Source organism: Pseudonaja textilis, chromosome 9 (genome assembly GCF_049901715.1).
Source record: "Pseudonaja textilis isolate UNSWEBS1 chromosome 9, rPseTex1.2, whole genome shotgun sequence".
Taxonomy (NCBI): domain Eukaryota; kingdom Metazoa; phylum Chordata; class Lepidosauria; order Squamata; family Elapidae; genus Pseudonaja; species Pseudonaja textilis.
In genome coordinates, this window is record NC_141998.1 from 13554602 (window position 1) to 13676093 (window position 121492).

A 121492-nucleotide genomic window follows, 5' to 3' on the forward strand; every position below is an offset into this window, starting at 1 on the left:
AGCAAACCCACTCCTTACCAGCACTGATGATGTTACCTAGTTGGGTCATGAAATATCTGCAAGAAAACAAACCAGCTCAGACAGCACCAAGGACCCTTCATATCAATTCTGAGCTACAAATATTCTCCTTTATTAGTTTTCAAAATACTCTGAAAAAGGCCCAGTGTTTCCAACTGCAGCAGACCCTTATATTTGAACAATGCTGAGGAGCCTTTGAAATATGTGTAGATAATTTCAAAGTTTGGACCAAGGAGTCTTCTTATTCAATTCCTAATGATCTAGAAAGTAAGAAGGCACACTGAACATGCAAATGGCCATTTTGAAGTCTTGTTACTGAGAGACCCTTTGGAACGTATTTAGGTTTGAACCCTATCCCCACCTGGGATTTTTCTTAAGTCATCTTCCAAAGGAGAAGTTCATTAGCCATTGAGCACAGTTCTAAACATTGCTTTGGCACCAGGCAGTAGATGGTGTTGGCAACCCAATGATTTTTTAGAACAGGCTTGCGTGAATTTCAAAGCCCAGAGGCAAATAAGAGGTATATTTTCACTTTAATTTTGGTTTCCAGACTTCCTGGGGGCCTGTTCCACCACTCCCAATTTCGGTGATCTAGATCACAAAACTACAGGACAGCATCCCAGGTCTCAGCTGGGTGTTGCTTGAAGAAGTTTGTGATGTTCAGGCTACAAAGATTGTTGACCCCTTTGGCCCTCCCAAGCTTTGTCCTATGCAGATCTTCTTTGCACTGTTTTGTTCTGTGTGCTCTGTAACTTGGGTGCAGTAGCCTTTCCCCCCCTTTACTCTTGATGCATTCCATTGAAGTTGTGTCAATTCTATTTTTCTTCGAATCTGGGGAGGGTTGGGAATCATGGGATGGGGAAATAGCATGGAAATATTTTAATGTAAAAAAACTGTGATACCTGAATAAGTTAAACATGATGAATAAATGTTAAAGAAAATGGGAGTCTGTTCTGTACTGGTCATATGGAGGCTTCTTTAGGGGTGGGACTTTCATAAATCTTGAGCCTTTAGGGCTTGAAATTTCTCAAGAACTATTTCATACTCAAAAGTTAGCCCATAGTCATCAGCTCGTTGTGGTTCATCTTTGCCTCCATACATATCTGAGCTGTTAGAAAAATGAGGAGAGATCTTTCATCAACCACTCTTGCCAATTTCTGCTTTCCATCTGACATTTTCCATTGATCACTGATTTTCTACACTACAGTGGAAATCCTATGATCATTGAAGGTTGTGAGTCTCTAGTGACTGACTGCTATTTATAAGCATGGCCAAATATCAAAAATACAGGTAGTCCTCAACTTATGATCACAACTGAGCCCAAACTTTCTGTTGCTAAGCGAGACATTTGTTAAGTGAGCTTCGCCTCATTTTATAACTTTTCTTGCCACAGTTGTCAAGTGAATCTGCACTTGTTACATTTGTCACAAACTTGTTAAGTGTATCTGGCTTCCCCATTGATTGCTGGTCAGAAGGTTGCAGAAGAGGATCACATTACCCCGGGATACTGTGACTGTCATAAAGACGAGTCAGTTGCCAAGCGTCTGAATTTTGATCACATGACCATGGCGATGCAGCAACTGTCATAAGTGTGAAAATCTCATAAATTACGTTTTCAGTGCTGTTATATCTTTGGACGGTCACTAAATGAGCTGTTATAAGTCAAGGACTACCTTTGTTTGACTACCTTAAACAAAGTGGCAAGGTTGCTCCACCCACCTACAGCCTCTATTCTTCATCTCATGAATATTTCTCTTTTTCTTATCCCAGTTGGGGCCACTGGAAGGGGGTCCAGGGTCTTCCTGAGTAATTATGCTAGAGACTGGTGCATTGCAGCATCTGAAAGAATAATCTTTTAAAAATTAAATCGGGAGAGAAAAAGAATCTGGTGGGCCCTAAGAGAGTATATGTGTTACCCAGAGGCCACCAAGTTGCTTAATTTAACTTCAGCAAATCAGCAAAGACGCAGATGGTTTGGAACTGTAGGAGAATTTATTTTATTTTATTTTATTTTATTTTGTGAAGCAATTATAAGATAACAGGTATAAGTATAAACATAGTTATGAATACAAGAAATGGATACATATAAGGAAAAAAAATAGGACAGGGACGATAGGCACCTTGGTGTGCTTGTGCACACCCCCTAAAAAGAGCAACTTGTGTTGCTCTTTTTCTCAGTTCAGTCTTAGATAATTTTCAAAAGCAACTAAGACTATTAAGATTGCACTACAGTTTTTTAATCACAATTGTACAGTCAATGTCAGATAAACGGAATTTGAAATGTATACAGACATTTTTTTAAGATGATAAAACAATTGTGGTAGGTGGCATGTTGAGCCATACAATTCATTAGTCCCATTAAGCACATTCAGGGCTTTAGAGTATAATAAAACAACAAAATATATTGCTACTACAACAAATCACAAATGATTTCAAAATAAGAAATAAGCAACAAAGCAATTTATATGGAAAGCAGAGCCAGACCGCAGAGTTGAGACATTTTAAATAGCTAGCACAATTTAAGTAGCTGGAAAAGTAGGTTTTAACTACTATAATCCTCGTTTAGTGCTCATGATTGGGAAACACAACTGGTTGTTAAGAAAGGCCCTCTACACTGTGTTTATGATCTTTCTTCAGCTTCCCTTTGCTTGATAGACCTGAGGTCATAAGTGTGAGATTGGTTGTAAAGTTATTTTTTTAACACCATAAAACTACAAACAGTCACTAAATAAGGCAATTTGCTAAATGAGGATTACCTTTTCTCCAAAAACAAAGAAGATGCTAAACAGGCCTCTCTTAGGAGTGTGTGAGTACAGAGGAATCAATACTGCCTAGGTATTGTCAAAATATATCCATCAGTCTATATTTAAACATACTACAGATCCTGACTGAAGCAGGGAGAGAAGAAATGAATCTGATAGAATCAGCTACAAAGCATCTCCAGAAATCACAAGACAAAATAGGAATCAGAAATTAAGGAGCATTCCCTAAAAACAGATAACAGCAGAATCACCAATTGAAATTTGTGGACGAATAAGAACAGAGTTCCGTTATCTACTCTTAACAAAGAACAACTGGGTTTACACTATGGAGTTCTGGGTTGTTTAACAGTGAGTTAAATAAACCTCAATTGCATTTATTCACACATCTTAAGAGATGAACATGGTTTAAAGATTACAATGCATTCTTTTGAACAAATTTAAATTGAAGTAGTATAACAGGGCTGTCAAACTCCCAGCCCATGGGCCAGATGCATCATGCGCTGGCCACACCCATGCCCAGCGTAGCAAAGGGAGAATAGTCCCAATATGCCGCCATGGCGATGTGAGTTTGACACCCCTGCTGTACAGCAATATAGCTTAATGGGATATGTGAGCCTGGATAACACTTCTCATCTGCATATAGCTCAGAAAGGTCATCTAGTCCAATCCCCCGTCCAAGCAAGAGATGACCCTACAGTGATGGCTAACCTTTCCCACATTACATGCCAAAAGTGAGCACGTATGTGCACGTGCACACACTCATGTGCCTGCACCCATGATACAACCCCTATGCATGCGAGAGCGAACCCCTGCATGCTCACCGTGTACCTCTGTGCATGCACACATAACTGCCCACACCGCAAGCCTCTGCACATGCACACACAACCCCCTGAATGCCGCATGCCTCTGTGCATGCACATGTGTCTCCCACGCGCACATCCCATGCATGCGCAGCAGATACCCAACAGTCAGCTGGCTGGCTGGGGTGCGCATGTGCAGTGGGGCTCTTCCGGGCAACTTTTCAAGTCACGGCCCTACACTATTTCAATGTTTTCTTGAAAGCCTCCAGCAATGAAGCTCCCACAACTTCTGGAGGCAACTTCTGTTCCATTGATTGACTGTTCTCACTGTCAGAAAATTTATCCTTATTTCTAGGTTGAATCTCTCCTTGTTCAACTTCCATCCATTATTCCTTGTCTGGCCTTCAGGTGCTTTAGAAAATAGCTTGACCCCTTCCTTTCTGTGGCAGCCCTTCAAATATTGGAACCCTGCTATCATGTCTTCCCTGATCCTTCTCTTCACTAGACTAACCATGCCCAGTTCCTGTAAATGTTCTTCATGTGTTTTAGTCTCCAGTCCCCTAATCATCCTGGTTGCTCTTCTCTGCACTTTTTCTAGAGTCTCAACGTCTTTTTTATAGTGTGGTGACCAAAACTGGATGCAGTACTCTAGGTTTGGCCTTACTAAGGCTTTATAGAATGGTACTAGTACCTCACTTGATCTTGACTGTATCTCTCTGTTAATGCAATTTAGGATTGTGTTGGCTTTTTTTTTTTTTTGGCTGCTGCTGCACACTGCTGGCTCATATTTAACTGGTTGTCACTAAGATTCCAAATCCCTCTCACAGTTATTGCTATTAAGCCTGGTTTCAACCATTCTATATGAGTACTTTGGGTTTTTCTTACCTAAGTGTAAGACTTTACTTTTCTCTACATTGAATTTCATTTTGTTAGATAGGGCACAGTATTCAAGTCTGTCAAGATCCATCTGGATCTTGAGCCTGTCTTCTAAGATGTTAGCTATTCTTGCCAATATCATCAGCAAATTGGTAAGTTCCCCTTTTATTCCTTCATATAAGTCATTTATGAAGATATTGAAAGTACTGGGCCTAAAATGGAATCCCACTGCTTACTTCCCTCCATGTAAGCATAGACTCATTAAGGACTATTCATTGAGTATGGTTTGTAAGCCAATTATGAATCCATCTGATGGTGATGCTATCTATCTCACTTTTTTCTAGCTTACCAAGAAGTAGGTTGTGGTCTACTTTGTCGAATGCCTTGCTGAAATCTAAATATATTGTGTCCACAGTATTTTGCTGGTCTACTAATTTAGTCACTATGTTGAAGGATGAAATAAGACTGGTTCAGCATGATCTGTTTTTAACAAACCCATGCTGACTGCTAGTTATTAAATTACTCATTTCTAGGAATTGGCAGATCTGTTTTTTTTAAAAAAAATATCTTTTCCAGTACCATCCCAGGTATTGATCTTAGGCTAATAGGTCTGTAGTTTCCTGGGCCTGTTTTATTTTTTTCTTTCTTTTTTTGAAGATGGGAATCACATCAGCTCTTTTCAGTCTTCTGGTACTTCCCCACTGCTCAAGGATTTTTGAAAGATGTGGTAGTGTTTCTAAGATGACATTCACCAGCTCCTTTAGAATTCTGGGATGTAATCCATTAGGTCCTGGTGATTTGTATTCATCAGATCAGACAGGTGTTCTTTTACTATTTTAACTTTTGTCTCTAGTCTGTCTTTTACAGTTATGTTTTTGGTAGGTTGGGCTATAGGTTCTTTTGCATGAAGATTCTGGCTATCTGCTGATATTCTGCCTTAGTTGTGTGTCCTTCTTTCCATTTTTTTGTACTTGTCCTTTTTGTCTTTCAATTTGTCAGAGACATCTTTGTGCAGCCATGCTAGTTTCTTCTTGGATTTCTTGTTTTTCTTTCTCATTGGTATTGTGCTGGTCTGGGCTTTATGATCATATTTTTCAGAGTTTCCCAAGATTCTTGAATTGTTTTCCCCTTTAGGATTTTCATCCAAGGAATCTTTCCCAAGTTCTCCCTGAGCTTGTTAAAATCAGCTCTTTTAAAGTCTAGAATTCTGATATAATTGTGTTCTATTGCTTGTGTTTGTGCTGTGTTGAATTCTAGTATGACATGGTCACTCTCACCCAAGGTTCCTGTGCTTTCAATTCGCTCTATCAATTATGATGCAGCCACGTGACATAGCAGCCATGTGATCCAGGGCCAGTGGGTGAGTAGGGGAGGGGCTGCTGCCAGCTTGTAAAGAAGCTCTGCTGCTGGCATAGCAGCTATGTGATCCAGGGCCAGTGGGTGAGTAGGGGAGGGGTTACTAATGGCTGGTAAACTTGCTTTAAAAATCTTTAAAAACAGCCTTTCAGGATGTTTTTCAGCTCCCAATCCATGTCTCCTAGCTTTTTCAAAATCAGCTGAAGTTGGTTAACACTAATTCAAATGCAACTGCAGTATAATGCCTGAAGGAAATTCACCCACTGCTTTGATTCTTGCCATTGTTGGAAGAAATATCCTTCTGGGTTCAGTTCCAAATTGGGAAAAAGACACTGGATTAATGGAAGTTGCTTGGAAAAAGGTTTAATGGTGGACAGGACCACATACCTTGGAGCTCTTGAGTGAAAAGGAAAGAGATGCTGAGAGTCCCTTGGTTTTATGCCCTCTCTGGGCTTTGAACTTGCTTCCTGCTCTTCTGGCAAAAAATGTATTCTGATTGGTTGTCAGACTCCCATGGGGCCATGTGGGATAGCTTGGTTGAATTTTGCTGGGTGATGCAATCTTCCCAGGTGCCATGTGGTGAGATGGGTAGAAGGCTAATGTATCATCCCCTAATCCCATCACCCTGGTGCTGAAGAGAGGGCAGGGAGCTGCAGGAATCTGCTTTGTCTTTAAATACATGTTTCTCCTTTTCTTATCCAGGGAAATATAATATTCTGCCTTTTTAATATTTCCTATAATATTTCGTTCTTCTAGGAGAGGGGAGAGTGCTAACTTTCTACACCATATATAAAGTATATCCACCAATTTGGTTGCTGAACAATTTTGGTAGATATTCGTGTGTGTGTGTGTGTGTGTGTGTGTGTGTGTGTGTGTGTGTGTGTGTGTGTTTGTGTGTTTGTATACACATGCACAGGTGTGGCAAAAAGCAAATCAGTTTGTGAATTCTCTTTCAGGCTTAAAATCTTTAGTCCTGTAATCCCAAATAATTCAAAAAAGTAATCTGGTCTGCTATCCCTTCCCTGGAATTTGTTCATGTTTTTTGCAAACTATAGTCCAGCCCACAACAGCCTGAGGGACCATTATCCCTCCTTAATTCACCATTGGAGGCTGGAGGGGGCATTGTGTTGATTCTCACTTTCTTCTGCCTGCCTCCAATGTCTCTCAATGTCTCTCTTGGTGCAGTTCTCAGTGTGGTTTATTGTGTGGTCATCTGAAACATATGATTAGGAGTTATTTTGAAGGAAATCCTGTTTGTTTTATTCTTTTTTAATGGCCTATTTTAAGGAGCCTGAAGCTGCTGTTGTAATGAAGTTAGACAAGTGGCAAGGAAGTTTGTGCTCTTTTTCCCATTGGAGGAGAGGTCTTATTAAGTAAATAGATTCCTTGGGTTGAGCAAGTACAGCAAGGACAAAGGCAAAATGGACTGTTAAATTTCCCACACCCACCCAGCCACATGACCACCTAGCCACGCCCACCCAGCCACATGACCACCTAGCCACGCCCACCCAGCCACATGACCACCTAGCCACACTCACCCAGCCACATGACCACCTAGCCATGCCCACCCAGCTGATGCGCCCCCCCCCCAGTCTGAGTGTTGTGGTTCGCGGGCAGCAATCAGGAGGTTGTTCCCGAGAAGTCTGTGCTAGGTGTGAGTGAGAGCAGGATGATTCATGGAAGAACAGCAGAAGTGACTCGGGAGTAAGAATGCTAATTAATGACCCCTCTAGGGAATATAAGCTTGGTTGCAAATGGCTTTTGCCTTTGCAAAAGGCAAAAGTTCGAAGGAGTTAGTGTGATGATTACACACTCTGATTTATTGGACTAATTGTCTGCACGCCATCTGTTATCTACAAAGAGGGTTATTTGTGGAATAAAGCCGTGAATGTTTCAGTTTTGGAGTTTATCTGTGTTTGCTTTTCAGAAACTTTGGCTGGGTCAGAACACTGAGGGACTGTGAATCGGCCCCCTGTTTGAAAAGTTTGATGACCCCCGTTTTAGCCAATAGTTCATTTCTAGAATTCTGTGTTCTCTTACTGGATGTTGTCCTTTTGTTGGCAGTACAGATGAAAAAACTACTTTTGCACCTAAGTCCTTGATTTTCTTGCCTAGCTACTCGTAATCACTCAATATTGTTTTCAAGTCCTTATTTGTGTCATTCGTCCCTAGAATGTAGAAAAGGGTAATAATCTGTGGACCTAATTCTTTCGGTTAGGTTCTCAGCCACATCCTTGATTTTTACTCTAGGGCAGTGGTTCCCAAAGTGGGAGGTACCTCCCCCTGGGGGACATTGGGATGCCTTAGGGGGGCACTAAGAGGCAAGGGAGCTGGCAGGGGGGCTCCAAGAGGTGGCAGGGGGGTGTTGGAGGTAGGCCCCTTGCAAGGCACAATTCAGGGGTGGGATTCTACTGGTTCTGTTCCTGGTAGTTTGGAGAACCGGTAAAACAGGCCCCTGGCTTTCCTGCTCCTCTCCACCCACTCCTCCGTTCTCTGCCCAGTCAGTCCTCATTGCGCATGCGCAATAATCGCTGACAGCCACAGCAGCGCGTTGGAGAAGCGGAGCAAGCAAAGCCGGAGGTCGGTAATTTTTGCTGCAAAAAACCTTCAGACGCCGTGTGGTTTTTTGGTACTGCAGCCGCACCGGAAAAAAACATGCAGCATCTGGAGTTCTTTTGCAGTGAAAATTACCGATCTCCAGCTTTTCTCTGCTTCTCCAACATGCCACCACCACCATATTCTGGGCACCAGCCATGCAGGGACACCCCATTGACTGCTGCACCACTCCGCTCGGACTTGCTTGGGCAAGTCCCTCCAGTGTAGCAGGCTCAATGGGGTGGACTTGTAGGGCTGGTGTCTAGAATGTGGATGCAGTGGCACATTGGAGAAGCAGAGTAAAGCCAGAGGTCAGTAACTTTCTCTGCAGAAAACCTCCAGCAGCCATGTGTTTTTTTCGTTGTGGCTGCAGTCCAGTCACACCGAAAAAAATGCGGCGGCTCCATGTATTCATGACAAGGGCGATGTGGGCTGGCAGGGAGCCCAGCAACAACAACGGCTCAGCCCTGGCTTGCCTTCCCTGGCAGCTAGCCATGGGAGGAAGGTAAAGTCATGGCCATGGGACGACGAAAGAGGCAGTTGTGGGAGAGGAAATGGGGAGATAAAGGGCCGGCGCCTCTGAAAGGGAAAACAGGGTGATGCAGGATTAGCCCAGGCCTTTGACAGATTAGGCCACACCTGCCTGGGCAGAAAATAGGTAAATAGGTTAGGGAAGGGATAGAGAGAGGGGGAAAGAGAGAGAGAGAAAGAGAGAGAAAAACAAGAGAGGGAGAGGGAAAGGGAAAGAGAGAGAGAGAAAAAAGAGGGAAAGAGAAAGAAAGAGAGGGGAAGAGAGAAGGAACAGACAAGCAAGTAAAGAAAGAAAAAGGGAGAGAGAAAGGAAGAGAAAGGAAGAAAAGGGATAGACAAAGAGGGGGGATGGAAGGAAGAGACAGAAGAAAGTTAGAGAGGGAAAGAGAGAAAGAGAGGGAATGAGAGAAAGAAACAGGGAGGGAGGAGAACATGAATGGGATATGGAGGGAGGGAGATAGAGAGAAGGAAGAGTCAAGAAAGAAAAGAAAGAGAAAAGGAAAAGAAAATGGGAGAAAAAGAAAAAGGATAGACAAAGAAAGGAGGGATGAAAGGAAGGGACAAAGAAAGAAAAAGAAAGAAAGAAAGAAAGAAAGAAAGAAAGAAAGAAAGAAAGAAAGAAAGAAAGAAAGGGAGGAAAAGTGAATGAGATATCTAGTCAAACCACCTGGTCCAGCAGAGTTAGAAGGGAGTGTGTGTGTGTGTGTGTGCGTGACTGTCAAAACTCCAAAACCAGATCAAGTAGTTCTGGGGAGGTCAGTCATAAATTAGAACACTTACTAAGCAAGTGGCCATTAAGCGAGGACCACTTATCTTTGGTTTGTCAGTCACATGGCCATGCCCACCCTGTCCCATGACCACCAAGCCACGCCTAGCCAGCAAGCCATGCCCAACCAGTCACATGACCACCAAGCCATGCTCACAAATTAGGCCACATCCACAGAACCAGTTGTTAAGAAATTTGAATCCCACCCTTGGGTTGGAGGCACTAAGGATGAGTTTGTAGCATCAAGGGGGCAATGGACTGAAAAAGTTTGGGAACCACTGCTCTAGGAAGACAACATACCTTCCTAGATTGTAGGTCTGGTCTGCAGATGGCTGGTTCTGTTCCTTTGAGAATAGAATCTCCTATCATCAACACTCACCTTCCTTTTTTAAGGAGTGCAGTCTGGTGCTTTTCTGTTTATCCCAGGTGAGTTTGTTGAAGTGACTTTTTTTAGGGATATTGGATGATGTCTCCTTTCTAAGCGTTTGCATGTTTTCTTTGAGGGGGAGGTTATGGGTCTGAGTATTTTCAATTAGAAATCTGTTGCTCAGTTTTAATGGGGATGCCAGGAAGGACAACTGCAAGTTGGTTTGCCTGCTGAATGAAATTGATCAACTTGTGTTATCAGAGGTAGAGCTGACAGTTTGAATTGGGGATTTCTATTGAAAACACAAGATTAGGATGCTGCATCTTTGTTTTTGTGAAATAAGATCCTTGCATATAAATCTAAGATTGTATGGTGGTACTTTGGCACTCACTGTTAATTGGTTCTGGGAGGTGTGATGAGTACCAAAATGATGAATACCAAACAATTTTTTCCATAAGGAATAATGTAATGAGTCACAAGACAGCCAATACCAACAAGTTCTAGCTTGTGCTTCAAGTACCAAACAAACAATGAATACCAGGACATTTTCATGTCAAAATGCATTGAGTACCATATTCAATGAGTTTCAAAGCAATTGAGTACCAAGGTACAACTAGGTAGGTCTATGTGGACAAAACACCTTCTAATATAGAAAATGCATCTCCTGCATATGCTTCTCATGCTTCAACACTTTTAGGTGGTTGCTGTGAAAAGAGATTCATTATCTTTGATTATGTGTCCATGGAAAGAAAGCCTAGGCTTGACTTCTGTTTTGTGCTTCCTTTGGATGGAGCTGTCTGAATGTACAGAGCTAAGACTCTCAGAGAGGGTGAGAGTCTACCTAGAATGCCTGTTGATGGAAAAGCAGGAACTAGAAGGCAGAGCATTTGCAGCAGAGAGGACCGTGGTGGAATTAGAGCATACAGGTAGGAGAAATCAGAGATTAATCTTCCCAAATAATTCAGAAAGCAAAACTGTTCTGATAGTAAAAATCTCTGCTGCAAATCAAATCACTTTGCTTTGAAGCCAAATCAACAAGATAAGAATGGTTTTAAATTTGAAAAGGTTAAAATGTCTAATTCAAGAGGTGGTGATATGTCTTTTTTTTTAAAGACACAGTTAATTCGGACTCTGTTGCCTGTTCCACAGTGACTGTTTTTCAGAGGAAACTGCAAGATGCTAGCTGTTCTTTAGTACAGCCAGGAGAAAACCAGCAGCTTGCAACCTTGGCTCCTCAGCCTTCCTCTCCTACCCAGTCTTCAAGCAGGTAAATTGCATAGACAGAAATATTGTCAAAGTTGCAAAGTTAATCCAGAACAATGCTATGGTTGCATGATTCTGTTCTTAAGATATAACTTTTATTAAATCTGTTTAGCAGCATTCATCATGACTTATTCATATTGACTGAACTGCTGCCAGTTATAGCTTGAAAAAGTCCCATCACTAAATGGGTAACTGTAATAATCCCCTCTTAAATAACAAGTATCTTGTTAAACACCAGCTTCAAACTTACACTATGCTGGCTGCAGTTGAAAGGGACACTAAATTGCAAAAGCTGGAAAATTGTGGACTAGAGTTGAGATTATGTAACAATGAGATTTATGCTATTAGTTTACATAAAAAAGATTACTTCAGGAACTCAACAGTCTTCCATAGCCTGTTGCTAGGATAATTTGAATGGCATTTCCTATTCAGCTCCTAGACCCATCTTGCTATAGCTGTTCCTGTTAAATTCAGTATTATCCTTTGAATATGTTAGGCAATAGCTTTCAGAAATCTGAATGAGCATGGACATGCTGGTTAGGACATCGGAAAGGCCCTTTCTATCTCAAAGAACCAGCCTGTTGGAACTTCGAATTTTTCTACAGAAGTAAATTGAATGTCAACTTGTAAATCATTCCTATGCCTGTTCCTGAGTTGCCATAAGAAGAAGAGGGAGAAAAGGTCTGAGGGAGCAGTGTGGCAGATGAATGCCAGAAGCCCTATCTTGTGGAAATTGTAGTCTAGGCTACTGGATTTTCTGCCCGTGAAAATCCTTCATTGGAGAGTGTAATTGATGACACCCAGTCCCTGAATGTGTTTCGTTGGAGAATCTGATTTATAACACATCCAAGGGGTGATAGTAAATTACGTGTCTCAGAGTTGACTTCATACGGGTTAGTGCCGGACACGTTACTCCTAATAAATCTTTTGGATTCCTTTGAAGCTTGGCTCGAGGCCCATGATTTAATTAGGGCAATTGTTAGAACTCTGATAGCAAGCCAACTCTCAAGATTACTAGGGTTCTTGGGTCCTGGCCTCTCCAATCGCTCTCTGACATCTGGGGTGCATGGAGACAAACATAGGCAACCATGGCAAGAGGGGAGCTATCAAAAGAGAGCCTGCTCCAGGCGACCGAGGGAGAAGCAGACCTAGTCTTCAGCTGACAGAAGCTGACAGCATAATTATAGCCAGAGTGCAAACCCTGAATTCCAAAACCGAGGAACCTGTTCCAGTGACTGAAAGAAAAATGGATGAGTATTGGTGGAAGAAAATCCCTAAAGCAACTAAGTGCTTTAGGGTTGGAGTTTTCCCAACCACAGGCTCAGAAGGGGGAAGGCCCCTGAGAGAGCTGGGAAGAGTGGATTGGATGTGGGACTGGGCAGAGGCCAGGCTCCCAAAGCCCCTAACGGAACCCCTGGGGAGATGCATAGAGCAGCTGAGGAAGGAATTTGACCAGGCTACCATCAGAGGGGAGTTTTTACAGAGCCCTTTGAAATGAGGAGAAGCAGGCAAGACCACAGCCCCCCTTCTCCACCCACCAGAAGAAAAAGGAGTCCAAAGCTGCAGCCAGTGCCTCTCCCACACAGCAGGCAGCCCCCTCCCTCTCTATGAGCTAGAGCCAGGGAAGAAGGCCAGCCACCTCGAGTGCAGGCTTACAGAAGCCAACAGGAGGAGGGAAGAGCAGTGCTGAATGAACTACCCCATTTCAGGGGAAAATTTGATGGGGATTCAGACCAGCTAGTTCTATTCCTTGACTCAGCTGAGATCCACCTAGAATGCTATGGACACCTCTACCCATCCCCCAGAGACATGGTGAATACCATTTCTGAGGGGCTGGAGGAAGAAGCAAGAGGATGGCTAGCAACCCTCCACAAGAGGCCCCCCCACACACACCAATTGCAGTACATAGATGACTTCCTACTACTGCTAGAGGCCAGATTTGAGGAGGCAGAAGAGGACCCATATGCGGAAGATGAGCTCAGCAACCTAAAGCAGAGAGGGTGACCTATCAAGGAACACATCTGTGAATTCAGGAGTATCAGTGGGAAGCTACCCCTTTTGCCTGAAAGGATGCTAGTTCATTTTTTCAGAACAAGCCTGGACAAGCAAATTGTCCAAGTAACCACCTATCAGGACATCCTGAACCAACTCTCTGAGTGGTTCTAAGTGGCCATAAAAGAGAACAGGGCATTATACGCCAACGACATGAAAAAACCACCGGACACCAAAGAGAGAAGTCAGCCAGACCAGAGAACACCCAGCCAACAGGGAACCACAGCACCACAACTGGCCCCAAAACCAGCCCTCCCATGAAGCCCAATTAAATGCTACTGATGTGGGGAAATGGGTCCCATGGCAGCGACATGCGCAGCCCCAGGCCCAAAACTAAGGCCAGAATCACCACCCAGGGCACAACTGGAATGAGGCCCCAGATGTGCTACCAACACATCCCAGAAGGCCCTTCAGGCTGCAGAGGTCCCTCCCCACCCAGCTGAAGAGGGAGGGAAACCCAGGCAATGATGACCAGTCGCCAGATTCCTATGACACTGAGGACGAGGGCAAAAATGAACCAGTGGTGAGTGGACTGGTCTCCCCTTTTGTCTTCCCACAGCCCCAAAAACAGATGTTCAGGGGACTTTCCAAGCCCTAATAGATTCAGGCTGCATTAGGTGCCCGATCAACCTAACCATGGTCCTGAAACTGGGGATCAGAGCAGAAAGGCTGGCCTACCCGATCTGGTTCAAAAAGGTTGATGGGTCCCTATTGGGAGGGGGCCATGCCTCTCACTTAACTGAACCAGCAAAGCTAGAGCTAGCAGAATACTGGGAAACAATTCGATTCGTAGTGGCCCCCAAAATGACATATGCAATCATACTGGGACTCTCCTGGCTAGACAAGTGGGGCCTGACCATCTGGTAGCTGGGGGGCAGCTGCAGACTGAGGATAGCAAAGGGATCCCAGCCACCTCCTCACCATCAAGTAGAAACACCATCCACACAGGGAACCCTCCCAGTGGGCTCACCAGAACAACTGGCAGCCACCTCTGACAAAACCCCAGAGGTCAGACAGATCCCAAGAGAATATAAGGACCTCGCAGAGGTATTCAGTGAAACTGAGTGTGATGTCCTACCTCCCCATCATGAGACAGACTGCACCATAGAAATCATCCCCAGGGCAAAACTACCAAAGCCCAAAATGTATGCCATGACACCCCAGGAAATGCAAGAAATGTGCAACTATATAGACAAAATCTGAGCAAGAGGGTTCATTGAGCCAGCCAAGCCATGGGTCACAGCCCCAGTCCTGTTCAAAGAAAAAAAAGGTGGGACTATGAGATTATGCATGGATTTTAGAACTATAAACGAGCTATGTGTACACAATCTATACCCACTCCTGCTCATGAAGGACATGCTATCTCACCTGGACAAGGGGAAGGTCTTTACCAAATTAGACCTCAGAGAAGCATACTACCAAGTCTAAATCAGGGAGGGAGGTGAATGTAAAACAGTGTTCAACTGCCCCTTAGGGAGTTTCCAATTAAAAGTTATGCCTTTCAGACTGCAGCCCCCCCGGCGGTGTTCATGCAGTTAATAAATGAGGTGCTGTATGAGCACCTCTATAAGGGAGACCTTGTCTACTTGAACAATATCCTCATCTACACTGAGACCATGACCTATGACCATGACCATGACCTATACCCCTAGTCTGCCAGGTACTGGAAAAACTTCTAGCAGCAACCTATACAACAAACTGTCAAAATGTGAATTTCACTATGCACAGTTAGACTATTTGAGCTATTGAGTCTCAAGTGAGGGCATAGAGATGGACCCAGCCAAAGTACAAGCCATCTTAGGCTGACAGTCCCCTTGCACCTGAAGGCAGCTACAAAGCTTCTTGGGGTTTGCTAATTTCTACTTACAATTCATCCCCTTCCTTCACAAAGATTGCCAAACCCATGATGGATCTCCTAAAGACAAATAGCCCAGGAATGAAACCCCACCAGGGACAACCCCTACAGTAGGACCTAACCTGCCAAAGGCATTTGAAACACTGAAAGAACTGTTTTCAAAAGAACCAGTGCTGAAGCATCCTGACCCCAAACAACTCTTCATCATCCAAGCAGATGCCAGCGATGTGGCAGTGGGAGCAGTATTACTCCAAAGAAATAAACCAATGGAACCTACAGCCCTGTGCCTACACCTCCTTCAAGCTCATGGACACAGAGAGGCGATGGGATGCATGGGGAAAAAAGGCTTTCACGGTGAAATAGGCACTGCAAACCTGGCACCACATGCTGGGCAGAGGCCATTAGAAGTCTGACCAACCATAAAAATCTGGAGGCCCTTAGGACCCCATGAAAACTATCACCCAAACAACTCCACTGGACTCAATACTTCAACCAATTCGACTTCCTGCTAAAACACATCCCGGGGGAGGAACTTTCTGTCTGACACCCTCATTTGTGCCAGTACAAATGTGAATGGGAGGAGGTTTTAGATGCCATTGTCCCCTTTACCCAAATAGCTGCCCAAGTGATCACCAGATGACAACACTGCAACCAGCAAGACCAAACTGCTAGCAATCTAACTACAAAACTCAAGGGCAAACTGCTAGCAGACCCCTGGTTCTGGGACACATCTTGACAAAAAGGGATGACCTAGCATGGAAGGGGACAAAACTTTATGTCCCAGAATCCCTACACAACCTAGTCCTTCAGAGGAGCCACGAGGCCAGACCAGCAGGTTACTTCAGGTTCTTAAAGACTTTACACTTAGCATGGAGGCAATTCTGATGGCCTGGCATAAAGAAAAATATTGACAGTTATGTGAAAAGTTGCATCATCTGCTCTGCAATGAAAAAATGACCAAGAAAACCCTCTGGACTATTGTAGATGGTAGCAGAGTTGATGAGGCCACAGGAGGAGATTGCAATGGACTTTATAGTGGAGTTGCCAAAAAGTGGGGGGAACATGGTGATCTGGACTGTAATAGACTTATTCTCCAAATAGGCGCACTTCATACCCTGCAGCGGACTACCCTCAGCACACCAATTAGCTAGGTTGTTCCTGAAGCACATCTACTGCCTGCATGGAGTACCAGGAAGAATTATCTCAGACAGAGGAGTCCAGTTCATGGCTAAATTCTGGGGGGAGTTCTTGCAGTCTATTGGGTCATCCCAGGGTGTTAGCTTGGCCTTTCATCCGAGTACCTATGGAGAGCAGAGAGACTCAATGCCATGGTAGAGCAGTACCTGAGGTGCTACGTGAATAATCAGCAGTCCAATTGGGCGGACCTGCTCTTTGTGGAGATCATGTAAAATAATGCTGTTCCCAGTAGCACAGGACTAACCCCCTTCAGGGTAGTGAATGGCACTTCTGTCGAATTCTGATTAGAGTCCGCGATCGAGTGCAGCTTCGATCTGAGCTCTACTCATCAGAAGGTCCCAAACTAGAACCACCCTGCAGAAAGGGGGACCACCTTCAGAAAGGGGGACCACCTACTGGGTCAAGGGGAGCTACATCTCTCCTCCTTGGCTAGGAACACACCCGCCAAAGACAGGCTATAGTGGTAGCCTAAAATGACTACCATAAAGACGGGAAGCTGTCCAGGAACTAAGGTTGTGCTGGACTGGTGAAGTCATGAACAGTGTGTAGACCAGGTGAAATATTTTGGACTTTAAAAGGTAACCCCAGAAAATTACAGAAAAGAATTCTGGTTACGGATTGTGTTAGTGGTGATTTGAAAGAGAGAGAAATTGGAAAATGTAAGAAACTCTTGGAAAAGACTTAAACAGAAGTGATAGAACTCAGAGAAAATTTTTGACTACAATAGAATAAGAAATTGAATTTGGTGATTATACAGAATTTGGCACTAATTGGGTATTGTTCAAAATGCTGGAATTGACTATGTTAAAAAGAAAATAACAGCAAATTGGGAATTAGCAGTTAATAAAAGCTTAAAAAGCGGAAATTAAAAGGTGGAAAGTAGAAAGTGGTTTAAGACAGCCACCTAATGGTAAAGGAAAATTTTTACTAACTCTATAAAAAACATGTGGTCTAACTAAGGTGTGAATTTAAAAAGAAATAAAAGAAACTTTATTATAACAAAACTCTGAAAAATGGAATGTTAAAATTTTACAGCAAAGGAATACCCAAGATAGTACCCCGGGATTGATTGGTGGTTTTGGAATTGTTTGACAAGGAATAGACTGATTAAAACTAGAAAATAAAGTTTTATGGACATTGACTGTAATATGCAAAGAAATAAGATTGGAACTGTAAAGCTTAAAGGAAATGATAAATAAAAGCTTGGAAATATGGAGCAACATAGCAGAAAAACTAGAAATGGTGACACAAATCATAGAAGAACAAAGAAAGCCTAAGAGGGAGGAGTTAAACAAAGAGGAAATCAGTTTAAAAGAACAATGGAAACAGAAACTACTACAAAAGGACAAAAAGGGAATTAAACTTAAATTTTTAATGACTGACATGATAAATAAAGGGGAGAATTTTTTGAAAGCTAAACAAAGGAAGAGGAAATTACAGAGGAAAGACCAGAAGGGGGAGGAGGTCAAAACAAAAAAAACGGGGAAAGAAACTGTGGAAAATAACAAGGAAAAGAGGGGGAAATTAAGAGAAAGGACCAAAAAATGATAGAAAATGGAAAGCAAGTTAAGATGAGAAGAATTTATATAGTCAGGAGAATAAGAGACAATGGTTAAAAATGGGAAGGATGGGGGACTCTGCATGGAAATGTATTTTAGTAGTCAAGAATATAGATATACATATGTTAAGGGGTTTGGAATTAATATTTTATTAAGAATTATTGTTAAAAATAGATAAATAAATTTAATTGGAACAGATATGGAAATAAGAATTTATTATAAGATCATTATTTAAGATATAATAATGTGATGAGGAAATGTGATGAATATAGAGTATGCAAATTAAAAATGATTTTATTGTCATTAATTTTTATAATTGGTGAAATGGGAATAAAATGGACAATACAATTTGTTATATAAATGTTTTTGGAATGTATAAAGAAATTAATATGTAATAGGGAAAAGGGAATACCATCTGGAATCTGATAGAAAATATATGTGCAGATAATATACACAAATAGGGGAATATTGATATTAGAAAATATAAAGGTAATAGTAAAGTTAAGAAAAATGTAAAATATATTGCTATAATATGATGAGGAATTTGAATATAGAATATAGTAATTTTAAAAATGGCTATACAATTACTAGTTTTTATAATTGGTTAAAGGAAATAAAATGGGAAATGTGTTACAATGTAAAGAGGGTGGCAAGATTGAATTGACAATGAAAGGGGATAAATACTGGATAATATAAATTAAGATGAATTTTTGGAATGATGAATGGAATAACATAATGTGATAAAACCTGCAAATATGATGAATACAAGAAAATGTGCATAATGAATATAGAGATTGATTAAGAATATAGATATTATAAAGTAATATATGAGAATATTAAAAGGAAAATTGGAATAGATAATGATATGAAATGAAATTGCATAAGAAAGCTAAACATGTAATCATAGTCATGTTTGTATTGGAATGTAAAAACCTGGAATCACATTGTTCACTCAAAGAGATGTTTAAAAAATAAAAATAAAAAAATTATTGAAAAAAAAAAGGATAGTGAGTGATATGGACTTCATCCCAATGCCTGAGTATATAAGAGATCCCCCCTCATCAGTCAGCTTGACCGATTGGATGTTAATGCTAAAAGCAACTTGGGAGAATGTTTAAAAAGTGCTAGCTAAAGCGGTGCAGACTTATAAGAAACAGGCAGACAAACACCGAGCCCTGCAATGGCCATTCCAGGTGGGAGAGAAGGTCTACATCTCCACAAAATATCTGAGGCTGAAACTCTCTAGCAAGAAACTGGGGCCAAAGTTTATGGGACCATAAAGATTGCACCCAGTCATGGTGCAATTGAAATTGCCCTGATTGCTAGGGAAGATACACCCAGTATTCCATAATAGCCTATTAAAACTCATGGTCAGTGTTTTGTCGGGTAGATCGGTTCGCATTGAGAGGCGAGACTTGGGAGTGAACATTCAGCTCTTTATTGTGAGTTTAAGAATGGAACAGAATAGGCTTGTGAGCCGCTTGGCTTTGTACAGCCGGCCGGCGGCTCGGCAGCCAATGGCAGCGCTTTGAATCTCCCGCAATCGGCTCGGCCAATCGCGGTAGATTCTTAGCGCTCCAATCACAGGAGTTCAGTCAGCCAATCACGTTGCGGTCCGGGTGGACCAATCGGAATGCGAGTCTTCAAGAATGTTAATACAGAACACCCCTCCCCTCATGGTTTCATCCGACGCAGCGTGGTGACGTAGTCGCGCAGGTAGGCGGGGCTCTGTACCTGCCTGGTTGACCTGCATGGCTCAGTCCCTGTGTGATCGTCAGCTGGTTCGGACAGGCTCCGCGTCGCTCTCAACCCTTTCGATGGAACCGCCTGGAAGGGTGAGCCGGGCCTGTCGCTGCAGCTCCCGCCCGGATTATCTGGGTCGGTCGAGGTGCAGTTCCTGCTGCTCCCGCCTGGTTTTTCTGGGCTGGTTGAGCTGGCTTGGCTGTACCTTCCAGGTGAAGCTCCCGTCTGCGACAGCTCAAGGTCTGCTGGTGAGTATGGTTGGTTTATTTGGACGTTGCTATCTTTTGGTGGGGAGTGTTCGGCTTGCGTTTGGGGGTGAACCGCTGGCGTTTCCGGCCTTTTGTCGTTCCCCTGCTTGGTTGTTGTGGTTCCCCCTCCCTCTCTGCTTTCTGTGGTTGTTGTTGTCGAGGCGTCGGGGGTGTTGGCGGCTAGCCTGGACCGTAGCTGGTCGATGTGCCGCTTCCAGCTTCTTCCATCCGTGGTTTGGAGTCTGTATGACCGGGGGCCGGTTACCTGTGTTATTTGCGCAGGTACCCAGAGTGGGTCTCCTGTGAAGTTCTTTGCATAGACTGTGTCCCCGATGTTGAGTGCCCGGTGCCAGCTGGAGGAATCTGGGGGTTTCTCCGGGTTGTAGGTGGGGTGTAGCCGGTCCAGCGGGGACCTCAATTTCCTGCCCATCAGTAGTTCTGCTGGGCTTTTGTTTGTGGTCGTGCTGGGCATAATATGCTGTATGAGTAGCATTCTGTTTATCTTTTCTTGAATGTCGCCGGTTTCAATTTTCTGGATGGTTTTCTTTGTGTATTGGATAATCCGTTCCGCCCGTCCATTCGCCACCGGGTGTGCCGTCGAGGTTAGGGCGTGTCTGATGCCCCGCTCGGCCAGGTATCTTTCAAATGCCAGTGCCGTGAACTGCGGGCCGTTATCCGACACTAAGACATCTGGCAATCCATGTGTCGCAAAGAGTCTGTTAAGCTTATCGATGACTGCTTCTGTTGTTGTTGTCCTCATGGTGCTTACCTCCAGCAAGTTGGAGTAGGCATCCACGGTGATGAGGAATGTATGCCCCTTGGTCGGCCCGGCGAAGTCTATGTGTATTCGCGACCACGGTCCTCTGGGGGTTTCCCATTCCAGGACTGGAGCGGCGGGGGTGGTGGATCTCATCTCTTGGCACCTGTTGCACCTGGCGACCCATGTCTCGATTTGCTTGTCCATCCCTGGCCACCAAGCATAACTTCTGGCCAGGGCTTTCATCTTGACAACGCCCGGGTGCCCCTCATGTAGCATTGCCAGTACCCTTTTCTGTAGTGTCTCTGGTATAACTACCCGGTCTCCCCAGAGTATGCACCCTTGTTGTGTGAACAGCTCGGTTTGCCAGTTCCTGAAGGCTTTGAACTGTTCGCTGCCCTCATTTTCTGGCCACCCCCGCTCTACCCAGCTCAATACCCGCGCCAGCCGTTTGTCTTTATTTGTTTCTCGGGCAATGTCTGGCACGGTTAAGAGCGGGCTGGGTAGAGTCTCTATTTGCAGGGTCATTGTTGTGGGCACTGGGACATCGTCTAAGTCTGGTGGGGGTGACCGGCTTAGTGCATCTGCGTGCGGGATATTCTTGCCGGGCCGGTGTGACAGTTCATACGAGTAAGCGGCAAGGAACTCGGACCACCTTGTCATCCGGGGTGACAGGATGTTTGGGGTGGCCTTGTTCCCTGCCAGTATTCCGAGTAAGGGTTTGTGGTCCGTAATGATTGAAAAGGTCCTACCGTAAAGGTACTCATGGAACCTTTTCACTCCGGAGACGATGGCGAGGGCTTCTTTGTCCAGCTGGCTGTAATTTCTCTCCGGTCTGGCCAGCGTTCTTGAGAAGAAGGCGATGGGTGCTTCCTTCCTGTTGGGTAGGGTGTGGCTGAGGACTGCTCCGATGCCGAAGGGCGACGTGTCGCATGTCACTGTTAGCGGCAGGGTCTCGCTAAACTGGATCAGGACTGCGTCTGATGTTAGCAGGTTTTTTGTCTGTTGGAATGCAGTCTCCTCCCGCTTCCCCCAGGTCCAGGTGGCTGCTTTATCGAGTAGCCGGTGCAGGGGTTCCGCCACAGTCACCTTCTGGGGTAGGAAAACATTGTAAAAGTTAAGCAGTCCCAAGAACGCCTGTAGTTCCACCTTGTTTGTTGGTGTGGGGGCTTCCTTGATGGCTCTGAGTTTCTTTCCGATTGGGTGGATTCCATGCCGGTCTAGGAGGTACCCCAGGAATTCGACCCTCTTGGTGTAGAGTTGGCATTTGTTTTTTTTTACTTTAAGGCCGGCGTCTTTGAATTTTTTCAGCACCGCCCTTAAACGGGTTTCTAATTGTTCCTTGTTGGCGGCTGCGACCAGCACGTCATCAAAGTAGGGGACCACTCCTTTTATTCCCTGGAGGAGTCTTTCCATGAGGCTTTGGGAGACTCCTGGGGCGACGCTGACTCCGAATTGGAGTCGGTTGCATCGGAAAGCCCCCCGGTGTGTGACAATCGTTTGCGCTTCGGCTGTCTCGGCATCGACCAGCAGTTGCTGGTAGGCTTGCGCCAGGTCGAGTTTTGCAAAGACCCGGCCTCCCCCCAGTGAGTGCAGAAGGTGCTGTACTACTGGGACGGGGTAGGCGCTTTGCTGTAGCGCGTGATTGAGGGTGGCCTTATAGTCACCGCAGATTCTTATGGAGCCACCAGGTTTGATGGGGGTGACTATGGGCGTTTCCCAGCGGGCATGGTCAATTGGCTCTAAAACCCCTTGCGCGACGAGCTTGTCTAGTTGCTCGTCGATTTTCGGTTTGAGCGCGAATGGCACTCGCCGCAGTTTGAGGCGGATCGGGGCGACGTTAGGGTTAAGGTTGAAGGAGATAGGGGCCCCTCGGTACTTGCCTAGAGAGTCGTCGAAGACCTCCTGGAAGTCCCTCACGAGCGTCGCTTCCCAGTCGGCCTCGTCTGTGTGGTGGATGCCCGTCACTTCTATTCCCAGCAGGGAGAACCATTGCAGGCTGAGCAAGCTGGGGCGGTCTTTGGCTACGACTGTGAGTGGCAATACCTCGGTGTGGTTTTTGAAGGTGACTTTAAAATGTCCGATGCTGGCCACAGGGATGTGGTTTCCCTGGTAGTCCTTCAGGATTAGTATTTGGTCGTCTAGCTCGTGGCAGCGGATGGTTGGCACTAGGCGCTTGATTGTGCGCCAAGAGACCATGGAGAGGTAGAACCCAGAGTCCACTTCCATCTCACAGGGCTGGTCTTCGATGCTCACCTCCACGTGTACCTTTCGGGCGTCCATGGTCGATGAGTGGCCGATGACGACTGTCTGGTGGGTTTCTTCGTGCCACTGTGCTTCGCTGAGTCATCTGCTGTGGCCGTCGCGGCTCCATCGGCTCTTGGTTTGGCGGTCTCGGTTTCTGGGGGGGGTGCCGTCTCGTCGTCGGGGGCTGCTGCCTCGTCACTGTGGGCTGTAGTTTTTCTTGTTCCGGTACACCTTGGCGATGTGCCCCCGCTTCTCGCAATGCCGGCAGATGGCATCGAGGAAACGGCATTCGGAGTGGGGGTGGTCGCCGCCACAGCCGGCGCAATGGAATCCTGACTTATGTCCCCTCCGACTTATGTCCCCTCCGCCTGTAGCTGGTGGATCTCCTCTTCCTCTTCATCAGTGTCGGATTGGGGGTCAATGTCGCCGTGATGTGTGGTTGTTTCTCGGCGGCTGGCTTCTCTGGGCCTCGCTGGTGCCGGGGTCGCTTCGTTGCTTGGCAGTCGTTCAGTTGTGTTTGTCTGCCGCATCCGGGCTGCCGATTGGCGGGTGGCCTCGGCTGCAGTTGCCTTGGCGAGGGCGTCGGCTAGGGAGATGTCGCCCTTGGCCATCAGCCGGCTCTGCAGTATGGGGTCTCTGAGTCCGAGGACGACTCGGTCACGTAACACCTCGTCCAGGTCGGCAAAACCGCATAGACCCCCTAGGTTCCTTATCTGGGCCACAAAATCGCCTATGGTTTCGCTCTCGCGCTGATCTCGCCAGTAGAAGTCGTGCCTACGGATGAGTATGGGCATGGCAGGGGCATAATGGCGGCGCAAGATGGGCTCGAGGTCAGCCCAGTCCATTTCTTTTACGTCGGCGGGCTTTGCCAGCGCCTTGGCCATCTTGAATACCGCGGGGCCACAGTGCATCAGGAACATGGCCCGTTTCCTCTGCCCGTTGCCATCCTTGAGATTGCTGCATTCCAGGAACATCTGGAAGCGATTGGTGTACGATTCCCAGTCCTCGGTGGCTGGGTCGAATGGAGCGGGTGGCGGGGTGCTGCTGGCCATCTTGTGGGTCGTTGTGCGCCATTTGCCATGTGCTGGTTCGTTCCTCGCCTCACGATCCCACCTTCGTCGCCAGTGTTTTGTCGGGTAGATCGGTTCGCATTGAGAGGCGAGACTCGGGAGTGAACATTCAGCTCTTTATTGTGAGTTTAAGAATGGAACAGAATAGGCTTGCGAGCCACTTGGCTTTATACAGCCGGCCGGCGGCTCAGCGGCCAATGGCAGCGCTTTGAATCTCCCGCGATCGGCTCGGCCAATTGCGGTAGATTCTTAGCGCTCCAATCACAGGAGTTCAGTCAGCCAATCACGTTGCGGTCCGGGTGGACCAATCGGAATGCGAGTCTTCAAGAATGTTAATACAGAACAGTCAGATCGACCCTGAGGCCCCTACCTCATGAGCCCCCAGATCCTGTGGTCACAGGATGAGGTGCAGTGAATCCTCCATTTGAGGTGGCACAGGAGACAACTCCAATACTTAAAGTGGAAGGACTACCCCTTATCAGAGGCATCTTGGGTAATTCAAGCTTGGAGGTGGTCGCAATCCTAAATTCTATACCTGCACTCAACTTGTTTTTGCTTTCTATGGGTCTCTTTCAAGAAGTGAGGGGAGCTGAATGTCAACTTGTAAATCATTCCTATGCCTGTTTCCAAGTTGCTATAAGAAGAAGGGGTGAAAGGCCTGAGGGAGCAGTTCAGCAGATGAAGGCCAGAAGCACATTCCACACTTATCTTGTGGTGATTGTAGCTTAGGCTACTGGATCTTCTGCCTGTGAAAAGCCTTCATTCGAGTGTGTGACTGATGACACTCAGCCGATGGATGTGTTTCGTTGGAGAATCTGATTTATGACACACCTGGGGTGTGTGGGGGGAAACAGGGTTATAGGTGATAGTAAATTACGTGTCTCAGAGCTGGCTTCATGTGGGTTAGTGCCAGATATGTTGCTCCTAATCTTTTGGATTCCTTTGAAGCTTGGCTCATGGCTCATGATTTAATTAAGGCAATCATTGGAACCCTGACACTGAGTGAATTCCATAGCGTGGCTGTTTAATTTAAAATATCTCTTCATAAAAGGAGCACAATCTTCTCTGCTATTGTCCTACTATAATCATCTTGATTTGATATGCCCATGTGAACAGAGTTAATACCTGTGTGTGCTGAACATCTCACTAAGATTTTTTTAATGCTTAGCTCAACTTTTTTTAAATTCCAGATTCTTCTTTAAAATCAACAAGAAGTCTGCAGAAAAGATCACAGAAGCAAACTTGCAAAAACAAGGTAGTGTTTTTGGTACTGTACTTAATGTTTAGCTTTTATGTGACTTGATGGGGAAGGAGATCACCATATTCAACTTAAAGGAAACAGTTGAGCAGAGAATGAAATTTGAAAATGACATTTCTACCTTTGCAAAAATCATTCCTTCAAAATCATCTGGGAATCTTGTCCTGCTCATTTCTACACTATATCTAACATTTGATCCACTTATTCTGGCTGGCATTTTAGAAGATGAACCTAAGTAATAATGGAAGAGCATGCAGTGACTCATCCATCAAATGTATAAAGTATAGATGACACATCTGGATCAAGAGTGGGCAATCTTTGGGCATTATATGCCTTCTAGCACAGTGGTTGCCAACCAGTGGGCTGGAGACCACTGGTGGCCCATGAGAAAATTTTGGTGGTTCACAGAGATATGTCCCCCCCAAAGCACCCCCCCAAAGCAATTAATCCAGGCTGCGCGGGAACACAAGGCTACGCCGCCCATATGGCCCTCCCACCTGCTGGCCCCCACTCTTCAGCTGAGCGCAAATCTTACCTTGAGTAGAGCCATCAGAGCTGGAACTGGAAGGTAAGACCAATGGCAGGAGAGGGAAATCCACCCCGGGGTGGCTTGCTGACATTGGTGGGAAAGTCGGTCCCATATTCCAGAGCTGCAGTAGTCACAGGACTGGCCCTTGGTTATCCCGGAGCAGCTGCTCCTCCATCTGGGTGCGCTGGCCTACCATGGACTGGAGGAGCTGCTCCAGGATGACCAAAGGGCCATTCTTGTGACTACTGTAGCTCTGGAATATGGGACTAGCACATGATGGGGTTGGAAATCTCCACCGTAGTGGATGACATGTGTAATGTGCAAATTTGTGGGTGGTGCAGCCCTCACTGGCCAGGATGAGGTAATGGTGCTGTTGCGGCAAGAGAGGGGTGGCAATACTGGCGGGCCAAAGAGGCAATGGAGAAGGCTGGAAGGTGCGGGAGTGCTGCGCTACTTGCATTTGTGCAGCATCAACATTCCACCTTCACTCGAGGAGCCTGGCTGAAGTTTCCTGGGTCTCCCGTGCTTCAGCGCTTTGACTCCCAGGGACAAGAGTTTGGCCAAGCTACCTGCAAAATCATCCCTCTCTCTAGGAGTGCTCACAGAGAGAAGCAGCCAGAGTCACTCTCATCTCTCAAGAGCCCAACTGGTTTCCTGCACTGCTTCTGCAAGCGCTCCTCAAGAGAGAGACGATTTTGTGGCTTGGTGGGCATGGCAGGGGAAGGATGCTGTAAATCTCCAGTCAGAGGTGGTATTTGCTGGTTCTCTGAACTACTCAAAACTTCCACTACTGGTTCTCCAGAAATGGTCAGAACCTGCTGAATATCACCTCTGTTCTAAAGGGTAAAATAGGTGCTTTAGGTCTTGCAGTGGAAAAGAACATCCAAAGCATTTTTATGACACTAGCCTAAATCCTTTTAGGTGACGCTATCTTGCCAAAGCAGAAACTGAAGAAAAGACTAGTAAAGATTCATCATCAAGTTTTGTCAAAACCAGCAACCAAGTCTAGAAAGGTAAGCGTTTGTTTACTTCTCCAAATAACATATAGCAGAGAAGATGAGGATGGTCACACTTGGAATAGACCTATACACCCCAATGACAATTTTGGATGTCTTCTTGGATTCAGTTTATCTACCTTAATTTTGCCTCCATGTGACCATATCCTTGCAAACACTATCAAATGAAAAATTGTAGGAGTAAAATACCTAGTTCTCTGGACTGGTTTATGAAGTAGTGTACAAAGAAAAGAAGTTGTCTTTGGTGGAAATGTGCAAGAACCATTACTTAGGCTAATGGAACTTTTTATGTCCAAAAAACATGAGATAACATTTAGAAAGTTATCAGGCAAATACTGGCTTCATTTATTGTAGTGTGTGCAGAACAATTTGCAGGATTCTATTCCTGTGTAGCCAATCTCAATAAAGGGAAGTTCTTGACTTCCTGTGAAGCTGATTTCCTGGTCTAGTCTACTTAGTGAGGCTGAAAGATAGGGGTTTTACACTCTTAACAGCCTTTATCCCCAATATGCTATCATTATTAGCAATAGAACTCAGAGTTATATACCACTTCACAGTGCTTTACAGTTCTCTCTAAATGGTTTACAGAATCAGCATATTGCCTCCAACAATTTGGGTCCTCATTTATCGACCTCAGAAGAATGAAAGGCTGGGTCAACCTTGAGCCAGTTAGAATCAAACTACTGGCAATCAGCAGAGATAGCTTGCAGTACTGCATTCTAACCAGTGCACAACCACACAGCTCCATTTCAATGAACATCTTAGCATGATGAGCAGTTTGTCCCCATGAAAGGCTAAGACTTACAGAAATATTAAAACAAATGACTTTCTAGCTTCTGCTTGAATAGATGCGTTGGTCCATAAACACTCTAAGTAGTTCACTGTCAAACTGTTCTGATTCTTCAGAAGATGTTTTAATCAACTTCAATCTTCCCAGTTACTTAAGAGCATTATCTCATATCTTGGACTCAGACCACAGTTCAAGTTGTGGCTGCTTCTGTGTGACTTTCCTTTGGAGAGAACATGAAAACTGTTATTAGATCCTTTTTGTCAGTCTTCTCAAAGTTACTCTTGTGTTGAAAATTGATTTCTCTTTCACAGTGTAACTCTGCTTCCTGCCTTTGCAGGTTTGCTTGTCAAAGATAGAGGGACAACTTAATGAATGCAAGCAAGATTTATCCCCAACTACGAACAGTCCTGAAGCAGGTAGGAATGATGGATGGTTTGGGATGTATAAGGAGGTAATAGACTGTAAGAACATCAACATTATCATTTTTGTCCTCAGATTCCCATCAGTTTCCCGAAGCTTCCATGACTGACAAGAATCACAGAAGTGCAGCTTCTGGTGATGAACGTGCATCCATTCATAAAGATGATGATGATGACCATGTCCATAAGTGGTAATTACTAACTGGATGGCTTCTCATGTTTTAAAACAGGTCTATTAGCTTTAGTGAGAGGAGAGATAGCATGTAAGATTTTTATTCTGCCACATGATAAAAGTGCATGCATTTGTATTTCTATCCATATACTTACATATGCACATAGAGCAATAATATCAGCTTAAATGTTCTATATAGCTTGTTTTTTTTTAATACTGGTAAGTATATTTACTAGAGTACAAGAAGAAGATACTCTGAGCATAACCAGTACTCTTTCAATGATCGTCCCACTGAATTTAAGAAGCAGATTAAATCTCCTGATGAATTTCTTGACCACCCTTCAGTCAACCAAAAGCCTAATATTAAGGATCTAATATTGGAGAAATTTGAAGTAGAAAACGTAAGTGGATCATCAAATGATGCATCTTTGTTAAGTGGAGAGGAATGCAAGGAAAATGAGAGTCATGAATGTGTCACTAACAAACCTACAGATTCCACTGATCACAACATTTCTCAAAAGCCAGAAGTTCCAATAGACTTTCCACAGTCTGCTGCTGGGACAACAAAGTCCACCAGAAACCCACAACTAATTTCCCTTGTTGCAGGGGGAATTCTGGAAGCTGATAGCCTGAGCTTTTCTACTGTCTACAAATGTGATGACCCAGTGGCTCTGAAACCAATGATCAGCCAGATTTTGCCTGCCGAGGAAACACCACGCAGCTTTGGTCTTTTCCAAAAAAAAACAGAAAAAGCTGCATTTGTGTCTAAGCAACTTGTATCTCCAGTCAAGGCAGAGGAAGAGGAATTTTTTTTTCTGGAGAAAAATGAAGCAAATGTTCACTTACCATCCACTTCCATCAATTCCTCAGAAATGAAAACAAACTATTTGAAAGGTGCATCCAAGGTTAGTGAAGCACAAGATGAGTCATAGATCTCTGTAAAGCATGATTCATGCCGTTCTACTGAAAATGAGCTTGGGGGATAGTTCCTATCTCAGATTTGCACACCAGAGAATTGCTGCCACTATGAAAATATCTCTCTTTTGAAAAAATATGGAATCCTTTCTGTCATCTTACCCACTAAAGCAAAGATTTAACCAAGGAAATGAACTTTAGGGCAATGCATCCTGATGAAAGCTGAAGACATAAGCCCTACCTTGTTACCCACAGAAACCATAAACCGATCACAATGCTGTCCATCAAATGACACCTGTCTTGAAAATTTAAATGTTACTCTCACCTTTGTTGGATTTAATAGGGAAATGTGCTGACAGTTAAAGTAATTGTGTACCTATTGCAAGAGAATGGGATATGGTGGTGGTAAGCTTAAATATTGTTTAATATTTAGCACTATTAGCAAAGTTGAACTACATATGTAGAATGTTATATTCCTTTCTTAGATATGCTAAATTGTTAAGCTAATTAGAAAGAATAACAAACTGTTTCCTATATTGTCAACGTAAAATAGGACAAATATTTACACTTTTACTAATCATTTTTCAAAATAATGTTACTTTCTATATATTCTGTATAAGTGTTATTCAGGAACTGGGCACACAGTGGTGCTGTTTTAACACAGTAAGTCTGCAGCGTACAATATGGAAAAATGAAGTTGATTTTAAGATTCTAAGAGCCTATTTCAGGTTATGAGAATCAGTTTTCAAGGAGCCATTTTTGCCATTTTTTCCTTCTTACTGTGTGCCTAGACCAGCCTTTCTCAACTAGGGTCCCACAGGTAAAATGACTGGAGAAAACAAAACACTTTTTAAAAACTGTGTAGCATTAGTATTCTTAGTGATGGGAATTTTTATGTCACTTTGCTGTTATAAATGTTGGAGAATATGCATAATGTAGATTAGCAGTGTATTGTGAAATTTTGTATATGTGTCTTATTTTTATCCAAGTTTCCCTAAGACCTGAAAATTATTTCAAGGGATTCTCCAGAGTGAAAAGGTTGAGAAAGGATGATCTAAATTCTTGGGAGTAACATCCTGAAAGTCAAGATGAGGAGAGGATTCTTGTAGCTTGACTACCATAAGAATGGAAACCCCCAGATCCTTCAAATGTCAAATAGCCCCTTTAAGATCAGCCTTTGTGATTAATATAAATTGGACTTAAAGCTACAGTACATATGGCAATATACACTCAATATAAAGGTAAAGCTTTCCCCTACCCAGATGTCTGACTTGAGGGGTCAGTGCTCATCTCCATTTGCTAGCTGAGGAAGCCAGCATTGTCTCAAGACATTTCCATGATCATGTGGTCAGCATGGCTATATGCCAAAGGTGTATGGAATGCTGTCACCTTCCCACTGAAGTGGTACCTATTTATCTATTTGCATTTGCATGCTTTCGAACTGCTAGGTGGGTAGGATCTGGGACAAGTAACAGGAGCTCAGCCCATTCCATTGGGTCTCGAACCTGGGCTGTCAGCTGACAAGTTCAGCTTGTTTTAACCACTGAGCCATCACAGACCCTCACACTCAATATATGACATAGCAATTCATGAAGTTCATGGTTTGGGTAAGTCCATTTGTACATCTCTGTACATGTTCAGAAATCTGATATATCAGTAAGGGGAACAACCTGTGTATTTCCCTATTAACAGCAAATAAGATATCCCAAAATAAAGGGATCCTGCAGTTTAACCTCTGTAAGATTTGCAGCTGACTTATGCTGTAAAAATGTCTCATGGGTAAGGGAAAGGCACTGAACAGTCAGCAAACCATCGGAACCATTATTTAGATGTTAAGCTATAGTAAATTGATCAGAAAAAAATTCAAGTTTAAATTTAATTCCTAGGAACAGACCAGAATTCCTATTGCCAAGAAAGGTAGTGAGTTGTGCCTGACTTTACGACCTTTTTTTGGCATGGTTATTAAGTGAAGCACTGCAATTGTTTTTTTTTATAAAGGTTTTTATTTTTAAGACAAACATACAAACAAAACATAAAAACATAAAACCATCTTCCATTTTATATACATACAGTGTGTCAGTTGGTTACAAATCTTTTGTAGTTAATCACTGCAATTGATAAGTGAATAATGTAGTCACTAAGCAAATCTGGCTTCCTCCGATTGATTTTACTTCTGGGAAGTCCAGAAAGGGTGATCACATGACCACAGGACTCTGTAAATACATGCTGGTAGCACAGAACCAGAATTTTAATTGCATGACTGTGGGGATACTGCAACAATCATAAGTCTCTCTTTTCAGTGCCATTGTAACTTTGGTTGCTAAATGAAAAGTTGTAAGTTGAGGACTACCTGTTTTGGAATGCCATCCTCAGTAGTTGACACTGGAGACAATTTCATTTATCTAAGGATGGGGCTGACTCTTTATGTCAATTTAATTGTCAACTTAAACCAGCTCCGAAACTGCTCAATGATCTCAAGGACCTACTTGTCCTGATTCTTTCACTTGGGCTGTCTTCTTACCTGAAAGCTGAAGACTTGCTGCTCCCTGAGAAATCCTGCAGGTAGTTTACAGAACAAAGTCATACTTAGAATAGGCAAGGCAGAGGAGGCGGTGAGACTCAAGAGACAGGGCAAGCTCTGACCTGTGAATTGCAGCTTTGGGAAAGGAATGAACTTCAAGGGGGAGGCAAAGCAAGAGTGGAGGAATGCGGATATGAATCTGACCATTTCTCAAGAAACAGGGAAAGAGAAAAGTGCTCAGCCCAGCAAGAGAAGACAAATTGGACTGCGGTATTGCAGAGATGTTTAAAAGAGCTGCTTGGAGAAACCAGGTAGGATCACCACATGGTTGGACCCCTTTTTACAACCTTTTGTTGCAGGAGTCATTCAGTGAATCCATTGTTCACTATAGGGCAGTTTTTGCTGGAACCAAAAAGCAACTGATGGTTTCTGACAAAAACCTCATAAATTGAAGTCATGCAAGCATGGGGTGGTGCTTCTTGTACTCAGTGGGATGGTCTCTATGCTAGGAATTCATAACTTCAAATAGTTGATATGCAACTGATTATAAGTTGAGGGCTGATATTTGGCCAAGAGAGAGCTTGGACATCTCCAACACTGGACAATTCTCAAGTATGAAGCTCCTGGAACAACACCATACACCATACTTAGATGCCATTCTCAAACATCCAACATAGCTATCTTTCCCTCAAAAAGAGGAAAACACAACCCTTGCCTGCTGCCTCCTCTCTCTTTCTTTTTCCCTCCCAAGTCCCACTAGCTCCTCTGCTCCTCCCACAGAGTGAGCTGTCATCTTGTTCCGTCTGTTTTACAGCTCCAAAGAGCATGTCCCTGTTGGCTACTTTCAAGACACCAAATAATAATAATAATAACCTTTATTGTCACTGTACATATATACAACGAAATTCATGTAGCCTCTACTGGTGCTATCCATAATAAAAATACAATACAACATGAATATAGAAAATAATCCCTATACAAGTTTGTAGGGAGAAACCAGTCATATGTTTCCATGTAAGCATGAAGTGATTGTAGTTGTATTTAGGAGTCTGACAGCCTATGGATAAAAGCTGTTTTTAAACCTGTTTGTCTGGCTGGCTATACTTTCGTGTCTTCTGCCCGATGGTAAAAGTGAAAAGAGACACTGGCCAGGGTGTGAATCATCCGTAAGTATCTTCCTTGCTCTGCTGAAACAGCCAGACCTGGCAATGTCATCCAGGGGTGTTAGGGGGCAACCAATGGTTTATTCTGCTGAATTTATCACTCTGTAGTGCCTTCCTGTCTACAGCTGTTGAACCAATTATACAGGGATCAGTTGTAAGTTGTACACACTTATTTGTATGAGATTGTACACACATTCCACCTCAGCCACCAATGAATCAGGAAATTAGCCAGGCTGCAGCAACAGAAAGCATAAGAGGTCATAAAGAATTGTGTTCCAAGTCAAATATAAGTATTCCTCAAGTTACGACCACAATTGAGTCTAAAATTTATGTTGCTAAGTGAAACATTTGTTCAGTGAGTTTGCTCCATTTTACAACTTGCCACAGTTGTGAAGTGAATTGTTGCATTCGTTAAATTAGTAACAAGGTTACTAAGTGAATCTGGCTTCCCCATTGACTTTGCTTGTCAGGAGGTTGCAAAAGGGAATCACATGACCCCAGGTCACTACAAGTCATAAAAATGGGTCAGTTGTCAAGCATCTGAATTTTGATTATGTGACCCTGGGGATACTGCAACTGTTGTGATCTGCCAGCGGAACTGACGGCAGAATCGGACAATGAGGAAGTTGAGGAGGAACTTGGGCCAGTTTGGGAGCCTGGAGAAGGCTCTGAGGGATGTTCTGCATCAGACGCAGAAATAGAGCCAGGGCCGTCCAACATTTCCCAGCCACAGGAGGCCTTTGGAGACTGATATGAGTGAGGAGGAAGAACAGCTGGGGCCTATTCCAGATGCACGTATGTGCAGAGCAGTTAGGAGAGAGGAACAACGGAGGTCAAGGAGTCAAATTGGGAAGTAAAGCACACGTGGACGCTGAATGGCCACTCCCTGGTTGGGGAATAAACAGAAGGAAAGGCGGGTAGTTGTCATAGGAGACAAGAGTTCATCTTTCTGAAGATTTTGCTCATGGTGTTTCGTGCCAGAGGCTGCTTGCCAGAACTTAATTTGCAGCCTTTGGCTGGGAGCTCATGACCTTGCAATTATCACAAGGAACTGATAAGGCCTGTTGCTGCCATTAATTCTTTGAAGAAGTATTGTCTGGACTTTTCAGTGGGTGAAATACAATTAATTCACAAGAGGTAAATAAAGGGGTTTTTTGTGACAAGGAGTCTGTTTCTTGCTTCTGCTTAGGCTGGGTCAGAACAGCAACAGTCGTAAGTATGACAGTGGTCATTAAGTCACTTTTTCAATGCCAGTGTAATTTTGAATGGTCACTAAATGAATTGTTTTAAGTCGAGTACTACCTGTTGGTCCATTTTGTTCACAGTAATATTAGCTGTATTTATTGGCAAGGGCTTCCTAGAGGATCTTCTAAATTAAAGTGAGATCTGCCACTTTTGCAAGATGTATCCTCTTCTAATCTCATGATTTGATAAGTGGGATGGGGCTGAATATTGCAGTGTCAAGGTATCCCTTTGCCAGGAATATTATATCCATGGTCACGAAAATAGCAGTGCAAGTCTAGAGATGTTATTTTCATGCACAGGGCTTTGTGCATGAAGGGGCACCTTGTATCTTTGTTGGAAGGGGGGGATTTCTGACTTCTGCTACCTACTCTGTTCCATCATAGCCTCGCACTGGTAAAAGATTAAGAGATCCCCGTTACTTAGATGCCAGCACACTACCATTTGCTTAAAAGACAATGGTGGCTTGTTATCATGGTGAGCATTCAATCAGCAGGAAACAATAGCAGTGTATTCCTTTTTGTTTTTGTGAACAAGAGGGAAGGTGGTCTGTTTAGCACTGAACTCAAGGTGGGGGAAGAGAACACACTTAGTTACCAGCCCACAAAGAAGCCTCCATTGGCTGGCAGTTTCTGCCTCGAACTATTGGCCAGAAAGAGCAATCGCTGATTGGCTGGCTGTTCCCTGCACGCGACAGACTCATCTAGATGCCAGCACCAATGCTGATGGCTTGAAAGTAGTCAAAACCGCCCCGATGAGCCTTAGATGCCTGTTTTGCTGGCGTCAGAAGGATTGAGAGGCAGAAAAACAACTTGAGGTGCTCCAGGACAAGGTATAGGGAACCAACTGCATAATTAGGAGCAGATGAATTAATGGGGTGTGATAAATGAGAGGGAGAGAGATCATGAAGAGCTGCTGGCAACCAAAGTATAAAATGTTAACCTAGAGGGGAGAGTGCTGTGGCTTGGTATACAAATGGTCTTCAACTTGCCACCAGAACTGGGACCAGAATTTCCACTGCTAAGCAAGGTTGTTAAGGAAGCCACACCCAATTTCTGCCACAGTAGCAAATACTTCTATTAAGTGAATCATGAAGTTGTTAAACGAATCCAGTCATTGGCATTGCTTGTCTGAAGACAGCTGGAAAGGTCACAATTGGTGATCACATTATACCAAGATCCTACAAACATCGTACATAGACACCGTGCCTGAATTTTGATCACGTGACTGTGGGGATGCTGCAACAGTGGTAAGGACAACAACGGATCGTAAGTCTCTTATTTTTCAGTGCTGATGTGACTTTAAATTGTTGCTAAATGAATGGTTGTAAATCAAGGACTACCTGTAAGATGGCTTTGTAAGGTACTTCTCCATGTGGAATCAAGCATGCAGGCATTATATTTCTTGCAGGATATATTGTACTGAGTGATAGTAGTTATTTGAGCTTCTACTAGTCTCATTTGCATGACTTTACTAGTTGCATGGTTTTGTTGGCATGATCTTCGAAGGCATAGTCAGACAAAACTTAGTAGTAATTCCACAGAATATAGCAGGAAGTTGGTACTCTGGATCTTCTCTACCTTCTCCTCAAGTGTTGCGCTTGGCACCTGATGTTACAGTAGAAGAAGTCCTCCATGTGGGAAGCAGAGGAAATGCAAGGGACATCCTGTTGATCATCTGCCTGGGGTGAAAGCAAACCAAAATGGTAGTGAATATGGATAAATCTGGATAAATTTCAAAAGATGTTGGGGAGAGACAGGTGGTTAACCTGACCTAGAGCAGCAATGTCCAACCTTGGGCAAGTTTAGGATCTGTGGACTTTAAGTTGAGTTGAAGTCCACAGGTCTTAAGGTTGCCAAGGTTGGTCAACCTTGAACTAGAACTTGGATATCTAAGATGAAAATGTCTTTGTTTAACCAGGAATTGTTCCTTGGGACTTGCATTCAGTGGAATATCCTTTACGCCTTGCTACCTGTGCATTTGAACTAGAGATAATCTTCAGCGGATAAGACTTCTTCTTTTTGACGTTTGCTGTAAATGTTCCAATTTTATGCCTTTCATTTTTTATACCTACGTCATTCAAGAGCTAAAAAGGAGTGCAGAGAGAAAGGGATTGGGCCACCTTTCTGCAGAACAGAACAAAAAACATAAGTTGTTTATGGAAAGTAAGCATTTTAAGAAGAGCGAAGCAAAACTCACCGGGTGGGAAATAACAACCAACCAACCAACCAAAGGCAGACAAGAGTGACTTCATCATTTCACAGGCTGTTTACTTTTGGCAATTTTTCCCATTTTGAGTTTGGTTTTCCAAGAATTTTATTTATCATGGCAGCTAGGAATTGTGGGAAATGTAGTCCTAACATAGTGTGGTGGTACCAAACTTGCCTTTTTCTATTTATTTATTTATTTTTGTAAAAAAAAATGCAGAGGTTTTGAAAGCTGATTGGACAAATCCAATCCAGGGAAGAAAAATCTATCAATCAGAGCTATTGCTATCAGAAATCTTGGCCTAAGGCAGGATTCTTCTTTTTAAGTACTTAAGACACTTCAAATGGCATTGGGACCTCAAGGTACAAAATTTCCATATTAGAATATTACAGACTCCAATAGAAAATGAGAGGGAAGAATCCTTCTAGAAAGACTGTTTTCATCTTGTATGTCTTCTAGCAACCACGATATAAGCAAAAGCAAAGATACTTCTGGCACTCCAAACTTGTCTTAAAAAATAAATGTAGAAACAGGTTTCCAAACATTAAAAGCTGGTTCACACAATATATAACAGTAGATCAGTTAAAAGACTTAACAAAGCATGTGCAGCTAGTGTCATCCTTAGTTGGGTTGAGTTGGGTTGGTTTTGCAGCTTGCTTGTTTTATGAACCCAAACTGTTTCATTAGTTTCCAGTTCAATGTGTTATCGCAATAGCACTTAGATTTATATACCGCTTTGTACCCCTCTCTAAGTGGTTTACAGAGTCAGAATATTTCCCCTAACAATTTGGGTCCTCATTTTACCCACCTCGGAAGGATGGAAGGCTGAATCAACCTTGAGCCTGGTGAGATTCGATCTACCAAATTGCAGTCAACTGGCTGCAGAAGTAACTTGCAGTACTGCACACTAACCACTGCGCCACAGAGGCTCCTTAAATGTTATAGGTTATGCAAAACATAGGTTATGCTATAACCTGGAAAATGATTAATTTAGTAAACAGGTTAGAAGGGTTGTGTAAATCCAACTCCAATTACCAACATAAGAGATTGTAAGTTAAATTGTTATTATTTCTGGCTAGATCTCAAAAGTTGTTCGCATGTGGCTTTACCAAAATATTCCAGACTGAGTTAATAGATGGTGATTTTGATGTCGTGTTTTGTCTGGACATTATATAAATCTGAAGCAGAGCTTGCAGGCGGCAGACCTGTTTCCCCCGTTTTTTCTCCGCCCCCCTCCCCACTTCAAGATGAAATGTCTCCGTAGAACGGGGGCTCCATTTTGCAGACCCCCCATTCGCACCTTTCTCTCGTCCTCCCCCCCAAAAAGGCTGAATTATCTCCAAACATCGCGACAAGCTTCGCTATTAATCTTTGATCAGAATATCGATAGCCGCGTACTTGCACCCTGAAGTCTAGGAATCTTAGAATTCGGGGCTGTTTTGCACAACTGACAACCCTCCCCCCAAACACATCTGCTGAAGATCCACTCATAGTCCTCTCACGCCGCCTGGGACAGAAGGCGGAACGGGGGCGGATACGCGCGGAGAACTCGAGGCAGGAAGGCGGCGTGCAATTTGAAAAAAGCCCCTCCTGCCTTTCGGAGCAATTAGCTCAGCTCCTTTCCCACCCCCTCCTCCCACCCCTTCAGGCGACCCGCGTGGGGGGAGGGACGTGGGGAGGGGGCGCGTGCCGTCCGTCTGCGACACATGTCATTACAGCTGTCTCTCCCTCCCCCCCCCCCCGTCTTTTCCCCCCGTCTGGCAGCTGCCAGCGAGCGGCGTAACAAAGCCAGTTTGGGCTGCCCCCCCCCCACGCCGCCGGGCCGCTTTCCCTGCGTGCCCGAACTGAGATAAGCAGCCAATTAGCGCCTGGGATGTCCAACCGCGCCCCGCCTCCCTCTCCTCCCGCGCCCCGCTCCGCCGCCTTGCCAAGTGCTGGCGACGAAGCGAGGCGCGGTGCTGCGGCGCTAAAGCAGCCCGGCTGACGGACAGACTGTGGTGGACTGCCGCGAGTGGCGCTGGTCCGGATTTGCGCCCGTTGTGGTGATGGTGGGGGGGTGGGGATCGTCGTGCAAGACGCGGGGTACAGCCGGAGCCAGGTGAGGGCGGCGCCAGAGGAGCGTCCCGGCGGCAATTCGGGGAAGGGGCGCAGTGTGAGGAGCGGGCGCTTCCTGCGCCCCGGCGGTCCCCGTGCAAAAGTAGCGCAGGACAGGGAAACAGGCAAGCAAACCCGGTCCTTACGGATGCCTAATTCGGGGGCTATTGTGGGGGGACTGGGGTAACCGACGTTCCTTGCAGGAATTCTCGCTCGCGGAATTGATTTGGCCACGGCCCGGAAAATCAGTGTGTACAAAACAAAAGGTTGGGCGCTCACACAGCACGCTTGGTCGGGCTCATTGTTGTGCGGCTGCTTTCCTGACACAGGAAGTTTGGTTGGTGGTAAACCTGCTCGGTATTTTTTTAAAACCTGATTTACTGTATGCTCCGAATGCAACCCGTTCTGTTAGTTATGGACTATTATGGACGTTATGCGAAACCAAGCAGCCGGTTAATTCAGTCAGCAAAGGGTGAAGGGTTGTCTGACTGCAGCTAAGTTCTTGCACTGCAGGGATGGCCCTCCAGCTGCTGGGAGTGGGATGGGGGTACCTGGGGCAGGTGACAGAAGCCCCGCTCAGCATTGTCAGCCATCCAGTGATTGAGGGAGTTGCGATCCGAGATATCCAAAGCTCCTGTTTTGTTCAAAGTTCAGAGATCCTGCTTCAGCTTTACATACACGAGTCCTCCTGACTTCAAAGGGTTCACAAGACAAGTCTGCACATGTTGCAGTGTGAGTGCTGGACGCTATTCAGGGTTGATGCTAGGGGCAAAATTACAGGTAAGTGATTGAGCATCTATTTTGTATGTATGAGTGTGTTCAGTTGTAATCATCTCCACTTGAGAGGCTCTGGTAGCAGGGGAGGTGAAAACTCCATGCTCAAACTTTTGGAGAGCTTTTGGCAGAATGGAAAGTCCTGAGGGGGGGAAGAAATAATGTAATTGGGTAAATTGTACTTTCATAGGATGCTGCCATAAGTTGTCTTGAGGTTTTTAAAAAACTCATATATTTGGTGCTATAAAAAGAGATCGGCCAGTGTTACTCCATTGGATGTCTAAAAGCCCAACCAGACTGAGCTTTTAAATTCGAAAAGAGAGAGGGAGCAAGAAAGAGAGAGATTTGTGAATGCTGGTTTCAAGTGAGGCTTTCACACTTTTCCCTCCATGTGCCTGGGCATTATTTCTGGTAAATGTGCATGCCAACATGAAGCCAGTTGGCTTGTTCTGTGCAAGACTGCCTGTTTTATATGCCGGAGGAAATGAAAAGCTCACATATCAGTGCGGCCAGAAATAATGCACCTGGAACATAGCTGCTGATGTGGTCAGCAATGACCATCTGAACCTTATTAAAGAATGGCTGGTTGGATTCTTTGTGTGTCTTTTTGCTGCTTTGTGTGTCCCAAGTGACAGAAACTGAATCAGTGCTGCTGGCTGCTTGCATGATGCACCTTGAAGCATCACTTCTGGTCTTGCATAGGGCATGTTTCAGGGATCCTAAACACTTTTCAGTTTCTTTCTTCAAACACAGTTCCTTAGTGCAAACAGGCTCTAGTCCTGAATGACCTGGCCAAATTATAAAATTGAATGTGTCAGAGAAAACATTGGAGAACAGTCATTTTGGTTTAGGTTAATGAGAGGGAAATGCTAATGACATGACACTGAATTTCAAGTTTATTTTGATCTTGCTTCTTTTTTAAAAAAAAGAGTGTCCCCCGCCCCCAGCAAAATAAGTGTGGCCCTCAATTTGGAAAGGTTTTCTGAAAGGATATTTCAATTTATATTCCCCCCCATTCTCCAGGACTTTAAAACCATTACATAAATACCAAACTTATTGCATTGATTAGTGACTGAACAGAGACCAGAGCTCCTTCATTGATGGGGTTCTGAATAAGCCCCATATAATTTACTTTTTCATGAGCATTGATCAGATATGTGGTAGTGGTGGTGGTGGTGGGAATTTTAGCAAAGAGCCTGTTAACCTTGGAGCTTGGCAACTTTTTCAGATATCTGCAAAATTTGGATTATTTTGTTAAAAAAATAATAATGTCATTTATGGTTATTGTGAGGGCCCAGGTTGTGGAAAAAAAAGTGGAGATTCTTGTAATAAATGCCTTTAGGGGGAAAGCCAAGGTTTTCCTCAGCATCTTTGGAGTGGCTAAAAGACTCCTTTTATGTGGCTCATAGATTTTTATCTATGGTGCTCTTGCTGTTCTCTGAGCTGTTTGCTTATCATCATTGCAAAGGATTGTGGGGTTTGCTTCTGGTACACAGTAGCTTGCCCTGCCAGTTTTTGGTGGGGGTGGGTTTTTCCCTTGTTGATGGCTTTGAGAGTATGGGATTTTTTTTTAACAGATTCATATTCTTCCTTTCCTCTCTAACAGAGTTTAAGGTAACATATATAGCACTCCCTTTTCCTGTTTTTTTTCCAGAACAACAACCTTGTGAGGTGGGTTGGGCTGAGAGAGGGACTGGTACCAGAGTTTTCCCATTGCCAGCCCTCATTCCTAAGCAGTGACATCTTGCCTAGTCCATGAGAAGGGGGCCTTCAATTGTACTACAGAATAACAGAATAGAGGGGACCTTGGAGGACTTCTAGTCCAATCCCCTGCTTAGGCAAGAAACCCAATACTATTTCAGGCAAGGTTGTCCAATCTCTTCTTAAAAATCTCCAGTGTTGGAGCACTTACATACTTACAGTGTTGGAGCACTTAATTAGTTCTGGAGGCAAATCATTTTACTGATTAATTGTTCTGTCAGTAAATTCCCCCTTAGTTCTAGGTTGCTTCTCTCCTTGGTTAATTTCCATCCATTGCTTCTTATTCTGCCTTCGGGTGCTTTGAAAAATAGGATGACCCCTTCATCTTTGAGGCAGCCTCTTGGAACACTATGGAAAGAGGTATATTTCGAAAATATTAACTCCTTGGAAAGTTTTACTTTTGTGATTTTTTTCATACCATTCTTAGGCAGGATATTTTTGTTTTGTGTAATTTGATCATTAAGGGGCCCAGAGGTTGAAGGCGTCCTGGGTAGCTTCTTTCTCTTGTAATGGTCCAGCAAACAAATAAAACACCTTTGAATGGGTTACATTTTTCATGGTGACTTCAGTTATAAGGAAAAAATACCTTATGGGGCATAATTTTAGCATCACAACTAAAGCAGGGCTGTCAAACTCGCAGGCCGGATGCATCACGTGCTGGCTACGCCCACACCCAGTTTAGTGAATGGGGGGGAGTTCCAATACATCATGTGATGCAGCCATGACGACCTAAGTTTGACATCCCTGGTCAAAAGCAACCGGCCAATCAAAACAAAGCTTAAGTAATGCTTATCCGTATAAATCACATTATAATGAGTATAAAGAAACAATGGAAACTAAGCAAGGAAGGAACCAGCCTAGAAATATAGGTAATCCTTGAGTTATGAATGTAATGGAACCTGCCAATTACTGTAAGGAAAAAAATTCCTGACAGTGAGAACAATTAATCAGTGGAATGGCTTGCCTCCAGAAGTTGCAGGTTCTTCATCACTGGAGACTTTTCAGAAGAGCCACTTGTCTGAAATGGTATTGGGTATCCTGCTTGAGCAGGGGGTTGGACTACCAAAGATCTCCAAGGTCCTTTCTGACTCTGTTGTTCTGTATTCTAAATAAGAGGTGCAAGTAATATCTCCAAATTATTCAGAATCTTCCAACTCTTTGTAGCATGGCTTTCCATTTCATGACTTGATTTACTTATCCCTACAGTACAGAATGCAATGGTCACGTTGCATCTTTCCTTGAACTAATTTGTGACGATTAGAGCCAGGAGTATACAGAACATTTTGATTCTGAAACATTTTGCAATCAAAAGACCCTGTTTTGGGTTCTGGTAAATTCACAGGAAGCCTTCCATACTGTTCCAGACAACTCAGACATGTTCTGAGTGCTGAACGCCTCCAGCGAGGTCAGGACAGTATTAGGACTCTTGCCAATGGTTAGACGTTCAATCCAGACATGAAACATTTTTAATACAAAATGTTTTGCAAAATTAATACCATTCTACATTATCAGTGCTTCTCCTGCTTTTGAAATTAACCATCATTACAGAAGTCTCTACTCCAAGGCTGTCCAACGCTGGCAACTTTAAGACTTGTGGACAATGCTGGCTGGAGTATTCTGGGAGTAGAATTTCACAGGTCTTAAAGTTGGCAAGGTTGGACACCCCTGCTCTACTCCAAGTGAGATGTTGGGATTTGGGAAAGGAGCTTGCTGTATTTTGTGCTGATGGGCTTTTCCAACAGTGGGTTGCTAAGCATCTTCACCTGGAGGACAGGCAAACTTTGGTGGCCAATGAATATGCTTAGCATTTTTTGGTCAACAGGATCAGGGTGGATTAGCAAATTCACTAAAGCAAGGAATTAGTGGTGAGGGTAAGTTGTACTGCTTTCCCTTCGCCCCAGAGGCTTCCCTGAGGCCCAGTCAGGGGTGGTATTCAGGGGGTTGGGGAGAAGAAGTGGCCTGAGAGCAGAGCTGAAAACTTCCTTAGGACTGAAGCTTTTATTTTTCAGTGCAGAGTCAAGCAGCAGATTGTAGCAAGGTAGATCTGTGATTCTGCAAGCAATTTAATCTGCCTGCCTGCTTAGCCTAATTTTAGGTAAAAGTTGCTCTTTTTAATAAAAAAATTCAATATTTACATACATGGTGTGTTGTGAGTTAATTTTGTGAGTTTCCTTGCTAGCAAATTTTATGAGTTTGCTTGCAAGCAAATTTTATGTGACAGACTCAGGCAGCAGATTGCAGAAAGGTATATCTGTTAGTGATTCTGTGATTCTGTGAGCAACTCAATCTGCCTGCCTGCTTTGCCTGATTTTGGGTAAAAGGTGCTCTGTTTTAAATAAAAAAATAAATATTTACATAAAGCCACGCCCAGCCAGTCACATGACCACCAATCTACACCAGTCAGCAAGCCACGCCCACCTGTCACATGACCACCAAGCTACACTCAGAAATTAAGCCACGACCACAGAACTGGTTGTTAAGAAATTTGAATCCCACCCCTGCCCCAAACTATGCTAAATCTTTTTCAAGGTATATATTACCATATTTCTGAAATACTAGGGGGGAGGAACTACCTATTCTTAGCAACTGAGAGCCATAAGAAAGAGATTTGCGCAAGGGTCTTCAACTTGGCAAGTTTAAGACTTGTGAACTTCAACTCCCAGAATTCCTAAGCTAACATGACTAGAAGAGGAATTCTGGGAGTTGAAGTCCACAAGTCTTAAAGCTGTTAAGTTTGAAGACCCCTGGTTTTGGGGAATACTTTAGTTACCTTTGGTAACTCTAGTTACCTAAATATTAGTAGCTGTAGCAAACTTTGACATTCAGCATATCTGTAATGTAATATATGGTTTGCATTTGAAACTGAAGCTTTCTATTCAGATCTGTGCTGGGCTTTCAGTTTTCCCTGTTGGAGAAAAAGGACAGCTAAGACTGCATTGTCTACAAGGGGCTCCCTTGGAGCTTCTGCTGTGCAGAGGACCTTCTTTTACTGGAAATATCAGTGTCTCATAATACACTTCATTTTGTTGTGTAGCCTGGCTGCGGCTTCTACCCAAGATCTTAGCAAAATTGTGTGGGTTTTTGCTAATTGTATATTTTTCTTTGGCTTTCCTCTCCTCCTTAAATGCTAGCAAAATGCAGACAATTCAATCTAAGCTGCCAATAGCTCTGGTGATGGAGTTGAAGGTTGCCAGAGGAGGTTTCAATTGTCTAAGCTAGTGTTTCTCCATCTCAGTAACATTAAGAACATTAAGACTTCAACTCCCAGCATACTAGTTGGGAAATTCTGAAGTTGAAGTCTACCCAACTGAAAGTTGCTGAGGCTGAGAAACACTGATTACCAGTCATACTGATGGTGCCAACTGCAGGAATGGAGCTTACACTGTCAATGATAAAAGTTGAGAGCAACACTGCTAATTGGAGACCAGACCATCTAGAATTTCTCACAGAGTCATACTAGATGAATAGTGTCTCACTTCCACATGCTTTCTAGGATACAGTTTGCCAAACTAGGTTTCCATGTTTCAGTCCCTCTGATTGGCTCAGTATGGCTTGCACTGCTGCTTCAGAGCCTTTCCTCAACTGCCTGCACATTGTGTAGCTGACTGATCCCTTCTCTAGGAGTCCCGGTGGCACAGTGGTTAAAGTGCAGTACTGCAGGCAAACTGCCCGCAGCCTGGCATTCAATCCTGACAGCCTCAAAGTTGACTTTGCCTTTCAAGGTCAGTAAAATGAGGATCCAGATTGTTGGGAACAATATGCTGGCTCTGTAAACCTCCCAGAAAGTTCTGCAAAGCACTAATGTGGCACTATAGAAATCTTAAGTGCTGTTGCTATTCTCTTCGCTGGGAATCCAAGTAGAAAGCCATACTTGGGAAGGTAAGTTTTTGAAGGAGCTGTATGAGCCTTCCAGAGGACATAACTGCTTTAATATCTCTAGGAGGGCTATTTTGTTCATGGAAGCTAGCTTGGTGAAAGGTGACTTATGAATGCTTAGCATGGCCTTATAGCATGCAGTCATTTTAGCTGGGAAACATGCATGTACAATACATGCAGTGTTCCTTTATCAGGTTTGAAAATATTTTGTGGATCTCTAAAGATTTGACCTTAACTCATGTTGACTTCAAATCGAACCTGGCCGAAGCCATTTTTCAATTCCTCAGTTGCTGCACAGAGTGGGTAGAGGGAAGGAGAATGAAATGCTTCGCTAGACAAAACACAGAGCTTTCTTGTGGGAACCAAGGTCATATCTACAGGTGATGGATAGAGACGAGGAGGAGTGCCTGAAGAGCCTGCCAATTAACCTAATTGGTCAATGTGACCTGAGACTTTTGGAAAGGAAGTTATTTCCATTTTAATTATACTGAAACCATGGGAAACATGTAGAATTAGTATTACATTTAATTGTGCTGATATGATGTGCCCAATAAAGAAGTTATTTGAGAGAGATCTGAGTCTTGGAGTTTTTATTTGCTTGGGCTTGTTAGTCAGAACCTTGACAGCTCAATCTATAACACTCAAAGCTACTTGGAGTCACCATGAGTGAGTTGGGCAGCCATATACATTTTCTTAATAAAGAAATAAACTTGGCACTTCTGTGTATTGCATTCCACTGAAAAGTTTCAAATATTAACAAAGCATCTCAATAGGAGATTTTCACTGAATTACCCCTTTTCCTTTTTAAAAATATGAGGATGGTTGGGTGACTAACTCATATGTCCCTTGCACTTTTTCACAGCTTCTCTGTGGGTACAGCCATCTTTGCAATGGCAAATCCAGCCTAAGCCTTGGAAATAGGGACTACCTCTTCCCAGTGACATCTTTCTGTCCCTCCAGATCCAGGGAAGGAAGCTTGCTGGGTCCCATTGATTAGGAAGCTACACTTGTTGAATCCTAGGAAGATGTGCTTTTTCTGTGGTGACTGCTTTGTTGAATTTTCTCCCCAAAATAAATTTAGCTTCATCCCTTTTGTTTGCCAAGAAGTAGCTCAAGACCTGGTTGTGCCATTAATCCTAGGTCTCTGGGGACTGGTGAAATATTGAGTAGCTCCCCTATTACTATTATGTGTTTTTTATTTTAGTTTTATTTTCTCTATAATGTGAGAATGACAACAACAACAAACTGGCCCACAACATATTTTATTTCATCATTGTGGAAAAGGTAAAAGTTCATTGATATTGAAATATCAGCTGATGCAAGAATAAAAGAGAAGCAGCTAAAAAATATCAAAATATTGTGATTTGCAAATTGAAGTTGAGCGATTATGGAGGAAGAAATCAATGGTTGTTCCAATAGTAATAGAAGCCCTTGGAGCAATACCCGAAAGGCTGCCTAAATACAGGGACATTTTGAACTTATTAGACCTGAATATTCTGACATTGCAAAAAACCACCTTATTTGGAACAGTCTACATACTCAGAGGTTACCTTAACAGCTCTTAGGTCCTTGGTTAGGACTTGAACTGTTAAGTTTTTACCAGCCCCAGACTCTGAATTGAATTGAAGATTAAATCTTAAATAATAATAACGGTTTTCAATATATTGCTACTAGCTCGATACTCGTACTTTGCTATGAAACTACATGGTTGGGCTTAGTTTTTGGGAAGGAAAATAAGTGGAAAAAAATTCTGCCTCTGCTTACCAGCATCCATCGATATTCATCCTGTCAGAGTGAGTTGAGAGCTGTTTTTGCTGTGTAAGCAAGTTGCCTGGGTGTGGCTTAGCTCAACTTTCTGTACTTTGCTTGGTGCTGTAAAGTAAAACTGAAACTGAAACTTTCTTTTCAGGAGGGGGAGTAGAACTCCTTAGCATCAGAGCATGTTAATGCCCACTAATACTCTGATGTCATTTCAAAAAATCCTTTCTTAGTGAGCACCTAGAAGCCAAGAGGAACATACATGCCAAATTTCAAGTTTATAGGCTTTACGGTTCTGGAGATTTTGTTATGATGTGTGGGGAGTGGTTTTCGCTTTTATATATATAGATTTAGCTTCATTGTACGTGGCCCAAAGCCCCCTGTTTGGAAGATGGGCGGCCATATGCATTGGACGAATAAAGTAAGTCAGATGAATAAAAACAATGAATGGTTTGTGGAGCACTGAATGAAGCAGGTATCCTTTTAGAAGATATCTGCTGTGCAACTGTTGTTTCAACCTATTTCTCATTCATCCACAGATAGGTTTTTAGGCAGCCAGGTCTTTATCTGGCTCCTGCTGCTGTTACTCTTACAAACATACAAATGGAATTGATCATGGGGTGGAGAGAGGTAGGCAGAAGGAGGCAAAAATTAACTGGCATGATAATGTGATCGTAGCACATGACCAGTCTCCCCATCCAACGTACAAAACAGAGTCAACTTTTCCCCAGACCACAAATCCAAGGCTCAAAGCACATATAAGTTGGTTAGTTGCAAGCTGCCTCCTGACTCTATCTGCACCAAGATGGCACGCTTTGCCCCTCTCTGTCTTGCACATCCTAACTCTGCTGTACTGTACCCTTTATCATAGCAGCTTGCTCACTGTAGAAACCACTCAGCTCTATGCATGAGGCAGCCCAGTCCTGATAAGATACACTCCAATTTGGCACTACAAGCTGCTAAATTTGGCTTGTAACTCACCACGCTTCCGCCCACTACCTTAGTCACTCCATTCTGGCAAGCAGGACTGGAGCGTGGTGGGAGGCTGATGAATGCTAGTGTTCTTGGTTGGAAACAGGCTGTTGAAAAGCTACTGGTTAGAGAGGAATTAGGTGGGTAGCAAGGAAAAGAAGATAGAATAAGAGAGAGCAACTAATTAAAGGCCTGAAGACTAAAACATACAAAGAACAGCTGCAGGAATTGGGTTTGTCTAGTCTAGTGAAAAAGAGGACTAGGGGAGACATAGTAGCGGTGTTACAATATTTGAGGGGCCGCCACAAAGGAGAGGGGTTTGGCCTATTCTTCAAAGTACCAAAAGGCAAGACAAGAAGCAATGGATGGAAATTAATCAAGGAGAGAAGCAACCTAGAACTAAGGGGAAATTTCCTAGCAGTGAGAACAATTAACCAGTGGAACAGCTTGCCATCAGAAGTTGTGGGTGCTCCTTCATCGGAGGCTTTCAAGGAGACACTGGATAGTCACTTGTCTCGAATGGTATAGGGCAGTGGTGGCTAACCTTTTTGGGCTCCCATGTCGATAATTGTACATGCGCTTGTGCACACTCGTGCTCGTGTGCCATCATCCAGAAGGCAATGTGTGTGCCCCCAAGCCCCCTGCGCGTGCTTGTGTGACCTGCTCTGTGCACTTCTGTGCATGTGCGCATGACCCACCCACCCTGTGTGCCACACACGTGTCTCCCACGCGCCACTGCGCATGCTCGCCAGATACCCGACAATCAGCTGTCGGGCTGGCAGCGCACTTGCATGTGAGTAGACATTTTCTGGGCGAGAGCTTGTGTGCCGGCGGTAATGGCTCTGCGTGCCACTTCCGGCATGTATGCCATAGGTTCGTCACCTCTGGTATAGGGTTTTCTGTTGGAGCAGGGGGTTGGGCTAGAAGACCTCCAAGGTCCTTTCCAATTCTGGTATTATTCTGTTATTCCTTTAATCTTGCAGATTGAACTAAAGTCAAAGTACCCCAAAGCAATGAAATCTTTCCTCGGTCCTGGAGGTTTCTCTAGTAGGCTATGTTTCCTATGTTTTTTTATTTGGAGAGTTGAGCCAAGTGAGAGTACCTTGTTAAGGTTGGCTAATTCCTCAATACTAAGAGGGATCCTAGTCAGGCTCTGGATGAAAGACCATCAGTTTGTACCAGAATTTTATACTGAACTGGAAAATTGAGGAAAAGTCAACCTTAAGAAAAAGTAAACTTATTCAGCAAAGAACTGTGGTAGTGCAGAGGTTAGAATGCAGTATTGCAGGCTAACTCACTGCTCACTCCAGGAGTTCGATTCTTATTCTTATTTTTTATTTTCATTTATTTTATTTTGTCAAACATGTATTAGGTAACATATATAAGGATAAACATAATTATGAATACATGAAATGGATCTGAATAAAAGGGAACATTAGGACAGGGATGGTAGGCACGTTGGTGCGCTTATACATGCTGACTCAAGGTTGATTCAATCTTCCATCCTTCTGAAGTCAGTAAAATGAGGACCTAGCTTGTTGGGAGCAATATAAAAAAAAATAAAAAAAATATCAAAAAGACCTCGACTATGTATCAGAATGGTCAAACAAGTGGCAACTTCAAATCTCAACATATAAATGGTCTGTCTTACATATTGGCAAAAAAAAGTCATACAATAAAATACAAGCTGAAAATAAAATACAAGCTGATCATGTTGATGATCTAAACTCTATCAAGGACCTTGGAGTACTCATCTCTAATGATCTAAGTGCTAGAGCCCACTGTAACTACATAGCCAAAAAGTCATTAAGAGTTGTTAACCTAATCCTACATAGCTTTTTCTCTGGTAATATCACACTACTAACTAGAGCATACAAAACATTTGCTAGACCAATACTCGAATACACTCATCAGTCTGGAACCCACATTACATATCTGATATTAATACAGTTGAGAAAGTCCAGAAATATTTCACAAGAAGAGTTCTCCACTCCTCTACTTGTAGAATACCTTATGCCACCAGACTTGAAATTCTAGACCTAGAAAATCTAGAACTACACTGCCTTCGGTCCAATCTAAGTATAGTATCTAAAATTATATATTGCAATATTCTACCTGTCAATGAATATTTCAGTTTCAACCATAAAAATACAAGAGCACACAATAGATACAAACTCAAGGTAAACCGCACCAAACTTGATTACAGGAAATACAACTTCAGCAACAGAGTGATCAATGTCTGGAATACTCTACCCGATTCCGTGGTTTCATCCCCAAACCCCAAAAACTTTAACCTTAGACTGTCTACTATTGACCTCATCCCTTTCCTAAGAGGGGACATGCATAAGCGCACCAATGTGCCTACAGTCCCTGTCCTATTGTTTTTTTTATATTTTTCTGATATGTATCAATTTCATGTATTCATAACTATGTTACACTTATACCTGTTATCTTATAATCGCTTGACAAAATAAAATAAATAAATATGCTGACTCTGTAAACCACTTAGAGAGGGCTGAACCAGTGTATAAGTCTTAAGTGCTATTGCTATTACCATACTAATAAGGAAATTATATGGATGCATCCATAAAATCTCCAGGTAGTCTCTCTGTCCTTTATCCTGATGCAGTTTCAGTCTGTTACATTTCTTTTTCTATGTTCTTCTATGTATCCTACCCCCCCACCCCAAAGATTGGGTTTTGGGATCCATTTTATTTTCTTGCTTTCAGTAGAATGTAACTGTAGTGCAGCTGGTACAGGCTGCATGTGCTGGCTAAGGAATTCTGGGGCGTTGAAGTCCACTTCTCTTAAAGATGCCAAATCTGAGATAGTCCAAAGACTTCCTTTTAGGGAGCACTGCCTCCTAGATTTAATCCACCATTCAGCAGATGTTTTTCAATCTGTCACTCCCAAAATTAAATGAGAACAGTTGCCTGCATTCTGAATAGCATTCCATTTTCTGTGAAAATATGTTGGTTTCAGGCATGATTCAAGTTTATTTTTATCTTTTTTTGTCCTTTTGTTAAAATGTAATTTTAATGCATGCTTTGGGTTAATACTTAAAATGATTGCATTGATTAATCAATTTTCTAAAACTATGTTAACCACCAAGAAACAGAAAGGTAGAATATAAATATTCTGTGTAACTAGATCTATCTGAAGGATTTATGAGCCTTTATATTAAAGATTCAGTGCTTGCTAGATCTGCTCATTGCAAGTCTTCAGTTCTTGTCAGGCAGACAATTACTAATGAGTTGTTCTTTGAATAATGTTTCTGACCTGCCCCACTCTCCATCTCTATTCCTATGGTGAGCAGGGCTTTTAATTTTTAGAGTTCTCATTCTTATTATTATTAAGTAGAGAGAAAAGTGAGAGAATTGGCAAGCAAAGATTAATTTCTTGCAGGCAAAGAAGTAAATAGTAAGGCAGGTAAGAGAGAAAATTGAAAAGCCATCTATAAGCAAAAAACATCCTGATGTCTAAATCTACCAAGAAATAATAAATTGATATTAGACCCTAAGACAGTATTTCTTAACCTGGGCAACTTTAAGGTGTCTGGATTTCAACTCCCAGAATTCCCCATCCAGTGTGGTTGACTAGGGAATTCTGGGAGTTGAAGTCCAGATATCTTAAAGTTGCCATGGCTGAGAAACACTGCCCTAAGGGCTCAACCATGAACTAGGAAGCTATGGGAGGCTGCTGAACACCAGCTTTGGATTAGAGCACAGGGGAAGAAAAAGCTGCTATGTTCCTTAGTTATTTTGTAGTGGCAATTACATTTGTTCTTCCTTAATATTGTATTGATAACTATATTTTAAAAGCGTGGTGGTGGTTTTTTCAAGTCAGTCTTGATTCCTGGCACTACATGGACAAGCCTCTGCAATTTTCTTTCAATACTTTTCAGAAGTGGTTTGCCCTTGCCTTCTTCCTTAGGACTGAGAGGGAGGAAATAATCCAAAATCACACAGCTGGCTTTATTCATCAGGTTCAAGGAATCAGGACTATCTGTTAAATTGCAGCCTAGAAGATTTATTCAACCCTATACACATGAATCTAGTTCAACACTAAATTGGCGTCAAATAAGGGTCAGCAGAATTCCGGATGGGTTGGACTTGGGGCAGTTTTGGGAACGTAAAATTCTACGCTTATGACAGGCTTAACTCCACCTCCTCCAGCTCTGCCTACTCTTCTTATATAGTTTAAGGCTGAACTAGAATTCACAGTCTCCAGGGTCCTAGCCTGGTGCCTTAATCATTATGTTAAACTGATTCTGAAAATTATTGAGAGTTGAAGTTAAAATTCCATGTGGGGTTCAGACTCTTAAACATTCCTCTGGCCACAGCTCAATGCAGAAGCCTAGATTCAGTTAGGTTTCCTTGCCAATGAGCAGTGTGATTCCCTTAAAATGAGGCATATCAAGAACAGTTAATCTGTATCATTTCGATGCTAATTTCCTATTGGCAGATATGGAGTGGTTGTGTTATATTTCCAAAATATACACCAGTGGTGGATGTTTCTGTTTTGGTGCAATCTAATCAATCAGAACAAACCATCTCGGTGGTGCCCTCTCTCTCTTTTCTTGTATAGTGCCCAGCTCAACCTGTCCACCACAAAATGATACAGAGACTTTGCCTGTCTTGAAGGAGAATTAATTTTATATTTCACCCAGATACATGATGGGTTCATTTGGCCTGCTTCCATATTATATAAGCAAGTAAATGCTGTCACTGATTTAAATTCAGGATGAAAATTGCACAGTCCATTTAGAACTTATACATGATATTTATAGGCCATTAATGGAAGTAGTACTGTAGCCAGAAGGTTGCTGCTTTAGCAGGAGGTTAACTGGCATTGTAAGTTAATTCCATATTTAACTGTAAATGGTTTACAGGGTACTGCTGGAATTAACCTTCTCGGTTAATGTTCCTCTGTCACTGTGCACATCTGAATTTCACAATAATTGTTCACTTTAGTAAGCAATTGAAAAAGGAAGATGCACATCTCTTAATAGACCAAGCTAGCAGGGAAAAATAATCAAAGTCTAAAGTAATTCTGAGGGGAAAATCACTCAATTGTTATCCTGATTCCATCTAAATAATTGGTTCACAGGGAGAAGTAATTGATCTTATATTAACAGATGCCAGGGTATTAATAGACTTGAAGTATTTGCTAACTGTTTTCCAAGCACAATTAAAGAAACTAGTTTTAATTTATCAAGCCCACAATGTCTATTTAAGGTACCTCTTAATGAATCACAATAGCAAGGCATTAAAAGTCCAGGGTTAGGATATAGGCAGCTTATAAATAATGTAATTGATTTGTTAATTTATCAATTAATAAGCTCTGCTAGCCAATAAGCCACACTGATGAAGTTCTCACAGTATGCTCAACCCAAATCAAATAGGCCAAACACATAGCAGGATCCAGCCACAATTATCCTGTCCATATCCCATGTTAAAAAAAGGATTGGTGTCCCATCTCTATGCCAGAGTGGTCTTCATTGGATCATGGGGATATGGTGAATGTTCCAGTGGGAAGAGTAGAACCTGTGAATAGTGACAGTGAACCTGAATTGTGGGAAGATTCCTCCATTGACTGTTTCCATGGTCTGAATGTGTTTTATAGCTCAAGGCCTGTCTCCCTATTCTAGAAAGGTGGTTGTCAAATTACTTTGCGATAGAAAGGGAGAGCATGCCAAAGAGAACCTAGTTTCCATGGCAACTTGGCTCAGCTACTAATTTCTCAAATCTAAAATTAAAAGGCTCTTTCTCCCTACCCACCTACCTCTTTTTATATTTCAAGTGGGTAATTTGCAGTAATGACGGGTGGGGGAGAATGGGCCATCAGCTCCCTGTGAACCGGTGGCCCAGGAAACTTCCAAGTCCTAAATGCAGGCTTTGCTGTTGAATTCCTCCCTTTAGAACAACATTAAATGACAGTCATTTCCTGGAAAAGGAACTCAGATTCAAAGTAGTGGTTTCTGGTTCCTTTCCCCAAGAAAGAATCTCCTCACACGCACCAACTGCATTTGGCCCCTAAGAGATTGTGACTCTGCAACCCAGCACATGTCTTTCAAGATCTCTAGACCCCAAGCTAGCCCATAAGATATGAAGGGAAAACATTTTAAGGGCCCCAGAGAATAAGGCACAGCCCATCTGGAGGAAAGGCTGAGATTTTCTTTGTTATTTTGAAATTCAACCATTCTAGGATTCATACTGCAGCTTTTGTGTATTTCAAGAGTCCAGTTGATGTGATGGGATATCAATGCCATGAATTAAGGTGACCTCTTTCAGCAGCCATGGCCCAGAACTTGCCTTCAGAAGTTGTGAATGCTCCAACAGTGGAAGTTTTTAAGAAGAGGTTGGATAACCCTTTGTCTGAAATGGAACAGGCCCAAGGACTTCCTGCCTGAGCAGGGGGTTAGAGTAGAAGACCTCCTAGGTCCTTTCCAAGTCTGTTATTCTGTTATTCAGAAGGGTGTGGAAGGTAAAGGGCAGAGGAACTTATGCAGTCTGAGGTTGCAGAGTATTTTCTCTACTTTCTGTAACAGGAGAAGAACATATAGTAAGTGCCAATTTAGTTGTTAGTACACTGGCTGGACAATTACAGGGCAAGGCTCCCTGTAATTAAATAGGATGGAAAACAGCTCCTTTCTCTGGAGCATTTAATTTAGTCTCCCAGACATGCTTTTTTCCCCCTGCTCATAGCGAATGCAACTGATGGAAATGGGTTATAAATGCTTTGGGGATAAATTAATGACAAAGCTGAGATTTAATGCACTCTGAACTCTACAGTGGTAAGAAGGGGAGCATCCCTCGCAGTTGGAGTTAGTGGGAGTAAAGTTCCCTTGAGAGAGCTGCATCCATCCAGCTGTCCACATGGATTTCTTTCATTTCTGTTTCCAACAGTGGGCACCTTCTCTGTTCAACTGATACCACAGTGAGGGATGTGCAAGTTGCAGCTTAATTTCCTTTTCTCGTACTTTCATAACTAAGATTGGTCAAATAATCCACAAACAGTTGGGTTTGCACAATAAATCCATAAACGGCTGACAGAAAGCCCCTTGTGGCTGGATTTGTAAAGATACTGAGTCAGAACTAAGCAAGCAACATGATAGCTAGTGGTAATGGGGGAAATGAGGCATCGTTGGAGCCAATGAGAACATTGTGAATTGATGCTGAAAGATGCAGGGCACCACCACACAATGCTATAGGTGCAAAATTCACTGTGGCTGTAATTGCATGTGAGGTAATTTGAATTAATGTCATGATGAAATCTCTCTTTCAATTATTTGAACCGTGGTGTCACAGTGGTTAGAATGCAGTATTGCAAGCTACTTCTGCTGACTGCCAGCAATTTGATACTCACTGGCAACATTGACTCAGCCTTCCATCCTTCTAAGGTCAGTCAAATGAGGACCCGGATTAGGGGCAATATGCTGACTCTGTAAACTGTTCAGATAGGGCTGTGAAGCACTGTGAAGTGATATTTAAGTCTAAGTATTGGCTAAGTAAGCTATTACTATTGCTACTTAGAATTTGCCTTTTCCTGTGAAAGAGATACAGTTTCCTATCTTCCCAGAGTGCTTGAGATTTACTTACTTTTTAAAAGCTTATGTTAATAGTGTTTTGAGCTTAGTTGGAAGTGGTAGGTGGGGTTTTTCCCTATTTGTTTCCTGGGCCAAATTCTCTTCAGTGCTCACAGTTGAGAGAATGTGAAGTACAATAAACTTCCAGCTGTTAAGATATAATCATGTCTTAAGTGTTCTCCCTAACAAATGACAACAGTTTGTAGTGTGTGTGTGTGCAGGCATGCAAGCAGAAGCACAAGCTTTATAATGCCACAATTGATGTTATTTTACTCCCATACTCAACATCCTTCTAGAGGATGTCAGCCGAATGAATGGAGATGATGAATTAGAACGAATGCAGTCTTGTGTAACGAAGATCTTTGTCCACGTGGAGAAACAATTAAGCCTCTGCCCTTTCAATGCGAGCTTGGCTGTATATTCTTCTCATGAATGCCCCACCAGAAGAAGATGAGAGAAGTCTATCTTGGCAGTTGCCAAGGTGAAGTCTGTTTTGGCTTCAATTTGTTATCACTTTGATGAAATTACTTGTCATCCCTTTAGTTCAGATATACAGATGTAGGATGAATCTTGCAGAGATTCCAAGATGTTCCAAAGATGTTGGGAAAGTAATTGGTGACACCTTGAAGGCTCTCATTCCTTTCCTTTTGGCCTGCACAGAGATTGTTGACTTATTTATTATGTAAAAGTTGCATTAAAGCAAACAATAATGGGGGGGAGTGTGGTGGTCTCTCATGAAAAGAAGACACTTTGCAAAGTTGTCTTGGGATGAGAGCTGTTAGGTTGGGGAATAGTAAAGGCAAAGAGTTTGCAGTCTTCTGCATGAAGGGGGATAGAAAAGAAACAGTCCTTGAGGTCAATGACAACAACGTCATAGTTAGTGGGAATAAGGTTGGGATTAGGTAAGCCACATTGGAGTGAGCCCATGGGTTGTATGATGGAGTTGACAGCCCTTAAATCATGCAAAAAGCGCCATTTTCCAGATTTTTTCTTTATAACAAACACCGGAGCGTTGTATGGGCTAAGCGACGGCTCGATATGATCATATTGTAATTATTCGGCTGTTAATTGCTGCAATGCAAGCAATTTATTTGCTGGCAATGGCCATTGATCAACCCAAACAGGAATGTCCGTGGTTAAGGTCAAGCGAAGGGGAAGAGGATGAGTCATTCTAGCTGCAATTTAGCACCAAATTGAGAGAGAGGAGGCATACTAAGGCCTGAAAAAAACCTTTAGTATTTATTGATTACAGAAATTTATATGGCCACCCAATTCATTCATACTGACTCCAGCTAGTTTACAGAAATAAAAGTCCAATGTAAAATCCAATACATTCACACTGCTCTGGTGACAACAATCAAGCCAACCACTTTATGGGCTCCATATCACTTTGGACTCCCAGGCCCATTGGCAAAACCACATCTTCAGGGTCTCTTGAAAGCATCTTATTTCTGCAAGGATGATGTCCCACAGGGAGGGCACCATCACAGAAAAGGGCTTCTTCTTGGTACCACCAGATGGACCTTTTTTAAGAGAGGGTACTGCTAACTTACCCTATCTCCCTGCTCTGTTGAGTTGGGTAGATATAAATGGGATCAGATGATCAATCAAAAAACTTAGGCCCAGGCCATGTATCCATTTATATAATAAAAAAAGTTTTCTTAAAACTTCCTATGTTTCAGAATCTTTAGGTCCAAGGAAGGATTATCCTGAATAATAAAAAATAAAGTCTTCTTTGGATAAAGCTTGAATCAAAGGGACTTCATGGACATGTCCCTGTAATTTTCTTAATAGTATGAAGATGGTTTGTCACTTGCTTTTTCTTGGTTTGTTTTTTCAATTTCCCTGCATCTATTTCAATCCTAGCAGGATTCCTTTTGGATGATCTCCCATTCAAAAACTAACCAGATCTACTTAGGTTTCTGAAATTAGGCAAGAGTACAGGTAGTCCTCAACTTACAACAGTTCGCTTAGTGACCATTCAAAGTTACAATGACACTGAAAAAAGTGATTTATAAACATTTTTCATATTTATGACTGTTGCAGTATCCTCCTTGTCAATGATTTACATTCAGATGCTTGGCAACTGATTCACATTTATGACAGTTGCGCTGTGGCAGGGTCATGTGATCGCCTTTTGCAACTTTCTGACAAGCAAAGCCAAGGGGGAAATCAGATTCACTTAATGATCGTGTAACTCAGGCTTGTCCAACCCGCGGCCCATGGGCCGCATGCGGCCCAGGTCGCCTCGTAATGCGGCCCAGTGCCCACCCCAACCATCATGCCACAGCCAGTGAGAAGGAGGAGGAGAGGCAGGCGCGAGGTGGGGCAAGGCGAGCACCAGGCCAAGCAGCAAGAGAAAAGGCGGGTGCCGTCAGAGCGCCACCTCCTGCTGTTACCGCCGCCGCTTCTGCCCCTGCCACCACTGCTGCTTCTGCCCCCGCCGCCACTGCTGCCCCCGCCGCCGCCACTTCTGCCCCCGCCGCCACCCCCGCCGCTTCTGCCCTGCCACTGCTGCTGCTTCTGCCCCCACCGCTGCTGCTGCCCCCGCCGCTGCCGCTTCTTCTCCCACCGTCACCCCCGCTGCTTCTGCCCTGCCACTGCTGCTGCTTCTGCCCCCACCGCTGCTGCTGCCCCTGCCGCTGCCGCTTCTTCTCCCGCCGCCACCCCTGCCGCTTCTGCCCCGCCACCACCCCCGCCGCTTCTGCCCTGCCACTGCTGCTGCTTCTGCCCCCGCCACCGCTGCTGCCCCCGCCGCCGCCGCTTCTGCCCTGCCGCCACCCCCACCGCTTCTGCCCCCGCCGCCACCCGCTGCTTCTGCCCCCGCCGCCACCCCCACCGCCACCGCTTCTTCTACCGCCACCGCTGCTGCTTCTGCCCCCGCCGCCGCTGCCCCCGTGGCGGGGGAAGAAGCGGGGGTGGTGGCGGGGGCAGAAACAGCGGCGGCAGAAGCAGCAGCGGTGGCGGGGGAAGAAGCGGCGGCGGCAGACGCGGGCGGGGGCAGAAGCAGCAGCGGTGGCGGGGAAGAAGCGGCGCAGCGGGGCAGAAGCAGGCGGCAGGCAGAAGCAGCAGCAGTGGTGGGGCAGAAGCGGCGGGGTAGCGGCGGCGGGGGAAGAAGCAGCAGCAGTGGCGGGGCAGAAGCAGCAGCGGTGGTGGGGGCAGAAGCGGTGGCGGCGGCGGGGGCAGAAGCCTTCCCCTGCCGCTGCAGCAGCAGCAGCAGCGGCGGCGGGGGCAGAAGCCTTCCCCGCCGCTGCTTCTGCCCCCGCCGCTGCTGCTGCTGCTTCTGCCTTCCAGTCCTGCCTCATCCAGCCGGGCTATTTGCAGGAGGAGAGGTAGGCGTGAGGCAGACGAGCTTTCCCCCCGCCCCGCAAAATTTGGCCGGAAAATAAACTGTGATAAAAAAACCGTGATAAAAAATAAATAATTTTTAATAAATAATAAATAATAAAAACATCTCACTAACTTTATTTCCAAATAAATTTAATATGTTAACTATGTTTTCTATGGTTTTTTGGGATGATCGGGTATCGTTACTGTTATTTTATTTTATGTGCGGCCCAAACCAAATTTTCATCTTCTAATGTGGCCCAGGGAAGGTGAAAGCTTGGACACCCCTGGTGTAACTCATTTAACAATTGCAGTGATTCACTTAACAAATGTGGCAAGAAAAGTAAAATGGGGCAAAACTCACTTAACAAATTTTTCACTTAGCAACATAAATGTAGGGGCTCAATTGTGGTTGTAAGTTGAGAACTATGTATATGTAAATACTTGAAATAATAAAGAGTTGGGTCAAAAGATAAATAAAATACAGCATACTTACTTACCATGTTTTCCCAAAATAAGATCCAACCAGAAAATAAGCCCTAGCATGATTTTTCAGGATGCTCGTAATAGCAGTAGCACTTATACATATATACTGTTTCACACTACTTTACAGCCCTCTCTAAGATGTTTACAGAGTCAGCCTATTGCCCCCAGCAATCTGAGTTCTGATTCAACTGACCTTTGGAAGGATGGAAGGATGAGTCAAACTAATATAAGCCCTATCCCAAAAATAAGCCCCAGTTAAGATCATCAGCCCTCGGTGGGTAGGGTGGGGGTGGGCATGGCCACCACAGGAAGTGGTGAGTGTGTGGGGCTCCTGTGCCTCCTCCCCACCTCTGCCTGCTTCTCGGAGGGCTGGTCCAACGGTTGCAGTGCTCTGCACTGTGTGGGCTACAGCAGTTGCTGCCGGACACCATTGGCCCCCTTGCGCTTGCTGCTTGTGTGCACTTCAGGGTGGGGCTCCTGATTGGACCAGGGCCAGGGAGGCAGGAGCGAATCCCTCGCCATTACCCTCATATGGTGCTTCCCTTAAAATCAGCCCTAATGCATCTTTTGGAGCAAAAAACAAAACAAAACCAGGTCTTATTTTTGGGGAAACACCAACAATATTTATCAACAATGACCATTTACAAAACAATTGTATGGATGCCACAGGCAGTCTTGCACTGGTTAACTATTTTATTCATATGGTGCCAGACAATACAAGCGCCCTCTCTTTTTGCTTGTCTGATCCTACTTAGTTTTCTGAATGACAGCCTTTGTCATTCTTTGGTATGGTCTTGACTATTCAGCTTGTATTTTATTTTCTGTTTTTTTTTTGCCAATATGTAAGACAGAGCATTTATTTATTGAGATTTGAAGTTGCCATTTGTTTGACCATTCTGATACATAGTCAAGATCTTTTTGAAGGGTATCAGTATTGTCTGTGGTATTGAACAGCTTTACATCATCAGCGAAAAGAACACAGTTGCTCTTAATATGATCACAGAGGTCATTTATGTAGAGTATGAAGACAGTTGGTCCTAGAACACTTGGGGGAACACCACTATTGACAGGTACAGAATTTGATAGGACACTCCCAATTTTGACCATTTGTTGTCTGTTTGACAGGAACGCTTCTATCCAGTTATGTAGGTGTCCAGAGATACCATAAGATTTTAATTTTAGGAGTAGCTTGTTGTGTACCACTGAATCAAATGCTTTACAGAAGTCTATGTAGATTGCGTCGATTGATTTGCCCTGATTGAATTGTATAGTCCATATGTTTTTGCAGTGTAAGAGTTGCAGATTACAGGATAGTTTTTTTCTGAAACCAAATTGTTTATTGGAGAATAGGTTGTTTGTCTCTAAGTGGAGGATAATGGATTGGTTCATAATTGATTCCATGACTTTACAGGTGACGCAGCATAAGGAGATTGGTCTGTAATTTTCAACAAGGCTGGGATCTCCCTTTTTGAAGATGGGGATGACCATGGCTTGTGACCATAGGTTAGGCAAGGAGCTGGTCCTGAAAGATTTTTCAAAGATTATGCTTAGAGGTTCTGCTATGTCAGTGGATAGCGTTTTTAAGAAGTAGGCATATATTCCATCTGGTCCAATAGATAGAGATGGTTTTAGATTGCGTAGTGCTTTTTCTGTGCAAGCATAGGACCAATTTGGTGGTGATGTTGCCCACTTAATTTTAAAAAGGGTTTACAGAATGAGGTAAATTTGAATAGGTGTGTTGAAGTGCCCTTGGAAATAAGGAATAAAGGAAAAAAAAATTTATTTAGTTACTATTCAAAGTAACAGTGGCATTGAAAAGGTGACTTATGACCATGTTTCATACTTACAGCCATTGCAGCATCCCCATGGTCACATGATCAAAATTTAGATGCTTGGCAGCTGGTTCATATTTATGATGGATGCAATGTCCCGGGGTCATGTGATTCCCTTTTGTGAACTTCTGACAAGCAAAGTCAATGGGGAATTCAGATTCACTTAACAACCATGTTACTAACTTAACAAATGCAGTGATTGACTTCACAACTGAGGCAAGAAATGTTACAAAATGGGGCAAACTCACCGAACAAATGTTTCACTTAGCTACATAAATTTGGGGCTCAATTGTGGTTGTAACTCAAGGACTGCCTATATTGGCAAGAAAGATAATCAGTTGGGAATAAATGGGTCTTTTCATTTTCCAACAAAGCCTTCGAAGCCCACTCATTACCCCTTTGCTGGAGCCAGAGGGAAAATGAGCTCTCTCAAAATGTTCCCACTCAGTCATCTAAGTTTAATAGCTTGCAGTTCATGGTTTTGCATCTTCTCCCTTTGAGATGCTAATGGTTATTACTTCATTAACTACAAAATGTAATATAAGCTGATTCTTCAAGCAAGCAAAATCCCTCAAAATTTCTGAGTGAGACACAGGACATCTGCCCTGAAATTCTACTCTATATGTGTCATTCCAGTTGAGGAGATATCAGCATTCTGGCATTTGTGATGCTGCACAAAAATGAGCAGCGGGGCTTCCAGTGACCTTCTAACAAGTCCCTCATATGCCCCCATTATCCTGTTCCCCTCCCCTCCCCCATTGATTAATTTAGTTAACAAGCTCTTTAATATCTTGTTAAGGCTCATCCAGCTGGAGGCACTTCTCGTCTTGAAACCCAGAGAATGGATCCAGGCCTTGCCCTTTTGTAATAACTGGCTTGCTCCACTGCCAGGTGCTTTCCTGGCATTAGTGCCTCTCGAGTTGCAAGACTCCCATATGCTAAGAGCCAGCCTGTGTTTGCCTGCCAGGCAAGGAAAAAATGCTTGCAAATCTGAGCATTTTTTGTTACTCTGGGGCAGAAGTGGCCCATGGATGCCCACATGCCATCCTTTCCCATTTGCATTCTAATAACTGGGCTGTGTCCCATTTCCTTTACCGTTCTCCAGATTCTGGACCACCCTTGAAGGTCAATATTCCACCGCCTGGAGATTCGCCAGTCCCTCAAGCAGGTGGCACAAAGCAACCATCCACTTGCTCTTCACTCCAGTTAATGAACAAGTTTCTGTCTAATTGAATTTCATCCCACCAATCGGGCCAAGCCATATTGTGTAATGTTTAAAGTCCACCATTATTAAAAAAAAAAGACTGTAAGAAAAAGAACCATATCTGTTCGGGAGTAGAAAGACAACATGGTTGTGGTAGCGCAGTGATCAGAATGCAGTATTGCAGGCTAATTTTGCCAACTGTCAGCAGTTTGATTCTCATTGGCTAAAGGTTGACTCAGCCTTCCTTCCTTTCAAGGTCGGTAAAATGGGGATCCAGATTGTTGGGGGCAATATGCTGACCACTTAGGGCTGTAAAGCACTGTGAAGTCTAATATATAAGTCTAAGTGCTATTGCTATTGCTATGGTATCTGGAACCAGCATAGGTCATCTCCGTGGTAGGAAAGATAGAATTGCATATGGGGGGGAGGGGGGTGGAAGAGTCTCTTGAAAGGCAGCATACAGTAGTCCTCGACTTGCAATCATTCAAAGTTCCAATGGCATTGAAAAAGTGGCTTGCAACCATTTCAGCATTCCATGGTCATGTCAGAAGTAGGACATTTGGCAACTGGCATATATTTATGATGGTTGAGCATCCCAGGGTTACATGATTGGTATTTCTGACCTTCCCAGCTGCTTTCAAGAAGCAAAATCAATGGGGAAGCCGGATTTGCTTAAGAATTGCAGTGATTCGCTCACTAATGTGACAAAAAAGGTTGTAAAATCAGGCATGATTTACTTAGCAGTGGAAATCCTGATCCCAGTTCTGATCATAAGTCAAGGACTATCTTTATCCCAAGTGTACAAGGCTGCATTTTGTTCATTGTGTATATATGCATCTCTTTTTCATTTCTATGCTAGGCTTTTTTGTATAGCATAAAATCTTAACATATATTTATACAACTTAAAAAACAAAATATAAAACAAATCCAGATAAAAGGAAGGCTATCAACCCTGAAAGCCAATAACCAGTATTATGAGAAGCAAGCCAGATATTAAGAGGAATAAACAAATGATTTCAGCATAGCCAAAGTTGCCTCTTAATTGAGTGATACATATTGGTTTCTATATAAATATTTGCTGTGTATGCATTTTGACATAATGAAGCATTTATAAAATAATTGATGTGGCTGGTTGACTAAAGCCAAATTTTGTTGCTTTTTCAACATCCCCAATGAAGAATACCCAATCCAGCATTCCAGCTTTATTTTCTTCTCCATCCAACTCAAAAATATGTCCATCCATTCAAAATTATCTCCATGCCTTTGTTCATCTGAAAGCCTAACAGATCTATCCCTTTTTCCCCAGGACCTTCTTGCAATCCTGGTGAATGCTTTCCAGACCATTCATTGCCTGCATGCATTTTTAGACTTCATGGAGCATTTGGTTACTTGAAGATTAAAGGGAACTATCTATTAGAATCTGCTAATTGGCAGCAGTGAAAAGCAGAACAGAGGCTTGGGTTGGGTTGGAAGCTGAAAACCTGTCTTCACAAGTGGGCGAGCAGAATCTGTGCCCTGCCATTTCCTCTACATAATGTTATTTCTGCCATCAGTCGCAGATACCCTTTTCCTTTAAGTCTCCATGCAATCTTTGTTCTCTCCCACACAGACCTCTGCAGCTGCTTGGCTGGAAAATGTTTGTTTTCTAACTGGAGGTGGATGAAGGCATGGAGGAGAAGGAGGAGGAGGAGGAAGCTCATATTTTCTACCTGTGCTTATCTCCTTGGAACTTGAATGTTGCTTCTGTGGAGAAAGCAGGTTAAGAATCCACTAGGAAGATAGGACCACTCAATTTTCACCTCCCTGGCCAGCAAAAACTAAGGAACCTAAAGTAGTTGGTTTTTGGCACATTAATGATCCATCACCATGTAATGGTAGAATCAGTTCCAGATTTCTACATATGCATCAGGAAAAATACATTCCTCTACTTTCAGGCCAAGACACGTTGGAATTGCAAGGAACACTATCTTTTTCACCCCAAGAAAATAAGATTACCTGTGCTCCAAGCATTTTCTGAACTACGAGAATGATAATAACATACTGTGTGCTTTTCATACCACTTGCATTCAAGATCGCTCCTCCAGACATTATTTGTAATTAGGTCCCATTTCAGTAGTTGAGATAGGTCAAAAAAGTGCAGGAATATATAAGGAAAGCAAGGGGATTATTAACTTGGTTGAGCCCAGATTACAAGATCTATTGAAACAAAAAAAAATTCAAAAAGCTGGGGGAAATTGTTTCTGCTGGAGGAAAACGGTTCAATGCCCCATCTCCTTCTGGAAATTACCTGATTGTTATCAGCCCCTCCCATTTTGCTTATTTGCTTTTTTTTTAAAAAAATTACATGTTAATTGCAAAATATGGCTAATGTGCCTACACGATCCTTGGGCTACTTCCCCCCATGGAAGTCCATCAATATTATGTATTATCTGCCGTGCAAAACATTTGTATCCTATATGAATTCATGAATCTGCCTTATGATGAGTGCTAGTCCAAGATAGTTCACCTCATGGACTGAATCTATCACAAACTCATTGCATTTATAGATCGATTAAAGATTCATTTATGAATCTTTCATAGGCAGCATCTTTTATCACACTGAAGGATGGAAGTGTAGTTTCAGTGGCAGAAAGCAATGGTCAAGTGTGGTTATCTTGGTGGAATTTCCAGCTAGACTTGGAGGGTGCTGTTAAGAGGGGGCCAAGCTTAGAGTCCCTTCAAGCAGCACAGGCTTGACATCATCCAAAAATCACTTATCTGACCATTCCCAAGGGAATGCATTCAATCTAGTGAGATTCTTGTAAAACAGGTGACTAACAATAAAGCTTCTGCTTGAGACTGTCCTCTGTTCTGATTGTTTGCTCCTATACCTGTGCTTATCTCCTTGGAACTTGAACTTCTGTGCTTTACAGACCTCTCTACAGTGGCCCCAACAATCTGGATCCTCATTTTACTGATCTTGGAAGGATGGACAGCTGAGTCAATCTTGAATCAATCAGAATCGAACTCCTGGCAGTGGGCATAGTCAGCCTGCAATACCGCATTCTAATCACTGCACCACCACAGCTCTTGTGCTACAGCAGCCCTGGTTCAGTATGGTCTATATTGACTGATATGGTCCTCTAGCACTTCCAATGGACTCCTTTTCTCTTCCCTGAGAGAAATAACATGCAATAGTATTTAATATGCAGAACCATGCTTCACTAAGTTCTTTCCAAAGTTCCGTGCTATACAGGCCCATGAGTGTTATCTTCAGCTCTTCAGGTTGGCAGAACGAAATCTTTACTAGCCCTCCCTAGATATGCAGAGAGAGTATGCTTCATGATACATATCCTGCACTCAGTGATTAGTTATTTACCTTAGTCATAGGCAAGTGGGATGTTGAAATGTACTTTAATATAAGTAGCTTGGGTTGGTAGCTGGGCTGTTGGTCTGAGCTCCGAGCTTGGCAATTTGGTTGCAAACATTTCATCACCATTCGACATCATCAGTGCACTTTGAATTGTGCTCATCTGTCAGAGCACTGGTCTTTAAATGCTTTTTTATGTGATGCAAATTAGTGTGGATATTGTTTGTTTGGCTACTCTACTTTTGAATCATGGTCTGACTTTGGACTGTTTGATTGATTGGCTGGTTGTTGTTACTAAGGCATAGTCTTTGGTTTTAAATACCGTCTGTGTGATGCTTGCCACCAATATGTCTGTTTATTGACTTATTGGTGGAAAACCAGTCAATAAATATTGACATCGATCCAGTCCACCAATTGCTGAGAACAAAAGAATTGCATCAGCTGCGATCCTAAAGATAGCATTTAAAATGAACAAATGACACCCACTACACAATAACAAAATCACAATCCATCAGTTCATAAGAAATCGGACCATGACTGTGTATAACAACAACTAGCCATTCAAACAGACCGAACCATGACGCAGCAGTTTCCGAACAAACAACACTAATTTACATCACACAGACGGTACTTAAAACCAAAGACCATGCCTCAGTAATAACAGCCAGCCAATCAAACAGTCCAAAGTCAGACCATGACTCAGAAGTAGCAAGCAAACAACATCTACACTAATTTGCATCACATAAAAAGGCATTTAAAGACCAGTGCTCTGACAGACGAGCACAATTCAAAGCACACTGTCGATGTCTCCTTGAATGACGATGAAATGTTTGCAACCAAACTGCCAAGCTCAGAGCTCAGACCAATAGCCCAAGTGGAATATAAATCTAATAAATTAAAGAATTGATAAAAAATAATATGGTGGCCTGAAATACTTTTTTAAAGAGTTGCTTCATGGCAGGAGACATATACATGTCTCCTGCCATGAAGCAACTCTTTAAAAAAGTATTTCAGGAACTATTATTGCCCACTATTATTGCCCACCAGGGATAAGAACTTACCAGTTGTTAAATGTCTGGATATTTTCTGTCATCCAGGTCATGGTTGTCCCAAAGGTGCTTTAAAAGACAACTAGACTTTTCCTTAAAGCAGTGGTGGTATTCTACCAGTTCAGCTGAACCGGTAGCTCTGAGGATCATCTGTGAGCAAACTGGTCCGCTCTGACAATCAGCTGCTGGGCCCATCTGCCCTAGCTGTATTCTGACGTTTTTTTCCTGGTTTTGAAGCTCAGCTGCTTCATACGACACAGCGGATTGCTGCGCATCAGCTGTTGAAGATACAGGGAGAGTGCAGGATTGCAGGAGAAGGTTAGTAGCAAACCCTCTGCATGCATGCATGCAAAGCGCACCTATCAAGCCACGCCCACAGAACCAGTGGTAAAAAAAATTTGAATTCCACCACTGCCTTAAAGATGTTTCGCTTCTCATCCAAAAAGCTTCTTCAGTTCTGACTGAAGTGAAGTAGGTTCTGAAGTGTCAGGATTGAAGAATCTTCTTGGATGAGAAGCATGTCATCTTCAAGGAAAAACAAAGTCCAATTGCCTTTTGAAACAACCTTTGGTACTTCCAGGTGTTACCGACTTAAAACTTTTAAGTGCTCCAGTACCTCCCCATCACTGTTGTAGACCACAATTGAATAGGATTCTGTGGGTTCCATCACTTTCTTATTATTTTTCATCATTTAGCCTGCTGAATTTACAAATTTGCAATCATTTTACTCTTGCTTGAAGGCATTGCAATTTCTATCCTAACTTCAGGCAAGTCCACAGTGTCTTGTTTTTAAGGAGAGTTATTAGCTGCCTTTTTCTCATTTAGTTTCATGTTCTTTTCTTATCCTCTCAGGATTGCGGCTTTTTGGCACAGCAAGACTTTGGCTATGACCACACCACCCTTGCCTCCCATCAGTCAGGCCAGCCTTGTAAAAACCAGTCCTTGGACAATATCCCTCGGACAGTCTCTTTCCTTCTCTATTCAAGGTTATAATCATGGGAAGTGTCAGTAGCCTTATCTCTGGACACAACTTCCACAGTAAGCATTGTCGGGCCTCTCAGTACAAGCTGCGTAAGTCATCCCAGCTGAAGAAGCTGAACAGGTACTCTGATGGTCTGCTGAAGTTCAGCTTCTCTCAAGAAACTGGCCACAAAGGCAATAAGTCCAGCTCCAAAGGCAATAAGAACGAGGACTTCTTTTACATCAAAGTGAACCAGAAGGCACACCGAACAGACTATGCACCACTCTCCGGTGGTGAGCTGGAAGGTCAGGCTGGGACAAGTAGTGTGGATTATGGTACCCCAACACCCTCCAAACTGAAGCCAGGTTCCAATCAGCTGGAACTAGTGAGTTGTTAAACTTGATCACTATAATTAAGGAGCAGGAAATTGGTAGCCCAAACATATGTAAGACTCCAGGGTCTCCCATCCCTTCTGTAGACTTCAGAGCCCTCGTTAATCAGCTTGATTGGAAAACCAATTTCCAAGTATTTTGAAGACGCATATGGAAACTATATGACCTAAAGTGGCCATATCAACATTAAAAAAAATTGTAGTCTTTACTCTTCAAACTATATTAAGGGCAGCCTCTGTATAAGGACCTCTTTTGGTCTTTTTAATCAAATTATGAAGTAATGTGGTAATATCCTCATATTTATCCCATGGGTCAGTCAGTCATTCAAACAACACAAGCTGACTATTGAATTAACTAGTTTTCTGAATTTGTATAATACCCTGAATCTTTAATTTAAATAGATGGGCTAGATTCAAATATAATATTCTAGGCAGTTAAAAAAACTTTTAAAATTACTTGGCCCAGCATGCTGTGTAAACACAATAACTGCTTCATTTGAGAAGTCTACAAACAGGATTTGAGGTATAAAGGGCTGGAGGGGAAAACTTTCAAAAATGTAAAGATGAAAAAATTAAAAATGCAAAAGAAAACAGCAGTGCTTCCCCATTCTCATCCAATCAAAATCAAGCACCACCTGTTTTTAACACGTAGGAAACCAGTGGTAGTATAGGTAGTTACAACCATAATGGTGCCTGTCTATCATGGTCATAATTTGTGATGGCCATAAATCAGATCACCCATGTGATCAACCTGATTTTGTGAACTTTTTTGTGTTGTTGGTGAGCAAACACCATATTTGTTAAATGAACCAGTAGTTCTCCATAGGCCATTTTTTTCAAAAATCAGAAATATTCCTTTAACAAACATGGTCACATGGCTGTGGAACTCTACAAATAGCCATAAATTCAGTGCAGTTGCATGTGACTGGAGTCGGCAGGATTGACCATCATAGCTTCAAAATTGGGTTGGAAGTACTCTTAGGAAAGGCCATTGTAACTTCAAACCATTGCTAAGCAACTGGTCACATAGAGGAAATTGCATTAATTATTTTCTCCTTCTCCCCAGGCTACAGAGAAGAGTGTGGCAAGGGCCACTGCTTTCAAATCAGTTATCCCTCACTCAAATACAGTTCTCCATTCTTCTCCTGATCACAGCAATGCTGCTCAGCAGTTCCCAACCCAAGACAAAGCCAAAGATCTGGAGAGTAAGCATGCTCTTTGTTCTGGAGGACTTTCAGACTCGGGGAGAAACTCTATGTCCAGCCTGCCTACGCACAGTACAGCCAGCAGCTACCAGTTGGACCCCTTGATTACTCCTGTTGGCCCCATTAGCCGATTTGGAGGCTCTGCTCACAACATTACTCAGTGTGCCATCCTTCAGGAGAGTAACATGATGAGCTTGAAAGCTCTGTCTTTCTCTGATGGGGGCACCAAGATCCTCAACCCGGGCAAGTCTTCCACTCATCCCCATATGACTGAGAACAATGTTTGTGTTCGTTCACCCATCTCCACAGAGGAGTCTGCCATTCAGGAGCTGGAGCAGAAGCTGATGGAGCAGGAGGGTGAACTGCAGGAGCTCCAGTGCAGCTTTGAAGAGAAAGAGATCACCTCCTGCCAAAGCTATGAAGAGAAGCAAAGGCGTTGCCGGGAGGAGATGGAAGGGTTGAAGCAGAAATGCAACAGCAAACTGAAGCAGACATCACAGAAGAACCAGCGAGCGCAACAACTCTTGCAACTGCAGGTGTTCCAGCTGCAGCAGGAGAAGAAGCAGCTGCGAGAGGAGCTGTCCAACTTGATGAAGGAGCAGGACCTTCTGGAGAACAAGCTGAGGACCTACGAGAAAGAGAAGACCACCTTTGCTCCTGCACTAGAAGAAACACAGTGGGAGGTAAGACTCTACTGCACTTTAAAGGGGAAACCTGTTCCAGTCTTCTGTATTGTTTAGTCAAAATTAAAGATAAATGTAAAAGTTTCCCCTGTCTGATCATGACCAACTCTAGGAGGCTGTACTCATCTTCATTTCTTAGCTGAGGGAGCCAGTATTGTCCAAAGACATTTCCGTGGTCATGTGGCCAACATGACTATATGCTGAAGGATATATAATATACAGAACACTGCTGCCTTCCCATCATAGTGGTGCCTATTTAGATACTCACATTTGCATGCTTTCGAACTGCTAGGTGGGCAGGAGTTGGGGCAAGGATAGGAGCTCACCTGCTCATGTGATGCTCAGGTCTTGAACCCAGACTGTCAGCTTTCCAGCTGGCAAGCTCAGCATCTTTAAACTCTGAGCCATCCTGCTCCCTTAGTTAAAATTAATACTGGTCTAAAAACGTTTTAGTAGAAAACAAAGACATATGATGGTGATGCTAGATGTAATTCCCAAAACAGATGTCACAGCCTTTGAATTGCCATATGTTGCCTGCAGTGATATTTTAGATAAAAGTGAAACAAATTGGAAGTTTCCTTTGAATGATTTTTTTCTAGCATGGGCAATCTATGTTTCTCTGATTTTAGAGACCTTCTCATGCAATGAGATTGTTGCCTCAGCTGCCTGCAAGGATAGAAAGGGGCCATGCCTTCCACTAGTTTCATTTTCATGATTGATCCATGAAGAGAAGCAGTCTTTGACCTGAAATAAAGATACTCTATACTTAGCACCACCCATTTTGCTGTGTGCAGCAGACTGAATTGCAATACAATCTAGATCTCTGGCAGGTTGATATCTGGATGTGATCCTGATTCTAGTCTTATGTTTTCTAATAGGTTTGTCAGAAGTCCGGTGAGATATCGCTCCTGAAACAACAACTGAAAGAATCCCAGACAGAGCTGAACAGCAAGACCAATGAGGTCCTCAATCTGAAGGCTCAGATGAAGGACCTCCGGGCCAAGATGGAACTGTTGGAGATTAAAATTCATGATTTGGAGGATTCGTTGCATGCCAAAGCCATGGAACTAGACGTATGTGAGAATGAACTCCAACATAAGAAGAATGAGTCAGAGCTACTAAGGGAGAAAGTGAACTTGCTGGAACAGGAGATTGCAGAGTTGAGAGCTGAACTGACCATCCTCAGGGAGGAGATGAAATGTGGTGTGGTTTCCATGGGCCTTGAGAAAAGCCTAATGGAGGATGCCCAAGTCCTGTGGAGGGAAATAGAGAAGCTAAAAAAAGAACTGCAGGAGGAACAGGACAGCAACAAGCAGATCACAGTCAGCTTTCAGCAGGAACGACAAACCTGGAAAGAGGAGAAAGAGAAAGTGATCCAATACCAGAAGCAGCTGCAGCAAAGCTACCTTCACATGTACAAAAGAAATCAAAACCTGGAGAAGATGCTTCAGCAGCTGGCTGCTGGGGAGGATGGTAAAGACCCATTAGATCTTGATCTCCATGGAACTGATGTCCCTTATGAGGACATTATTGCCACTGAAATCTGAATCTGAAGGGTGCTGTGTTTTCCTGTCCACTGCAGAAAGATCTGACTTGGGGTTATGTGTAACTTCACAGAGCATTTTTAATGTAGGTCCTTTTCTGGCCAGAACAAGTCATTGGCCACTGTCCAGGCATTTTCACCCCCAACTTCTGTACCCAGGTGTACCTGACTGCTGTTGTAGGGCAACCCACTGAGAAACGGGAACAGAAGAATTCCCAACTGACTTTTTCTGTCATGGCATAATCCAACATAGGGGCAGCTTTGGTAGAAAAGATGCAAGAACCTCTGAGCCATTAATAATATGAGATAAGACCTGTTTGTATTCTAAGACCCTCTTAATTCCCCCATGAGAGGACTCTTTAATTCCCCCATGAGAGCACACCCATTAGACTGGTAAGGAAGTTAAGACTAGTTAAGGAAGAGTGACTTGCACATCCAGCAAGAGTTGGTCATCATGGTCCTCAAAGGTAACCAGTCATTCCATCTTTGCTGAACATGGTGTGTTCTACAGGAATATTTAAGCATCAGATGGAACAGATAATAGCATTGTACCATCATTTGTCTGTGAAAGATCTGCCTCCTTCAGAAATGATGGGCTAATATTCTAGAGTCCTGAAAGCCATAATTTGTCAGTCAACCACTGGATCTTCCTCATCCTTTACCCTTCTTTTAGCATTTGCCTCCCTTTCTGAATAAGCTGAACTTTGGGAGAGGTATATTTTTATTTATTGTATGAGTGCACATGTCTATAATGGAGATGGGAATTGGATTTTGAAATGCCCTTGTGTTTTTGAACAGGTATGTTCAAGCTTGTTTATTTAAAATGTGAATATTTGTATCTATGTATTATTGTTTTGCAAATATCTGGCATTTATTTTTCCACATTACCTATTTTGATCTGAAAAATATTGGGTCTTCTAAACCCATTGTGTCTATAGATATTACTGGAAATATAGATTTGCCTCAAAGTGATGCTTTCTTTAGAAACAAGCTAGCTCTCATTCCGTGTTTTAAAAATCAAAATCTTTTTTAAAAAGTAAATGAGGTCATGCAAAGAGCTTGGATGGAACCAAGGAGTATACTGTATTGGCACGCATTTAACTTTATTTATTTAAAACATACATCTTGCAAAAAACCAACATCAGTTCAAAGCAGACAACAACAATACTAAAACTATTAGTAAACAATTTTCAAATACCATCTCTCCCCCAAAATAAGACCCTTATTTTCTTTTCGGCCACAAAATAAGCACCAGGTCTTATTTTCGGGGGATGTATTACTTGCTCCCCTTAGGACCACTGCAGCCACACCTCTCTGTCATGCCACTGCCCAACTTCTGCAGCCACTCGCAGCCAGATCTATGGCTTGTTGTGCCAGTACCGCTGCTCATGGCAGGAGGTAGTGGGGTGCATCGTACTGTTGAATTGTGGCATTCTTCCATGAGCTGTGGCACCGGCTCAATGAGCCTTGCGGTGTTTTGCAATGTGCCATATGGAGTCAGGCCGCGAGCCGCTGCAAGTGGTTGCAGAAGAAGTTGGGCAGTGGTGTGACAGGTGTCAAAGCATGAGAAGTCTAACTGCAGCACTCCTAAGGTAAGCAGGTGCAGGGAATATAAGGCAGCTCCATCTCACCGTCACCCTACCTTGATTTTTATGCCTACACTTTGTCCCACCTCGTACAACCAGAAGGTGGGTGGGGTGCTTAACTGGAGGTTATTTTTGGAGTAGGGCTTATAGTAGGCACAGGTGTGAAAATTGAGCTAGGGCTTGTTTTGGGGGGGTCAGTCATATTTTCAGGGAAAGAATGTCAATTCTTCCTATATTAAGGGATTAAGAGAACTGTAGAGAAATGATTAAAAGAAGAAACATCAGTAAAATTGTTATAACTACAGTAAAACAATAATATATGAATAGACTGTCTTACTAAAAAGAAAAGTTTATTTCTTACTTCCAGAAGTTTTAAAGGGGTGACCGGGAATAAGGTCCTGTTCTCTATCAATTTCGAAACTGCTACTATACGTGGTAAACCCTAATAAACAAGTATTTATTTGACTCTGTGTTCAATATTTTTGGATACTTAAGACTCCCTACCTTCAGCCCCAAAACAAAATAGCCAGGAAGATAATTTTGAAAAATAGTTATCTTGACACCTGATTTCTGTTTAGGTAGTTGACTTTCTCCTTCCCACTGAGGAGAAATGTTCCTTGTAGAATTAATAAAGCTCTTCACAGTATTTGATCTAAAACTAAAAGAGATTTAAAATATGGCTACCATCCTATGCCTTGCCAATGACAGCTTAAGAAAGCAGAACAGCAAAGGACTTGTGTCAGGTAGCTACTAAAGGGCAGCCAAATTATTTTGGCTCCTGACACAAAAAAGAACCTTGTTAGTATTACGATAATAATACAACCCCCTCCTCCATTGTAACTACTTTAGATGCTAGCGTGACATCAGAAATGGACCATCCCACCACCATGTCATGCTGTTGCACAACAACATTCCTTGTGACCTTTAGAGAAACCTGCCATGAAACATCATATACAATAAAATCCCATATCAAAAATAGAAATGCAAAAAGGGAAGAGAAAAATCTGGCTTCAAACAAAGAGAAATTAACAGAGTTCAGAACTTATATAGCAATAGCTTTTTTACTGCCACCTGAAAAGATCCATGGTTGAGTTATTTTGATTCTGAAAAAAATATGTACAAAGCCACATTTCAGATGTTATAATCTATTGTCAGGACAGATGATTTTCATGCAGAAGGTCTCAAGCTTCAAATTCAATCCCTGGTATTTTATGGTAGGACTTATAGACATCTCTTTGAAATGCAGTCCTTGAGAGAAATACAGAATTGTGGGGCACTGTTTTAGCTTGGTGGATTTAACTTGTCTGTATAGTGAGGAAACTCAATAAGCATCCTTTTGTAGAGATTTCAAAACATTAGTTGACTACCCAATTCTTTTCTACTGTTCCTGTGAAATAGAAGAACTTTATATGATGCAAACAGCAACACCCCCAATCCTATTCATATTCAGGAGATTCTCACATTCTCAAAATCTTGCCTTAACTAACGTTGTATTGGGTGAACAAGGCCTAAAGCATTTTTCACTTTGTTCTCTGTACCTTTTGAACTTTGAGAAACTCAAAGTTCCAAAATGTTGGAGAATTTCCAAAATGTCAGAATGTATGACTTTCTTCCATTCAGCGAGAATACATGTATTGCATCTTGCATTTGTTTTTGCAAATCTTTTGTCCTGCATGCAACCAGCATCCCTGGGACTTGCCCAAGTGACTAAGAATCCTGTTTCTCTATGTAGTTAAAAACTGCGAAACAGTCTTGTGTCACTGAATATTAAGTCTTAACATTTGTCACCCCCCCTGCCTGCCAATCAGCTAATTGGGTTTGTGCACATATGTTTCTGATTAGCAAAATTTGCATTGTTAATTGCAGTTTTAAACCCCAGCCCTGTCCCTGGTGGAATACCCGGTGGTGCCCAGGGAGTTAATTATTTCTGAATGGGAGGGAGTCTGGATGATAGTAGTCATTTTCTTGCTGAGCTGATAAAAGTTCTCCGTTCTGTTTGCTCTTCCACTTATTTTCCATTGGGGCAGGAATCCAGCTGTTGATAGGCACAGTTAAAAGGAGATGTTTTTTCCACAAATAATCTATTGGGTGAAAAGTTTCCCCTTCACCTTCTGTGGTGAACTGTTCGGGGATAGTGAAGAAAAATTGGATATCACTTAATTGTAAGAAGTGTTAGCTGGTGCCTTGCCCACCAATCTGATTTTGTCAGTAAACAAAATCAGCCCTTAGCACAGATCCAAATTTTAGAAAACCTTCATGTAGCCAATAAAGTTTACTTTCTTGTCTCTGTTTTCAAAATCTGTCAACAAACTCAAGTCTTTGCTTCTCCAGACTCCAAGTCAAACCCCAAGAAATCTCTGATAACCTGGTATCAAGATTCATTAGAATCCTCTATTTGGAGAACATATTGTCTCTTTATCTTTGTTAAGTTGTAAAGCAAGGTATACATCTTTATTAAGGAAGGGAATGGGTTATTTAGTGGACTTTGCAAAAAAGGGGGGAGCTGCATGGACTGCGGCTACATAACATTCATTTTTACAGTGGATTTTCTTTCTTGTGCAGAATTACTTATCTCTAAACAAGACAGATCTTAATATGTCAGTTTGTATGACCCAATAAATAGTATAAATTTGCCTGTCACATTTTAACCTAACCTGGCGTGTAGAGCTAGGCTGTGTCATTATTCAACACTACAGTGGATTGTGTATACTCAGTCAATTGGGACAATGACTTATTTTTGGATTGCTCTTCCTTGGAGAGCATTTTAGAGCAATGTACAATTCCCACCCCTCACCCTTAAAAGAGTTTCAATCTGACACTGCTATCAATACATCTAAAAGACAGTAAACAGAGCAAAACTTGAAACAAGATTCATATTTTCAAAACTGTTTGAACAGACAGAGACCTATAATTGAGCAATTGAGATCTATATATAATTCCTTTGGTGGGAATTCTCATTTGAGAAGATGGAATCAGCCTTACATCTTCAGGACTGGCATCTATGAGAAGGGTCCCACCTTTGATTGTCCTGGTACAAATCAATGTTATGAGCAGAACTTCTTCAGCTGGTCTTACTGCATGATATGGAGGAATACTTGAGTTCTAAGACAATAAACCATGGATAACTATAGACAAGCATGTTAGGGGAAATACAACCGATAAGCCTTAGATATAGGTAGACATTCAATTGTCTGGATGATGTGCTGGCCCAAAATAAAGTAGAGCCACCCAAATTGTGAGAAATCACATTTATGTTTTCCATCACTTGCATGAAATTAGATCACCTGGTCTTCATCAGATCAGCCAACTGTGTGTATATTTGTCTATAATGAGGTGTTTTCTGCATCAGTGACTATTTTCTCTAGGAAAAAATCTGGTTCATTGGGTCAAAGCAGTTGTCATCTCTTATATCAGGGGTCTTCAAAGTTGACAGCTTTAAGACTTTTGGACTTCAACTCCCAGAATTCCTCCTCCAGTCATGTTAGCTCAGGAATTCTGAGAGTTGAAGTCCACAAGTCTTAAACTTGCCAAGTTTGAAGACCCTTGTCTTACATTCTGTAGACTGCTACAAAACAGATTTGTGAACTTACCTTGAGTTTGAGGCATTCTACTAATAACAGGTCATATCCTTAAATATAGTGGCTAGTTCACACAGCACAGTAAACGTATTTACTGAATTAATCAGTTTACTAGGTTTGTATCTTATACTAAATCATAAACCAACCAGAAGATTTTAACTGGTTCAGATAAAGATTTAACTGCTGTACAGGTGAAATTCAAAAAAATTAGAATATCGTGCAAAAGTTCATTTTTCAGTAATGCAACTTAAAAGGTGAAACTAATATATGAGATAGACCCATTACATGCAAAGCAAGATAGTTCAAGCCATGATTTGTCATAATTGTGATGATTATGGCTTACAGCTCATGAAAACCCAAAATCCACAGTCTCAGAAAATTAGAATATTACATGCAATCAATAAAACAAGGATTGTACATAGAACAATATCAGACCTCTGAAAAGTATAAGCATGCATATGTACTCAGTACTTGGTTTGGGCCCCTTTTGCAGCAATTACTGCCTCAATGCGGCGTGGCATGGAAGCTATCAGCCTGTGACACTGCTAAGAAGTTATGGAAGACCAGGATGCTTCAATAGCGGCCTTCAGCTCTTCTGCATTGTTCGATCTCATGTCTCTCACCTTTCTCTTGGCAATGCCCCATAGATTCTCTATGGGGTTCAGGTCAGATGAGTTTGCTTTCCAATCAAGCACAGTAATCCCATGGTCATTGAACCAGGTTTTGGTGGTTTTGGCAGTGTGGGCAGATGCCAAGTCCTGCTGGAAAATGAAGTCAGCATCCCCATAAAGCTTGTCTGTGGAAGGAAGCATGAAGTGCTCCAAAATCTGGTAGACAGCTGCGTTGACCCTGGACTTAGTGAAGCACAGTGGACCAACACCAGCAGATGACATGGCTCCCCAAATCAACACAGACTGGAAACTTCACACTGGACTTCAAGCATCTTGCAGTGTGCGCCTCTCCATTCTTCCTCTTTTGAGATGCAAAAGTTGCTCTCATCAGAAAAGAGGACTTTAGACCACTGAGCAACAGACCAGTTCTGTTTTTCTTTAGCCCAGGTAAGATGCTTCTGACGTTTGTTGTTCAGGAGCAGCTTGACAAGAGGAATACAACATTTGAAGCCCATATCCAGGATCCGTCTGTGGTGGCTCTTGATGCACTGACTCCAGCCTCAGTCCACTCCTTGTGAAAGTCCCCAGCCCTTTTGAATGGCCTTTTCCTGACAATCCTCTCCAGGCTGCGGTCATCCCTGCTGCTTGTGCACCTTTTTCTTCCACACTTTTCCCTTCCACATAATTTTCTATTAGTGTGCTTTGATACAGCACTTGGGGAACATCCAACTTCTTTTGCAATTACCTTTTGAGGCTTTCCCTTCTTATGGAGGGTGTCAATGATGGTTTTCTGCACAACTGTCAGGTCAGCAGTCTTTCCTATGATTGTGATTCCTACTGAACCTGACTGAGAGACCATTTAAAGGTTCAGGAACCCTTTACAGGTGTTATTGCTTAATTAGCTGATTAGAGTTGGGACACTTTGAGCCTAGAATATTGAACCTTTTCACAATATTCTAATTTTCTGAGATTGTGGATTTGGAGTTTTCATGAGCTGTAAGCCATAATCATCTCAATTATGACACATCACGGCTTGAACTATCTTACTTTGCATGTAATGAGTCTATCTTGTATATTATGTTCACCTTTTAAGTTGCATTACTGAAATAAATGAACTTTTGCACGATATTCTAATTTTTTTAGTTTCACCTGTATTTGCACAGCACAGTATGCTTGGTTAATTTTAAGCTTGGTTACCTGTATGTGGTGATGGCTTAGCAAACTGAATTTGTCAAATCTGATAACATGATGTTATGAACTTGAGATATAATGCAACCTGGATTTTGAAAAAGTAAATAACTTCAGTCTTAAAAGTGGAAAAGTGGGTGCTAATAGATACCAAAAGACAAATGAATGAGAATTTTAAAAATTAATGTCTGGTAGAGAGTCTAGATCTCTGTTTGCTTCATGGTGCTAACACAAGGGCATGGGAAAATATGCAGGATAATATGTAAACTCAATCCCTGAAGACATATGTGGACACATCCATGATCTTTTCTTGACATGATATGGAAGTGATTGGTGAAGTAGAGTGGAATTTCAACTCTACTCCATACCATTGAGATTTCCACATGAACGCCTAATTCTGTAGGTACTACTCACCGAGGCCACTTTGGAGAACTGAACCCTTTCCTTATCCTCCAATACTCTACAAACCCCATCCTCTAGTTTCTTTCCATCATTCTTGTCCTTAGTCCCAGACTGGAATTTTGATAGTTTCCCACATTTGCATTAGCATGGCAGATAATAAAACAGGCCCACAAATTTGCTACTAACATGGCAGTGGACAAAGATCTCTACCTATCCATTGGCTTCTTCTTCTGGATACATAATTAGTAATTATTACTTAATAATGATGACAAACATCATCTAACACATTCTACATCATGGAGTCAATCAATTGAGCCTCTTCCTTTGGATGTCATATAATGATTCCAGAATCTGGTCAGCAAACCAGTGACTTCATCACTCCCCTAAATTGATGCAGTATCCACTTCTTCCTTGAATAATTTTTCCTGCTTCACTAATGATATGTATTATGTACAGTTTTGGGACCATATATATTCACCCTCAAGCATATGAAGCTGGATTATTGATTCCTGGCATTGGAATAACTTCCAGAGCATGTTGAAATCTCTTTGGTGATACTGTTTTTTTTTCTTTTGTTTTAAAGTTGAGACTAAGGAATGGTAACTGTACAGATCAGATTGTTCCAGCAATGACTTTCATTCCAGCCATTCTAACACTTCTGTGAATCACAGTTTTTCTTTCTCTCTCTAATCTTATCTGTCCACTCATCCATTCATTGTCTTTCTCAGCCACAAAATAAACTTCCTTGCTGGATTTCTTCTATTTATCCATCTAAACAATTAATTTCCCAAGTTCACACAAGTTTGCTAAACCATAATTTATTTTAAACATGCTTTGTTGACAGTTGCAAGAGCTGGGTCATAAAACACACTAAGATTAGGATTCATTGAGTAACCACAGTAGTTGGGCCCCTGCAATGTAAATCACAGTGGCTGGATTCATATAATCTGTTTGCAAAAAATGGGCAAGCCATATTGTGGCTTGCTGTGGTCTAGTTCATCTAATTTAGCCAGACTGCTCTTTTTTCAATATGGAAAATGTCAGGAATTGGTGGCTACTGATCTAGACCAAAGATTCTCAACCCTTGGGCTGCAGCCTACTACCTGGTCCATGGCCTATTAAGAACCGAGCCACGTGAGCGATGGCCTGGTGTGTGCAACTCAACTTGTGCAAATTGAGCTCAGTGCACTGGGCCACTGCTCATGCAAGTCAAGCTACACTTGCACCAGCCCACTCTTCACATGGCCCAGTTCCCCTCTTCCCCCACCCAGGATGCCAAGTGCAAAGGTTGGGGACCACTGATCTGGACAGAAGCAACAAAATATGCAAAATTTGCTTGGATGTGGCTAGAGGGCAATGATGCCCAGTGGCAGAAAAATAGGATGGCCAGAAAGCTCCAAAATTGGCCATGGACCTTCCACAGATCATAGACTTCATGGATGTCTAATGACATCTCCATCTGCTTCTTGTTTTGCTTCCTTACGTGGGAGGTTACATGCTACTAAAGGCAAATAATTCACCACAGTAGCTCTTAAGGAAGCCACTCAGCTTTCCATGACTTTGTTCCAGTCCTCTGAAGCATTAGGGGGCGCATCTCATGAGCCATATGGCCCCCTCCCCATTTGACAGTGACTGCTACCTTTGCAGAAATATTGTGTTTGATTCATGACGAAATGTACTGCTAGCATGTCACTTGCTTGCCTTGTTCCACTATGTGTGGGAGAAATCACCATTTGGGCTATACACAGTACTGTTCTTCTAATCATACTGTCTTTTCTTCAATATATATATATATTGCTGTTTTTTTTGTGTATTAAAATGTAATTTTTGGTGAGCAATGTAAATGGACTCATGTTTTTTATGCATAAATAAATATGTAAAAATCAGAGTCAAGCTGTTGGAAAAATGTTCCATCCATTGAATTGGAATAGACCCTATGCTTATATGCAAGGATAATCTGTTTGCCTAATTATCTCATCTTCTACAGGACAGCATGAAGGACAAGGAAGACATGAAGGAACAGGAATTAACATATTAACTGTGAATGGGAAATGGAAACCTAGCAAGACATTATGGCTTGGCAAGGGAAAGTACAGTACAAGTCTAACAAGCTCTTCTAATAAGACTGAAAGTGACAAAAGCTTTAGATATCTCCTCCTCCTCCCCCTTCCTCTCCCATACTTTAGTCCAGTGGTCCCCAACCTTTTTTGTACCAGGGACCAGTTTCACGCAGAAACACATTTTCAAGGAGGGGGGGGGGGCTTTTTCAAGGAGGGGGGGAGGGGGAGGAGTCCGAGTTTGGTGGTTTGCTTGCAGATGCTTCATTACCTGACTAGATAACATCTGATGTTGTTACCTAGTCGGGTAATAAAACGTCTGCCAGCAAACCACCAAGTTCAGGGAGGCTCAGGACAAGTCCCTGCACGATGGCTGAGAAGCCCCGCCTCTCAGCCCTGCCTCCCTCAGCCTCATCACTCAGGTGTCTCCCTCCCTCCCTCAGCCTTATCCCTCAGGTGTCTGCCTCGTTCCTCTCTCAGTCGTTCTCTCGCTCCTCCACCAGCCCAGGAAGAAACTGCTTCAAAGAAGCCGGCAGGGTGGCTTTTCCTGTCGGCGCAGCTCCTCCAAAGCGCCCGTTCACCCCCACCCCGCCGCCCGCGGTTCAATCCAATGCTCCGTTCTGCCTGCCTTCGTTTCTGGTTGTTTCGGAGCAGCTTCGGCTGAGTAAAAGAGGCGAATAGTTATTATTCTCAGCCAAAGCTACACTTAATTTCTTAAGCTAAATTTTAATTCACCTGAGTTTCAGCCCTTGAGTATCACTAAGTGACTCTAGTCTAGAACAAGCAAGAGCTGAAGAAGTTTCTTGGGTGAGAAGTGAAACGTCCTGTAGGAAAAACAAAGTCCAGTTGCCTCTTGAAAAAGCACTTTTGGGACAACCATGACCTGGCTGAGAATGAGACTGAGAATCTCCATAGACATTCTTGCTCTCTCAGTAAAGCAGGAGCATGGCTTGCATTTACTTCTCCCATTTGGTAGTTGGTGGGTTTGTTTGTTTAGTTTTTGACATTCATCATGCATACTTGCATGAGCATAAATGCATCATGTGCCACAGCTGCCTGTCACACACACTTGCATGGTGCTTAGCCCCTATCATTGTCTTTCTCCTCAGTGTTAATGACAGGCATCCAAGTATTTAGCAGCCTTTATAGAAGTGAGAGGTAACCCAATTAGACAAGCATGATCAAAATCAACAGGCCCATTTTCCTATTGTGAGAGCTCTCTGGTTAGGACTGATTTTTAAATGATGACATATGTATCATAGCTTAGGACAGAGTTCCCCAACCTTTCTGGGTTGGTAGCCTGGAGAAAGAAGGGTAGGTGGGAAAGAGGATGGTTTAACCAAGTTTTCTGTTATTTATTCCCAAGTTGGGTAGGAGCTCTTCTGCTTGTAACTGTGTACAAGTAGTCATTGACTTATGTTCACAATTGAGCCCAAAATTTCATCACTGCAGTCATTAAGTTACTGACACAGTTGTTAAGTGAATCTGGCTTCCCCATTGACTTGGTTGTTAGAAGGTTGCAAAAGGCCTTGGGACACTACAATCATCATAAACACATGCCAGTTACCAAGTGTCTGAATTTTGATCACGTGAACGTGGGAATGCCACAAAGGCTGTAAACATGAAAAACAGTCCTGAGTCACTGTTTTCAATGCTGTTGTAACTTCAAATGGTCACTAAATGAATGGTTGTAAATGGAAGACTACCTGTACTGTAATCTAGTAAACCTAAGGGTGAATTTGACTAGAAACTCCCCTCTTAGAAGGCTTGCCTTTACTGCATTTATGCTTTTATATGGCTTGTCAGTTTCGGAGAAAGCAATTGCCTTGAACTGGAAGTTCCATATCCATGGAAACCATGATTATATCAAAGGTTGTTGTTCACTTGGAATCTCCTGGTCCTACTAGTTGATAATCAGAGGCAAAATCAGGATTGCACTTGTACAGAGTGCAAAATACTTTAAGTTTGATGCTAGTCTTTTTCCAGCATTATTTTGATTTGTTTTCCATCTATGGTTAAAGTTTTTGCTGATATTGGAGTGATGAGATAAAGATAGCATTGTATGAATTAGCTCCAGACTTATTAATTTCTTACCCTTTGCTCTGCGCCCCTGTTCCTGCTGGACTGTGGACTGTAAAAAAATTAGAAACATATAAACATATAAACTGCATATAAAGAAAACTTGTATAAAATATTTTATGGATGGCATTTCTCACCAACAAAATTGGCAAAGATGTTTAAAGACATATCCGCTAAATGTTGGAAGTGTAACCAGACACCTGGTTCATATTATCATAATGTGGTGGACATGCCCAAAGGCAAAAAAATGCCCAAAGGCAAAAAAATATTGGACAAAAATACTTACTTAGTTGGAAAAAAAGACAAAGCAGCATATAGATTTGAAACCAGAAATATTTTTGTCAAGCTACCAGAAAAGTATGACAAAAGAAATATGTATTTGATTTTACATGTACAGCCAGAATTCTATTTGCAAAGCAATGGAAAAGTGAAGAAATCCCGACAGATGAGAGTGTAATTAAAATATTAGAATGTGCAGAAATTGACAGATTAATGCTTTCAATTAAGGAAAAAGAAGGAATTGGATATTTCTTGACATGGTATTTATTTTACCGATGGTTAGATAATAAAAACAGAAGTTAGAAACATGGGGATACAAAAAGGACTAATCTTATAAAGGAGATTTGTTAAAGTAGATAGGTATATTATTATTATTGTTGTTGTTGTTGAATTAATATCAATGTGATGAATATTATTGTAAACATTTTGATTATGATTTCCTAAAAAAATTTGAACCCAGACAACGCACTGTTTGATTGAAATTGAATTTTTACATGTTAGACAAATAAAACAAATTTTAAAAAAGATTAGAAATATGTCCTTTAATTAACAGCCCACCATCCCAAAAGAATCCCAAAACAAAGCAATGTTTGGAGAAAGCTTTAAAAAAAGTAGCCTGGATGTGCCTCATAATATTCCAAAGTATCAGGAATTATTCTCATGCTATCTTTAATTTTTCTCTTTGGCAGAAATCTATTTTGATTAGGATGGATAAAGTTATTTAAATATCTTTTCAGTCTTTCTGCCAAAACTGAAGCAAAGATTTTATAGTCCAAGTTTAATAGGGATATAGGTCTATAGTTTTTAACTTGCTGTGGGTCTGTATCTTCCTTCGGTATAAGTGTAATGTATGCTTCTGACCATGTTTTGGGTGTTCTCTTTGAAATAATTTCATTCATAACTTCTAGTAATTGAAGATTCAGTGTTTCCTGAAATGTCTTATAGCAGGGGTCCCCAACCACCGGGCCGCGGACCAGTACCGGTCCGTGGAACATTTCCTACCGGGCCGCCGGTTTGCTGGGCGCCGCCATCTTGTTTGACAAGAAAGTGCTTCCGGGTGAGCTTTTCCAGTTGGAAAGCGGCGTTTGGGTCCTGAAGGAATCCTCGCACCTTAGTTTCACCGAAGGGGGGGGCTTCGAACAAAACTAAGGCACGAGGATTCTTTCAGCACCCAAGGCAAGGCGAGCCGAGCAACCGTCCCAAAGCCGTCCCAAAGCGAAGCCCATCGACAAAGGTACAAAGGAGGAGTTGAAGATGGCGGGGAGAAGTGGGGGACGGCTGGCTGGCCGGTCGCTCGGCTCGCCTTGCCTTGTCATGCGTGCTGATGCTGGTACCGGGCCATGGATCAGTTTGTGATGCCGGTACCGGGCCGTGGCACAAAAAAGGTTGGGGACCACTGTCTTATAGAATTCCACTGGCAACCCATCTGGACCTGGTGCTTTTCCAGTGTTTTGTTTTTTAAAGCTTCTGTTAGTTCCATCATTGTTATGTTCCCTTCTAACATTATTTCAATGTCTTTGGGTATCTGGGATAGATTCACTTTCTGTAAATATTGCTTAATTCTTCTTGAATATTCTCTTGATTATACAATTTTCCATAATAATCTTGTATAATTTTTTTTCTTCTCTGCATTTCCATAGCAGACATGTCCTTGTTCATCTGTTAGTTGGTTTATCCTTCTTGATTCTCTTTCCTGTCTCAATTTTTAAGCTAACCATCTGCCTGGTTTGTTTGCATCTTCGAAATAATTTTGTTTAGCATTTCTAATTTTTTGTGCTAATTCCTCTTTTTCCATTAGTCCCATTTTATGTTTAGTTATGTCCATTTTAATTTTAATATCTTTTTTTGTGGAAATTTCTGTAACTCTTTTTCCAGTTTTATATTAATCTTCCAGTGTTTTAAAAGTTTTTTTCTGTTTTATATTTCTTTTTTCTTGTATAGTCTATTATCAAACCTCTTGTGTAGACCTTCATCGTGTCCCAGAAATTCTGTAAAGATGTATCCTCTTTTTTATTTTCTTTATACAAGAAAACCAATGCTCTCTCAATTTTCTGTTTTTAAAGTCTTTTTCCTTTAATATATTATTTAAAGTCCATCTAGATCTCCTCTTTTGTCCTTTCCATGTAACAATCATTGGATTGTGATCTGCCCAGGTACTTGTTTCTATTTCAATTTTTTGTATGTTAGAAAATAATTCTGTTGACATCCATATCATATCTATTCTAGACCATGATGCATGTCGATTTGAATAAAAAGTATATTGTTTATTTTCCACATTTCTCTCTCTCCATGCATCTTTAAAGTTTATTTCCTCTGTCATTCGACAGAAGGATTTTGGCAATGTCTTTCTAATTTTCTTTGTTGTTTTCTGTGTTTTATAGTCCAATTTATCATTAATTATTCCATTAAAATCTCCTATTATATAAATATTAGCATAGTCCAGTTCAATTATTTTCACATGTAGTTTCCTGTAGTTTCCTTCTTGGTTATCTTTTGGAGCATAAATTGCTATTAAAAGTGTTTTTACATTATTGTCCACCATCAAAATCCTTCCATCATCATCTGTGTAAATTTGTTCTGCAGGGATTGTCTCTCTAATGTATAAGGTCACACCTCTTTTGTTACATTGTGTAAATAATTTTCCTAATTTTTGTTGCTTCAATATATATTCATGTTTTTTAATATGTACTTCTTGTAGGCAGAGTATATCAAACTTTAATTTCACTAGTTTATGAAATACTTTTCTTCTTTTGGTGGCTAAATTAAGTCCATTTATATTAATCGTGATCAATTTTCTCTCATCCATTTTAGACTTTATAAGAAGGATTTGTTGCTCTAGTAGATCTTGGTTCTCATTGCTCTCTGGGTGCACCACCTACTGCTCCTTCTTCTTTTTCAGTTGCTGTTATGCACTCCTCTTGAAATCTGATTAGCGACTCTTCTTTTCTTGTATCTTCCTACTTTCCTCTAAAATATTCTAGATAGAATAGCTCAGCTTTTTCAACTGTGTCAATTGTTGTGCCTTTGTTCCTGCCAGGTAAACATGAGACCTTCTGGTATTAACCATCTGTAATTTACTCCATTCTTGAGTAACTCTTTAGTCAGAAATAGGTATTCTCTTCTTATCCCTCTCACCCTTCTTGGTACTTGTTTCAGTACCACAATTTCTTTGTCTTTATACTTTATCCATCATCTTCTCTTTGGTTATCTCTAACACTTCTGCCAGGATTTCTGTCATTATTTCAGCAAGGTTTTCACCCTTTTCTTCTTTTATGTTTTGGAATATCAAATAAAATTCTGACCTGTCTATTTCCCATCCCAAAGATCCTCTCCTGTCTCTTTCAACTTCACTCAATTGAGTATCAATATCTCCAATTTTCTTATCTCTTTGTACATCTTGTTCTTCGCTTTTCTTGAATCTGTCCTCATATTTCATTATCATCTGTTGGATATTGTCAACTTTCTCATCTGTCTTTTCTGTTCTTTGCTCAATATTCTCCATTCTCTTTTCAATGTTGTCTGTTTTTGCTTGTATATTTTGGATTCCTTGCATAATCATCTGCAGTATCACTTCCTTCTCCTGTTGCAACATCATCTGTATTGATCGTTGTCCTCCAGATGGTGAAGAGGAAGATGTTGATATTGAAGAAGCTGAGGCTGCTATTTTTCTACTCATCTTATAATACTTGATAAAAAAAGAAAGAATAAGAGACAAGGGCAGAAAACTGCCACTTCAATAAAAACTAAAAAGAGAAAAAAGGAAAAAGGAAGAATCTTCAGGCACTTGTATACCTTAATTGGTTCCAGTTATTAAAAAAAAAGAAAAGAAAAATATAAAAAGGATAGAGGATGAAAAAATAGAAAAAATAATAAAAAAATAGAGATCTATGTATTCCCCTTAATAAAAAAGGAAGAGCAAAAGAAAAGGAAGACAAATATATTCTAATTCCTGGATCAAAAGGCTAAAGTTCAAACATAAAAATCCAGCTGGAGGGGAAGTAAAAAAAAAAAAAGGATAACAAACAATTCTAGCTGGGAGCAAACCACTGCCACTTAAATGTCCAAGATTCTTTGGTAAATCAAATCAGAATTTACAGTTCTGTTTTCAAGGTCACTTCAATCTTCTTTCTTTCAACTTCAACTCCAGACTCTCTGCTATCAATAGTTTCACAGAAGAGCACCTGTATAAATAATCTACCATGCTCATCCCACTATCTTTTCAGTAAAAGGCTCAGAGTCCTTGAATGTAATGCATAAACAAGTAAAAAAGAGAAAAAAAAACAATGTATCCAAGCCTCTAGATGTCAGTGTTACTTATTCACTTTCACTTCCCCTCGTATATCCAAAGCCAGGAATAGATTTTTTTTTAAAAGTAAAGTCTTTAGGAAAAAAAGAAAAAGGTAAACCTCAAATAAAAAAGCTAAAAAAAGAAGAGTCCTAATCAAAAGAGACTTTCAAAGAGATTATTTAAAAAGCAAAAAATTAGAGAAAAAGACCATTCCAGTTTAAAATTGTGAAGCTTTAAGCAAATTCCAAGTTCCAATAAAAAGGAAAAAAAAAACCCTTCAGTTTAAATTTAGCTTAATCTCACCGCTTAACCTCTTTTGTCTTCACTTTTAATTTCACTTTAAGTCTTTTAGGGTGTTCTCTCCAAAAAATAATAAGTAGAAATTCATCCCACCAAACTGACACACTTTCTTTCCAGATCTCTTCCGTTCCGGAGCTGTCCCAGCTTCAGCAGCTTAAATGGCTGCCTCTCCACTGCTAACAAAAAGGGCTTCTCCTGGATCTACCAGGGACTTTGCGGTGTCCCTGGGATCGACAAGATATGCCCTTCTCTGTCACCGTCTCTACAGGATGGTTTAGGTCTGGTGGGACCGTCCAACAGCAGAGATATCGGTGGCAATCTTGGAACCTCAAGATCGCATGTCGTACTGCTGCGGCACCAGCGCCACCCTCCTCTGATGTTCTTAGATGCACAGAAAGCCTTTGACAATGTGAGTTGGCGATTTATGTTATTACAACTGGAACAAATGAGCTTTGGTAAAAGATTTATTCTAGCCATAGAAACAATATATTATAAGCAAACTGCAAAGGTTATGATAAATGGAGAGTTAACAGATTCTATAGATATAAAAAAAGGGACTAGACAAGGCTGTCCACTGTTGACTCTGTTGTTTGTGTGGACATTGGAAGTGCTGAATAGAAACATTAGAGAAGAAAGAGAAATAAAAGGAACAAAAATTAAAAAGGAAGTGTACAAATTGCAAGCCTTCCTTTGGTATAAGGAACTAAAACACAGGGGTATTTTAGAAGACATTATATTTGAGGGGCATTGTTTTTAAACTGGGAGAAGATAAAAAAAAACAATATTACTTAAAAATTCCATCATGGATATCTACTATCAAAGCTTTTTCTTATCCAATAACATATAAAAAGAAACAAACAGTTAGATATGGTGAGATATTGAATGAAAAGGGTGAACTTAAATCTACGCAAGCACTGGAAGAACAAGGTATAAAAATGAATTGGTTTTCATATGCACAAATACAATCTAGATTTGATAAAGATCTTAAAACAGAAGGTTTCTATGATAAGTTGACTGATTTAGATAAAATTTGATAGGTACTGATGAAAAGGTAATTTAAAAACTCTATGGACATTTATTAGAATTTAAATTAGAGGAAGAACAAGTTAAAGAAACAATAATTGCTTAGGGGGAAAATTTTGGATACAGGATTGATTTACAGAAATGGCAAAAATTGTGGTCTCAAAATTATAAAATGACAATGTCAACTGCTTATAAAGAAAATTTGTATAAGATATTTTACAGGTGGCATCAACCCCTGACGAGAATTGCTAGAATGTTTAAGAACAAATCGGATAAATGTTGGAAATGTCATCAGATACCTGGTTCATATTACCATAAGTGGTGGACATGTTCGTATGCAAAAAGATATTGGACTAAAATCCACACATGGTTGGAAAAAATGATAAAACAACACATAGACTTTAAACCAGAGATATTTTTACTGGGAATTATACCGGAAATATACAACAAAGAATTGAAATATTTGATTGTAAACATTTTAACAGTGGCTAGAATTGTATTTGCTAAGAATTGGAAAAATGAAAAAATACCTATGCACGAGGAAGTTATTAAGAAAATTATGGACTGTGCTGAAATGAGTAAATTGACATTTGAAATTAGAGATCAAGAAGATATGATATGGGACTTATTTTATCAATGGCTGGATAAAAAGACATGGCAATGAAATAGACTAAGTTTCATAATAGGAGATCAATAGATTGATATAGAATATAATATAAAATATATAACCATTGGATAAATGTATAATATAAATTTATAATAAAATCTAGAATATCTCATATAAAATGATGGAATAATAGTTTAGTCAAATGAATGATTAATAACTGATAAATATATAAGCATATACTAGATTGACAATTTGAGAATTTATATAACTTGTGAGTAAGGACTATGAAAGAATAGCACAAAAGATTTGTTATACATATATATGCACTGTATGTATATAATTGGAAGATGGTTTATGTTTCTATGTTTTTGTCTGTATATGTTTGTCTTAAAAAATAAAAATAAAATTAAAAAAAGTAGTCTCAGATGATGCCGCCCATGCCTGTTCGGCTTTATCTGATGAAAAGCCAGCCTTCAGATCAATTCCAAATGAATGTAACATGCATGAAGAGTTACAGATTGGGAAAAGGGAACCCATATTGCATACTTGTTTTGCATGGTTTTAGCTTGCATGGACAAGCAATACTGGAACTGAATGGGCCACTTCAATACTTTTTTTTGATTAATTCAACTGAAAGGATTCTTTTCTGGGGGAAATGTGAGAGACACAGAACTTTGTCCAGCTGGAAAAGAGTCTTCTTCACTGCCCCATCTCAGTGGGCCATGAGATGTCATTTGAAATATAAGAAACAGTAGTTTTGCAGGACCCCCCTAACTATCATCCCTAATCCCAAGAAAGCCCCATGGCTGCTTTAAAAAGCTAACACAAAGGGAAGTTATCTTGATCAGAGACTTGGGGATGTTACTCTCCTCTTCTACAAATCCCTCTTTGACATGCAAATCCTCTACAGCCCATCTCCTCCCTCGGCACACTTCCTCCAACAGTATTCCCTGCCTTGCATCTGCCAGTTTGGCCCCATCAGCCCCCTTGGGGAAGGTGTGGGGCAAGAATAAATGTTTGTTCTGCTCTGTCCCTTTAATGTAGAGCCAGCTGCTCTTCATCTCCCAGAGGGACTGACATCAGATGGCAGCAGGACAGACCCTGTGGGCAGTCCTCATTAATTGGTACTTTGGCAAAAATTAAGACTTAAAGTGGGGAAATGTGTCGGGGCAGCAGCTGGGAGGGTTGTGGGTCCCATTTAATGTATTACCTGTTGCCTTGCCTGCATGACATGACAGATTAGGCTGTTTATTTAGCACCCAGCTAAGTGCCCTGTGCACAGTGTACATGGTCCATTGAGGCAATCAAAACATGACAGAACAGGCTCAGACTATTCTTCTGAGTTTTAGACAGAGGGGAAAAAAGCTTCCATTTACCCTGGAAGCTGTCATCACATACTGACACGTAATCTTGAAGAAGAATAAACACAGTGGTGTGGCACTTTAATGGGATGCTAAGTCCATCAACTGGATTAATAGCATCCATCTGGAAAAAAGGCATCTTTACCACTTGGTTAAACCCCCTTGCATTTCTGCCAGGGATAAATTAGGTCCTCTTGTTTTGCTTATTTTAAGGTCCTTTTCCTATGGAAAATTCCTGGTTTCCTTTGGATATTGTCCACCTTATTATGCAAGTCACAAAAACATCATCTCATTTGGTTCAGGTTCTTGAAGAAGTGTGTTTCAAGGCTCCGACTAACCAACTCAAGCAAATCAGAACTTTGACACTTGGCTCCTTTTGAAAAATCAGTACTTCATATTGGCAAAACTTTAATGGAAAACCTAATCTAAATCTCTCCCGTGGTTTCAGTATATTTAAACTAGGAAATAACCCCAAGTTACAGGTCACATTGGCCAGTTGGGTTAATTGGCAGGCTCTTCAGGCATTCCTTCCCCAACCTTATCTGCTGCCAGTAGAGAAAGCTCTTTGTTTTCATGAGAAAGCTCTTTGTTGTGTCTAGTAATGCATTCCAAACTCCTTCCCCCTTCCCCCTCTGTGTGGCAACTGAGGAACAGAAAAATGGCTGCAGCCAGGTCCAGTCTGAAATTGACAGTTGGTTCTCCCCCACTAGTTAGTGAGGAGTATCTGGAAAATACCAGATGCAGATATGTTAGTTTTCCCTTAGCCATCCCTGCCACCACTCGGACTTTGCCCTTCCCCAGTTTCTTCTACAGCCAACAGATCCACACTCACACTCCCTGTCAGCTGTTCATCTTCTTCTTCGGATTCAGACTCTGACAGGAGCATGACAGGTAGAAAAAACTCGGGGAAGATCAGAGATAGAGAAGATGGGGGAAGCAACCACTAACCCTAGCACTACCCCAGCTGGGGTCGTGCTGCAGGCAAGTCACTCCAGTGAGGCAGCCCTTCCACTGGTGGCCAGTCTGGAGGTCCATGTGAAAAGGACTGAGAAGTCAGTGACATGGGAAGAAGGCCCTAGCCACTGAGCACCTTTATCCAGCAGAGGTCGGTGCCAGGCATAAGTGGATGCCAAAGGCCACTGAAATGGAATTTCCTCTGAGGTTCCCTCACTTGCCGGAGACAATTTGGGTGTCCAGCAATGAAAAAGGACACTAAAACTTATGTAAAAGTTGTGCAACACACACGGCTATAAAAAAAGGACTTGGGAAACCCCCAGGATTGCTACAGGTGGCTGAATCGTCAAGACTCTGGGAGGAAATGGCAATGGACTTTATTGTGGAATTCCCAGAAAGTGGAGGAAACACCATAATTTGGACAGTGATAGATCTTTTTTCCAAACAGGCTTATTTCATCACCTGCTCTGGCCTCCCCATTCAGCTTATAAACTGGCTAAGCTATTCCTGAAGCACATTTACTGACTGCATGGAGTCCCAAAGAGGATCATAGCTGATCAGGGAGTCCAGTTTACAGCTAAATTCTGGAGGAAGTTCATAAAGTCAATTGCGTCTTCCCAGGGGCTTAGCTCAGCTTTTTATCTGAGTATTAATGGGACAGTAGAAGGTGTGAATGCAGTACTTGAGGTGCGATGTAAAATACCAACAAACCAACTGGGCTGATTTGCTACTTTTCACTGAGGTGGCATTCAAAAAAATTTCTTCCAGTTCTTCTTTTTGCATTATGTTTAACTTATGTTAAATCATCTCCATTTGGTTTTTTTTAGATTTACCTTTTGTGGGGGTTTTTTTGTAACTCTGCTTCAAATCTTTTATATTCTTCTAAAGTCTTTTGATATTGTTTCTTTTTCTTATTTTTCCTCACTATATAAGTTATAGCTAATCCCCTAATATAAGCTTTTGCTGTGTCCCACACCATTTGTAGTGAGGTCTCCTCTTTCCTGTTCTTTTTTTACAATCCCATTTCTCTTTCTGTATAAATTCTTTATCTTTTAGTATAGATTGATTTAAAGTCCATCTTACTCTTCTCTTACTCTTCCAACTAATTTTAACTGGATTATGATTGGCCCATAGTTTTGTTCCTATTTCTACTTCTTGTACATTTGTATTTTGTTCCAAGGTCATTCAAATCATATCCATTCTAGACCAAGATTGATGTGTGTTTGAGTAAAATGTGTATTGATTTTCCCTGTGTTCATTTCTCTCCACGTATCTTGTATAGATAGTTCTGTCATTTTTAAAAAAAGTTCTGGGTAGAATATTTCTTGGTTGTTGTTTTTTTGTTTATGCTACTTTTGTAGTCAAGTTTTGATCAACTATTGCATTAAAATCTCTTAAGAGACAAATATTTTCATACTCTGTTTCAAGTATCTTATGGAGTTTTGAATAAAATTCTTCTTGTCCATTATTCACTGCATAGATAGCAACTAAGGGTATCTGTTTTGAATTTAAGATCACTTCCACCATCAAGATTCTCCCTTCTTTATCTTTAAATTTTTGATTAGCACTTATTATTTCTTCAATATATAATACCACCTCTCTCCTTTTTTGTTGCAATAGTGAGGAGAAAAATTTCCCCAATTTAGGGTACTCCAATAATTTATTATGGTGTTTTTTTAATATGTACTTTTTGTAGTGATATTATGTCTAATCTTAATCTTTGTAATTTTATGAATACTTTTTTTCTTTTCATAGGGGAATTCAGTTCATTTATATTAACTGATAGCATATTTATTTCTTCTTGCATTGTGGGTGCCACAAGGTTCCATCTTAGGCCCAGCACTCTTCAATTTCTTCATTAATGACTTAGATGAGGGAATAGAAGGGGAACTTACTAAATTTGCAGATGATACTAAGCTGGCAGGAATAGCTAACACCCAAGAAGATAGGCTTAAGATCCACATGGATCTCGACAGACTAGAATACTGGGCCATATCTAACAAAATGAAATTCAATGTAGAGAAAAGTAAAGTCATGCACTTAGGCAAGAAAAAACAAAAGTATACATATAGACTGGGTGAAACCAGGCTCAATAGCAGTAACTGTGAGAGGGATCTTGGAGTCTTAGTGGACAACCAGCTAAATATGAGCCAGCAGTGTGCAGCAGCAGCCAAAAAAGCTAATGCAATCCCTAAATTGTATTAACAGAGGGATACAATCAAGATCAAGGGAAGTACTAATACCACTCTATAAAGCTTTAGTAAGACCACACCTAGAGTACTGCATCCAGTTTTGTTCACCACGTTATAAAAAAGATGTTGAGACTCTAGAAAAAGTACAGAGAAGAGCAACCAGGATGATTAGGGGACTGGAGGCTAAAACATACAATGAACATTTGCAGGAACTGGGCTTGGCTAGTCTAGTAAAGAGAAGGACCAGGGGAGACATGATAGTGGTCTTCCTATATTTGAGGGGCTGCCACAGGGAGGAAGGGGTCAAGCTATTTTCTAAAATGCCTGTAGGCCAGACAAGGAATAATGGATGGAAACTGAACAAGGAGAGATTTAACCTGGAAATACGGAGAAACTTTCTGACAGTGAGAACAATCAACCAATGGAACAGAAGTTGCCCTCGGAAGTTGTGGGAGCGCCATCACTTGAGACTTTCAAGAAGAGATTGGACTGCCATTTGTCAGAAATGGTGTAGGGTCTCCCACTTGGGTGGGGGGTTGGACTAGATCAGGGGTCCCCAACCACTGGGTCCCAGACCGGTACCAGTCCATGGAACATTTTCTACTGGGCCGCCGGTTTGCTGGGCGCAGCCATCTTGTTTCAATGAGAAAGTGCTTCCGGGTGAGCTTTTCTGGTTGGAAAATGGCGTTTGGGTCCTGAAGGAATCCTCGCACCTTAGTTTCATAGAAGGGGGGGCAGCTTTGAACGAAACTAAGGTGCGAGGTTTCTTTCAGCACCCAAGGCAAAGCGAGCCAAATGACTGTCCCAAAGCTGTCCCAAAGCCCATCAACAAAGGTACAAAGGAGGAGTTGAAGGTGGCAGGGAGAAGTGGGGGACAGCTGACTGGCCGGTCGCTTGGCTCGCCTTGCCTTGTCATGTGTGCTGATGCCGGTACCGAGCCACGGATCATTTTGTGATGCCGGTACTGGGTCGTGGCACAAAAAAGGTTGGGGGCCACTGGACTAGATGACCTACAAGGTCCCTTCCAATTCTGATTATCTGTTAAATCTGTTAAACTTATATATAGGTCTTATGCTCCTAGTTTGCTCTTATTTCTCTGTGTTCCTTTGCTGTTGCTCCTTCTCTTTCTGCTTGTACTTTTTTCTCTGCTTCATCTTGTGTGCACTTTTCTTCTGTCATTGGCACTTCTTGTCCTTTATACACTGTTTCTCCCCTTGTTTCTTTTTTATTATTAATTTTTTTTTAATATAATCATTCCATCTTCAGTTGAACAGTGTGTTGCCTGGGTACAAATATCTATGTTAAACAATGATCAAAATTACAACATCCGTTGTTAAATTAACATTGATTCTGCAATCTTTAATATAATAATATCCCACATATTAATTCTACAATATTAACATAATAATATTCAACATACTAGTCATAATATTTACTTATCTCTTTTAATATATTTTCTTTATTTTGTTTCCCTATTTCTAACTTCCATTTTTATTTTTTAATCATTGGTAAAATAGATCCCATACCATATTGTTATGTCTCCTCTTGGAGATTCAAACGAACAAACACAAAGCAGCCGTTTCACAATCAAATCAAACTGAAGGAAAATAACAAGATAACGACTGGCAGAAACGGTTAGAATTCCCCTTCAAAATTCAAACAAACAGAGATCTCTTTGCAGTAACGTCCTCACTCAAATAGACATTTTGTTTCTGGCAAAAGGCACCAGCTCAGCTGTGTCCTTTTATACCCATTAAGGCAACGTGCTAATTAACTGGCTTGCCCTTCAGATTAACGTTCCCTGGTTCTGACGTCAATCCACGATCTAACAGTCATCAGATTCAAAATTCCTAACAGTACCAATCCTTCCAATCACAACACTATCCCCCACCGCAGGGCCCTTCCCCCGAGTCTGATGTTTAACTTGACGATGTTTCGTTGACAACCCCACTCTGTCTCCCACAGCCAATGGAGGCGTCTCTCGTTCCAATTGTCTCAGGTGGTCTACACATTGGAGACTTGGAAAAGAAATACCGTTCTGCGACCAAGCCACCAACGGATTGTGCAAACGCAACCAGGACATTCCGAGCACCAAAGGGAGATGAAGGTTCGAGGTGATATAAAAACTTATCGCCTCCTCATGATCCCCAATGATCATACGCACTGGCTGGGTGGCGAAACAAATGGGCCCAGACTTGAGCTCACGCCCATCCACGGTTTCCACCTTAATGGGTGGATGTACAGCAACCAATTGGATCCCATAGAGCTTAGCAAAAGCTCGGTCCATAAAGCTGGTTGTAGTCCCTGAGTCCACCAATGCAACAGCAGGAATTCCCTCCTTCTGTGACTGTAGAAAAATTCGAGTGTCCAAAAGTAAATGCCAAGGAGGGCCAGGATTTACTTCAGCAATTTGAGGTGGAGATGTGAAATGTGTCCGACCTAGGGTTTCCTTGAGGTCAGGTCTACCCTTTTTTCCTGACGAGCCAAGAGTGGTTTCAGGTACGGGTCTGCGGTTCCCTCTCCGATTGCAGGAATTAACAAAATGTCCCAGACCCCCGCAATAAAGGCACAAGCCTTCCTGGAACCATCTCGAACGTTCCTGCGCTGTTAAGTGAGGGCGGAGTGCTCCCAACTCCATCGGCTCCTCTGTCTTAACCATGGGTTGGAAAACTCTCGGTGTCGTGGGTTGTGCACGAGAAAATGAAGATGGTTCCATACCAAGCCGTTTGCGTCCACGTTGCTGTAAACGAGCTTCAATTCGTAAGCACTGAACTATCAATGCATCCAAAGTTAAAGCCCTCTCTGCATGGACCAGCTCATCTTTGATGGCATCAGACAAGCCTTCCTGGAATGCAGCCATATGAGCCGGTTCGTTTCAGTTGGATTCCAAACATAACAAACGAAATTCTGCAACGTAATCCTGCAGGGAACGTTTCCCCTGATTTATGTCCCATAAACGTCTGTCCACAGTTTGTATCTTAATTGGGTTCTCAAACATCACTCTCATTTGCTGAAGAAAACCCTGGAAATCATTCAACAATGGGCTATCTTGAACTAACAAAGGAGTAGCCCAATTAGCAGCCTGCCCAGATAAAAGGCTAAGAATGAATCCTGTCTTGGCCCGATCATTTGGAAAGTTTTCAGGCCTCAAGGACATAAATAATTGACACTGCCCCCGCTGCTGCCGCTTCTGCCCCCGCCGCCACCCCCACCGCCACCGCTTCTTCTCCTGCCACCGCCGCTGCTTCTGCCCCCGCCGCCGCTGCCCCCACGGCAGGGGAAGAAGCGGCGGCGGCGGTGGGGGTGGTGGCGGGGGCAGAAACCGCAGCAGCAGAAGCAACGGTGGTGGGGGAAGAAGCGGCGGTGGCAGCAGAAGCAGCAGCGGTGGCAGAAGCGGGGGTGGTGGCGGGGGCAGAAATGGCAGTGGCAGAAGCAGCAGCAGTGGCGGGGAAGAAGCGGCGGCGGCGGCAGAAGCAGCAGCGGTGGCGGGGCAGAAGCGGCGCGGGGCAGCGGCGGCAGGGGCAGAAGCAGCAGCGGTGGCGGGGAAGAAGTGGCGGCGGGGGCAGAAGCAGCAGCAGCAGCGGCGGCAGGGGCAGAAGCGGTGGCGGCGGCGGGGGCAAAAGCCTTCCCCCGCCGCTGCAGCAGCAGCAGCAGCCGCAGCGGCGGGGCAGAGCCTTCCTCGCCGCTGCTTCTGCCCCCGCCGCTGCTGCTGCTGCTTCTGCCTTCCAGTCCTGCCTCATCCAGCCGGGCTATTTGCAGGAGGAGAGGTAGACGTGAGGCAGGCGAGCTTTCTCCCCACCCCCGTCCCGCAAAATTTGGCCGGAAAATAAACTGTGATAAAAAACCGTGATAAAAATAAATAATTTTTAATAAATAATAAATAATAAAAACATCTCACTAACTTTATTTCCAAATAAATTTAATGTTAACTATGTTTTCTATGGTTTTTTGGGATGATCGGGTATCGTTACTGTTATTTTATTTTATGTGCGGCCCAAACCAAATTTTCATCTTCTAATGTGGCCCAGGGAAGGTGAAAGGTTGGACACCCCTGGTATAGGTATTCACGGAAATGTTTCACCCCCAAGATGGCAGCCAAGGCTTCCCTGTCCAGTTGGCTGTAGTTCCTTTCGGTCTTGGACAGCGTCTTGGAATAAAAGGCGATTGGTGCTTCTCTGCCACACTCTGGAGTGTGTGGCTAAGTATTGTGCCTATTCCGAAGGGTGAAGCATCACAGGTGACAATCAGAGGTAGTGTGTCACTGTATTGTATCAATACAGATTTTGATGTGATTAAGTCTTTGATTTTTTGGAATGCTGCTTCTTCTTGGTGGCCCCATTTCCAATTGGCTTTTTTATCCAGGAGTCTATGCAGTGGTTCTGCTACTTTTGCCTTCTGGGGCAGAAAGACATGATAAAAATTAATGAGTCCCAAAAATGCTTGTAAATCCATTTTGTTTTTGGGTCTGGGAGCTTCTTTTATTGCTCTTCTTTTTTTTGTGGGGTGGATTCCTGCTTCATCAATAAGGTATCCTAGGAATTCGACCTGATTTGTGGCAAGTTGACATTTTTCTTTTTTAACTTTGAGTCCTGCTTCTCTAAATCTTGACAAGACTGCCCTTAATCAGTCTTTTAGTTGTTTCTTATTTTCAGCTGATATTAGTACATCATCGAAGTAGGGAACCACCCCTTTTAATCCTTGGAGAAGGCGTTCCATCAGCCTTTGGAAAATGCCAGGGGCCATGCTGACACCGAATTGTAATCTATTGCATTTAAATGCTCCTCTATGTGTTACGATAGTTTGCGCCTCTGCTGCCTCGGGATCAACGAGTAATTGTTGATATGCCTGTGCGAGATCGAGCTTTGCAAAGATCCTTCCTCTCCCCAATGAATGCAGCAGGTGTTGGACTACTGGAACAGGATATGCACTCTGTTGCAATGCATGGTTCAGCGTGGCCTTATAGTCACCACAGATGAGCATGGACCCATCAGGTTTTATAGGGGTCACAATCGGGGTTTCCCATCTGGCATGGTCGGTTGCCTCTAAAACCCCTGAGTGATGAGCTTGTTCAGTTGCTTGTCAATTTTTGGCCTTAGCGCAAAAGATACCCGTCTGGCTTTAAGCCTGATGAGGGCTACGTTCGGGTTTAAGCTAAATGATATAGGGGTCCCACGGTACTTGCCTAAAGTCCCATCGAATACGTCATGGAATTTGTCCATCAGGTCTCTCTCCCAGTCTGTCATGTTGACGCTGTTTATTCCTGTCACTTCTATGCCGAGTGGTTCGAACCATTCTAACCCGAGCAGGCTGGGGCAATCTCTGTCAACAATGGTTAATGGAAGAATCTCGGTGTGTTTTTTAAATTGTACTCTGAAATTTCCCAGTCCTACCACAGGTATCTTGTTGCCCTGGTAGTCCTTGATGATTAGGCTTTGCTCTTCGAGTTCTCTATGTTTTATGTCTGGTATCAAATTTTTTATTGTGTTCCATGATACCATTGATAAATACAAACCGGAGTCTACTTCCATTTCACATGGTTCTCCTTCTATCAGGACGTTGATTCGAACCTTCTTAGTGTTTGTTGTTCTGGCCAACCCAATGGTGATTGTCTGATGTGTCTCTTCCTTCTCGCTGAACCTTTGATTTCTATGATTCTGGCTCCAGCGACTTATGGTTGGTTTTTCCTTGTTTGGGGGGGGGGGTACTGCCGCATTTTCTTGGACTATAGCTCTTTTTGTTTCGGCAGACCCTTGCAATGTGTCCCCGTTTTTCACAATGCCTGCATGTGGCATCCAAGAATCAACATTCAGACCTCGGGTGGTTTCCGCCGCATCCCGCACACTGAAATTCAGGTTTTCTTCCTTGTCTCTCTCTCCAGTTCCTTTCTGAATGGAGTCTGTTTACCTCCTCGTCTTCATCTTCAGAGCCAGTTGATGATTCAATATCTTCATGGTGAGAGGTTGTGGCAGTGTGCTTTTAGGCTCCTTCTGTTTTCTTTTCTTTATTCAGGCTCGGACTGTTTGTTGTATTCATCTGCTTCATTTTTGCTGCAGACTTCTTTGCTGCTTCAGCGGCAGTTGCTTCAGCAATGGCTTCGTTTGCAGTGATGTTGGGTCGGTTTAACAGTTTGCTCTGTAAGGTAGCATCTCTTAGTCCAAGGACTATATGATCCCTCATGGCTTCATCCATGTTGAGGAACTCGCATGCCCCCCCAATGTCTCTTAATGCTGCTACGAAGTCTCCAATACTCTCGCCTTCTAGTTGGTCACGCTTGTAGAATTCGTGTCTTCTAATGAGATTAGACATGACTGGTGTGTAATGGTTTCTCAGCATCCGATTTAGGTCTGGCCAGGCCATCTGTTTGACATCATTGGGTCTTGCTAATGCCTTAGCCATTTTAAAAATAGTCGGGCCACAATGCGTCAGGAATACGGCTCTCTTACTCTGGTCAGTGATTCCCTGCAGTTCGTTGCTTTCTAAAAACACCAGGAACCTGTCAATGTATGACTTCCAGTCTTCTTTGGCTGGGTTGAACGGTGCAGGTGGTGAATTGTTGCCCGCCATCTCATTGGTCTCTTGGCTATCATTGCCATGATCTTTGTCCCTTCGATCCCACCTTCATCACCAGTGTTCTATCATCAGGACAAAGCAGACTCGAATTGAGTTGAATTCAGCTCTTTATTAGCAACCAGCAACTTCAACTGAAGTTGAGCCACAGCATCCCTTTTTATAGCGGCTGCTCGTGGCTCGCAACCAATGGCATGTATTTAAACTTCCCGCCACTTACACGGCCAATCAGAAACCGCCCTTCTTAACCAATCGTTAAGCTATGTTAACTAACCAATAGGAATGTAGTATTAGAAGTCTATGTTTGAATACACTACACCCCAAGTGTGATTGGATACACAAAGAATTTTTCTGTGTGCATATGCTCTCATTGTACGTAAGAAAAGATACATTCATCAAGAATTATAAGGTACAACACTTAATAGTAGTCATAGGGTACAATAAGCAATCAAATCATACTAGGAAACAGTCAATAAAAATCATAAGGATGCAAGCAACAAAGATACAGTCATACAGTCATAAGTGGGAGGAAATGGATGAAAGGAAGGATAGGAAGATTAATAGTAATAGTAATGCAGACTTAGTAAATAGTTTGACAGTGTTGAGGAAATTATTTGTTTAGCAGAGTGATGGTGTTCGTGAAAAAACTGTTCTTATGTCTAGTTGTTCTGGTGTGCAATGCCCTATAGTATGGGTCTCCAACCTTTTGGACCTCAGGGACCACCAAATTCATAATTTTAAATCCTGTGGACCACTAATATGAATTCAGCATGCCGCTCGCTGAAGCACCTGGACTCCCACTGATGGGATGGCGTCCTTCAGGCACTTAGTTTAGCTGCCTGTTTTTGCAACCTTAAATACTCAGAGTCATTTGGACCCGTTTCCCACAGAAAACAAAACACCAGGATCTCTCTCTCTCTCTCATCTCTCTCTCTCTTTCTGTCCCCTTCTCTCTCTTTCTTCCTTTTTCCCTCTTTTTCCCTCTTTCTCTTTCTCTCTCTCTCTCTCTCTCCCCTCTCTCCCCCCCCTCTCTCTGTCTCCAGGGGGTGGAGGGAAAGGAACCTCTGAAATGATGCTGGGTGGTGGAAATCTGATGTCCGGAGGCAGACAAGCCACGTGCTGAAGACCAGATAGCTGGCAGGGAGGTGGGGCAACAGGGGTGATATTGGTGGTGGATGGACTAATGCGCACAGGGAGGGAGGGGAGGGCACAGGAGATCGTGACATCAGAGCCCTTCCTGGGTGTTCCCTGGCCTAAAAGGGAGTGGGGGAGAAGGGACCTCTGAACTGTGTTGCCTCCTGCCTCTGTGCATCGAGGAGGCTGAGCAATGCCCTCAGGTGAAGATGTTGCAAGGGGAAGACTCAACCCCTCCCCTCAGGAGCCACAAAGCATTCATCTGTTGGGTGTATGAGTGCTTCTGGCAAGGAGGAAGAGAAGCACAGTGGGAAGAGGCTTGGTGTCTGCCAGAGGGGTGGTGAACACTTTGCGGCTCCTGAGGGGAGGGGTGCAGGAGATCATGCCTTCCCTTCACAGGGTAGGGAACACTTGGGAAGGGCTCTGATGCTGTGATCTCCTCCTCTCAGGAGCCAAAAAGCACTTGACATCCCTCTGGCCACCTCCCACCAACAAAACACACATAGTTGGGAAGATGCCAGGAACCCAGATAAGCCTCAATGATACCAGATAATTCACAATTTGCTCCCAACAACTTTGCTGTGCGCAGCTTCTCTTTTTAAACACTGTGCTCCCAGCTGCAGCTAATGAAGGGTATCAGGGCCCTTTCCTCCCCCACAAGCCACACAACTCACATTGCTCCCTTCTTCATTCCTCCCTGTGTGCCCTAGGATGAAGAAGGGGTGGGTTTGGGTCTTCCTCCAGATTCGCTCTCCCTTGCTCTACCTCTCCCCTGCTCTGCCTAGCCAGCCTTTGCCCTTCCCCAGTTTCTTCCACAGGCAACAGAGCTACACACACTCTCCGTCAGCTGCTTGGCCTCCCCCTCCAAATCAGATTCTGACAAGGGCATGACATTTTATCTCTATATCTTGTCTAATATTTCTATTTAATACCTCCAGCAACAATATAAATAATAGGGGAAACAAGGGGCATCCTTGTCGTGTACCTTTTTTAATAGCAACCTTCTCTGTCATATCTCCATTTACCATCACCCCTCATTTCTTGTTCCTCTTCCATGTTAAAATGGTGATCATAAAATTCCATTGCTTTGTCCAATGAGTCCAATCTATGTCTTTTTTCATGCCAAGTAACTAATATTACCTCAGGTATTAGCCATCTAAAGTTTACATTGTATTTAATCAACACTGTAGTAAAAAATTGTATTATTTCTGAAAGTTATTTAGTCTCCTAGGGATATGTTTCAAGACTAACAATTGTTTCCCCTTATGTTGCAATGGTTCATCTTTAGCCTCGTCTCATCATTTTTTTTCAAAAAGCTTGCAAGTTGTTCTCTTGAAACTTTTAGAATACACATGAATTCTCCTCACATAATTCATGTGTATTCTAAAAGTTTCATCTATTTCTTCTTCCATTTCCTGCTTATCCATCCCTAGTGCCTTCTTCTCTTCTATATTCTGAAATCTTGGTTAGTAAGCAGCTTTTTCTGTTTCCAACATTATCATGGTGCTTCCTAGCTCTTTATTTGCTTGTATCAGTTTATAATTCATGCCATCCATTTTTTTCTCTATTTGTTCTGATTTCTCCTCCATTTTCTGAATCCTTTGCTTATTTTTTGTTATCATTTGTTGAAAGTTCTCAAATGTTTCATCATATTTAGATTTCTTTTTTCTTTCATCTCTCCCATGTCATTTCTCACTTCCCTATATCTTTGCTTATCTCATTATGGTTCTTTGTCATGGACTCCTGTAGTGACTGAAACATCACCAACATTTCCTTTTGAATTTGATTTCTCCATCTATAACATACTCTCCATTGACCTCTAATTAGATGCACTTGAGGAAGCTGATGATGGTGTAGAAGATGCTTTCTTTAACAGATTAACAGAGTTGGAAGGGACCTTGTAGGTCATCTAGTCCAACACCACCACCCCTGCCCACCTTACACCATTTCTGACAAATGGCAGTCCAGTCTCTTCTTGAAAGCTTCCAGTGATGGAGTTCCCCCAACTTCCGAAGGCAAGCTGTTCCATTGATTGATTGTTCTCACTATCAGCAAGTTTCTCCTTATTTCCAGTGTTGGAAGAAATTTCCTGAGTTTGTTTCCCAGCTGGGAAGCAGTCTCTGATGCTGAGAAGAACTAGACAGAGAAGCCAGCAGCCAGAAAAGGGATCCTTTAATTCAGGAAGGCAAAAAAAGTAGTGACACAGCTCTAGCGTTCTTCTCTATTTTGGTTAAATTTGAGGTGCTTGACATCTCAACAGAATAATATTAATTCCTTCTTTCTTTTCTTTCCTCTATTTGTAAGCTAGCAACAGGTGCACCCACCAGTCCTGCTAATAGCTAAGAGCAAAACCAAAAGCTAACCACCAATTGCACCTCAACACTTCAATATGCCATGTGTCAGATAAGAACAAATTCAATTCCATCCAATTCAAATTCAATCAGTCTTCAGTATCTCAGTATTTCAGTGTCAAAATCAACTAAATTTATAATAACTCAGTAAGGTACATATTATCCATAATGAACAAAGGATTCAGGAAATGGAGGAGAAATCAGAACAAGTAGAGAAAAAAATGGATGGCATGAATTATAAACTGATACAAGCAAATAAAGAGCTAGAAAACACCATGATAATGTTGGAAACAGAAAAAGCTGCTTACTAACCAAGATTTCAGAATATAGAAGAGAAGAAGGCTCTGGGGATGGATAAGCAGGAAATGGAAGAAGAAATAGATGAAACTTTTAGAATACACACGAATTATGTGAGGAGGCTAGATAAGTTCAATCTAAGTTAAGGATATGTGCTGTAAGCACAGTGTTTGATTTTTCAATATTCCAATAGTTCACAGGGTCAATCCACACTGGCCATATTTTATAAGAAGAAAATCAGAAAATAAAAAGGGAAAGAGGAAAAATATTTATCCTTAAGAATGTCTTTTATACTGTTTTATCTTGTCTTCTATCAATTAGTATTTGTAATCCACAAGGCCTTTTGTGTCCCCAGTCCTTAATACTCCAATGTTCCAAAATGTCAAACTAAACCCAAAGTCTTCTTCCCATGTTTTCAAAATAAATATCTGTTCACTTTTTCCATCCATCAGCCAAAAGTATTTATAATCCACAAAGATTCTCTGTAACTGCCACCTATCTTGCTTTTCCCACAATAGTTTCCAAAACAAAATTAGTCTTTAGTCTATTTCTAAACACCAGGTGCAGCAGTCTTCAAAACTAAGTATTTTCAACCTCTTATTTAGCTTAACCAGTTCCAAAATATTTTTATATACTATCTTTGACCAGTAGGTGGCATCCTTACTTTCTTTTTCCTTTTCCACCATAAGTTTAGGAGTCAAGGAAGAGGGGGGAAAAACATAGGGAAAATAATTCAGTAGAGGTACATATTATCCATATCCTTAACTTAGATTAAACTTATATTGTTAAAATACTCAACCAAGTCTTTCTCTTCTCATTTTAAAAATAATTATTCATTTATTTCTCTTTCAATTTCAGGGGATGTATAATCAGCTCAAAACTTTCACTCGCTGCTTTCCATTGGAGGGGGAATACTACTTCAGCAACAGAGTGGTCAACGTTTGGAATACTCTACCTGACTTTGTGGTTTCTTCCCCAAACCCCAAAAACTTTAACCTTAGACTGTCTACTATTGACCTCACCCCTTTCCTAAGAGGTCTGTAGGGGGCGTGCATAAGTGCACCAATGTGCCTACTGTCCCTGTCCTATTGTTTGTTTTTTTATTTTTTTATTTTTCTTATATGTATCCATGTATTCATAACTATGTTTGATCTTATACCTATTATCTTTTAAGCAATTGACAAACCAAATAAATAAATAAAATTCCTTCCCTCCTTCTCTCTGGAGTCTCCCTTCTTCTCAAAAGTACTTTTCTGAGTAGAAATTAGGCTAGGGGTCCTCAAACTACAGCCCGTGGGCCATATACAGCTTGTCAAGGCCATTCATCCAGTCTGCATGGGACCACAAGGCTGCCTTGCCTACCAGCTGGCTCTCACATTTCTTCCAAGCGCAGGACTTACCTTCGTGAGCTGGAAGTAGAAGGTAAGGCAGAGAGCTACTGGAGGCAGGGGGAGGCCAAAAACATGCCAATTTTTGGCTGGCAGAAGGCTTCTGGGGGTCAGGAAGACCAAAAATGGGCCACACAGATGTCCCGGAAGACCAAAAATGCACCCATTTGGATGAAAAGGGAAGGAAGGAAGGAAGGAAGGAAGGAAGGAAGGAAGGAAGGAAGGAAGGAAGGAAGGGAGGGAGGGAGGGAGGGAGGGAGGGAGGGAGGGAGGGAGGAAGGAAGGAAGGAAGGAAGGAAGGAAGGAAGGAAGGAAGGGAAGGAAGGGAAAGAAGGGAGGAGAAAGAAAGAGAGGGTTTTTTTGTGGGGAGGAGGAAGCAAAAGAAGCAGCATTCCTTGACTGGGAACCGGGCAAAGGTGGAAAGGGAAAGTAAATTTCAGACCCTGCAAACCAGGTGCAGTTCCTGCCGCTTCTTGGAAAGGAAGGAAGGGAGAAAAAGAAGAGGCCAAAGCTTATGTAAGAAGAAAAAAAAGAAACAATAGGACAGGGATGGTAGGCACATTGGTGCGCTTATGCACGCCCCCAACAGACCTCTTAGGAAAGGAGTGAGGTCAATAATAGACAGTCTAAGGTTAAAGTTTTTGGGGTTTGGGGAAGAAACTACAGAGACAGGTAGAGTATTCCAGACATTGATCATTCTGTTGCTGAAGTTGTATTACCTGCAATCAAGTTTGGTGCGGTTAACCTTGAGTTTGTATCTATTGTTTGCTCTTGTATTGTCATGGTTGAAGCTGAAGTATTCATTGACAGGTAGGACATTGCAATGTATGATTTTATATACCATACTTAGATCAGACCGAAGACAGCATAATTCAAGGTTTTCTAGGTCTAGAATTTCAAGTCTGGTGGCATAAGGTATTCTGCAATGAGTAGAGTGGAGAACTCTTCTTGTGAAATATTTCTGGACTTTCTCAACTGTGCTAATATCAGATACGTAATGTGGGTTCCAGACCGATGAGCTGTATTCGAGTATTGGTCTAGCAAATGTTAGTGTGATATTACCAGAGAAAAAGCTACGTAGGATTAGGTTAACAATTCTTAATGCCTTTTTGGCTATGTAGTTACAGTGGGCTCTAGCACTTAGATCATTAGAGATGAGTATTTCAAGGTCCTTTACAGAGCTTGGATCATCAACAAGGTCTTGACTATTCAGCTTGTATTTTATTTTCTGATTTTTTTGCCAATATGTAAGACAGAGATTTGAAGTTGCCATTTGTTTGACCATTCTGATACATAGTCGAGATCTTTTTGAAGGGTAGCAGTATTGTCTGTGGTATTGAACAGCTTTACATCATCAGCAAAAAGAATGCAGTTGCTCTTAATATGATGACAGAGGTCATTTATGTAGAGTATGAAGAGAGTTGGTCCTAGAACACTTGGGGGACACCACTATTGACAGGTACAGAATTTGATAGAACACTCCCAATTTTGACCATTTTTTGTCTGTTTGACAGGAATGCTTCTATCCAGTTATGCAGTTGTCCAGAGATACCATAAGATTTTAGTTTTATGAGTAGTTTGTTGTGTACCACTGAATCAAAGGCTTTACAGAAGTCTATGTAGATTGCATCTATTGCTTTGCCCTGATCGAGTTGTGTAGTCCATATGTTTTTGCAGTGTAAGAGTTGCAGATTACAGGATAGTTTTTTCCTGAAACCAAATTGTTTATTGGAGAGTAGGTTGTTTGTCTCTAAGTGGAGGATAATGGATTGGATAATAATTGATTCCATGACTTTACAGGTGACACAGCATAAGGAGATTGGTCTGTAATTTTCAACTAGGCTAGGGTCTCCCTTTTTGAAGATGGGGATGACCGTGGCTTGTGACCATAGGTTAGGCAAGGAGCTGGTCCTGAAAGATTTTTCAAAGATTATGCTTAGAGGTTCAGCTATGGCAGCGGATAGCTTTTTAAAGAAGTAGGCACATATTCCATCCAGTCCAATAGATAGAGATTGTTTTAGATTGCGTAGTGCTTTTTCAACATTGTCTTCTGTAAAATCAATATGTATTAGATCACTGTAGTTGTCTTTGGTTCGGCTAGGAAATACTGGGCATGATCCATTGCTGTTTACAAATACTGAGCCAAAGAATGTGTTAAAGATGTTGGCTTTAATGGTGTCGTCGTTGCAGTTTTTATCATTAGGTCCTATCAGGGGTGGGATGGACCTTGAGTCTTTTAGTTTGTTGTTTACGAAATTGTAAAAAGCGCGGGTGGAATTGGTGCATAGAAAGTTTTCTTCTTGTTTAATGTGATAATTGGTGCATTCAGTCTTTATCTGGTGGCATAAATTTTTGTATCGGCTTTTGAAATTGGCAACATGACCAGATTTGTTTTTCTGTCAGAGTGATCTCTTTTTGGATTGAAGTTTCCTTATTATTATGGGTAATCTGTTTTTTTTGGGGGGGGGGGGAGTTGTTGGTACAAATAGTTTGATGACTCTTTTGATTTCAAGTTAAAATATGTGGTAATGGTCTTCAACAGTATTGCATCCAGTGAATAGAGATTGCCAATCAAGGGATGAGAGATTGTTGTCTATAAGATCATAGTTGCCTTTTTTGAAGTTATAATTGGGGATTACATCATTGTGATGATTTTTGTGTGGCCGTATGTTGAGGCAAGTCAATCATATTGTGGTCACTGCTGGAAAAGGGTTCTTTAATTTGTACTCTGTAAATTACATTCAAACTGTTGCAGAAGATAAGATTGAGGCAGTTGTTTAGTCTAGTGTTGTTGGTTACTAGTTGTTCCAGTCCCAGATTTGTAACAGCATTGTAGAAGGTTGCGTGTGTGGGTTCAGTTGTACATTCATTTAGGATCCAGTCAATATGAGGTAGATATCCCTGGAACTGATATTGACTGGCTGGCATTTGATCTCTCCCACTTTAGCTTCCCTGATTAATTGCTAGCCTTCTTTAGTTCAGAAGCAGCCAGGAGGAAGGAGTTTCTCCCTAAGTTTTTAAAGTTGCATTGTTTTTCTTCCTACTTGCTTCACAATGCAGTTCTCCAGCTCTGGGAGCGTCATTTCTGGGCTGGGTGCTTTTTCTTTTGGATTCGGAAGAAAAGGAGGTGGGGGGGAGGAGGCAGTGACTGAGGCTCTCTGACTTTGGATTCATCTCCTCTGCGTCTATTTACTAAGGTTGCTGAGATGAACATTTTGCTAAGGATCTTCTGGCTTCCCTGCTCATTTGGTAGCCTTTAGTTCAAAAGCAGCCACTTGGGAAAGGAGAAAACTGGGGGAGGGGGGTTGTTGTTTCATTGCCTGTGTTCCAGAACCTAAATTGATTAGCTGTGTAATTACCAGAGCAAGCCTATTTAACTTAAAAGCTTTTCGTTTCTTTCTTGGTCACCAATTCTAAACTGAGGCAGGACATAAAAGAAGAAATATATTGATTTTAGAGAGATATTAACATGATTCTTTTAGATAGTGAAAATGTCAGATCACAGGTTCATCTGTTGGTCACTCATATTTGTCAAGCAGAAAGCTTTGTTACAGATAACCGCATGTATCATTTGCAACAAAACCACGAACGTACTGCAGGAAGCTAGATGCTTTAGCAAGGCTCTTGTGATATCTAGCTACTCTAGCCTAGCAACAGGGGGCTGTAATTCAAAGTATCCAATGGATGAATGACAAGTTACATTTCTGTGGTTTACTACTTCTGAAGTGTATATATGTGAGAGTCAGATCTATAGGAAGTTGTTTAAATGTTGCTTCAGCTATATTGCTCTGAACCTTTGCACAAATAAAAGCAACTATTCTTGATTCCTGAGTCTTGTCATTTCCTGCAACAAAATGAAACTTGAGGAGGACCTGTCCTTAGTTACTTTCTGGTCAGTCCTCCTGATTTGGCCTCTTTTAGATTTAATCAGCATTTCCTTAATGTATTGCCTGTAACATTTACTTTATATACTTTATATATAATTGTTGTGACTCCGAGACTTGAACCTGATCAGTCAGCAGATGTGGGTTCTGAGAGAGGAGAAGATCTGGCACCTGATTTATTGGAGGATTCATTTATTGGAGGATTCAGAGTCTCACTGAATCTACTTCCCTAATTAAACCTCAGGTGTTAACTGTTAATCAGGAAAGTGTGTCAGAGGTTTCAAGCGGAGATGAAACTGCCGGATGCTGGATGGATGCCAGAACTAGGAGAAGATTGAGATGTCAATCTCATTTAGAAAAGAGACGTCCAGCAAAGGATTAATTAATGAGACTGACACGCCCTTTCTTAGTGGATATAAGGGAGTGCACGACGTTGAAATCTTTGCTGGAAACAAAGTGAATCTTGCCTTGGAAAGACTTGCGTCTGATTACTGCGTTGTGAGTTACGAACTTTACAGAATTACCAGATAGATTCTAGGAGGATTGTCAAAGGACTGTGATAACAGAGCAATTGAATCTTCTGCCTTTGGTTTTGTTTACATAAAGTATTTGAACTATATAACTTGAAGTTTCATCTGTGGATACAGGTGGGACAGAACATTGTTGTTTCCAGCCAAATTAAATCATCTTAAATCAAGATGGACCCAACCCAATTGAAGCAACTAGAGGAGCAACAACAACAACAAATTGACCAACTCTTACAGAACAACCAGGTTCTGCAACACCGGGTAACACAGTTGGTAAACCATCTTTCATCGCTACAGGCCCCTGTTCCTCCCCCAGTTCCTCCCCTTAAGAAATGCCCGGTATCTGTGCCAGATAAATTTTTGGGACAGACTGATATGTTCCTGGCATTTATGGGACAGTGCCAATTATTTATGTCTTTGAGGCATGAAGATTTTCCGGATGACCGGGCTAAGGTGGGATTTATTATTAGCCTCTTATCAGGTCCGGCAGCTAGATGGGCTACTCCTCTGCTGATACAAGATAGTCCTTTACTAACTGACTGCCAGGGTTTCCAGCAGCAATTACATGTCATGTTTGAGGATCCCATTAAAAGCCAAACTGTGGCCAGATGCTTGAAGGACATTCGTCAGGGGAAACATCCTTTGCAAGAAGTCATTGCGGAGTTTCGTTTGCTCTGCATGGACTCTACTTGGAATGAGTCAACTCACATGGATGCCTTTCAGGAGGTCTTGGCTGACGACATCCAGGATGAGCTTGTGCATGCATAGCGGGCTGTAACCCTGGATGCCTTGGTCATACAATGTCTACGTATTGACGCCCGGCTTCATCAACGCAAGAGCAAACAACCAGTTCTGGAACCACTCTCTCACTCATGGCCGCAACCTCCAGTACAACCCGCACCCTTGGTATCCCGCAATACTGCGACCAGGACCGAGGAGCCGATGGAGTTCAGTGCACTCCACCCACGGTTGATGGCGCAGGAATACTCGCGAAGGTTCCAGGAAGGTTTGTGCCTTTATTGTGGGGGGCTGGGACATTTTGCCACTTCTTGTAAATGGAGGGGGACACGAAGACCAATGCCAGAATCAAATTCTGGGCAGTCGGAAAAATGGGGTAGACCCAACCTCGGGGAAACCTTAGGTCAGGCATGTATCTCACCACCACCCGAAGTGGCTGAGGTGAACCCTGGCCCTCCCCGGCATTTACTTTTGGACACACAGGTTTTCCTATAGTCCCAGAAGGAGGGGATTCCTGCAGTTGCATTGATGGACTCAGGTGCTACGACTAGTTTTATGGACCGGGCCTTCGCAACCCATTTGATGTCCCTTTGGTTGCTGTGGAACCACCCATCAAGGTGGAAACCGTTGATGGGCGTGAGCTTAGGTCAGGACCCATTCGCTTTGCTACCCAATCGCTGCGTTTGGTTATTGGAGACCACGAGGAGGCGATTAGCTTCTATATCACCTCAGACCTTCATCTCCCTTTGGTTCTCGGCGTGTCCTGGCTACGATTGCATGATCCTTTGGTGGCTTGGGCACAGAGCATCATTTCCTTCCCAAGTCCCCAGTGCGTAGATCATCTGAGACATATCTGCGCTGGTCAGGACATCGCCGCCCCTGCTGTTTTCATACTACTGGAGCTATCGGACTTCTCTGATGTTTTCAGCAAGAAGCAGGCGGATCAGTTACCACCGCATCGAGCCTATGACTGTCCTGTGGACCTTCTATCTGATGCTCCACTGCCCAAGGGGTGATTATATTCCATGTCTGAGACCGAAGTGGCTGCTCTTCGAGAGTTTCTGGATAAAAACTTGGCCTGGGGATTTATCAAACCATCGTTGTCTCCTCTTTCTGCTCCCATTCTTTTTGTGAAAAAGAAGACGGGGGAGTTACATTTGTGCTATGACTACCGCTGGTTGAACGCCATCATGGTGAGAAATAGTTATCCCTTGCCACTCATTCCAGAGTTGATGGAGCGGTTGAGGGAGGCCACTGTGTTCACCAAGCTCGATCTTCGAGGGGCCTACAACCTGGTGTGGATGCGCAAGGGGGACGAGTGGAAGATGGTGTTTGGCACCTGATACGGACATTTTGAATACACCGTAATGCCGTTTGGGTTGACCAATGCTCCCACGGTTTTCCAGCTTAATGAATGACATTTTACGGGACATGCTGGATCTGTTCATGGTGGTGTACCTGAAAGACATTTTGATCTACTCTCGGTCCAGGGATAGCCACCTTTGCCAAGTCCGTCGGGTATTACAACGTCTTTGGGAGCATAAACTCTATGCGAAGCTGGAGGAATGCCTCTTTTTCCAGACTTCTGTAGAGTTCTTGGGGCACATCATCTCTCCCGAGGGCATTGCCATGGACCCGAGGAAAGTAGAGGCCTTTTGTAGTTGGGAACCCCCTCATTGAGTAAAGGACGTGCAACGTCTCTTGGGGTTCACTAATTACTACAGGACCTTTATCCCGGACTTTGCCAAGTTGATGGATCCTGTCACCCAGCTCCTTTGCAAGAAGGTCCCATTCCAGTGGGCCCCCCTGCAGCAATGGGCTTTTGAGGCTCTAAAGAAAGCCTTTGTTGCCAAACCGATATTGACGCATTCTGATCCGAATCATCCATTTGTGGTCGAGACAGATGCCTCCAACATAGCTATTGGGGCGGTATTGCTACAAGCCCTGATGGATGGTGCACCTTTTTTCCCGTGTGCATATTATTCAAGGAAGCTCACAACTTCTGAGCACAATTATACCATTTGGGAAAAGGAGTTGCTGGCCATCAAGGCTGTGTTCGAGACCGAGCGACATCATCTGGAGGGGGCTCGACACAAGGTGGAGGTTCGGACGGATCACCGTAATCTGGAACATTTGTCCACTGCCAAGAAGTTGAGCCAACAACAGATTAGGTGGTCGTTGTTCTTCGCTAGGTTCAACTTTTCAGTCACATACGTTCCCAGTGGACAAAATCGGAGGGTGGATGCCGTAAACCCGAGTACCATAGTCCTGAGGACCCTCTTCCTCCACGTACGGTTCTGCCAGTGGAAGCTTTGGCTGTTATTCAGGACCCGGTGGATTTGAAGGCTTGAGTAAGAGAGGCGCAGCGCGTAGACACTTGGTCACAGCAAAGAATGGGGGAAATTGGGCCTGACTCCCCGTGGACTCTAGAGGAGGGCTTGCTATGGCATTGGGGACTATTGTACGTACCCACCAGGATGCTTAGAGCCCTCATCATGACTCAATGTCATGACAATCCTGCTGCTGGCCATTTTGGCTTCTTTAAAACTCTTCACCTCATCACACGGACTTTTTGGTGGCCGCGAGTCCGACATGACGTTTTTTCTTACGTCGCCTCTTGTATTACGTGTCGACAAGCGAAGGCCGCGTCGGGTGCACCTCCTGGACTCCCTCAACCACTGCTGACTCTGGGTAGACCATGGGGGGGGCGATCTCCATGGACTTTTTGATGCACTTACCCTCGTCATCGGGGTATACGACGGTACTCGTGGTGGTTGACATGCTCACCAAGATGGCTCATTTTATCCCTTGTCGGAAGTTGCCATCGGCCCGCACTACTGCCCAGTTATTTCTGCAGCATGTTTTCCATTGACACGGTCTGCTGGACAGGGTGGTTTCGGATCGCGGTGTCCAGTTTACCGCTCAGTTTTGGAAAAACCTCATGACGGCATTACAAGTGCAGGTGTGTTTGGCATTGGCGCACCATTCGGAGACTGATGGTGGGACTGAGAAAGTTATTGGCATCCTCACTCAATATCTGAGATGTTTTGTCAACCATCAGCAGAACGATTGGGTGACTTACCTCCCTTTGGCAGAGTTTGCCTTTAACAATTCGCAGCATACATCTACTCGCGTAACACCATTTTATGCGAACATGGGCTACCATCCACGATTTTTCCCATTGTCAATTGTGGACTCCCCGGTCCCAGAAATGTGAGAATTTCTCGAGGAGTTGCAGTTGGTTCACTGATTAGTGGCGCAACAACTGGAACGGGCGAAGGAGGACTACAAACGGTTTGCGGATTGTTCACGTCGGGTGACACCTCCACTAGCTGTGGGTGACAAGGTGTGGTTATCCACAAAGCACCTTCCAGTCGATCGCCCGATTAAAAAGTTGGACCACCGCTTCATTGGTCCATTCCCTATTGAGGCGGTCATCAATCCCGTCGCGTATCGACTCACCCTGCTGCGCTCCATGAGCATTCATCCTGTCTTCCACCATTCCCTTCTGGTTCCTGACTCCCCATCATGTACACTCCGTTTCCTAGAAAGTGCGACTTTTCCATCGGTACCCAGTGATGAGACCGTCGCTGATGATACGGTTGTCAGCATTCAGGATTCTCAGTGGTTGAAAGGACGCTTTCAATACCTTGTCGGGAGGATGGCAGATGGCATGGAGGTTCTCTCTTGGGTGGATGCTTCCACGGTTTGTGCTTCGGACTTTATCCGGAGGTTCCACGAACACTTCCCATTGAAACGGCATCCAGCTCGTCAGACTCATGGGAAGGGACCTGCGATGAGGGATAGTGTTGTGACTCTGAGACTTGAACCTGATCAGTCAGCAGATGTGGGTTCGAGCGAGGAAGAAGATCTGGCACTGAGATTTGAACCTGCATTATTAAGTGACTTGGAGGGGAGTCAAGTAGAGGGAGAGGAGTTGGGTTTGAGAGATGAACCTGATTTATTGGAGGATTCAGAGTCCACTGAATCTACTTCCCTAATTAAACCTCAGGTGTTAACTGTTAATCAGGAAAGTGTGTCGGTGGTTTCAAGTGGAGATGAAACTGCTGGATGCTGGATGGATGCCAGAACTAGGAGAAGATTGAGACATCAATCTCAATTAGAAAAGAGACGTCCAGCAAAGGATTAATTAATGAGACTGGCACACCCTTTCTTAGAGGATATAAGGGAGTGCACGACATTGAAAACTTTGCTGGAAACAAAGTGAATCTTGCCTTGGAAAGACTTGCATCTGATTACTGCGTTGTGAGTTATGAACTTTACAGAATTGCCAGATAGATTCTAGGAGGATTGCCAAAGGACTGTGATAACAGAGCAATTGAATCTTCTGCCTTTGGTTTTGTTTACATAAAGTATTTGAACTATATAACTTGAAGTTTCATCTGTGGATACAGGTGGGACAGAACATATAATATTTACCTTTCAAAGCAGATTGGGTATGTATGTGAGCGAACAAATCCATGGGGTTTGTGTTTGCCTACAGACAATCTCAATGGGGTTTATATACTGTAATTTGAAATCTGTTCATTTTAAATAAAGTAAAAAATGCAGATTAATATTGCTGGAAGTAGTAACAAAAGGTCATTCCATGAGTTAAATGCCTCAGAAATCAATTTACAATACATAAGATAAAGGTATGTGGTGCATTCAGAGAAATGCAATGCTAATGGATTTTAGAGTGGTTCTCTTCCCCAAATCTTGGGAGTTTTAGTTACAGTCTTAATTAATGCAGTTCTCTGTCTGGTTTATTGTGTGGTCTTCTGCAACAGATCAGAAGTTATTTTGAAAGAAATCCTGTTTTCTTCTTTTTTTAATGGCCTATTCTAAGGAGCCTGAAGCTACTGTTGTACTGAAGTTAGGCAAGTGGCAAGAAAGTTTGTGCTCTTTTTCCCGTGGGAGAGGATGTCTTATTAAAATAATAAATAAATGCCTTAGATTCATCAAGTACAGCTTAGAAAGGGCAAAGGCAAAAAGAACGGCTAAATTGGCCATGCCCACCTAGCCATGCCCACCTAGCCATGCCCACCTAGCCATGCCCACTCAGTCACATGACCATTTAGCCCAGCCCCCCAACAGTCTGAGGGACCATGAATTGGCCCCCTGTTTAAAAAGTTTGAGGACCCCTGAATTAGGTGATCCTTACCCAGATCCAGTACACTGTTTCCTTTTCTACTTCTCTCTGTGCTTTCTTAGTTCCAGCTATCATAGCTCCGGTTCAGCCATTAATGGTCATTTTCTTCTCTGCCTGTCAGGAAGATTTCCCTGGATCCAGCAAAGTGGAACGCCATCCACTTGTGATCTACAGGAGCCCTTCCTATCTTATCACCCCTTCGAGGTGACTTCTGGCTCAGAAGAGTCTCCAGACAGGCAGAAATCAGTTGTGCTTCACGGAGTGCCACTTGTCACAACTGTCCTGCTGTGATATCAGCACAGATGACCACCCTGGGGTAAGTTTATGAGATTTGGTTTAATGTCAAGGCTCCAACTAACCAACTCAAGCAAATCAGAACTCTGAGACTGGGCTCACTCCGAAAGGTCTTCTTTAATGAGTTCATCATATAGGCATAGCTTCAATGGAAAACCAAATCTAAATCTTTCATGCAGTTTCAGTATAATTAAACTAGGAAATGACCCCATCCCCAAGTGTCACAGGTCACTTTGACCAATTGAGTTAATTGGCAGGCTCTTCAGGGACTCCTTCCCCAACCTTATCTGTTGCCAGTAGAGATGACCTTGGTTTTCATGAGAAAGCTCTTTGTTGTGTCTAGTAATGCATTCCAACCAGGGGTGGGACTCAAATTACTTAACTGATTCTGAGGGCGCGGTCTAATTTGTGGTGTGGCTTGGTGGTCATGTGACTGGCTGGGCATGGCTTGTGTGTAAATATTATAAATATTGATGTAAATATTGATTTTTTAATAAAAAATAGCAACTTTTACCCAAAATCAGGCAAAGCAGGCAGGCAGATTGAGTTGTGCACAGAATCATACATTCACTCAGAGATCTACCTTTCTACAATCTGCTACCTGAATCTGCACTGAAAAATAGAAGCTTCGATCCTAAGGAAGGTTCAGCTCTGCTTTTAGATTAGCTAGAAAGCAAGAAATCCAACGAGTTCCTACTTTCTAGCTACTCTAAAACTCACAGCACAGAATAGCTGATGCTTGGGGGGCGGGGAGGAAAAATAGCAACTTACCAAATGCAGGCAAGTTTGATGGCACACATGCCAGGTAAGGAGTGAGTGGCTGGGGATGGGAGGGGCAGGACCAGCCAGTGGTACGATTTGCTGGTTCTCCAAACTAGGCAGAATTATAACAACTGGTTCTATAGAACTGGTCCAACCAGGGAGAATCCCACCCTTGATTCCAACTTCTTTCCCCCCTTCCCCCTCTGTGTGGCAACTGAGAAACAGAAAGATGGCTGCAGCCAGGTTCAGTTTGAAATTGATAATGTGGGCTTCAAACAATATCCATTATTAGGTGGGCAGGTGGTATAGATAGAAATCTAAACATTCTTAGATGGTGGAAAGCAATGGGTTCACACCAGACTTAATGAATATAGATAGTCCTTGTTTAACAACCACAACTGGAACCAGCACTCTATTGCTAAACGGCATAGCTATTAGGTGGGGCTTCCTGTGACTACAACTTGTGATTTTACTGTCTCCATCGACTGTCAGTTGTAAGATGGCCATGGAGTACACAAATGGCAATCATGTGATCATGGGACGCGCAACTATCATAACCCCAAAGACTGGCCATAATTATTGTTGCGACCAGCAAGGCTTTTTGAGCGGGAGCCAGAGAAGCCTTTAATTGGCTGAGCCGTTTGACAGCTCTGTATAAAAGGAGCTGTCAAATGAAATCAGCTGTCTCTCTGTCTCTCAGCTGCTGCCGCAAGCTCACAGCTAGCCGCAGCTGAGAAACAATTTATCAATAAAGCCTGTTAGTTTTATTTTCACCTCTGCCTCGTCTCTCCCGCACGCCAAACTCAAAAAATATTTTTTTCAGTGCTACCATAACTTTGAACAATTGCTAAACAAGTAAAGCAAGGTCTATCTGTAAAGTTTATCAGTTTCATCCTTTCTTTATAAAGTTCATCAGATAACTTGCCTATATTTAGCCTCAAGTATTCTAAAGCTGAAAAAGCTGAGGAAATTCAGAATAATTCTGTTTAGCATTTCTAATTTTCTGTGCCAGTTCTTTCTCTATTAAACCCATTTTATGTTTAGTTATGTCCAATTTCAATTTAATATCTTTTTTCTGTGGCATTTTCTGTAATTCTTTTTCAAGTCTTTTATACTCGTCTTCCAAGGCTTTAGTGGCTTGCCTTTTCCTGATATTCTTTTTTCTTATGTAATCTATTATCAAACCTCTGGCATATGCCTTCATTGTATCCCAAACATTCTGCATTGAAGTATCTTCTTTTTTATTTTCTCTAAAGAAAAAAGCCAGTTCTTTCTCAATCCATTGTATAAAATCTTTTTCCTTTAAGATAGCTCCAAAAGCTATTGGAAACAGCTCCAAAGCTATTGGAAAAGATAGAGACATATGGCGAGGTGGCTGGTCTGAAAATAAATAAAGATAAAACAAAGATCTTGACAAAGAACATGCTACTAAGACAAAGAGAAGAACTGGCAGACCTTTTGAAAATCCAAGTCACGAACAAGGTCAAGTATTTGGGGATATACTTGACATCAAGATGTAGTACATTAAAAGAGAATAATTATATTAAACTTAAACAATAGATAGCATTAGATTTGAAGAAATGGGAAAACTTACAATTGTCATTAATAGGGAGAATTTCAACAATCAAGATGAATATTTTACCCAGAATCTTATATTTGTTTCAAACAATACCAATTAGACTCGGAAAAGGCTATTCTGAAGACTTAAATAAAATTGTGCTGAAGTATATATGGCAAGGTAAGAAAGCAAGAATAAAGCTAAAGCTTTTGCAAGATGCTAGAATTAGAGGAGGTTTTGGCCTGCCTAATTGGGAGTTGTACTATCAAGCTGCAAATTTGATGTGGGTCAAGGAATGGATAACACTAAGAAAGACTAGATTGTTGACACTAGAAGGTCATGATTTGCTGTTGGGTTGGCACACTTTTTTATGGTATAAGGGAACTAAAACACAGGGTTACTTTAGAAGACATTATATACGGGAGTCTTTGTGGTTAAACTGGGAGAAGATAAAAAGACAATGTTATTTGAAAATTCCAGTTTGGTTATCGATTATTGAAGCATTTTCCTATCCTATAATTTATAAGAAGGAACAAACAGTTAGATATGGGGAACTATTGGATGAAAAGGGTGAACTTAAATCGATACAAAATCTAGAGGAACAAGGTATAAAGATGAATTGCGCAAATACACTCAAGGTACGATGAAGATTCTAAAACAGGGATTTTAGGATAAACAGACTGATTTAGATAAGATTTTGACAGGTACTGATGAAAAGGTGATTAAAAAATTATATGGTTATTTACTGGGAATTAAGCTAGAGGAAGAACAAGTTAAAGAAACTATGATTGTTTGGGGGAAGAATTTTGGATATGGGATTGATTTAGAGAAATGGCAAAAACTATGGTTGCAAAATTATAAAATGACAATGTCAACAGCTTATAAAGAAAATCCGTATAAGATGTTTTACAGGTGGCACTTCCCCCCAACAAGGATAGCAAGAATGTTCAAGAATAAATCTGAAAAATACTGGAAATGTCATCAGATACCTGGCTCATACTACTACCATATGTGGTGGACCCGTGAGGATGCTAGAAAATATTGGACTAAAATCTGCATATGGTTGGAAAAGATGACAAAGAAACACATAGATTTGAAACTGGAGGTTTTTTTATTGGGAATCTTACCAGATACATACAGTAAAGACTTGAAATATCTGATTGTAAATGTATTAACAGTGGCTAGGATTGTATTTACTAAAAATTGGAAAAATGAGAAAATACCATTGCAGGAAGAAATTATTAAGAAAATATTGTAATGTGCTGAAATGAGTAGATTGACATTTGAAATTAGAGAGCAAGAGGATAAACAATTCTATAAAATTTGGGACCTTTTCTATCAGTGGTTGGATGATAAAATATAATAATAGAATATTTAGAATGTTAGATAATAAGGAATATTTTTTCTTTTTCTTTTTCTTTTGTTATTTGATATCATATTTATAAAGTTTTTTTAGGATAGATTTGGTATGATTATATGATTTGCTATAGAATAAACTACCTAAATTATAGTTATCTCATAAAGTATGAATGAATAAAATTATAGTCAAATGATTTTCTAATAGTGATTACTAGGATATATAAGTTTGGATTGATAATATGAGTTATTATGTAATGTAACTGTAATTGAGACTACGAAATGAATGCAGAAAACTGATGAACCAACCGACACACTGTTTGTATATATGTATGGAAGAGAGCTGATGTTTTTATGTTTGTTTGTTTTGTTTGTTTTTAAAAAATCAATAAAATTGTTTTCAAAAAAAAAAAGCTGAGGAAATTCAGGTAGATAAAAATGTATTGGCCACTGTTTACTGGCCCCCTAAAGAAGCCAAACTCATACTTGGAGAATTATTGAGTCAAAAATGGATTAAACTCAACTCCTCCAGTTTCCTTCTATGAAACTGCCCTTCTAGTAGAAGATATGCCTTCTCTATTGCAGTGCCCATCCTACCAAATGGCCTTTCTTCTGAGATCAGGAGGGCCATGATCCTCATCCTCCAAACTGAGGAATGGAGTAGAGTAAATCAGGCAAGCAAGTGGTGCTTACTTCTGAAGAATTGGTTGGGTCTTTGGGGAGCTATAGATCATAGAATAACAGAGTTGGAAGGGACCTTGGAAGGTCATCTAGTCCAACCCCCTGCTTGAGCAAGAGAGTTAAATTGTCAGATAGTAATATTGCCCTCTTTGCCTTAAATAGTTACCCAATTAAACTCAATACCCTATGCCTATATTTGGCATTGCTTTGTCGCAGGGGTGGGCAACTATGGTCTTTTATGACCTATGGACGTCTACTCCCAGAATTCCTGAGCCAGTAATTACTCACCCTGCTACATAGGAACAAGTATGTATAGAGGCCTGTTCCCATGGTAACCAAGTACCTATGATCTCCTTAGGGCACCCAAGAGCATTTTGCTGTCTTCTGGAATTTTGCAGTCCACATTTCTAAATTTGCAAATGGGAAGGGTGTTTTTCAAAGTAAAAACCAAATTCAGGTTCTTTCTAGGTGATCTCCATAGTACTTCACCAGTATTCATTTTACTAACTGCCTTACCATCCAAAATAATGTTCAAGCTCTTGAATCAAGCTGGCATGAATAGGTAACTTTACAACCCTTTGAGTTGGTGATGCTGAGCTCTAGAGTTAATAGTGGGTCAAATATACTTTAATTAATTGCTTTGTGCCAGAACAAATGGTTACTTACTTGCTTTAAATCTATTTTGCTCATTTTAGCAATGAAGTAGTAAAAGAGGACATTTAATAGGTCAATAGAATACTCACTCATATTTAAGTGATTGTCTGCTAGGACTACAAGATCCCTCTCGCAGTTACTACTACTGAGTAATTTCAACAGAAAATGTTTTGTCTTCTCATTATATCATTTTTCCCCTTTCTGTTCATTTGTGTCTTATTCTCGGAGTCTTCCTGGACATGTTCCTGCAGTTTTCTTGCAACATTTTCCAGAAGTGGTATGCCATTGCCTCCACCCTAGGGCTAAGAGAAAGTGATTGACCCAAGGTCACCCAGCTGACTATGTGCCTAAGATGGGACTAGAACTCACAGTTTCCCAGTTTCTAGCCTAGCTTCTTAACCATTGCACCAAACTGGCTCTCAGTTATACTGTTCAGTAAATAGTTCAACAACACCTCCACTCTGTGGAACAAAAGAGAAATTTCTTCTCTGTATTT

General features: G+C 42.3%; 2 protein-coding genes across 4 annotated transcripts; both read left to right on the forward strand.

Moving 5' to 3' along the window:
* The first annotated feature begins 3334 nt into the window (after window positions 1-3334).
* LOC148125039 (uncharacterized) lies at window positions 3335-30099 on the forward strand. Its single transcript, XM_087938756.1, has 7 exons — window positions 3335-3342; window positions 8318-8392; window positions 25253-25317; window positions 26771-26862; window positions 27993-28071; window positions 28151-28265; window positions 28853-30099. The coding sequence occupies exons 1-7, from the start codon at window positions 3335-3337 to the stop codon at window positions 28869-28871; spliced, it is 453 nt and encodes a 150-aa protein (XP_087794882.1). The 3' UTR covers window positions 28872-30099.
* A 1145-nt stretch (window positions 30100-31244) lies between these two features.
* LZTS1 (leucine zipper tumor suppressor 1) lies at window positions 31245-80340 on the forward strand. 3 transcript variants are annotated; one of them, XM_087938917.1, is made up of 4 exons: window positions 31245-31993; window positions 67218-67711; window positions 68784-69605; window positions 70484-80340. In XM_087938917.1, the coding sequence occupies exons 2-4, from the start codon at window positions 67361-67363 to the stop codon at window positions 71150-71152; spliced, it is 1842 nt and encodes a 613-aa protein (XP_087795043.1). In that variant the 5' UTR covers window positions 31245-31993; window positions 67218-67360; the 3' UTR covers window positions 71153-80340. The 3 variants fall into 3 exon arrangements, with proteins under 3 accessions (XP_087795043.1, XP_087795042.1, XP_026573856.1); XM_087938916.1 differs by lacking the exon at window positions 31245-31993 and adding an exon at window positions 38237-38514; XM_026718071.2 differs by lacking the exon at window positions 31245-31993 and adding an exon at window positions 38552-39169.
* Window positions 80341-121492: the final 41152 nt, after the last annotated feature.

Excerpts from the sequence above, each read along its gene's own strand:
- LOC148125039 (XM_087938756.1), top strand. Across the intron at positions 26,863-27,992 it reads CAGCAACCAAGTCTAGAAAG|GTTTGCTTGTCAAAGATAGA; the intron begins GTAAGCGTTTGT and ends CTGCCTTTGCAG. Across the intron at positions 28,072-28,150 it reads TACGAACAGTCCTGAAGCAG|ATTCCCATCAGTTTCCCGAA; the intron begins GTAGGAATGATG and ends TTTTGTCCTCAG.
- LZTS1 (XM_087938917.1), top strand. The coding sequence starts at position 67,361 with ATGGGAAGTGTCAGTAGCCTTATCTCTGGACACAACTTCCACAGTAAG. Across the intron at positions 67,712-68,783 it reads GTTCCAATCAGCTGGAACTA|GCTACAGAGAAGAGTGTGGC; the intron begins GTGAGTTGTTAA and ends CCTTCTCCCCAG. Across the intron at positions 69,606-70,483 it reads TAGAAGAAACACAGTGGGAG|GTTTGTCAGAAGTCCGGTGA; the intron begins GTAAGACTCTAC and ends GTTTTCTAATAG.